Source organism: Seriola dumerili, unplaced genomic scaffold (genome assembly GCF_002260705.1).
Source record: "Seriola dumerili isolate Sdu_G_001 unplaced genomic scaffold, Sdu_1.0 BDQW01001124.1, whole genome shotgun sequence".
NCBI classification, from domain to species: Eukaryota; Metazoa; Chordata; class Actinopteri; order Carangiformes; family Carangidae; genus Seriola; species Seriola dumerili.
In genome coordinates this window covers 3,961,487-4,105,665 of record NW_019175379.1, presented here as the reverse complement: position 1 = coordinate 4,105,665, position 144,179 = coordinate 3,961,487, and the positions used below count along the sequence as shown (strand labels likewise).

Here is a 144,179-nt window from a genome sequence, read left to right as displayed (position 1 = left end):
AGACCAAAAAAGCAGCATCAGTAACAACAACAGCAACCAGGTCTATTAAACAGATTCAGTAATGCAAATGCTATTGCACTATAATAGCTCACAATAATGCCATAACATTGCAATACACATGTCCAAAAGCCCAATGCGCACAGCACACAAGAACAGATCCCAATATGCACATTTTTTCATTAAAAGGTAAATCAGTGTGATGTTAAAAGTAACTGACAACTGAATATTGGACTGCTCGGCGGCAGCTTAAACCAAATAACTTACCTTGAGCTGCAGGTCCGGTGCCCCAGGAGATATAATAATGACACGAGACTCTCTGGTGACGTCGCCTCGCATTTGGAGCTGGAGATCGGGATGGCCTGGGTCCAGCTCTTTGGGATGGTGAGAAGGCACCAAATAAGCCGGTTTCCCTCTGCTTGCCTTTTAACTCAAGCAAAACACACACCCTGACCAGACTCCGCCACGTAATGAAGCCACTTACATTTAGCTAACCAAGTTGGTGTAAACGCTCGGCTTAAAGTTTCTTTCCCAACACGTCTGGCCGGAAAACTGAAGTTCGGTGGCTGGAAAGGCTCCTCAAATGCCGCCGAGTCAGTCCTAGCTTGACACCTGTTAGCAGCAGACTCCTATCCGAGGAAAAATTACAATCAAACGAAAACGATGGAGTGCTGGTGGAGCTGCTCTCCCGGGAAGACTGGTTCCATCTGTGCTCTCTTTAGCTGGTGGTTTGCCCACAAAAAAAATCTGCAATAAGTGTTTCCCCCATTGTGACTTTATCCTCCCATTAGCTATACATGCTACAGCAGCAGGTTGTAAACTTACGAATCCTACCTAGAGTTCATATGACCCGCCCTTCACTGCCTCTGATTGGCTAATGATCGTTGCGTTCGCTGGTTGGATTGGTTAGGTTTAGGCATGAGGCGTAGTAGAAGGTAACACCCCTACTTCCCGTGGCCATGTCCAAAACATCTCCTGTAGAAATCATTTTAATTTAACACGCCCAAAGAAAGAAAAAGGTTTAATATTCACGAACAACAGGTAGACTGTTGTGTATTTTCACCTGGTTTCACTGGTTGGATGATGCATTTTCTCTCCTCTTAACATAAAAGATGTTATTTATATTACATACTGTGAGATTGTGTGTTAAATTCTTGAGCTTTGTTGAAATAGGCTTTACTTCCTCATTGTTTATTCACCAAAGTATTAAAGTGGTTACACTACACTTTGCTACAAACTGGACTTGCACATAAAATCCAAATAAATAAATAAAACACATTTATATATTACAAAAAATAAAGAAATACTCTTATCCTTTATTATATGGGCTGCTGCGTACGTGAACAAATATATATTTATTTTATAGCCAAAGAAATAACTTGTGTTTACTGTCCGCTGACAGAAATCCTAATAGACTAAGGATGCCGCACTATGCTCATAATAGTGGGGCCGCTTAAAAAAAGTCCTGTCAACACCAAATCCACTTCTTTGTGTACTGTTTTACAGCTGCTGTCTCTGAGACCACAAACAGCTAATGTGTTATTTACTGTAGTGGGCTTGAAACATGTCATCAGTTCAAAACTATGTTTGTAAGAAATTCTCATTATACAAATTGGGAAAGTAAGTAAAACAGTGTTGCGTAGGTTTTTTGAGCTGTTAATATAACATGTAATTAACATGTCAGGTGATTGATTCTCTTTACTAATAGTTAAAGCACCCCATTTATATCCTGTTCACAGTTTTCAGGTTATGGTTTAATTATCACTTCAGTTCGTGGTTTTTCTTTACTTCCACAGACATGTCAGCAGAAACCACTTGATGCATGCTCTTTTTTTTATCTTGACACCACTAAGTGCCTGTATTTGAGCATATGTTAAATTGTCTTCCACTTTTCTGCATCCAACAGCTAATTTTTCTTTCTTTGGTAGCCACAATATTTCTAACAGGAAGAAGTCAATATGAGCCACCCTGGTCACCCGTATTCAATAAAACAACTAACTTATTAATAAAAAGGACACTATCACCACCCTCTGTTCATTGAGTTTAACTGATTTCTTCTGCAAAACATTATTTGCTCAAGGGAATAAAAAAATAATCTTTTTAAGTACAATGTATTTTGATTTGTCACAGAATTGACATTTGTAAAGTAATAATAAAGATATGTTGCTGAAATATTGTCCCTAAACCTTATTTAAAAAGTAACTGCTCTGCTACAGTTGAAATTGTGGCGGATCTGCTTGAGATTAAGAAGATTTTCTCTGTTGGGATAGGAATCAGGAGAAAATGAGAAAACAAGAACAGACTCTGTTTGAGGAAACACTCCCACATGTACAAATATGAATCAGCAGAATTTCCTTGAAGCTCTCAGGGATATAAACATCTCTAGGCGAATGGGGATACTCATACATGATGTCACACCAAGGTAAAAGTTCAGCCCGAGGCCATTGTCTTTCCCTTTTCTATTCTTTTTTCTCTAGATGTAATTTTAATGAGCAATGACTGAGGCTTGATTTTAAAAGTCTTATGGATGTGTCTGATAAATTCTGCTGCTTCTGGGCATCAGCTATTATTGATACACATCTTTCCTACTTCTTTTATTTAAATGAAATAGGCTTAGAGTCATGAGAACAGGCACCTGGTGCACTCAAGTGATTCACTTATCAATTATTAACCCTGTTTGCACATTTTTAAAGGCTTTGGCTGTTGTCTTTGAAGATGTAGAGGTATTTGAAGTTTCTTTCAATTTTATCAAAATACACAACAATTCAAAGCCGGAACCCAGAGTCTTCACAGTACATGGATGTACGCAGTAATGCGTATTTGTAATGTTCAGATCGTCTTCAGAGTGAAGCTTCTGCCTATAGAGGCTTTGAATTTGCATTTACAAATCCCCTAGCAACACCTCTAGCTAGCACTATCTTTGAAATCCAGTGTAATATTGGTTTGGTGGTTATAAATTTCTCAACATATAAGAAACTGGCAAAAGAGGAAAGATGTGGTGAGGTTAGTGTGTACAATATTAATGTTACATGATGCAATCGCTAACATCGACCGCTTAGATGTGTTCAAACTTGGTTATAACTTACGCTATGTTTACATTTTGTGAACAGGTCACTGTTTGCATCCAGTTTCCTACCAAAGATCAACAATGTTTTCTTTAAAACATGACACAGTTGTTTATGTATCAATTATTTAGTCATTTGTATAGGTTTAGTGAGAGTTGCTGAGTTGTAGCTACAGCTTGTTCACCAGCAGCGCTACAGGGAAAATTAAATTTATGTCTCTGAGAAATACTTGCTGTTGTAACATAAATGAGAGTATGTGCACAACTGAAACCAACCTGCTGTGCAGATGTGTTTGTTTGTACAGTTTACATATCTGATTATTCATTAGAGTAAAGGCTCTCACTGAGGAAATATCACCCTATCACTCTCGTGATTATTTCTCCCCATTTCTCGAGGGCGTCACATCAAAACCTGACTGAAATTCAAACTATGCAGTGTCAGATCAGAAAATCATTATGAAATCATATTTTGTTCTGGAAGGTATTAGGAAACAGTGTCATCCTGACAATGTTTAAATGGGTCATTTTGGGAGGTGATGATGGACAAACAGCCTGTATATTGATCATTTCTGCATCAGAAATTGTAAGAGTATGTCAAGACAGTCTGCTTACTCACAGCCCCTTCTCCCTGTAGATTGATGTCTTTCACCACGGCTTTGAGAGTGTGTGTGATATGACTCATAAAAGTCCAAAAACTTTGATCTCTAATCACCTGCTGGTTGTTGATCATTCAAAATGAAAACAGGCTGCTTGGTAACGCCTCGTTTTAAGGGTCTTAGACTAAGGTTGTAGTTGTGTTTCTTCTACACAACACCTGACATTGTTATCCAGACTGCTATGGTGAGGTTATGGGCAGCGCTGTGAGTTAAATATCTATTAAAATAAAAGCATTTCCTCTGCAGCTTCCCCTTCGTTAATCAGGCGGAGAGTTTCGAGTCTTGATTGACTGCAGTGGATCCTCGCTGCATCACTCTGCTTGATAATGAGAGCTGTGTTTTAGCTCCATTCAGCAGTTTGCAAAATAATTAAAAGTGCATTTCATTTCTCAGCCTATCCTTTTCTTTTCCATTAAGTGAGAGTGAAGGAGTGGCTGTTAAGCCAAAAGACCCTGTGACATCCACTAATTTATATTAAAAAAAAATGTAAAGCTTGCTAGCTAAATTGCTTTTTGAAATGTATAATCACTTTATTGCATATACTCTAAATTGTACGTTGTTGCAGATTTTAATTACATCCTGATTATGTTTATTTAGCAGAAAGCACTTAGAGAGGAAGTGACTGTGCAGCTGTGTAAAAAAAAGATAACTCCCTTTGTAAACAAATAAAGCAATAAATATGAATTTTGAAAGTGTATTTCATTCCATAAAATAAATAAAAAACAAGCAGAGGCTTTGAAAACAGTTTAACTTCCTCCAGTGGTCGGTCTGCAACATTTGTCCCCTTCAGAAATTCACTTTTGAATCAGTTCAATCAGCAGCTCAGCCATCTATCACACCAGCAGCAAAGTGACGAAGCCACAACACCGGCTCATTCCAAGAGGTCTGGAGAAAATCAAGTTAGAGGCCGCTGAATAGGTGGGCTGCATGCGGAGCACAAGGTTGCAATTGGATTGGCTGCGAGTTTGAGGAAAAGTTTCTCACACCCACCCACAGAGGAGGCTCCTTTTGGTTTGTTTATTGAACTGGACAGGGCAAGTTCTCAGTTATTACAATGCAATCTATATCACTGTACACTGCCTGCCAATGTGACTCCAAAAAAAGAAAACTTTGAATCAAGTCTAGATTCAGTTTTGCCTGTAGTTTGCTTGTTCCAGCAGATACAGAGCACTTCATGTCACTTTCACATACAGATGTGATGATGTAAACATCTGGTTTGCAGAGCATGGTTGACCATTTGTGTCATAACACAAAGGAGATAAAGGAGACGATAATGCTGCATTAATTTATTGTGATAAATGCAAAAGGAATCAGAGAACAAAACTTGCACAGCAAAACACGTGTTTAAACAAATCTGAATAATTGGTTCAGAGACAAGATTATTATGAGCAAGAAAGGTCACAAGGAACGGTTTCAATTTCACAAGTTGTTATTCCTGAGAAAAAAAGGGAGGGATAGTAATGAGGGGGGAAAAAATACAACATAAGATGTCAGTCATGAGAAAAAAATCTATATTTAAAGAGAAACCCTGGATATATTAATGCAGAACAAATCCATATGAGCCAATGAGGAGGATCTATGAAATTATAATGATCAGCTCAAGGACTGAAAGTGTGAAAACACGAGTAATATACACTCAGCTTTCAAAAAACGAGTTCATCTCTGCACACAGGGCTATTCTGAGGAATCTGCTGCACCTCTAACCTGAAATAACACATATCATATACAGAAATATTGTATTATTCCACACACTTCTAATATTGATGGACATATCAAATATTGGCCTTTGAACAATTGAAAAATGAAAAATACAAAAAAAACATTTTAAAAATGGGACAAACAAGCTGATGAAGAAGCTGATCTGTTACATGGAGCACATATGGGTTGTGCAATGCACTTGGGTAATCTTGTTTAGACAAAGGCTAAAAACTGACAACCACAAGAGCAATGAGAATGATGTCGCTTTCATCAAAGCGATTTGCTGAATTATTCAATCAAATTAATGAAAGTTCATGAAAAATGTAAGTCTTTGACATAGTGCCGCCTGTCTGACAGACGTATCGCAGTGAAATTAACTGCGAAAGGCTCCTTTTGAAATAGTAAGAGGTCCTTCATTATTTAAGATCTCCAGGGTTTGCTCTTTGAAATAAAGAATAACCAAGTCTGTGTGAGGGACACATTTAAGCCATGTCCTGGTCTGGTCCAGCAAAAAAAACGAGTTTGTTGTAGGATATTTTGTCATGACATTTGAAAACAAGCTCCAACAAGACATCAGTAATGCCCAAACATTTTTCTGTCTACACAATGCATTTGAAATATCATTCAAATTTATCCTGAAATACCCTTTGACTGTTAAGCTAGTTTTGCTGCATCGAAGTCATGATCTAAACTTTTAATTACTTCGCCCACATGTGCTGTAAGATGACAAAATGCCAATTTTTTTTTTTCCTTCTATGAGACTGAGACACAGCCACTGACTCATATCACGACCATTAACATTTGTTTAAGGTTTAAAATAGACTATGATACTGTAAGAGCAGACACTCACTAACCATTATGACTCATGTTTATAATATATATATAGTATATAGATATATACTTTACATATATTTTTTTATGATATACTTTAATAGTTTCAATGACGAGTTGTACATGCTTCTATAACCATAGGTATTGTACACATTTGCATTATTTTGATTTTAAGTTTACCATATTAATATCTAATATTATTTGAGGCTATTATATAATTAATTCATCATCAGTTTCAGCACTTTAACACACACATATATATATATATATATATATAAATATATAGTATTGTAATTTGTACATATATATACACATAACATAATGTAGCATTACATAGCATAATGTAATGTAGCGTAGCGTAGTGTAACATGGTGTGATGTACTCTAATGTTATGTAATGGCATACACTACTACAGAGGGACAAAATAACTGACAGCTTTCTATCATTGCTATAGCTTTATATTTTGGTTGCAGAGATTTATATTTGATGTATATATCTTGATTTATGGAGCAGGAGAGAGAAATAGAGGGAGAAATGAAAAAAAATAGGCATTGGTATTGATTTTATTTTATTTCTTTATTTACAAACCCCTTCAGTGTGGAGTATCTTTGATTCCCACCTGCCATTGTTTATAAGGGAACATGTGTGAATGTTACAGTGTTTTTCTGATGCACATGTGTTGCTGAGAGGGAAGAATAAGGTGTGTGTACTGTCCTGCCATGTTGGGGGTGATTGAAGACGACAGTTAAAAGAAAACTGTTGCCTGCTTCTCGTCCACAGCCCAGAGAGCCTGGAGAACACTACCGACCAAGAAATCAGGGTTACACTAACATTTAATTAAAGCCTTATCAGGCCATATTTATTCATCAGTTAGAAGTTAGTATCTTAAATTAGAATAAAGCCCAAACACCTGACTGACACAGTTAATAAGCTAAACCTGCATAAAATATTCTATCCTTGTCAACTCTTATTTGGCCAAACATAGTTGGTCCTGATCAATTTTTACAAGCTCACAGAAATGTGCAAATTTTAAAGCATAGGACAAAAAAATCAATAAATTAGTGGGAAAACAAAAAAATACAGGAGTCTGCATAAACCCATTGCATGATACAATTAAGCAGTTAACCTCCCATCATGCTCTGTGACATGTAAAAATGCTGAGTTCACTCATTTGACCTCAGTTTTGTATCAAGAGAAAAAGATCTAAGAGATTTGAAAGAGGGTTCTTGAAGAGGGTTAATTTTAATATTAATTCTTTCTTTTTTTTAATCTGACTTTCTATGTGAATCACACTAAGTAATGAGCATTTCAACATGCATTCCCAGAGAGAGGGAGAAAAAAAAAAAAAAAAGATTTATGGAGTTAATTTGAATCTGCTGCTGGACTTCATGGATCCCTTCTGCAACGTCGGTGCAGCGCCAATTAAATCTTCTAATTGTGATGACCAACATATGGGTTCAGTAGAGTGCGCATTCGTATTTGTGTAATATTGTGTAGACACAAAATTCAGAGACTGGCAGAGAGTCTCTTTGAGCTGCAAAACCCTACGGCTATGCAGGTAAGATCTCATTAGTTGTGTGTACACCTCCCCAGGTATCAATTCCTATATGTGGATAGCCACTGTAACTGAACACACATCAACCAGTATTGCTTACTTATTGCCTTGTATTGCCAATTTGTATACAAACCATCCTTTTTTTGAAATAGTTTATCCTTTTTCATGATTTCTTTCCCATTCATTCTTTCTTAAACTGCAAATTTCCTCTCCTGATGTTAATGATGTTAACACTAAAATCACTACCTTCCTTCTACAGAATAAGCTTTGGAGCTGTCAGTTTTTGTGCACTCACATTTCACAAGTTCCTCTGAGATTTAGGCTGTTGGTTAGGCTCATGAAGCGACCATGTGTTGGCACCTTCTGCACACTACTCTGCCGGACCCATATGCTCCAGCAGAGGCTATTATGACTGAATGACAATTAAGCATATTGATGTGTAGATGAAGAGGTTGCTGGCATCCACACTCTGCTGTGACATGGTCAGTGCCTGTTTTTTTTTTGTTTGTTTGTTTTTTACTTCATGCCTTCTTTTACTTTTTCATCCATATATGAAAAAACAACAAACGATTGGATTTACAGTATGATTTAATGTTTACAGTTTGACAATTGGACCAGTTTCCAATGCTCACGTCAGGGGGAATTTGCTAATCCAGTCCAGATATGTTTTGTGGATCTTAAAAAACACTTACAATCATATTCCCTGAGGTATTGTGTGGGAGGAGAGCTGGACTCAGGATTGGCAGCCGTGTCCACCTACAGAGTACGGACGAAATAACAGGAACTGCATGCAACACAATGCAATCCAATACAAGCTATGGTCACAAAAATTACCATATGTTTCTGACACGGGCTCAACAAAACCTGGAAACTATAACTTCACAAAAGGTAGTGATTTGCAAAGATATTGAAGTGTATTATATTATGACCTGTACATGTTATTATGTCCACACCCTCTGTGTGTTATTTGATTGTGCTTAAATATATTAAAACCAAGCTTTAGAGTCAGTGCGCCAAAAGTTAAGCCTGTTTTCCAGCTTACAGTAAGATGTCCCTTTGCATATATCTCACAAATGTTCTTGGCACATTAACATAAACATAGCATATCGTAAACGTTCGACTATTTCATTTGAATCAACTTGAATTCAAGCCGCATGTGCAGTGGCTGGCATTGAGAGAAAAGCCTTCAGTGAATAATTATTGTCCTTAGTGAGGCGAATTTTAATTCTGTTCACTTTGCAAAACAGCTCTATGGAGAGTTTCACTGTTCAATTAGATATTTCACACATCAGAGAAAAGGGAGGGTTTTGGAAGCGAGGGACCGAAATTGTAAAAGAAAGTAACTTATACTGTATACCAGGATATAGGAGCAGGTTTCCTGTGGGTAAAGCGTTTAATAAAAGAAGGAAAGAAAGATTTTATAGAATTTTGAGCTTGTTAACAGTGATCAACTCCTTCTTTTTGTGGCCTAATTCTACAGCGATTGTTGTATCACCGCTAAAATTAAATAAAGATGACGGGTTTGACAGTTATTGTCACAGATATAATGCTTCCAGTCTGTTTTTATATCCAGTCATGTGATTCAGGTCTGTGAATTGCTCCTGAGCAGCTGAGGGAATTCACTATGACAGTGTAAAGAAAACAAATAAATAAAAACCTGTAAGTTTGAATGACATTTTTGTTTACCTTTTGTGACTAATTAGACATAAAAATCAAGGATCAAAGAGGAAATTGTTAAAAGGCAACAAATTGGCTTTTAATAATTTTCTAAAAAGTAGCTTCAAATGAAGTATGAAAAGCCATTTTATTTTTTCATTTTAAGTATATCCCAAAGACGTTCGCGTAAACAAGAAATTACAGGCAGAACAGACACACACAAAGTATTTCCATCTCTCACACACACGCACAACAAGAATCTGTGTGGCATCTTTATGATGTTCGATTTACATCTGACATCCCTTAGAGTATAAAAAGGACATGAATCACCACTTTGAGCATAAAATAAATCCAAAAACGCTGCTCTGTTATTGACACTCATACGCCAAAATAGTAATGTCTGTCTGTGCGGCGCACACAAAAACAAGTGACAGCGTTGCAACATGCAGCGATCAGTCAGTGGAGCGGAGATCATAAAGGTGCTACGTTTTTCCTTTGAAGAAATCAGAGCTCATCAAAGTACAGACCTCACGGCGAGGCAATTTCCCAGCTCCACCAAAACTGTTGAAGACACAGCAATTACAGCACCTGTGGGAGAAGTCGGCCCATTACCAAAATCTCATTAGTTACATCACTACACGTTGGCATTACAATGAAATGAAAAGTGGCTCGCAAAGTTTCATTTTAATTATTCATTGTTTGCAATAAAGTTCTCGAATATGTCCAGTGAGGTAGATGATGGAGCTTAAATGAGATTTTCTATTCTTGAATCTTCCCGGAACGAAGATTGAAAGGAAAGTATGCTGCTCTGCTATGTCTTTTTTTGTAAAAAGCTCAGCGCAGTAAATGAGCCAAGAGATGGGTATATATTGAGAGTTTCCAGTGGGATTTAACTCGTGTGTTTTCATTAGGGGATATAAGCTTTCAATTTATGACGGCACACAATATTTGATCATGTTCATTCCCTTTTCTGCAGAATATAATTTTAAAAAATGCACAAAAATAGTAAATTTAACATTTGATGTCTATTGAAGCATCAGATAGCCAGTCATTGTCATCCACTTTTGACATTTTTTATACATAGATCTGTTTCCCCCTCACATTTAGAATGCAAAGATGTGATTCTGGTGTTTCACAGGATGCAAATTTAACACCGATTTACATACTCTGCATGCTTTAGGTTACCGATACATAAATCTCTCTGCCAGTGATAGCTGCTGTCTTTTGTACTGGTATCTCTTTAATGCCTTGCAGCTAAAAGGAAATAATATAACACCTCTGAGTGTGAACATACCAGCAACATGGTGAATATGTGCTACTATTTTGTTGGTGCATGACCTTGTAATGCCCGGTAGAATACTGAAGAACCTCTTTAGCAGGGTTAAAAAGAAAAGGGAACTCGAAGACTTTTCTTTTTTCTAATAACAATTATGGAATTTAAAAGTGACAATTGTCTGGTGCAAGGTGTGGTGGTATCTCTTTGACACACAAGTTTATTTCACAAGTGAGCATTAGAATCTTCTTATGGCTTAAAACAAATGTGTACTACAAGGTGACATTTATTTATAACGTGGAGCAGTTTGTGAATGGTAGACTGTCAAATTTAGACTTTGCTTTTTGTCTTAAACACTCAACCTAAAATGTGTTGATTATTGAGCTTCAGAGAGGTGCTGGGAGATGGAATTTGTTTCCTTTCCCTTTCCATTGCTGGCTCCTGCTCCACATCGACCACACAGACACAAGAATGGTGTGAATCTGCTCTTATACAGTAAATCTCTGCAAGAAAAGAAATGTGTGTATTCCCAAAAATGACAAACTATACTTCAAAAACCAGCATAATCTATTTGCTTTAGCTATTAATTTATAAAAAATATAGTCACATCAAAAATGAGCATGCCATGTTATAGTAAAAGGCTCAGTTTCCCTGCATGACAGAATTTAACAAATAATTACAACAAGCAGGCTCTGACAGGGCAGGTTATGACCCTAATAAATCTACTATAGATGCTGCAGCTGCAATGCATGAACTTTGTTAGTGAAGACAAAGTAATTTTTTTTTTAAATCCTAGAAATGCCTCTGATCTGAAAGCCAACAATTATGAGGTTGACCATCAATTGATCTTTATGAAACATTTAATCCTTATTGACTTTTCATAAAGAAACATAATTAAGAATCACAATTATTTACTACAGCCTTTCTTCCTGTCTTGTTGGCACACCATTATAACATTAATTGCTTTCAGTGTGTGGCCTCACATGAAATGGCTGACATTTCAATTGCTCGCTAACACTCACAGGAAAAAAAAACAATGGAATACATGGTAAGCTAGAACTATAGTTCATCTACTTCTCAACATTTTATTAAAAAATAAAGGAGCTAAAAGAGGCTAAGAAAGCTAATAAAGCTTTTCAGCCAATTTCAACTCTTCATAATTTAGCCCATGTATGTTCCATTCTGTCTGCTCATCAACCCCATTTCCACCAGCGGAAGGAAAAATATAAGCTACGATAAACCTAACTAAAGTTAGCACCTAACTGGTGAAGAAAGTCTTACATTTAGCTGGTAAATCACCACCGTCTCTTTAGAGAGCTGATAAACATAAAATCAAAACTCAAGAGAGTGAAATTTGGAATTAAATTCATCAAGTGGAAAGCAACAAATCAGAGTGATTGCTAGTGTTGCTAGCTGTGTCAATAGGCGATTCTTTGCTATCACATTAGCCAAAATAAGCTAATAATAGGTAGCCTTTATGTCAAAGATTGGGAGCAGTTAAAGTTCTGCCTCAAAAGTTGCCAAAAAAATAAATAAAAAAAGTAGTGATGTTTTACATACATGGATCCATTTTAGTTTAAAGCAAAGACCAGACAGATGTCTGAGTTCACAATGTACTTCCTGTACTATACTTCAGAGACATTTAATACTACCAGCATCTAAGAATGAAAATACCAGTCCTAAGGAACTCTGGCCTTTACATCAAATCATGAAACAGTAACCATTACAGCGCATTGCATCCATTTCTTTAAGAGTACATGTGCTGCATAAGTGGGACCCGCTCAGGTCACAGCGCTTTGTACTCTGAACAGACTTTACAGAGAGAGACTGCTGCCCTTGGCTCACACCACCACCAGTAATTACTTGGCTTTAAAAGCTGCTTTTGGAAAAGAGAAGTGAGCGACTGTTGTTAATTTTCTCCTGCATGAGAAGAGTGTCAGCGGGTGGCCTGTGGCGAATTTCACTGCAATAAGGTGAATTTCAGACAAGACTAATGTGGGGTCAAGCAGGTGAAGGTGTAGGAGAGGACAGTGATGACACATCAGAAAATGGTTTTAGTGTAGGCCAAGTCAGCTTTGTTTGCTTTCAAATAGCTTCCGAAACTTTTTTTTTCTTTTTTGTGTATCCTTCACCATGTGTGAATGTTTTGTCTGACTGAATGGTACTGCAGTTTAAGGAGCCACCAATAGAGGAGGGTAAGAAGCTCACTTTCAAAGAGTGTTGGTTGAGTGAGGTGATCCCTTCTTGACGTCTAAATTTTACTGAGGCTCAGTGAATTGCACACTCACAACCCACAACAAAACAGTATGAAGGGTATCTCCACAGCCTCTTTTTTTTTTTTTTGAGAGGAACACTGCTCCCTTGCCTGTCTTGTCACTGAAATAGGGCAGCATCAGCCAGAGTTGCTTTGAACACTCTGACATGATTTCAAGAGGCATCTTAAGGGAACAGAAACATAAGAAATGATCTTTCCAAGGTGTCGGAACAAAGGCAAAAAAGTTGAGAACTGTTGAAAGTTTACTGCTCGGGAGCCAACTATTTTGAGCTGCGACAGCAGTTGCGTGTCATCAGTGTTTAACAGAGATTTACAGAACTGGCCACAAGCATGAGCACGACCTGATGGCCATTGCAGACAGAAAGTGGATCTCCTCTCAACAGTGATCACAAGAATACATCATTGGATTACTGTGGAAGATTTTTTAACACTTTCCCAGACTTCCATGATGGACTTAGTGTTTCCAAATGTTAAGTTTTGCAGCAACATGGTGATACTATTTTCTTTCTTCAGATTTTCACTACATGACTATCATGGCCAAACAATTCACAATATTGTCGCAATATATTTAACTATGTTTGTTGTGTGTTTTGTCTTTTATTTGGCAAATTAATTAGACACAAATACAAGTGTAGGGAGGTCTAACTATAACTGTACAAAAAGGACGAATACACTTCATGGATAAAGTGAAAAGCAGCCAGATAAACAGAAAAACAAAAGATGCCACCATTCCCAACATCTGCCATCACGATATTATCATATGTGTATTATTAACACAAAATCTGTATTTTATTTTCTTCGATAACAGGGTTATTGTCAATACAGTACATTGCGACAACACATTATTTATTTTTATATCTGTTTTCTAAGGTTGTGTCCAAAGTTTTTACCATATAGCGTGTTTGCTGGTTAATGAATAATATCGCTCTATAAGCGATCAGGTTGTAAAATGCCACCAAAAAGATTTTGCATGGCAATGTACCTTTTGAATTTGCCGTCAGGCATACTATATATAGTTGTCCTCTATAAAGAATCCCCTATGCGATGAGTAGTGAATATGTGAATACTCAAATTCATCATTTGACACTAGAGGAAACGCATGACAGCAAGAGGAGGACATTCAAACTCCAGATAGAACTGACAAGGACTGAGATTCAAATCCGGGAACCGTCTACACTGACTCAACACACGTCTTGTAATATCCATATATGACTGCAAAAATGTTTCACTGTAAAAGGCAGTTGTCAGTGGTATACATGCCGAGAATGTATCTGGCAATGACTTGAATGATGACAGTGAATTCTGCATGTTTCCTTGTGCCATATGTGCTACAGTAGGTTGACTTTTTCATTTAAATACGGCAAACATATTGGCAGCACAGTCTGGTGTCATGGACATTTATGATTTTTCCAGAATTTTCTGACTCAGAAAAAAATTCTTGCTGTGCTATGACTAATATAAACTTGTAATAATTCTGTGTGTAGACAGGTCTTAAATAAACTTGATTTCCCATGTGTTTCTTGGTAAAAAGCTACATCCTCAGTGGGATTTAAACAAACCCGAATATGTCTTTCTCTTCATTAGGCAAATAACCATCTGTGTATGAATAAAAAATGCCACTTAGCAATGGAGATAAAATTGTAAATGTGTGAATGCATTGTGGGAATGCAGTGCAGCCTATTGTGAATTCAGCAGTTAAGATTGGAATTGAAAAAAAAAGGGGGGGGGGGGGTAAAGTAGGAGACTGGCAGTCATGGATGACCACACTGATCTCCATATCTTCCAAACACAGCCTTGTTCTCTGGGGTCACCTTGTCTGACTGCTTTGCTGCAAGGGGGCTTCATGCATAATCTGCCATTTACTCCCATGCACTAAAAACACAGGGCTTTACAGACACACAGAGCTCGAGTTGTGCCAACAAAGCTTGTGTTCCTGTGCTGATCCACACCTAGAAACACCCAGGTGGCAGCCTGGATGTATGGGGGCAAGGGGGGTGCACACAGATAAAGCTAGAATTGCTTGTCTTACAAATGATTACAAATGGTTTGCATGAAGCTTTGGAGAAGAGAGACCAACAATATGAAATATAACAAAGTATTTTTTCTTTTTTTTGGTTCATGTGGTTCAGACACAAACCTACTAAAATGAGCTTCGCTTGTGTAACTGTTTTGCCAGGTAAACACTGCAGAAGCTTAAAACACTCCTAAGTACCCTTGAACATTGCTGGTAACATGTACATGTGAAGATTATTGCTTATAAAAAAAATCTATTTTGAGAGAATAATTTTAATGAGCATGAAGTGCTTTATTAACCCGCTGCAGAGGCATATAGCAAAATGAACTTTTGCTTTGTTGCCGTGATCAACAAACACTCAAAAACTTTTGAATCTATGATGAAAACAGGATATTTTTGGCTAAAAGACCCACTCCAGATGGCGTCAGTATTACCAAGAGAGGATCTGGGGATTAGTAATTATTCTCTCAGGACCCCCCCACCCCCGACTCCCCTGGGTTCTCTGGTACAAATTCGTCTGTATGTAAATACCTACAATATTTTTGAGCTACCTACTAACATCTGATGGGGTTTGACTTTGTTCCTGTCCTGACTGTCATCTGGGAAATTTAACAGCTTATCCACACTACTTATACCTGTAGCCATGTGATCTAAGAGGTGGCAGTGGCGGTCGGGCAGCCATTCCACAACTTTGGTACGAGTTGTAAAATCTCAACTTCTATCAAATGACCTGCTATGAAGTTTGGTACCGGCATTCATGTCCCCTACAAGATGAATTCTGATGACTGATATTCCCCTGAATTTTTCAGCACTGTCGTAATGGTCAGAACTTTCACTCGGGTCATGACCAAATACCTGCAGAAACTAATGGCGTTCCAACCAGCCTCAGCTATAATTTGTGATTAGTGCAAATAAGCTAATGTTAGCGTGCTAAGATGCTAAACTATGATGGTAAAGACTACATGCTAACCATTAGCATGTCAACAGTAATGTCACTGTAAAGTAAACTTTGAAACATAGAGGATGACATTACAAAGTAAACAGCTCATCAAGTCAGAGCTTGATCAGTTGGCATGGAGAATGACTAACAAAACATTTTCTAACCCAAGGCAAAAACTAGCTTTTTAGATTGAAGTCAACAAAAATCATTGTTTTGTAGCTTGGTTCATTATATTAAAATCAGTTGCACTCCGGGAGGACAAAATGTCCCAGGAAATTTTTAGCCGGTCTTGCCCTTCACAACAACCCACAGATACTCCACCCAGTGGCCCAGTTCTCACAGTGTATGTCCACATGCATGACAAAGTATTATAGAGGCTGTAACCTATTTTGGGAATTTATAGCAAACACTGTTGAAACTTAGGGATTACAGGAGGTCTAGACCATCCCCACACCTGTCTGGTTTTCTCCATCACGGTCTGCACAGGAAAACAATCAGTCTGTCAGTGTCATCTTGGTTTAAAAAGGGAGAATTCACCAAAGTAAAGCTGCCTGACGGAGAAATGGTGAACTCCTGAGATAAAGAATTTATAGCCCACACAGACAATACACACACCTCTGTGGAGCCAGCCAGCCAGTCTATTGCAGGATCAAATAGCATCGGACATTTTTTTGTTATATCTTTTCCTGTCAGTCGACTCAAAACTGGCCCACAGGTAAACCAGCAAAGAAATCAGGAAAACGCCCATGATGTCACATACATTTCTTATATGCTTCTTTATGAGTGATACAGCTTACTGACTGTGGCCGTCATCTCTCAGTGCATGATTTATTCCACAGATAGAATCTCAAAGACATCTTTGTGGTTACAGAATAAAAGAAGTCTAGCACCAATTAACTGAATGTGGAGGAAAAAAAGCAGCCACGACTAACAATTCTGCATTTAGTCATCACATGATCTGTCACAGGGCTCTCACTGAGGTACTGGACGAACGCCTAACAAAGCTAAATGAAGTTCATAATGAAGGGCAACACAAAGAGCATCATTGACATAAGATCCTGATTTGGGTTAGAATAAATACTTCTTCAACATTAGATGATATTGGTTGTCATGGTTACAATAAAAACAACGTGGTTAACTTTGTTGAACTGTCATGAATAATAGAAACATAAAGCTGGTTTCACATGGGACTCAAACTCGACTACGTCACTGCAATTTCCCCTTTGCTCCTGTTATAATTATTACAACAACTAGATGTTGCCTATTATGACTCACCCTATCCCGCCATATGGGTCATTTTAAAAGACAATGACCTATTTTATTGTTCCAGGTATGCGCACTACTTAAGAAACAATTTCCAGATGTTTCCGATGCCCATGCTTGTCAGACCTCCTTAGAGCATTGTGTCCGGCTTACTCTCTCTTCAGCACAGGGACCCTGCAACCAACTTCATTTCAGACTGTTTATTCAACCCCTTTTTTGTGGACCTCGGCATCGCAAAACTTTCAAGCACTTGTGATTAATTAATGTGTAAATATGTCATAATAATTAATGTCTATGCAAGCTTGTTGAGTTTACGCACTTTAAAACATATCCTCCACCACTAAAACAGCATCTCAAAGCTAGATGTAAGTTATATTCATTCAGCCCACTCAATTCAAGGACGGAGAACGTGTCTATACGATGTCTTTTCTGAGAATGGTGTGTCACAAGGAATCTTTTCACAAAACTGCTTCAAAACATCCTTGCAGAATATAATAGGTCATGTTGTAGCAAGTTAATGCCATTATACAATGTTTCATTAATTTTTAAATCAAACCTTCTCCATTTCAGCACAACTGCATGATAACTTAACCATGGTTTGATCAACTAATTTAATCACAGATTCTCACTCATTACCACTTTCCCCCACAGATTCAGCATCACCAATCCAGAGATTCACTTTATTTATATTGCCTAGAAACAAGGGTTGGCTGATCTTACTCACCAAACAAACTATCTCTGCTCTCCCTGATCTACCTTGGTCACATCAAAGGGAAGATCTTATTTTGAAATTGATGTTCAGGAGCAACCAGTGAACCATAACCTGCAACAAATTTATGCAGAGTTTATGGCCATTTTAGCTTTCAAAGGCTCCCCGTTGTTTCTTCCGCACATTAGTAAGGTGTTCAGTCCTTATTTATTCCAGAGTTGCTTCATTAACTGGACGGGGATAAGAGAAGCTGTCAATGCTGTAGAAGCAGAACCTGAATTCTCCAAATTTAAATTCAAACTTCAATAAATGTCTTGGGCTCGTTTCATGAAGGACTGTGTTTCTTTCTTCACAACCAAACTTCAATGACACCCCATGCACTCATTCAAATGACTGTTCTCAACAGAATCATATAATGACTAATGAGAAACTTCTAAAGAAGTTGAGCCACAGACTTAATTAACACAACTTAACACAAATTAAGTGTTTAGGCTTTTTTTGTTGTTGTTTATGGCTATAAATGTATGCAAGAAATGTGTTACTGCAGATATGTCTATTGTATTTTATTGTATTTTGTCTCTTATTTTAATACTTTTTTTTTGTTTGATTGTCTGCTAATGCTATAGCATTTTAGTTCATCAGTCATCTGTATGACAAGTGCTATACAAATTAAGTTTGATTGATTGATTTGATTGATATATATATATCAATGTTTGCTTAATGTAGCAAGTTGTATTTGCAGTTGCTTTTGAAGTTACTTTCAATTGTAGGCTAAATCAAGGCACAGACAATTTCAGGCCCATTTAGGAACGAAATTTTCATGAGCACAACAAGCAAGAGATGAAAAACAATATTTGATTTTTCAAAATATATTTTCTTTTTTGTAAAAAATAAATAGAAATTCAGAAACCAAAAATAATGCTACTTAAGTTATTTTTCCCAATATGTTAAATTGCAAAGGGGGGTTGGGGGGGGGGTGCAGTACAGGCTGTTGAAATCAGTCAATCAAGTCCGTCTTTTTCCCCACACACTGTGGAATTAAGTTCATGTGTCTTGTCCTACCACATTGTGGAACTGAGGTTCATTTCTATTATCCAGGGTAACTCGCCATCAAAGGTGGGGGATGATGATTCCTGCCATCACGATCCAGGTCATTGATTCTATAAAAAAAAAAAAAACTAAAAAAAACACATGGTATTGCATTCACTTAGAGCCACTCCTTAAATTGTCAGTTTCCCTATGGGAGTTCTGCATTGTTGGCGGCACTAAAGTCATTTCATCACAACGTGCTAATGCTAACGGTAAGGCTAGCGGGAGGGTATTTAACAGACATTCCACAAAGCTGTGGATATATATAACTCACCGCTGAGCGCGTTCAGCTCTGCTCCACAGCTGTTGAAGTCGTCACGCTAACAAGCCAGCATGGGTTAAAGGGAAGTCACCTGGCCTAACCCGGATATTTGTGAAGATGCAGCCGTTCGGGATTGGCTGAAAGAGTGCTGGTGGTTAACCATGGGTTACACTGATAAATGCACAATAAAAATGTGTAATCTACTTTACTGTTAAAAAAATGGCTCTTATGAAAACAAAAAAAAACTGAGGAAGAAATTTTAATTTCATGTAATTTAATGAATTATTTGTATTAATTTATTTAATTATTTAATGTCAGATGCATGTGCTTTACTTGAATATTTACATTTAATGTTAATACATAATTCTCCTCATCTACATGTCCACATTATGTATTTGTGTTTACAAATACATTTTTTTTGTTGATGTTTTCAGTTCAATATTATCAGTCCAAAATTTTTATATAATGTGCACTGACAGTTTTTAATATGTACATGTTTATTCAAGCACTGTAGGCACCAGTGATTGGAACCTACAGCACTTGAAATAACAAGTGTGGCCCTGACACCGCAACGTTCACTAAGGAAGCACAGGCGAGAATGCACATTACACTAATGTGCAACAAATCTCAGAGGTGGATAATGGTTGGCAGTTAACAGTAATGAAACAGGTGGTAGAAAAAAAGCTAAATCTGGAGTAAATTAATACGCTGACGACCCTTGAGAACGACCCACGGAGCAAAATATTGTTAATTTGAATGAGATGGGTTTTCCACTTTGTAATCAATTTTCCCACATTTAAAAATAGGAAAGTTTGCTTGTTAATAGGGTTGTAGAGTGACTGCATGGTTGTTTCACAAGATGCGTTTAGGCAAATAATTCGCCATAGTGTGGAAATTCTATATCCGGTCTGACAAAGTTGGTACAGATCAATATTAGGAACAAAACAATCACACAGCCTTTTTTTTTTTAGACAAACATGCAAACCAACCACAACTGCAGAGTCAATCACCAGCATAATGAGAAAAATTTAAATAAATCAAGTGTGACTTAAACAGCTCTTGAACAACACCACAATCCCAGCATAAACATTTGCTTTCTCACTCTTGTGTCATGAGCGAGGTACTTTGCAAGAGGACACATTGTTTGCTGGGTTTGATTACCATCTCGGTTAGGCGTCAGGAATTAGTTTCATCCTTTTTTTGCCGGGGTGATAATGAGAGTTTCATCATGCAGAACACAATTACACTGTTAACGTCTGCACTTACACCTGAATGAAGTGGCCAATTTTGGGGTGACTATATTCTTTCTTCCAGCCCCCACCCCACCCCCGGCAGTAGTTGAGTTAGAGTCGCATGCTTCTCATCAGTGAACAAAACTGACATGGGTAATGAGTTTCCTCATTTTCTCTCACTGAGTTTCTATTTCAGCCATGTAGGTGCTTGTGGCAAAGTCGAGAGAGTTGAACTTGTGCCACTGTCTGCTGGCAGTTTTTAGTAAATTCACCCAGAGTAATTTTCTATCACCCCAGCTTAAATATGAAATATATATAATACACATGATTGATGTGAACTAAAGTATTTATTTCTCCTACTCATAAGTTCAACTATCCAAGCATTTCTTGCAGCATGGTGTTTCATTCCTTGTAGCAACAGTCAATATGAATGCAACTCCCAGATGCAGTAGTACAGCTTCTTCTTACCGAGACATGTTCTACCTTTTATTTCAAACCCGTTTAACCTGTAATTAGGCCGAATTTCGGTGAACACAACACTTTTAAAACGCTCAAAGTTTCTGCAGGATACTAATTATACAAGTGTGAGCGGAGCAGTGCTGCCAGTGTCGCAGAAAGCCACGTTATCTCTCCTGGCAGAGGTGGTGAACTGCCTTTTCATTAACAGCTGGCAGCAAGGATTTCCACTAAGTCGCAAATCTCAGGTATTGCAAAAAGGTGTCAGAAGTGAGCTGACACCCAAGTATTCATGGTAGACACAGATAATAAATAAGAAAGATGGAGGAAAAAAGAAACAGATTAATGAGATATCAAACAAATAATAAAACAACAGAGTCATGATAACTAGACAAAAGACAAGGATTAAACTAAATGACATAACATGACATGGAAAACATGAAAAACAACAACAGATGCATGAAATTGCAAGAGAGATTAGATGAATGAATTCACTTGGCTGGAGTAGCCTGCCTCGCAGATATTCCCCTTAGAGAACTGTACGCTCGAATCTTGTTACAGACTGAAGCAACAGGACACTCCAAAGACTTCATGATGTCCATCTTTCACTACAAAAGGTCAAACAGATATTACAACCAGACGGTATTAAGATGGGATCACGCAGATCAAAATCTGTAGCACCCTCACCTCGAGACTGGCTCATCCCTGGAGTAACAGACAGATCTGAATCTGAATTAATGTTTAAGTTACCTTTCAGATCTATGCACAGACAGTCTAGCACCTCCACATGAATACTGCAGAACTCCCTCCAAACAGGGCGGGGGTGGGGGGGTTGGGGGGTTGGGGGGTTCAAGGTGATGAAATCTGTGTTATGTGATAGTTATGATTAAGTTACAGTTGCAACTGCCTCAAAAAGAACCAAAGGGTGAAAAATACTGAATGACTTAGAAGTTTTACCACAAAAGAAATGTGACAGCATTTGTCAACCAGTTTGCAAATTCAAACTTCAGCCTCAAATTCATACTTTTCGCTCTCATTTAATTAGTGAATCAAGTGATGATATTTACTTAAAGATAAAGCTTTCAATTTGTGGGGAGAAATTTGAGCTATTGCAAACACAATGCCAGATTGACTCGTGAAGACACACAGTGTATTCAGAACGCATTCAGCCCCCTTCACATTTTAATATTCTAACATTTTGTTGTTGTGATATACCTATTTATACTGCACTGTTTGCACTGTCACTGTTTACCTGCCTCTTCCAAGTGCCTTCATTAATTATATATAGATAGAGGACGCTACCTCATCATATTTATCTTGTTTATTTATCTTGCTTTCTCATGGTGCTGCTCTCTGAGCGTTTCCAAACATAATTTCATTGTATGTCCACAGTGACAAGTAAAGTGTCTTATGTTGCAGTCGTTTGCCCTCATCAGGCAATATCCCAAATTAACAAAAAAAACCAAAAAAAAACAAAAACCTGAAATATCACATGGAAATAAGTATTCAGACCCTTTCGTCAACACTTAGTTGAAGCACCTTTGGCAGCGACTACAGCCTCCAGTCTTCTTGGGTCTGACACGATGAGCTTTGCACACCTGGATTTGGGGATTTTCTGCCATTCTTCTCTGCAGATCCTCTCAGACTCTGTCAGGCATTTTCATGTCTCTCCAGAGATGCTCGATTGGGTTCATGTCAGGGTCAAATCAGGGCAACTCGACCTTGAGTCATTCCTGCGTTGTCTTGGTTGTGAAGGTGAACCTTCAGCCCAGTCTGATGTCCAGAGTGCTCTGGACCAGGTTTTCATTGAGGATATCTCTGTACTTTAAGCTTTCTCTCAACCCTGACCTGTCCCTGCCGCAGAAAAACACCCACACTTCCATGCTTCTCCGTTGGGATGGTATTGGAGTGGGTGATGAGTACTGCTTGTTTCCAGAGAATATTGTTTCTCACAGTCTGAGAGTCCTTTAGGTGCCATAAAACCCAGCTCAGTGGAGGGCTGCAGTCATGGTTGTCCTTCTGGAAGTTTTTCCCATGTCCAAACAGAATCTCTGAGTTCAGCCAGAGAGACCATCAGGTTCTTGGTTACTTCTCTTACCAAAGCCCTTCTCCCCTGGTTAGTCCGTTTGGTCGGGTGGCCAGCTCTAAGAAGAGTCCTGGTTGTTCCACTCTTCTTCCATTTAAGAATTATGGAGGCCTCTGTGCTCTTGGGAACCTTCAATGGAGCAGACTTTTTTTTTTTGTAGCCTTCCCCGGATCTGAGCCTCGACACAGTCCTGTCTCTGAGTTCTGCAGCCAGTTCCTTCAAACTCATGGCATGGTTTTTTTCTTGATCTGTATATTGTCAGCTGTGAGTCCTTATATAGACAGGTGTGTGCCTTTCAGATGAATTGAATTTACCACAGGTGGACTTATCTCAGATATGATCAAAAGGCACCAGAGCTAAATTGCAAGTGTGATATTTCAGTTTTTCCTTTTTAATAACTTTGCAAACAAAAAAAAAATCGAACATTCTGTTTTCAGTTTGTCATTACAGGGTGTTGAATGTACATTGATGAGGGGGGAAAATTCTGAATTTAAACTAATTTAGCACGAGGCTGCAACATAACAAAATGTGAAAAAAAAGTGAAGGGGTCTGAACACTTTCTGTTTGCACTGTAATTACTATTATCAAACTGTCTGAATAACATGGACGTCACATCTCCAGCGACAAGTAAAGCAGCCAGTGCATAAAAGCAAACCTGTCACATCTTTGTATGGATAGTGGCAAAGGCAGCCATTAGCAACATAATGTAAGAGGTGAAGTGGCATCACTTACTTTCTTTTCATTACCTTTTTTATTATATATTTAAATATTGCTTGTAAAAGAAATATATATCTATGGTCTGATGTAAACCAATATTATATACTACGGCATACAGAGTATTTAACAGTGGAGCATCAGAAACATACAAATGTTGACATTACAAGTGACTGCGAGGGTGAGTCATGTCTAATTATTGTCATGAACTCATTGGAAGAAATGAACAGGTCGGGCAAAGAACAGACAGAGGCCAACAAGTAAAAGTGAATCTGAAGTCGGCTCTTGAAAACTTCGGCTGAGAGGAAGAAATGTACAGCAGGGGGAAGATAATTCCACAGCTTTGAGGCAGATATTGAAGAAGCCGCTGTCCCCAGAACACTTAGTCCTGGATCAAGGGAGAGACAAAGAGCCTAATATGATCTCAGCTCTCTGACAGTGGAATATGGAAAGAGGAGCTCCGCGGTGTGAGGAGGGGCAGGGGCCATTTAACACTTAGTAGACAATGAGCAAAGAAGACGAGACAGTGGGAGGCAAGAATGAGAGAAATATTTTTTTTGTTTTCTTTTTTTGACATTGATGAGACCCTTGTTGCAGCATAATGAAACAGTCATAGACAGGATAAAGAAGACTGAGCAGAAGTATCAAGGCTGTGTTATGGCATTGTGTTACTGTCATGGTTACTGTCATTTATACATCATTCAATAAATACAGTATACTGTATGTTAAACATGTTTTACACAAGCTGTAAACTGGATGATACAGATTTATTTGTGTGTAAAATCTGAATCTGCAAAGTAACTAAGGTGCTCGAATAAAAGTAGTTGAGCTTGGTAAAATTATAATATTTACCTCTTAAATGTAGAGTACTAGCATAGGGTTGCATACTGAAGTTAAGTACAAGTACCTCACTATTGTGCAGTACACTAGTAGAATAAATGTACTGGTGACCAGCCAAACACATCAAACAACAATAGAACCAGGCCATTAATTATTTTATTTAGAATTTAAATGATATAAAAAGGTTTACTGTAGGACTTGATAAAATAACAACACAAATCAATAAAAGTGCAATATTTATTACCTCCTGTTGCTGTTATTTTTTTTATTTGATTTTTTCCCTGCTGTCCCCCTGGAGACCCCCCGAGGGCAGCCATCCCGGCTTGTTTATTTTCCCAGACTGGGCTGTAAAAACAACTTGGCTCGGAGCTTCAGACTGAACGCCTGTGTTTCAGCCCCGGAGTTGAATCGAGGTGGTCGAGGTGCCGTTTCACAGAGCACAGGGATAATCACAGGCATCATTACGCTGTATTATATGCTGGAGGTATAATTTTTTGGCTGTTTTTCAATGGAATGTGGTGCTTTTGAATTTTCGCTGAGCGGCCCTGGTGGACGTAGCATGAAATTAGCAAATTCATAGCATGTGATTTTCAGCAACATTTAGTCCAAGTGTGAAGTATTTCCAGGAAGTTATCACTATGAAAATGATGATCAGTGTTCTTTTATTCTGCCACAACAAATGTATCCAGCCTTTAAATTTTATAGTGTTTAGGACCCCTCAGTAATCACAATCAATCTGTCTCTGTCACATTTTACCCAGCAGATATACCTACACGTCAGCTGCATCTTAAATAAGGTTTAATATTACTTCTAACCTTTTCATTTTCAACCTCTCACAGACTCAGTTTGAATATTAACTTAACTCAACATTGGATTCCTGCCGGCTCATAGCAGGTGATGATACAAAAACCTGCCAGACAACATGAGAGCTGATCAACAAGAAGAAAATGTGTTTGTCTAATAAAGCAGGTCAACGGCAGCAACACTTTAACGCATAATTCTGATCATATTTTTACCTGCTAGAAAGAGTTGTTAATATTACAATACATTTACATGTATTTTCGAATTTTGTCCAAAGGGGACAAAAGCGTGTGCCAATTATACAAATGAGGAATAATCCAAGCCGAGCGGATCAAGGAGAATAACACTCAGCTCCATGCTGCACCTCGCATGAGTGCCACAAGGCTGCAATGTGCATGAGGTCACACATAGTGCATAGAAAACGACAGAGGATTGGGAGGTAGAGAAAAAGAGAGAGAAAGAACATATCAGGTGAGTAGGAATTCTTCATTTTTGAAGACAGAGAGGGATTCTGCACGGATGACCACTGAGGAAACACAGGAGAAGAGATTGGATTGACAGTCAGAAATTAGCTGATGTCATAATGGCTGCTTCTGAGATATGCAGGGGTGGACAGTATCCAAGTACATTTACATGAGTATTGAACTTAAATATTTTTTTCAAGTATCTGTACTTTCCTTGAGTATTTTTTTTTTTTTTTTGTGGAAACTTATGACTTTTACTCCACTACACTTAAAAGACAGATATTGTGCTTTAGACTCCACTGTGAAGTTCTCCATACTTTGAAGCAGAGCTTTTAGTCGGTGGAATAAATTCTCTTTTATTTTGAAAATGTGATAGACCATCTGTTGTGTTCCTCACAGGAGAGAAACCAATCACAGTCAACTCCTACTCTGTCAGTCATGTTGTGCTGCTGCATGTTTGAACGGCTCAGTTTGAACTTGGCAGTGTCCTAACGATGCTACGTTAGATAAAGACCAGGCAGAAGATTCTTCACTAGAGCACCATGACCTTATCTTAAGTCTGTGTTTGAAGTTTTAGAAATAAAGATTCCTTTCTTTTTAAATGCTTGCTGTGTTCACTACGACCAAACTTCATCACTGCCTAAAAAAAGAGAAATAGGAAAATGATGGATTGTTGTTGCTCAGGTTGTTTCAGAGTCATTAGGTTCTGTAATTGTGGAACAGCACAACAATGTGTTGACATAAAAAAATTACTTTTGAATAAGTGAAATACTTTTAAGATCATGTGCTCCAGTACTTCATAACTCCACTAAAAATTTGACTGAACAATTGTCACTTGTGTTGGAGTCCTATTTGACCAGGAGGATCTATACTTTGACTCAAGTAATGAAGTTGTGTACTTTGTTCACCTCTGGAGATTTGTTTCATAAATCCTTTGAGCTTATCTCTGTTTACATCTTTTTGCTAATCGTTGCTCCCACATATTATAAGACATCTTCACGTCTTTTCATATATTGACATCCTCTAAACATCACTGCTTGCCAAAATCTTACATTTGCAGCGTTTTTTTGCCATAAGCTGCAATTATCCATTACAACAAAATACACTGGTTGTAGCTGCCCTTCAGAACAATACATATGCTGTGAGTTTTTCTCTCCTCTGACACTCCTATCAGCAGTCGTTATTTTTTTCATCACAACTCACTGTTGCAAAATGGAAATAAATTCATGTCAAAGTCTGATGTTTGTTGAACAAGCCACAAATCCCAATATTCCCAGAGAGTTTTATTAAAATAACAGATTAAGAGGATTGTGCAGCCTTGGCAGAGGTATGCACCCTCTCTGGTGTTAATCAGTAATCTGCTCAATTTCACAGATCTGTGGTCAAATCTTTTCAAGGAATCGGGGGTTCCTCCACGTTCAATCGTTTACTGTACCAGCAGTGCATTGAAGAAAGCTTAAGCCAGGAATGCTAAATTCAATACTCTTGCAGCTCTCACTCTCAGCAGAGCCAGATCCAAATTGGGTGCCGCAGTAACAAGAGTTCACACGTAAACCTCCAACACAGATAACAAAACAAACGGGTGTTCACAGCAGTTGAAGCTGTGGTTTGCCCTCGGTTCATTCTCTACGCATGAGTAAGTGCTGCCTACTGGATACCAACATCCTCCTTTTTATAGCCGTGGAAAACCTTGCATTCTGGGTTTGCTTGCTGTAGTTTGTCCACATGATTTGCACTTGAATACCACAAGCACCACTGCAGCTGGAGGAGACCTGAGAGCTGTACTTTGAATCATCTCAGTGCTGTTTTCTGGTGCCCCATGTGCCGAACAGACTAGTCTAAAAAGTTGGAATAAACTGCTCCAAGCATGATAAATGTGTACATTCTCAGCCTAATCCTTCACTTTATCAAGGCTTTTCAGGGTTTTACAGAGAGGCAACCAGCTATAGTCCTTCCTTCTAGCTAAATACAAAAAAGAAAAGTACAAATGCATTTTCATAAATGTGTTGAAGCAGCCTTAGAAGGAGACGGCTGCAGAAACAGAATCCCCAATATTCTTTTAGATAACACCTTTGTAGTAGTTGGCTTACTAATAGCATGCACGTTCGTATCTCGCCAGGCAGCTCAACCTGTTTTTGTATTGGTTTTTAAAAATAGCACAGTCCCTTGGGAGATACTGCATAGGAAATGGTCTGTGTCTGTTGGTGTTAGTAAAGCACACAGGCAGCCGATTGGATGAGTAAGAGGAATGAGTTTGAGCCATGTGTGGTCTACATGTTAAGTCTGAACAGACAACAGAACATATGCTCCCGAGCTCACTGAGTGGTAAACAGAGAAGATGACTTGTCTTAGTTAATGACCTGGCAAAGGCAATGGTGACTAAATGGTTTCATTTCCTGATTCAGAGCATGAAAAGCGCATCAGTACTCTGCGTGCACAAAACATCTTTCCAACTTGAAGCCTTAGTCTGTTGAATCTTGTATTTTCTAGCATTGAGAAACATTCTTTTCACACAGCACCACAGGAACATCTTCATTTCAGTAGAAGTAGAATGACTAACATACAAAGTGGAATCAATTTCCGTCTGCTATTATGAGTAATCAGATGTAGTGGCACTATGTCAAACTCTCTTGGCCATGTCAATGATACTTTTGAAAAGACTTTGGTAAACTCCACAACTCTTTTATTCTTTTTTTGAGTTAACCATTCTCATGTGATATGTTTAATTCTTGTGGGTTGTGTGTACCACATTGACCTGCAGTAGTGCAGACATAGTCTTTTTTTTTTTTTGGTTTGCATTGTAGGTCGCTGCCTTTTTAAAGCATGGGGGTTGGGGGGGCAGGGGTGTGTATGGTACAAGCCGCATGCTGAGTTATTGTGGCATTTAATGTTTAATGCAACTGTTTCCACTCTGGCCGTTTATCGCCTGGAGCAGCAATATCCAGGACTTTTCTGAACTACAGAAGAGCCGGGGGACGACTGAGGTGAAGCTCAGTGCGACGTAGCAGAACACACTTGTGTTTGTTGACTGTTGAATTTGCAAAATATCACTAAAGCACTTTTCACTTTTTATTTGTCACATTTTGTTTTCAAATTGAAGGTGTGAGAGTACGATTTATTTCACTCATTTAATTCTGTTTGGTTTTATTTTCCTCTTTCCCATGTTTTGAATTGTGTTTCTTTTTTCCTGGTGAGAAACACTTCGCCTCTGTATGTGAAAGGTGCAACACAAATAAACCTGCCTTGCCTGCTTTATTGTCCCGAATGGCTCTTCTTTGTCTCAGTAAACATTCGTTTTGTCTTTTTGCAGTATTAAACTAACAGTTCTACAATGGGCTTTTCAGGATAAGTAAACAAGTGTGCTGTGAGAGGAAGTAGAGCCTACTACATTTTAGGAACTGTTAACAGCACAATCTATCTAGTGTTTTATTTGACATTACAAATGACAAATAGTATATACAAAATACAAAAGTCCTCTGACTTAAACAGCCATATAGGTTGTTTGTTAAGGTTGTGGAACAGATTGTGGTTTGAGTTAATATACGTAATTACTTAAGGTTAGAGGAGCTTCATCGTCATGGTTACATTAATAAAAAAAGCAGTTGAGGTTTGAGACTGCGAAGGATGAACCAAAATTGGATGGTCTGGTCTACAGAGGATTTGAATCTCCAGCTGTGCCCGCCTTTACCATTGCGTCGCATAGCGCCGCTCTTGTCACCTAGCAAAAAACTTTTAAGGCTTTTTGGCGCAGTTGTACCATTAGCTTTTCAACTAAGCTGAAGGTAAGTGCTTAGACTTAAAAGTATAATCCTCAGGCTCTCTGTCGGCATTGTTTGCTGGCATATTATTTTCATTACGCAATGAATCTTGGGATAAGTTGTGCCCGCAAAGCATCCACCCGTTGGAAACGAAGGCCACATTTGAAGCTGCCTTCGGAATGGGACAGTCTAATTGCGCAGCTGTGACGCAATCCATTTTCAAATGCAGCCCCCAAAGGATGCGGCCCCTGAATTGAGACACAGCTATTGACTAAAGGTTTTAAATGGGAAATTAACAGTGGTCTCATGTGTTTTATCGACCCAGCCGACCCCCCACCCTCCTGCTAATGTGGACTTTATTGATCTTTTTACTGCATCACCTGACTTCCTCCTTTGCTTGTCATAATTAGAGCTCACCTGACAATAAAACATAATTATGGGTTGTAATAAGCTGCTGACATAGACAACCTATGGGAGTCTCCAAGTCCCCATGATGAGGGGTGTTGAGTTACTCAGTTTTGGCCTGATGTCTGAAGGTTACTGTTGATTTGTTACCTTTCAATTCTGCCATCCCTTAATTGAATGTAATGTAATGTTGATTAGTGTAATGCAGTTTTTGACTTGCTAGGGACAACAACAGCAACTAGCTGGAAACTAAAGACACTGCATGAGAGGAGAATTCAGAATTTTTCACGTGGAATTTAAAAAGTTGCAGATTTCTAGAATTTACTTTGTAGTTTAATTTTGATGTAATACCTTCAAAGGAAAAATGCAATGCTTTTTATTCAGTGGCAGACTTTTTTCACCCTGTTCTTTTCAACCCTGTCTCCAGTGTAATTCCAGAGATAGGGTTGTGTTTGGTAGCTGTGACTTCTCAAGTGATTTCCAAGTAAATGAGCTGTACATGTACCTGGACTTTATTGGTGGTTTGGAATCATGATGGAGATAAGGGGGTAATTTTCACCCCTATATAGATTCCAAAGCAAAATTTAACACCAACCGTGGCCTTTAAATCGACCCCATCACTTGACACGTGTCAACAAAATGTGTGCATTTTAAGCGTCATTAAGACATAGTACTTTGCTGAACCTTTCTATTGAATCGCATTAGCTTTACACTACCTAGGTGTACCAATAAACTATCAACTGTGTGTTTATTAGGTACACCTAAGTGCTAACAATTATTGCTTAACACTCTGTTAACATGTTCTTAGAGAGAGATGACTACTGTGTTTACTTATATGCTACACTCAAGGGTAGTCACTGCTTCTTCTGCAAAATTAACAGGGTTAACAAAGGTTGTGGGCACAAATACATGCAGCTTTGCACACTAAGATCAGCTCATTCCTGTAAACCAAACCTGTCAGCTTATAGAGAGCACTCAGCAGCAGTGGAGACAGCTTTATTTCCATATGCATAACTACTCTCAGAATAATACAAAGTGACTGGTATTAATTAAAGCAACCCTTATGTATCAGCACTATAATCCCTAACTGCAGTGCAATACAGGGGTTCATTAGAAAATGAGGCATATTTCCATGGCAAACTGAAAAGTAATAAGAGAGAGTCGTCTTGGTGACGGTGCGTATTCATTTATTTCAGTCTAAACAAATTGCTCAGTGCCTTTAACAATAGAGTTTGTTCAAAAGGCGCCGTGACAACTCGTCTTTGTTGAATCATGACAGCTATGCTTGCACAGACTTGTATGACTTCGAAACACATTGGTTCACAACCAAACAATGCTGCCGTAATTTGTAAGCTCGGTAAATTGTGATGTTTCCCTACAATGCAAAGTCAAATGTAGGGACATGTTTGCTGCACCTTCCCTGTGGCTTCTCGTTGTGATGAAACTAGTGATGAATGTAGTGCAAGGAAGGGGACATTTTGATGTTATTGAGTCTCTCTACTCATAGTGGAGTACTGGCAGTGAAACAGCAAGAGAGGAGACTGAACAATGAGATTGGACAGTGCTGTTCACTGGGGGACAGAGGGTTGAACCTGCTCCAACATAAACAGTATCAATGCCATCACTTCTTTTTGCTTTGGCCGATGGTAATGGTTGCTCTCCTCTGAGCTATTGGGTATATTGTGCCAGTTCTCTCATGTTTATGCATAGAACGGCAGCCACCTCACTCCCACACCCACGTTCCTCCGTTAGTGCTGATGTCTCTGTTTGGTCTGTCTCTGCAGCCACCAGACATGGTGAGTCATAAGTAGTGTGGAAATGGTGTGTTTTGGGAAAGGCCACAGAACAGCGGGGGGGTTTAGTCATCAAAATGATACTCACATGGGTCTGCAACTAATAGAGACTAAACTAAGTGCAGCTGAGGCTGATGGGAATATCATTAGTTCAGCAGCTATTTAGTCATAAATTAAAATATTGACATTTTGACCTGATGAAAAGCATAGGAAAAACTGGAGCCAATGATTTTCTGTTGAGCCATCAAAGTGGCAATCTGGAAGATTTGAGTCCTGGTTGATTTGGCAGTACCTGTAGTTAATGGTGGTAACTGCAGATGTGGTTTAATACTACAGGGGGCAAGCAAAACTAACTATTGTTGTTTTAATAAAGAAGTTAGACAAGCATGAGCATTTTTTCCATCATTCTGTTAGAAACCATGACCCGATTTTATGCTGCACACAGCAGGAGTCTGCGAACAGCAGGGCACAGTGAAAAGCGTTGGTTAGCTGACTGAGAAGTTGGAGGTGTACCGCCTGTCGCCTGCAGCTCTTCCTCTAACACCTCACCGCGGCCGCTCCTTCTTGTTTCATTACACCCTGCAGTGTTTCAGACTGAGCCGCTGTCGGAAAAATGCCGAAAATGGCCGTTGTCTTGTTCTGTAGACGAAATTTCGATGGACGTTAACAGTATAAAACACATTGCATTTCCTGTGCCTGCTAAGTTTTTAGCAGGAAGCTGCGGCAGTAGGAAATGTTCGGTTCGAATTAGCAGTAACTTAATACAGGATTTTTTTCTGGGAATGTCGCTACAGAAACACCCAGTTCATAATACTGCAATACAACATGACCGTTTTAAAAATGAATCATGTGATAGTGCTCTCAACTAGGGGAGATCATGGTCATGGTTAAAGTAAATGATCCATCCCCAAAAACCTCCCTCAAACAGATGTCGTGCCATAACATCATATGGTTCCATCTTTGCTATTAAGAGCAGAGAGTTTCTATTATTAGTCTAGTTTGTGCCATGGTATACATCTCCTCTTTAGTACCTATTTCTGTTGGATCTCTGCCAGTTACAGACCATCATAACTCAAAATGACGGTATGGGTGTAGAAGTTAACTTTAGTCACTGTTGTTGCTGCTGCTTACAAGGGTCATAGATTGCTTAATGTCCAGCCTTGAGGTATACCTGTTGAATGTGATAGCGAGAGACAGAAAAGGGGAATCACTTCACATCCATTGGTAGACACTCTCTGTATTGTATGTCACTGCTTTGGCTTTCATCCAGACCTTCCATTATGTCGTCAGCAGACCGTGGCAAGAAAGGTCTGAGGCACTCTATTCAATGACTGGGGAAATAGGGCCATTTTGCTTCCTTACTGAAGCCTCAGTGTGACTTAGTAATTCTTGCACTTTGATTGCCTTTCTTCAGCGTGCCGATATTTAGCAGAACCAGGAAACACTCCCTTTGAAAGCATTTATTTGTTGATTTGTCTGAAGAAAACCAATCAAATGTGAAGTAAGTTCTCTCTTCAGGGAAGGTTGAGCTGTGTTGTTGGTGGGATTAGCGGGGAAAAAAAGGTGCAAGTTAAATACTGTCATTGACTTCATTTGATGGTACATATGAAGGATATGAAAGTTGGTAATTGAAAATAATGTGTTAGAGGTTATTGGTGGTTGTTTTTTGCATATTCACTAAGCCGTTTTAAACTTTTTACTGAGATTTTTTCACCATTGACTAAAAAGATTCTGGTAATTATACTTTGTGTACCTGTACCATTTGTTAGATCTAGCGTGGTATAGCCCATTCACACTGACTATCCCAGACAGTGCCAATGCATATGGTACATTTTTAATCAAATGAGAAAAGTGCGTTACTTTCAATATTAATACATCAGACAGAGTGTGAGCCAAACAAGAAAACACAGGAAGGGATTTTGTCCAAGTGTGGTTTATTTAAGAAAACAGTGTTTATTACATGACTGAACTGCAGTATTTAGCCCTAATTTATCTTTTTACAACTCTAGTACAAGTCTATTCACAGGACCCACATAACAGAAACATACATTTTCATGTGGGCCTTGATTAATTACAAAATTACTTGAGTGTCTCCAAAAATAAAAAATACAGATCGATGACTGAGAGATAAATAGATAAATACACAAAAAATCTAATCAAACTCAATCAGCCAATAAATAAATAGAACAATAAATAACATTCAAAACATCTTTGGCCGAACTCAGGCCACTTCATAATCCCCAACAGAGTTGACATTGGTCTTGGTAGATGCCTGGGCCAGTCAGAGCACAGTACTGTGTGCTGACTCAATCAGCTTAACCTATGGGGTTCTAAGGAGCAACACTGGATATGTGGCATGAAATAGCGAGTGAGAGAGAACAATTATATTGAGGCACTTTTAAGGATGTTGTAGGAAATGACAACATTTCCGTTTGTATGTGTATTCCCCAAGAGGAAACAAATTGTAAGACGAAACAACATTCAATTTACTGACAATTGAACGGCTGCTTTGCTCATCATGTCAATCATGTTACCGTATGTTCCCTCGATTTTTACAATTTTGGGACCGAGCATGGTAAAGTACCACATAAAAAAAGAAAAAACAATGAGCTTGAAAGAAGATGAGAACAGATAACATGGGAGGAAAACAATGCTGAAACGCTGTGTGTCGCCAACCAAAAGAACATTGTTACATACTTGCTTTTCGAGTCTGTGAATAACATCAATGTGTGTTCTCTGTGGTTGTTGAGTCCGACTGAGTTTCTGACTGTTCCCCAAATATCCCTGCCAATGTCTTAAAGCGGGGCCCCCAGTCATTGAGGTAATCATAGTCCTCCTCGAGGTCTACTGCAAGGGACTCGATGGAGCTGAGCGACTCGGCCACAGAGCCGTCGCCCTCGTAAGCATACGTGGCCAGGGAGTCATAGGGAGGGGCTGAGTTGTCCACGTCGTGCTCTTTCAAACGCTGGTTGATGAAATCTCGGATGTCGGCGCTGTCCTGCGACGCAGCCGGCCTGGGATCTCTCTTCATCTCGGGTTTGACGTCCCTGCGGAACAGGTTCTCTTTGACAACCTTGGGATTGCGGAGTGTCCCCATGTCAAACGCGTGCGTGTCCTCCTCGCCCCCTCCTTCGTCATCATAGTGGATTACATTATCCCGGATGTCCTCTTTGGATGACATAAGGGTTTCCTTTTTCTTCTGCCGTCTCAAGCCCACGTAGAGGACCACAATAACTGGGGGATCAAATTGAGAGAATTACATATCAGATGACAGATTAAGATTACTGTGTGCACTACCTGTGAGGAAAGAGGAGACTCTAGTAATCATGGTGTTGGTGGTCTGAAGCTCAAAAGATGTCAATGTATTGAGGTATTTGGTCGACATTTTTGAGAGGTTAGACATTAGTTCTTAGCCAATCCTGGCAGGGATGGCAAGATGTTTGGACAGATATTCATAAAGAGGATCAAGCCTACGACTTTGGCAGTCCCCTGACATTTGTTGTAGTGACACCATCATGTTGCCATTTGTGGTTTTGTGTGAAATGCTTTTACAATTAATTAGTAAATCATTTGATTGATTGGCCTGAAATTTGGCACAGATGTTCATGTCCTCCTCAGGATGATCAACAAACACTTGGGTCATCCCTCAACATTTCATCTAGGGCCGTTATCAGGTCAAAAACAGACGTATTCATCCCATGCTGTGGTTTATGGCAAAACCTTCAATACTAATCACATTCTCATAAGCCTCAGGTGTTTAGTGCTAATTAGCAGATGTTAGCATGTTAACACGCTAAACTAAGATGCTGAAAATGTCAGTGTCAATGTCATTTTAAGTATGTTAGCAAGTTGGCATTAGCAATTAGCTCAAAGCACCACTACATTTATAGGTACATCCTTACATAGCCAGGTTGAAGACTCTTCGTCCTGTCTACTGTAGGTTAAATGTTAGAGTAAAGTCAGAGTAAATGGAATCCTGTTGAAGCAATATAGAGCATGCAACCTTGATATGTGCAAAAACAAATTTAGCCCAGTTTTCACCTACATGTCTAGACATATTCTGACCTGCAAATCAATACCTACTGGGATTTGAATTGCTATTGTAGCACACAACAAATAATTGCACTGTTGGCATTACATACTCAGTTAGCACAAGAGCTGTAAACATTGTTGGAGGTAAAAGTGTACCGCTGAGAATACACCAAAGCGACAGTTTACTGTTTTAGCACGCATCCCTTCAAAGCTTTGCGTGAGGTTCTGCATATTTTGGGCACTGTAGTACCACTGTGTGATTTCTAACACGCAATGTTACAATAAATTTCCTTCTCTCCCTTTCTCCTGTCAGTGCAATCTGTCTCCCCCTGTCTATCTTGCTCCGTGTCCCTCTCTCTGTCTGCTTAGTGAAAAATGCAGTAAAATATGTGGTTTTCCTCTGGGTTTTTAATATACAGTTGCATCTAGGAGAAAGAGCAATGACCAGGATAAAACTGAAATCATTCAAATGAAAGAATCCAATGAATATATTCAGACTGAAAAAAAAAAACCTTGAGTAGGTCTCTTACTTTCATCCTTTTTGCATCTCACTTCCTTTCTGCCTTCCTTCATTCCCAAGTGATTTTATCTACCTGTGTATAGTGTGATAGTGTGCCAGCTCCCCCCAGTGGCACCTACACAGACTTCAACAACAGGCAGTTACTATAGGACACACTGGTTGGACACAACTTGTCACTGGGTGCACCCAATCCGTATCAGTATGGAAGAAACAGCAATGCAGATGAAAGTCTCTGTGCCGGTCTGTTTAATTTACCTCATCATTTCTTCGCACAGGAGAGCTACTACAACTGGGTCATCCTGACAAATCCTACACAGGAACTAAGTGGCTCCATGGAAATGTTCTCACTGTGAGTTCTGATTTTCTCTGCCACTTTCCTGCTCAGGGACAGCATGACAGTTTGGCACCTGCCTCAGCCCTGGGTGTGAGTCAACTCGGAGCTTTGAAGACATTTGAACACACCGATACAGCCTCAGAGTACACCGCTACAATCACCTGTGTGCTTTTATGTCCCCTCACATATAAAACAATGGAACTGGAGCTGATATTTCACATATGAATGAAAAAGGATTAATGTTGAAGCATAGTTGCAATTTCATGGATGTTCCTCTGTTAGGCCATATAATAGAGAGGGAGTGAGAGTGAGAGAGAGAGAGAGAGAGAGAGAGAGAGAGAGAGAGAGAGAGAAAAGTAAATACAACTCAATTCAAAAGGTCATGGCTAGCCTTGACTTCCACAGTAAAATGGGACCTTCTTTAACAACCGACCGTCCCACATTCACAATTCAGAAAATGATGCCATAAACCCACATTTACTTCCTCCCTGCTATGCAGATGAGTTTGGACGTTAATAGCAGGGAATTAAGGAGGGGTTTTACAACTATGACCTTGTGGGAAATGTAAAAGCTGCAGCCTGGGAAGCGACCACGGGGCAGCCAAATTGGATTTAGTTTATAGAGCCAAGCGTCCCTCCTTCCAATCTCAAATGTCTCATTGAATGACCAAAATCATATGGGTTATGTGATTATCTGCAGACTTTCCCGGAGAGACGCCCAGCCAAACTGATGGTCAGCTCAGTCTGTTTGGAATCAGTTTTTGTCAGAAATGGCCGAATGGAAATAGATCTGGTCATTTAGATGTACATTTAGATGCATATTTGTATTTCATGAACTGAGCTCAGGGTCTTGCAATAAATTTTAACTATGACATTTCGAGCTAATCAAAATCTAAAAACTGCACCAGGGAAAACTTAAAATAGATAAACTTTGGACAAAGTGAGGTTGGATTTCAAGGATGGACCTTTGCACAACATTTCAACATTTGATACGGATACATTTTCAACTAAATTTGAACGAAAGGTCAAGCAATAGTCATATCTCAACAAGAAAGAATACACTGAGGTGACAAAGCTCACTGAGATACATAACTTAAATTATAGATTAAAAGATATATTTATAGTCTTAAAAATCATACCCAGGTGGAGCAGTGGAAGGTTATTTTGTGCTTTAAGATCATGGCGGTAGCACTAAGGCAATACATGTAACAATTAGGGTTAGAGTTTCCTGTCTCCTTAATGATTATCAGTGACACTGTGCTAAAATGAAGAACGTTTACAAGCCAGGAGACAACAGGTCTCACCTAACAAGATGATGATACATAGAAGGATGGCGATCAGAGCTCCTGTGCTGAGACCCACGGGGAGAAAGATGGCCTCTGCGCTGCAAGTTAACAGGGATCCATCGGATTCGCAGCCACACACACGGATGGTAAGTGTGCCAGTGCTGCTCTTAGGTGGGTAGCCATTATCTTCAATCATCACGGGAAGGAAGTAGATCTCTTGTAAACGGCGTCTAAAGCCACTCCGCTTTGTCACAATCCCAGCTGTGTTATCTAGAAGAAGGGAAACAGAGATTTATTTTTTTAAACATATGTAGCCCTAAATTAAAAAAAAAAGATTTGTGTGGAAAGCCTTAAAGTACTGCAGCAAGTGCGTATTCCTTGATCTATACAGGTGTTCTGACCAAAGCCACAGAAAATACTCCACCCAGTCCAACCTCATATCAGTTAGACAATCCTCTGAGCTACATTACAAGTCTGTAGGTACAAGAATGAGAAAGATAAACCTTTTCAGTATCTGATAACTCTTTATGTTTGATATGAGATCCTCCGCAAATGTGCCTCTCTGAATGTGATGAAAAACTGCAACATATCAAAGACATGGCTTATCACAGCTCTCGCCATTTTACACCGCTTACTTTAAGAGGCGATGGAGCCTAACCACACCCACTACATTTACTGCCCGAAACACTGTAAGGCGTTTTCCCTCTACCTGCACTGCGAGAACTATTTGGATCTGTTGTTATTTTTTTGTTATCTCTTTGTGCAGGCAGCATCACTCCTAAGAAACAGCAGATTAGCTATGATAGATAATAGATTAAAAAAAAAAAAAAAAACAACACACAAAGGGAACAACTTGGGAAGACAGCCGGAGGTGTGAGGATGGCGAGTGGAATAGAGGTCGACAATGTATACGAGAGAGAGGGAACATGTCAGGTTGGACCTGCCTGGTTCTGTCTGCTACAGCTAGACTGTCTGACCCCTGTCAAGCTAGGTTTGTTCTACTGACAAAGCCTGGCACATTTTCTTGACAGGAGGTCAGGCATTTTAGCACACCTTGCATGTTGTGCACAACAGCGATTGTGTTTCTGCTCCCTCTCTTTCTCTCTCTCTCTCTCTCTCTCTTGCTGAACCTGTTCGCGGTGCCCATGGTGTTTTTATTTCCTGTCCCTGCCTATCAGATCTCACTCTGTATCTGGAGAGTGTGCTCGCAGGGCCCCTGGCAGTCAGGAAACTGCAAGACAGTGTGTCCAAAAGGTAAAACTGGATCAGAGGTTCGGACCGGGGCTTGTCAAGGATGGTGAATGCATTCGTTTTCCCTGGCCTCATCCTGCCATGTCCCACTTTTCATTACCGTCTTTCTGGTTAGACTTCAAAGGGCTTGGCCAGTGCTCTCTGCAGAGTGTCATATATGCCCTTATGATAAGACAACGTCTGACTGCATGTGTTGAAGTTATTTTTAGAGCTGAAACATGCCACTCTTATTGCTTAGAGCAGAAAACTTTTCACCTAGTTAATAATAATTACTCCTGAGCTTGTTGTGGCTTAAGTAGTTTAGCGGAGGAAGCTGCGTAAACTGTCACAAGGTGATATCTTCAGGCTCTACACTGTATCACACTGCACTGATTCACCATGGCACCAAACACAGCTGTTGTCCCACCATAAGGACACTTACTTCCAAAGTCCCGGATGGTGAAATTCTTGTTGTTTTTCATATCTTCCTTTGGTGATTTAAAGGAGAACTGTTGTCCAGAAGTCGAGAGATCCTGGTCTTTTGCACTGAAGGTTTGAATCACCTGTTAAAAATAAAGTTATTATTAGCATTTACTTGTCGCTTTATGTTGTAGTTCTGTCTCTCTCCTCTTTGCATGGGGTATACCGTAACCCTTTCCTCTGCATCCACTGATTTGCACAGTTGGAAGGTTTTGTTTTGAGTAGTCTTTTCAATGTCAAATAAAATTCCTGCAGGTCAATTTGTTCTGTCAGAAAATGTGAAATTATTCAACTAGTCCTGAACTGACTGCATGTCAGACCTGTCAGTGCTGGAACAAGGCAATGGATTGTTCCCTCTGTAGTTTTGGATACAGTCACTGAACACTTGATTGATAACTTGTTGAAATTTCTAGATTACCTCAACACATAGTGTGATGGATTAAGTTCATTCAAAACTGCTGGAGCTTGTTCAAGGGTCATCGACAGTTGTTTTATATTGAACTTATTTTACAGTACATCTGCTGTAACCACAGAGAAACCCACAATAGCAGAAGAAAAAAGACAGTTTGATCAATCCAACACCTACTTCAAACAAACTCCATCATTTATGTCTGAAAATGTGCAACAGGGTTTACTGAAACAAATCCTCGCCAAACGAGCATTAACCTCCACCCTGCTGGACACAGACTGCTGATTCAGCCACATCTGTGTCAGACTGCTGACTTCTTTTCCCCAAAATGTCTCGGAGCATTTTTTTTTTGTTTTTTTAGCTGGTTGTCCTGCCAGCCCAGCTGTGCCACCAGTCTGCTCTCCCCTGCTCACTGTGCTTGACCTGCTGGACACCTGATGCCCTCGGCCCAGGATCCCCCACACGCAGGAGCAACTAATCAGCCCTCCTGCCCTGTTACATCCACCTCACTGTGTTGCTCTCCCTCTCTTTCACCTCTCATTATTTGAATAAAATTCCCTGACACCAGGTGTTTTGTTGTGTTCCCCACAGCAGATGTACACTTCACACTCTTGATTTTCTGTGACCAAATTATCTCTGTGATGAATAAATCTGAAGCTGCAACCAACAATTACACTTGCACTTCATCCATCGACCTTCTTTTTTTTTTTAAAGCGAATCAGTCATGTTAGAAGTAATGGCTAATGCCCATCAAACATTACCGCAACCCAACGTGACAAAAAAACTGCTGTGTTACAGGTTCCAGGTCCAAATGTCCAACATCTTACTCAACAAATGACAAATAATTTTTTTTATTGATTTTGCAAATATTTTTGAAAAGCCGTTTCAAAGGCAAGAATAAATACGGAACTGAATGAATATCAAATTTTGGTATATGTCACTGGCTTATTAACTTCAGTACTAAAATAACACCATTTGTTGAATTTTCTAATTGCAATATTAGTTGCAATCCATCAACTACAAATGCTCTTTTTCTCTTTTCAAAGTGCCTCCCACCTCCTCTCAATCACAAGGAGAGCAGCGCCTGCTGCTACTGCTTATTATGTAGTGCTTTTGTATATGTGAAATGGCTTTAAGTGTACTCTGATTTTGCACTCGGCTGCATTTAAGTTCAGCGAGATAAGAGTGGCAGCTAAATGGTGCAAATGTAAATGTAATTATTCCGGCATAACAAAGTGATTGAGGTGGTTAGCAATCCACTGTGTTATTATGTTTTTTTAAAAAGCAAAGGAAATAAATTAAAGAGCGGGGAACATATTATAGCACTGGTTGTCCTCAGTATATCTAATTCGTAGAGCTCCACAGTAGTAAATGCTTGTTGTACGTTTCCTTTGTGGCTGCGTTTTCTCATTTCACACTTGACCAGTTGACCGGTCGGGCCTCTGAGTACAGTAAATAATAAAAAAAAAGGAAATATTCCACTGTATTTCTTTGCCACAGCACTGACCTTTTTTTCATTTGCAAATCTCACTTATGCCTTATGTCCTCTTCCTGCTCTTCCCACACATTCAAATGAAAATAGTCGGTTCCCTCTCTTGCTTGGCAATGTCCTGGATAGAGATTATTTGCCACGGGAGGTTGTGCCACAGCATGAGACACTCCAAAACAAGTGGGTTGTATGCTTTTTGAGCAGTTTGGAGTACAGATAATCATCAAGGGAGAAATGTGATGGATTTTTACAAGTGAGGATCTGCAATTCTTTATCATCCACCAGCTGTGCGCAACACCTGGTGGAGTCACGCTGTGGGAACACTGGAGGAAGGAGTGTATTCTGCACTGGAGGGCAAGGAGAGGAGAGAGGAGCGGGAGAAGAAGCGGAGGGGAAAGAGGAGATAAAAAGCAGGAGATTAGAGCAAGTGAGTAAGAAATAGGATAGAAGATTAGAAGACGAGAGGAGAGGAGAGACGGTGAGACTTTTAAATACAAGGCGCGTGTTGTATGATGATTGCAGCTGACCTGAATATCTGGCTGCAGTTGTCTAGTCTTGCAATGTTTCTGCTGTTTGCCGTTTTTGACTTTTTGTACTTTTCTTAAAGTAAGTATTTTTCTATAACTCAATCAGCTGAGTGGATTAAATGTTACAGACCTCATTTGTCTGATGAATTGAATAGCTCAATGGTGAAGTGTTGAGCAGAGGTCATGCAATTGAATATAAAGAACTGTTGATCCTGAAGGCCCCTGAAAACCTGGTTTCTAATTCAAGTGTTTCTCTATAACTTCATGATTAAAGATCTCAAAACCTAGTTTTAAAATATATAAAAATACTTTGCTTTGAATAATAATTTGTGTCTGATATGGTTCAATTAATTAGTTTTCTTAAAATTGCATCTACTCCTCCTGACTGGAAAATCCAGAGTCTGCGGATGTAAAAATTGTTAATTTCAAAAGTTTAACTAGTGGACAACAAACGTCTCCTACTTCAGTGAGAAGTCTCTGTGAATGTGCGCTTGAGGCTTGAAGAGTTCACCCCACACTTGTGTGTAAGCTGCACACTGCTACACGATTGTTTTCCAAACTCAGTGTAATGTGACAAAACTACATCACGTTTTAAACTCAGACTTAAAGTGAGCACACAGAAACCGACTTCTTCAGCAGATGAATGTAAAAACAGCCTTCTGGTGTAAAACTCCGCACAAACTTCACTCGGCTCAGTGAAGGGCAAACATCCAAGTGAAGTGACAATAAGTAAAGCACGTTTTTTGAGACGACAGGGACTTGAAATAGGCTAAAATGAAAGTCAAAGTTTGGAAGAAAATTGTGCCAAAAAAGAACTGTCAGCAGATTTTGGTTCAAATGTTGCTATATCCTGATTGGAAAATTTAAGTATATGTTGACAGGTTTTTCCACCGCAGCTCTGCACCCATCAAAACAGTGAGAAGAGCAAGGACAGATTCAACTAACCCAAACTTTGGCAAAAATGTTGTGCTTATGTAGGACACCATTGTTGCAAGCAGCTGAATGAAAGAAAAATGTTATGAGGGCCTTTAAAAAAAATGCTTTTTCTAAGTGTCTCGACTTGACTTTGAAGGCTGAAAACATGGCAAGGAAGACAGCGGTGCCTTCAAACGGAGAACACCGCCGTTGTTTTGATTGTAACGGGTCTGAGGACTGGCAAAACATCCTCAATGTGATGAGGAGTCTACAGCAATTTGATAGACTGCCACAAAGAAGCTGTTCCCTCACAACGCTAACTGCATATAGATGCTAGTTAATGGGCTAATTTACAGGCACAGGTGGTTTAAAATGCAGCCAGGCAAATTCTCCACAGCATCTCAAATATATCATCTGAAACAGTGGCATGTCGTCAGGACCAGCAAGGCAAGCAGCACTTGATCAGTTAAAGCTAAAAATAGACATTAACTAGAATGTGGAAGTGATATGTCTCCTTACACCTTAGAACAGCGGTCTGACCCATAAAGGATCTAATATGTCCTGTTTGCATTCATCATGTAATTTACTGCCCTCTAGCGGCAGCAGTAGGCTATTGTCTCTGGAAGCTAACTTCACTACCAGCTGTTGCATTTATCATTTTTCCGTCATTTTCATGGGTGTGTCCCGTTGACAAAGTCTGGGGCTTGACAAGAAGAGGGGGGAGCAGCATGTATTTAGATGTTTGTGCATGTGTATTGAGGATAATCCTGGTGACTAGCTATAGCTAGCCACAGACAAGTGTGGTAGCTGCCCTTGACTCAGCTGCCACTGTTCTGAGATCAGTAATGATATTGCACACATTATTATGTATGAAAACTGTACTGGTGCATTAGAAAAACAGTCTTTTCCTAAGTGTTAAGAGGCAGCAGCAGCAAATAAATTAGCACATTACACTGTGATTAATCATCTCAAATCGTTATAAGTGGTCGTAATACTTTTTGGTTATCACACTAATATCTTTTCATTTCTGTTAATCAAGGTGTAGGCTTCTCTGTGCGAGATCTGCAGTAAGTTTGAGAAGTTTGCGACAGCACATCAAGGCAGGAAAATACAGGATTTTGCATTGTCACTGGAGCGTGTCATTATCAATTAATGGGAAATATTTCGAAGATTACCATAAAGGTGAAATTTTTCTTCTATACTGGATATCTGATATGTTTACTGTCAGTTCAACTGAATAATCCCAATACTTCGTCAACCAGGAAGGAGTGCAGAAAGGTGGAGATGTCCAGGCGGAGTGCAGCAAAATCCAGGAGAGAGACAGTCAGTGCAGGAAACACAGGCAGCACAAAATCATGAGATAGGACAGGCCTCGAATTTAAGAGAGATTTTCTACTGCTACTGTCATGAAAAGGTGTGTTTTTCACTCTGGTCCATTTGCTGGTGTAGTAAACTGTTGAGTCGTATGTCCAGATGGTGATTTGTGGGCGGAACAATATGACACAACCAGTTCAAGATTTAGATTCATACTCTGTGCTGAGGCTTATTCTGCTAAATCCCTTGAAATGAAAGGTTTTATTCAAGTGACCTTGAAAACCCACCCTCTGTTAGGTATCGATGCAAAAGCTAAATGTATATGCGGTATTTACTACAGCAATACGGTGCTCCAAAAAGCAGAAAAAAACATCACTACATTTTTATCTCCACACACAAGCAAAATCAGCGTTTATTTCTGCCTGAGTGTAAACAGTGACTCTATGTCAGTGCTTGTATAAATCAACACCTTTCAGATTCAATTTAGCACCTTTAGAGAGATTTCAACAACCACCTTGAAGCCATATCAGCTCTATGGGAAGAAAAAACAACACTCCAATCATCCGTTGGCAACTCACTGAAAAATCAACACGGTTTAACACTCGAAGATTCGCTGTGTGTAATGCCATGAGCGTGTGAGAGGCAGGGCAAAGAGTACATGCTAACATACCTGTCCCATTTTAGCGTTTTCACACACAAAGGTCTCATAAGGACTGGCTAGCTCAGGTGGGAACTCGTTGATGTCCAACACGTGAACGGTGACGGCGACCCGACTGGTCAAGACTGGACTATCTGGAAGAAAAAAAAAAGTTTAAATAAAGCACAAATGTGCAATCAGGACTGGACAGTGCAGAGAAAAACACAGGAGTATTTTTTTTTTCACAGCACTGACATCATGTGGATTTCTAAAGCAACACCACCTTGATGATGAGCCAAAGCACAAAGGTTTATCCCTGTTGAAGCAGGGTGGCCGAGTGGTTAAAGAGGCAGGGTCATGCACGAGTGTCCGGTCAGTGTCCTTGAACAGATGCTACACCACCCAGCTGCACGCCCATTATGAGACGCTCCGCTTAAATGCTAACAAAACCTCAAATGTGTGAACATGTTGATGCATAAATTGCCTCGGGACTCTGCTCTGCTGCTTTATGACGCTTTTGATTGATGATGAAAAGGAGAATTAAATAAAAAAACACACAATAAATGCATTACATCCACTGCCTACAAATAAAGCATGCCTCACATTATGGTATATGGCTCTACAGAGAGGATATTTTTTTTTTTTTTTACTCTGTTCTGTTATGGGTTTTAGCCATAAGATGTGCAACCCATATTAATTATAGTGTGAAAGCCCCCTTGAGAAAGACTAACTGGAATCCAGGGTTGTTTGTTACAATGGTCCCTTCACTGCAGGTGCACGGCGCGGAAATGTTCTTTTTGTGTGGAAGCCCAAGTAAGGTAAACTTTATGGATTTGATGTGGGAATAGGCTTTGCTTTTCAGTGGGGGGCTTAGCGCGTACTTGTTTGTGTGAGTGCAAGCGCATGGGTGCGTAGGTGTGCAGGTTTGTGTGTAGGTGGGTGGTTGAGAAGAATGCAGGGGGGATCTGTAGAGTCGTCTCACGGGGATTGGAGACGCAGCCACGGCTCAGTTAGTAACCTGTCTCTGACCTTGATGGAAAAAGCAATCTTCCCACTGAGGTAAAAATGACACTGAGCATGGGATTTGCTGCTTTGCACTGACAGAACTACTAACATTAATGCTCGGCCAGCAAAAATACTGATCTTTTCTGTCATCGAGGTCCTGAATACTTTGGCCTTCAAAAAGTTGCAGCAACTTCAAATCTTGCCTATCAATGAAATCTGTGAAATTTGTTTTTTTTCTTTAAAGTCTTCTGGATACAAGAGTTTATCGTTTCCTCCTCCTCTCATTTCAAAAACTCATCTTCTAAACTGTTGACCGACTCTCAGTACATCATCAGTGATATATCTTTCAGCCCACTAGATGGAGCAATGGTATAGTGATTATATTCAAATCTGACTAGCATCAGCATTTCAGCCCAATAACACATGCTCTGCGTATTTTATTAAATAGATTCCTGTGTTGCCTGCTTGAGTGGTCAGCCATAAAGTTCCTTGCCTTATATTGCCTTTCTGCTGGATATTACTTTTTTAATGAAGCTCATTTTAATAAAAAACTCCCAATCTTTGCAAGTCATCAACCACAAATCTATAAAGTGTGCTGGAAAACGGAGATAGAAAGATTTCTTGTGGATAACAATCTGTTAAAAGTGAACCGGGGCCAGAATACATAAGCAAACTCACAACACAATTGTTGTGTGAAACGAAACTCAGTTGCTGTAAACAGATAGAAAGTGTGCTTCCTCAATGCCTCCTGCCAAGGTTATTATTGCGCTTAATAGATCTTTCTCTCCCTATGACTCCTAAAAATTTGCCACTGGGCTTAAATGCCAAAAAGCAAACCGTTAATCTAACCCTGGCTCTTATTTAGCCCGCCTTCTGCTGTGTACTGTGTCTCATGAGAGCAGCACACACTGCTCTCATTTTGCTGCATGACTGCAGTGTCTAGCAATGACCGAACAAGTCTCTGTGGCTTTGTGAAGTGAAAAGTCTCCAACTCAGGTGCTGTGCTAATAATTGCAGAGTAAAAGAAGCTTTAGTCAAGGAAAATGTCATCCGACAACTCATATTGTTAGATATTTTATTCCGAGTCATAATTGTGAATAAAAGGTGTGGGTGGATACATTTTGAAAAGCAAAAGCAGCAAGGACACAGTAGATGCCGAGACAGGTCAAATACGGAGGTGAGCAATAATTTAGTGTTTATTGAAAACTGCTGTGAACTGCCAACTGAGGCTGCTTGAGACTGTAGAAAACACTTCCTTTGTGTGCCTGACCTCTCTTCATAGAAATAATGAATTATTTTTATGGGCATTAAAAGCCTCTTTGCTCATGGTTTAAAATCCAAATAATGGACAGACAAAATCCCAACGATGATAATAGAGTGCATGGCAGAGGAGCCACAAAAGCAATGCAATACTCTGAACACAAAGTTCTGCCAAATCTCACTCAAGGTCAAAAGCAGATTTGAACTTACAAGTTGGGACGCACACCCTGGGGGTGCTTTGTTTATCTCTATGCTTCCTGCCATTACTTTTTAAACAGTTTTTTTTCCTTTTCTGCCATGGGGGAAATTGTCTCTAGACAAACATTGGCCCTTCGAGAGGGGAACCAGAGAGGTCACAGAGGGCTGTTTCAGAGGCTGATGTTGGGGAAAGGTGATAAGAAAGGAGTAAAATGTAGGTGGGCGAGGGCAATATGTGAAGAAATACTGCTCTATTCCTGCGTCAAGTATGATCAGCCTTGTAAAACCATCTCCATCTCCCCCCTCCATCCACACTGCATCCTTTCAGCTTACCTCATCCTTGACACTTATACACAAAAGCCACACAAAGAAGCACACACACACACACATAGAAAACAGAATTAGCATGTCACTGCCATGACCTTGAGGGGAAGTGAGTAATATCAGTTTCCAAGGCGACAATGACTCAAGTTTTAACAGCCCATATTTCACAGTCTATCCTAATGAATATACAGCGTGGGTAATTTTGATTGAGCACCAGCCTGCCTCTGGGATAATGACTTTGACGGTTCTTAGCAGATTTGATGACTTGATGACGATGGATTTGCTTATTTATCCGGAAATTTGCTCCACTTCCTTCATAAAAACATAATTAGCTTGATGACATGTCTTAAAGGCACGGCTCCACATTAGCTCGCTCTTCTTCAGTTTGGCTCACAACATGCTGTGACGCGGCTGCATCTGCTTGCTGTAAAACTCTGGAAGGTTCACATTTTACTGCAGTGTAAGTAAAAGTTGACTCTGGCAAGAAAAGCTCCCTTCCAATGCCAATGTCATCAAACGTGTAAAAAAAAAAAAAAAAAAAAACGGCAGTTAAAAAGGAAAACAGAGTTGAGGTGAGTGTGCTAGAGGAGACAATGTCCTGAAGATACATTCTTCCGGGAGAGCCATCATGGTTTATAGTCACCTATAAACCTTTCCAGCAAAATGGGATTGAGTATTGACTTGAGTAAAAGTGTGTTAAATCCTTCACACAGATTATGGCGGGGGAAGGACAACGACACCTGCATGAATCACATTGTGTTTTGTTGTCATACTTACTAAGTTTGGTGGCCACGACGGAGATATTGTGCTGCGCGATGCTCTCTCTGTCAAGGAGTTCGTTTGTGGAAATCGTCCCCTCCACGGGATCAATGTCAAAGTAGCTGTCCAAGTCGCTCTTCCAGTCAATGGAATACCTGAAAGAAAATGTTTGTTTAATGGCATTCATTTCCCACATAAACCAGAGAATTAAACCACAGTGATTTTCCCTCTGGGCTCATGTATTTGAATTAGGCGTAATATAATGTTGGCATAGCCTTCATTACTCATTCTGAATGGTCATTTCCAGAAAATGTGCTGAGGATTGCATATATATTCCAATCTAGTAATGGGGCACATGCACTATGGCCATGCTGAGCAAACGCTTTTCTTGAGAACACAAATGAATTTGAAGCACTGTTGAAATCATATCAATCTTTCGTGGCCGATGGAGAATCAAAAGTTTAAAATGTTTTTTTTGTTTTTTGTCTGTGAACAGAGGGGAAGACGTCCTCTCTGTGAAATGCATCATCTTTGGTCTTGCCCAGTCGCTCTGAGTGCAATACAAAAGAGATCTGAAAATCAAACGGCATGCCATTGTCAGCGCCATTCATCACAACATGGTGTTTGATCTGAAAAGGCGATTTTTCATTAATAATTTGGTCATCGTCGGTTGAGTTCCCACAGGAGAAAATATGTTGTTGTTTTCGTCTTTTATTCCCCTTCACAAGGAGGTCAGAGGTTGGGGGTTTAGTGCCTTGCTCTTGGGCATTTCCACATGACTGATGCTTAATTTCTCATGGGCTTGAGCCTGGGCCTTTCAAATGAAGAACAGCCTCTCTATGCCATCATTCTGCCATTTTTTTTTTCTCTCTTTCACATGGCGAGCTATTTGATCTTAAAAGGCTATTTCTCATTAATATTTATCATGCTTGTTTTTTACACTATAGAGCCTCAAACTGGACTTGACTCAGTCATTAAGTGAAAGAGGTCTAGTGTACACTCAAACACCCAAGTTTTTTTTCTGTAATGAGAATGATAATAAAACCACTTCAGTAGAAATATTTTACAAGCTTTCGTTCCATCAGATTTTCTGTTTCAACTCTGATTTGTCCACGTCTTTAACTCGGAGTTGCGTGCAGCCTTGAAGTGAACATGATCGTGTCCAAATAGCTTAGTGTGACTTTCTTTGATAAATATTACAGTCAAACTCCCATCAAGAGTTCAAAAGATCAATGGTTTGCAATTTTACCTCAGGGCAAAACGTTTTTTTTTTTTTTTTGGAGGGGTGTTATTGGAATCAAGCTGCGACTGATGTATATGTTCAGAGTCGGTATGGCCTAGCGGTAAGAGAGACTGCCCCATTACCAGAATATTACAGATTAAATCATAAACAGTGTATGTGAATGTTTTGAAAGTTCCTTGAACGAGACAAAAAAAACCCCACCCCCAACACCAGCTCACTCACAACCTCAAGCTAAATGGCAAAACTGTTTCAGGAACTACATTTCTTTATAAATAAATTCCTGTGAGATATGGAACATCAAAAATGTTTTACTTGTAATTGGTTCAATCTCTACATTATCTTTAAAGAGAATAGAGCTAATCAACAGCTGTGAGAAAGAAATTACAGATCTAAAGAGTCTACTTAAGCTCAGCTCAGTACTAAGAGCTGCAGATATGAAAATTAATTACAGTTTTATCTCCCGCCTTGAACTGCAGTGATGTTAATTCAGTCCAGTGAACATTGCACACAATACACAAGGTAATTTAAGAACAGGGGAAGGCATGTATGAGTTTATTTTCCAAAGTCATTGATTTTTAGAGTTTAAGCTTTTGCTGCTGTAGTTCCTTTAAAGACCAAGACCATTGTGGCTCTGCTGTGTCTTGTGATTTGTGATATTACCGTTTTAGACTGAGGCCAAAAGTGCAGTCTTTAAAACTCATTCAAACTGTAGGAAGCTCTTTAGAATTGTCCAACAATGCAGTATTCATGATGCCCTTTTGTTTCCCCAGAGATAACTCGGCACTATACTGCTAAATAGCAAAATCATTTGAGTCTAAAAGCATAATTCCCTATGCATGATGGGTCACTGGGTCTATTGTTTTGAGGTGAAGAATGCAAGGCTTCCCTCTGAAGGCACACAAATGAACAATGTCAGCTGTGATATTGATGAATATTTAAAGTGCTGTAGACAAAGTGGAGATCCACAAGAGTGGAGGGCATAAGATTTTTGTTGTACAAATCTCTGCTTTTTCCATTCTTTTGTTTTCCCTGGAATAAAATATTAATAATAAAACAACTCCATGCAACAGGTATTGTTGCCATTTATGTAACGCTTGAGTGATACATCTTCGAAGAACCATTACTACAAAGAAATCTGCCTGAGCAAAAGCAGCTAATAGATCTTAAAAACAAAAGGGTTCTCATACATTTTTAATAATGCACTTCTTTTGTCTTTGTCTATTGTTATCTACCACTCAAGTTTTATATTAGGGTAGCGTGTGCGTATGTATTTGTGTGGTTGCAGGTGCATGGTAAGGCAGAGAGACTGAGAAAGAAAAGGAATGACTTGCCCTGAGTATAATTCAGACAGATCTATAAAACCGAGCAGTGATGTTCAAGCGTCTCACCTAATAATTACCAAGGAGCGACCAGCGATCGACAGTATAGTGCACTGTAAAAGTATTTTGTTAAACGCTTTATTGAAATATGAATTTTGTCTCATCAGGATTCATTAATGAGGTCTATGAAAACAATCACATATAAATCAAAACCTAAGGAATTCACTTTAATCTATAAATTAAATCAGCAGAGATTGCATTAAATATTCAGTTCCTTTGCTTCTGTGGGGCTACACTGATATACCACACTACCGCTTATATTTTTTATCATCTGTCACGTTCCATTTAGATCGAATCTATTTTAATGAACAGTGTTTTCAATGTGCAAACATATTTTGTACCGTCCAAACACCAGCTCTTTTTTCCAATCCAAGCCAACATTATTACTCTTAGCATTAACTAGTTGCTTCCTGACAGCTACGTCAGGACATGGGCAATAATAAAAACACTGGGAAAGCTTCCTCTATGTAAGTTAGTTCATTTTGATTCCCACCAAGAAAGTTGAAGAGCAGAACTCTGAGTAACACATCCACTTCACTGTCCTTTCAATTACGTCACACCACTTTGCCAAGACAGACAACACTACCAGCAAGGTGCACAGTGTTTTGCACTTGTTCTTAAAGAATATATAATTAGCATTATTTGTGTCAATCATAGATAATAATAGACAGCAATATAATGTAATCTACGAAATAAGTCTTGAAATAACTTTAAAGAACAAACCCAAGTGCATGGAAACAACTGATGACTCGTTTAAGAAGAGAAATGATCTTTTTCTGAAATCTTTTCAGGCCTTAGTGGATGTTAGCCACAGAGGTTAACATGTTGTATAGACTAATGGTTCCTAAGCAAAAGGTGAATGAGTTCCTACAGCACTAAACTCCTAAATCATAAGCTACAGGGCAAAATAGCATACAGTATATAAAACATGTACTATCATAGAAACTGAGTGTGACTTACATCCAGTGTCCAGCTGCAAATACAGTGGTTGAATGAATTTAGAATCTAAGTTTAATATAGTTTTATCAGTCATTATCAAATAAAATCCGATAATATCTTCGCTCTCATGCAGATATTACTCTCATTTTGAGAGAGCAGATATCAGGTGCAGATATGCAAATACGGGGGCCACTAATAATGTTATAATATTCTCTGTTGCGCAACATCACCAACAACTCCTGACCTGCCAAGAGATGACGCTAGCAGGATTTTACACGACAATGTCAAATGTTCTACATAGATTGATTAGTCCTCGAGCTGATGAGTAAAACTGACAATACTCTCAAGATTAAAGCCGTGATGACATTGATGAATGGAGACTGGAGACATTGACGAATGGATTAGAGTTCTAAAACCTTCAATCACTGGTTGCAGTATCACAGTACTTCTCCCGTTAGCTCCTTTGTCCTCGCAGGAGCAACGAGGGAGATTTGGTTCAATCGTAAAACCCCTCAGGATGAAGATGTGCGCTAAGATCAAGCCCTACTTCATTCACTAAAAATTTTTATTCCAAAGTAAGGATGATATGAAAAGGATTTACATAACGCTTCTTTTACCATCACACAGACATGTGGTTTCTTTCTTTATTTTGATTTTGACCTCTATATACTGCACACTATGTCTCCAAAACACCAACACTGCGATCGGAGGCCGGCCTCTTTATCGGAATACTTCAGTACAGAAGTGTGGTCGGTTTATGCATTATTTTAAGTACATTTCTTAAAATTTTACGGAAAATATACAGTAAATGATTAAATGATGTTTTTCTGGGATTTTCATGTTTGGCTTATTTGTGAAAGTCCAGAGTCAAAATTGACTTGGAAAAAAAATCCTCTGAAACTGCAGATGAATCTTTAAAAAAATTGAAAATGGATGAAATATGTATTTTTTTACCTCCACCAAGGAGGTTATGTTTTCACCTCTGTGTTTATTTGTCAGCAGAATTATGCAAAAAGTACTGAACAGATTTCCACCAAACTTGGTGGAGGGATGGGGCACGGGCCAGGGAAGTAGCCATTACTTCAGATCTGGATAATTTACTATGAATTTTTTTTCTCTGAAGTCTGGTGTATGTTGTTTGACATTGCCCCTGGCTCTTTCAGAGTGCTCTTCTAGTTCAACCAATATCATTACAAATGAACCATTTTTTAAAGCATTCTGATGTCCCATTAAGTCCCTTCAAGTTCTATTAAGGTTGAGAATTTGAACTGTTTACTTAAGACATTGAAACTCGAATTTTAAAAGGAGATATTGTTTTACACTGAATATCATCTTGAAGTTGTATATCACAAGTCAAACTGCATGTCAGACTCTTGCTTATGTGCTTTAACAAGTTTAGCAATTTTTGTATTTCATATCACAAATTAGATCACTTTTCCGACTGTAACAAACCTGATTAAATGCATTTTGATATAACACCATCATGTAACACCATACACAGACAGTTGTGTGTAAAGCGTGTATTGTTTTAGACAGAAGAGTTGAACTTCACCTGACTGGACTGCTGCTGGCATCTAAATCCTGTGCCGTCACCGCCCCAATGATGGTACCCGCGGGTGTGTCCTCGTACACATCCATCACATACGCGGGCTTATTGAACACTGGGGGCTCATCCACATCCAAAACGTTAATCTTCACTGTTGCTGTGTCTTTAAAGGCCCCAAAGTTCTGAAATCGTGGATCCAGGTGAGCATTGGAGGCATCTACCTTAAAGGTGTACGCCTTCTTGGATTCATAGTCCAGTGGCTACAAAGAAAGAAGAAAGAGAAAATAGTAGAGTTACAGTTACTTTTACACCTATAGTTTATTTTCAGGTCATAATCATGTCTGGGTGTAGAATGTGTCAGCACTCCTGCTGTAATTTACTTTCTGTGTAGTGTTCATCCTGTACAAGATAAGAGCTCTTGAGGAAATGCTGTAACTGAATATGAGCATCAGTGTTTTGACAGCAGCTCACTTTCAGTTTGTTTTTGTTGTTCTTGTATTTTCAAGGATGAGGATAAGAGCTATCAGATCTCAACATCACCCTTCTCATATCCAACAAATTCCAGCGTTCGGCTGATTTTCCAATGTTTATGTTGTCACACAAAACACATTCAAATACCATTGTTCTCACCTGCATGAACAGCAGATACAAAATAGTAAACACACTTGTGAAAATGCCCTCAGATATGATATCGCAGGTGCTTGTTGTTTGCATTTTCGTTGTTTAAGTGACAGTTCAAAACGAAGTCGATAGCAGAGTTGTGCCTGTTGCAGGAGAGACTCCCTGTAGGTCCTGACCAGGTTAATGTTTTGCCCTGCCAGAGTGAGAAAGTAAAGCCGCACTTACTTGGTTCAGCAGAACTTCACCTCTTTACAAGAGTTCTTCAGACACCAGCTTAGGGGTTCATATGTTCTACCCCCTCAAGCCTCTGACATATCAGCTCAGGGTCAATTAGTCAAAAGTGAGCGGAGGACTTGGCATCCTCAGCATGTCTGCGGCTGAGGTGTAAACATCCGACAGAAGTGACTCCCGTGTTCGTGCTTCTGCCTGTCTCCTGCCCTCTCATGTGTGACCGACCATACTTGGCGAGCTTGCAGTCGGTCATGCTCCACTGGCCTGGAGTCACATGAGAGACATTCCTTTCTGTGTATTTCAAATTGACTAACATGTAACCACTATGGCAGCAATGCTATCTTTCAGCCCCAGGACTTGGGCTTCTCTGGCATGTTGCTCCAAAAGACACCAAATGAAAACAGCTGGTAATAGCACTGTGAAATATGCTTATGCAAAGAGACAGTGAGAAGGGGAGGTGTAGTGGAGGATGTAGAGACAAAAAAAAAGCTTTTGAGCTTGTGATGCAAGATAAATATGACCAATCATCTGTCCAAGTTAAACGCACATGAATTAGCGATATAATTAGAGTCCAACCACTAGAAATGATCAGAGGCTGTTCAGTCATGATTTCACAGGGATAGCAGATGCTTCTCAAGCCCTCTGTCTCGCCTCCATCTCTGTGGTTTCACAGTCTTTCTGCTACAGCAGGTGTCCATAAAAGAAAAAAAAGAGAGCAATGTGAAGGCAAGCCAATCTGAAAGCAATCATTGACCATCAACCACCATGATTGGTTTGATTACAGTGCGCCAGATGCAACTGGGTAGTCACAGCTATAAGATCCTTCAACAGGAAATACACTCCGTCCCTTTCAATCTCTTTCAAGAAGTGACAACACTGAAAGAAGACCAAGCTCTCTGAAGCAACAGTCCTGTACAAACACTGAATTCATTGTAGGTGTCATTCAAATGCTGATCCCTACAATCAAACTCAAAGACTTCCCGCTAAGCTACACCTACAAAGTGGTAGAAAATGTACGGCAGTCATTATTTCAGTTTTCTGAGCTCCCTGCTGCTCCCTGTGATTTGCCGGAAATGAGAATCAAAAGGAACTCAATGTACCTTGCTGCACAAAGAGACGCCAATAAATGCATCAATATTATAATCATCACATTCTCACTATTTTCAGTTTATGTGATGACAACTATCAGGTAAATGACAAAAAAATAAATAAATACCTTATATTAGGAGGCTCTCTTGTGCTGTATATTACACTGTGCTGGTGCGTATAGACCGCCATGCATAGCTCAGCTGAAATACATGCACAGGTGGAGTAGGAGGAGGGAAGGCGATGCTGGGGAGGTGGACAGCAGGAGGTGTACACCAGGCCTCATTAGCCATGAGTCTCACTGGGGATGAGGAGAAGCGTTGCTTTCCATCTCAACATGCTGCATCACCACAATTAGGATAGAGGCTCAAACTCTCACCCTTTATAACTGTCTAATTTTCATGTAATCTTCAGCTATCCGAAGACAGAGACTTGTGGAGTGTGATGGGGAAATGCTCTTTACACAAACACAATTTGCAGTTTTGACACAAATCTCCCAGCATGCACAGCTGGCTTCCTGGAGTTACAGTTGACAAATAATGCCTTAATTTAAAACAGTTGAGCAGGAGAAATGTTACTTAGGTGCAGGTGTATCCAGTAATGTTAAAAGTGACTGGTTTGAAAAGATATTTACATTTTTATCTTTTCATAGAGCCAACTTGTATTTAGCTTTGTTTACTTTGCACTTTGTACTTGAAAAGTATCACCTCAGTCTCAAATACTTACATTGCTATAGCTCTATAACTAAGCCAATACACAACTACATGTTTGGTAAAAACTGAGAGTTAAAAAAAAGAGTTAAGACTTGTTTGGTATACTCTTGGGTCTAGAGGCATTCCATCGCACTTAGAGCACTCCCTGTCACACTTTTTCTTTTCTTTTCTATCCATTATCCATAATTGGAAAATATGCATTTTGAAAAACTAAAATCCTGGTGATTCAGTTTGTTATTCAACATAGCGTTACAAAAAGAAAGAAAATGCTGCTAACTAGCTTACGCAGCAACTAAAAGAGCTGGTTAGTAAAACTTTTGATTCCTCTTAACTATGGATTGTAAATAATCAAAATAATGTTGATTTTTTAAACAAACTAGTTAAGAAAGGACAAGAAAGCTAAAGTAGTCCATTTATCGGTGGATGTATAGTACATTTACCACATTTCTTAGAAATTATGGAGGTGATTTTTATATACAATAATCAGCCTTAAAAGGCATGCAATGGAGTCCTTATAGCCTTTCTATCTGTTACACAGTTTGCCTGCCTGCCTGTAAACTTTAAACGCTTCTTTCCCACCTTCACTATAGTTGCTGCTCTCTTCCTTTGTGACGCAGAATTTACCAGTATTGGTGTTAATAATGTTAAAATGTAACTGATAACTTCTACATGATATGTAGTCCAGATGCCCTCAGTCTAACAAAAGTGTTGTTTATGAGAGTAATTCTTAGTTGGCCAGATGCTCGATTAGCTAGCTATTAAGCTAACATTATCAGCAAACCCAAACAGAGTATTTTTTTTCTTTAGTACCTCTAATATAGTTACCAGAGGGCATGCTACATGACCTGACAAGTGTCTCTGCTGAATGATCTTCCATATTTGAGTCAAGTGATTTTGTATAATAGTTTGTCATTGAATGTCCACTTATTAAAAAAAATTATTTAATCCATTGGACATATTTATTCAGTCTAGTATACACTATAGTAATTCATCAGGATTGAAAGGTTTTGCTGGCAAAGGTACTCATTAAATTGCAGCAAAGAAGAGAGATGACATCGCAGGAACAAATTGCGGCTCATTTCCTCAGCAGATGTAGGAGTGAGAGGCCTTTCTGACACCAGTGGAACACTGCATGGGCTACCATATGATTAACTGTCATGCAAATCCCACAGATTCATTTACATATTCCGGTTTTGGGTGCAAAAACTGTAATGTTGAGCGCTTCACTGCCTTTTTAATGGGTCTAAGACGCAGGATGGTCCAAGTATGTCTCGGATATCTGTTGTTAAATAGGAATAAAATGAGGCCAGGAGGGGCTAATGAGAAACTCTGAGTTAATGAGAAGACGTGCTAATGTGTCAACACTTGACTTGGGGAGAATCAAATCAGATCTGGAGGCCATAGGGGAAATTTCCCAGGAAGGAAAGAAAATGGCCATTCATTCTCAGACTGCATGCATCATTTTTAGTTTTTCCCCCTTCCTCGAAGATGACCTACTTATGCACTCAGAACCGGTGCTGTATGAGTAAGTATTACCCATATCCACATATACATCATCCTTAAACAAGTTGCACACGTGTATGCATGTTCAATTACACGTTTGAAGTGTCTCATTATGGTTTCACTTGCTATGCACCTTTTATGGGTTACTGTGGACACAACAAGGAAGTGAATCAACGGTAGAATTTGTAAGGAGGACAGACCGAGTTCCTCTCATGTCAGTGCTGCTGCTCTTCAACATCACAACAGAACACACTTGAAATTCTAGACATGGTGCTGCGCCCTTTGATATGTAAATGTGCACCTTCATTGCACTGGCAGTGATACTGAATGAAGGAACTTTTTTTTTTCTTGCCAATTGAACCTGTTAAGTTCCAAGGGAATTTGTTAATTTAGAACAGGGGACTAATCAAGGCATCACAGTCTCACAGGTACAGTATAATGTTTCACACACATTAAAAAGTCCTTGCATCATCACATTCACGTGTGAATACAGAACAATGGATGTGCTTGTTGACGATTTGTGGTGAGGTATCATAAGAGTAAATCCATAAAGTGAAATGTGTTTCTTACTTGACTCTTAGGTGTGTTTCTGTCCTCCCTCACAGCTCTCTGCATGGTAGAAAGTGTTAGTTGCAGCTGTTTTGTCAGCTTGGAGGTTATTTTGGGGATGGGAGAAGCAGGATGATATGCATATTTAATAGACTCTCAGTTTGTTTGTGTGTTCAGTTCAGTAGTACAATAGCAGAGTTCAATATTCTTTTCAAACCTCTTCAACGCTCACCCACTAATACGGGGAAGAATCTTCTGCCAACACCCATGGGTGAATCTAGTCTTTCCCCTTGAAGAATCATTATCACAGCACAGCAAGTCATTAGCAGGCTGATTTCATTTGTTTGTGCTGAACACAGGTATAACCTGAAGAGGGTGATGATTAAATAGTGTGAAAAATACTGCAAATGTTGTTTAATCTGTGATATGCAGAGGGGCCTTAAATCCATTTAACCACAGTATTATATATTTACAATACAATTTATGAATCATTAACACCCCCTCACATGATTTAGCCTCGGAGAGCAAATCAAAGCTAAGCCAAACATGCCTAGAATATCACACATTTCTAGATGCAGCTGTGTAAGGCAACACATTTGTCCAAACAGACACATCAGGCCACGTCAGGGTGCTTAATTCTAGTTGGGCCAAAACCTCTTGATCCCACATGACAGCACATATCATCGTAAACCTAAAGACTTGCCTCTTGGGTTGCAGTAAGCTTTAATAGTCTTAACAATGCCCAATAAGCTAAATTCATTATTTAAGCTGCTACAGTGTGAAAATTTCTCTGAGATAGGCAATTATGACTCAGTGGTTTGGGCCTGGTCTTTCTCTGTTGTGAATGAATGACTTCATTTATAAGGTCATTGCAGTCAGTGACTGACAGTTCAACAAGATTCTGCCATGCAGAAGAATGCTAAAGACCTCTAGCCACCATTGTGCCATCAGCAGTCAACTGACCACAGAGCACAATAAGCTTATCATCAGTGAGGAAAAGCTTACATGCCTCAGAGAGCCATTTGATGTCCCTCTGAATACCAGGGGGTCCTAAAAGAGATGCTCACTTTATTGTGCTGCCATCAGTCACATCAGTTTGTGTCCTTGGCTGTCTCGAAGCATCTCCATCCCCACAGTGCTCACAACAGTGGAGTGCCATCTGAGAGCCTTGCCAGCAGCACTGTCCACACCGCAGTGAAGTGGAGTGACTGAAAGACTCGCACTGCCACTCTTAATAGGACAGGGTTAGCCATGGGATGAGCCCCGGGACACTAGTTTAATCTATTACACCCACACCTCCCCTGGCCACTAGAGAAAAAGCACTTCATCGGCTCCAAGCGCCACCTCTGCCTCCTCTTTGTCACTCTCTCTCCTCTTTTTCTCGCTTTGTATTCATTCTCTCACACACAACACGTGCATACGCAGACGTACACAAAGACATTACTCCCTGCTTGGTTGCCTGGTGAGGTGTTATTCATCTGTGCCGGGCACCTGGATCTCCTGCTGTTCTGAGGTATTGTTTCCGTCTTTCCCTCTTCTTTCGACTCCTTTCACACCAGGGCCAAAAATAACTCATTTCACCTCCCACTGGAACATTCAGCACTATAATCAATAGATTAGTTTCAACTCCTGTCTGTGAGCAAGACTCTGTTGGTATCATACTGCTGGATGAGCTCTTATATACAAAGGCTATCAGTTTTGAGCTACGATATCCTGCAATCACCCAATGACAATGTAGGGATTACATGAGTGTTTCCGAGATTTTTCTGAAGGTAAGGACATTTTGTTATTTTAAATTGTATGAATGTGTCCTTATGTAAACTACAAAATATATTAGACAACAACCTGTTGTGTTCCCTAATATTCAACCAAAAATTCTCACATTTTTCTGGCCTTAAGTCAGGTTAGCAGGTTGTTCATTACTTTTGACATTTGGCCATTACTGTTTTTTACTGCCTGGTTGTATCTCATCAAGACTGAGAAGGCAGTAACAGCTTCCATCCTCTGAAATGATTTACTGTTCAAACAGCCCAGTAATGACATTTCTGATAGAGAAATTAGACTGCAGTCACTGTCTGGCTTTAGTGAAATTAAGTCCTTAATTGATGGCAGGAAGGATGAAAAAGGCTTCTTGCCTCAACACTGCCAGTGGCTCTGACTTTGGGGAAGTCTAAATGGGGCCATTTTTGAGCTGAGGCAATCCAGGCGATTAGTGGCATTTGTTTTGTATGCAAATGTTTTTCAGTTTTGCACTCTGTTGGTGACAGTCTGTCTTTTCTTAAATGTCATGCAATACTACAACATTAATTATGCGAATGTGCTGTTCTTAGGAAGTGGGAAAAAATGTCACCTTATGCAAGCTGGATGTATGACTGGATATTTCTTAGACTATTACCTTATTATAAATCCGTTTGCAGTGGTAAATCAATTACAGACCTGTAAAATACCTCAAAACATCAACCTGCTCTGGAATCAGCATACCAAAATAAAGTTTTTCATTACATCTGCAGTCATCTGTTTTCAAAACTCTTATTTAAGTGTATTATGAATTACCTTAACAACCAACATGAACACCCTAGCAGTCACTTAGAAAAACCCAAATGATAAAACTGAGAACCAGAGCAACATCAACCCCTAGTAAATCACCTGCATTTAATACTTGTGCTTTACATTGTGCCATTCATTCCCTCAGGCCTAGCTACTAAGAGCAATTGGGGTTCAATGTCATGCTCAAGGACATGTGGACAGGAGAAGTCAGGGATCAAAACACCATCCTGAATCACAGCTGTCCAATCAACATTGAGTATGCAGCACTATAGCAACCACTGTGATCAGCAAAGTAAGTACTGTAACACCATAGCAACAAATACTACATAGAGATAACCGCATAACACCTTATCTGCACCCCAAAGAACCACAAGCAAGCACCGAATTACTTTTAGTATTCATATATTGTAACCATTACTATTTGTATTAAATACTTTAGAACTAAATATGAGTAGTTTAAGTGAAGTCTACTAGTGTGCTCAGTCTTCTCTACATTGTTTTTTGAACCCCTGTAACACAGGGCAATGGATAGGGAGGCAGTGCCAAAGGTCTGCAGCAAATGCTCTTTATTCAATGCACTGTGGGCGCTGGGGGCACTGAGTTTGTAGTGTGAGGAGATAGTCCTGTATTAAAATGGATTCCCTGAATGTGAGCCAGCGACTATTATGCCACCCATGCTGTCATTAAACAATGCGGTTCCTTTAGGCTTAGCGCAGCAAATTTCAATTATCTGCCATCTCTTTTTTTTTCCTCCCAGGAGAAGGTAAATAAACACACAAATGGACAAACGACATTTAATCTGACTAACAATTCTTTTATGAACACAACCCAAGGTTATCATTCTGAAACTCTCAATCAGTGCGCCTGCCCTCCACATACTCCATGTTTGAATAAGCCTGTGTCCTTCCACATGCTTATTCATGTACAGTATGTCGCTCTGTGCGCACACATTTGTCTGCACGTTTCCCTGGGAAATTCATTGGTGGATTTACCTATTGTCTCCCATAATCTTATGTTTTGCAGATGGGATGTGAAAACCCCATCCATGCCTCTGTGCCTCTTTTTTTCTCTCCCCCTGTATCGGCAGACTGGGAAACAGATGATCATCCTTTTGAACCCATTACTCAGCCTGATCCTCTTATCATAACCAACCTTCCCGAGTCTGTAATTTGGGGTCTGCCAAACTCTGCTCTTTGTACAATGTGGCTTTCGTCTCTGTCGTGCTGTGTTTGTTCGACGTGTGCGTGAGGGAGGCAAGTCAAAAGAGAAAGCGGAAAGAAGGGGGGGGGGGTATAGAGAGGGATTGTCTGCACACATTTGCACACCTGTCTCTGGGGATATCCTACCAATCTGAAATAAGACAAGTCTGTGGGCGGGTCAGTATTCTGGGAACACAGTGAGCAACTCATAAAGGCTTCATCTCCAAGCTACCTACTCCCCACACCTTTCCGAGGCACGGCTCGTTCTGTCTCTCCTCTCCTTCTCACTCTGTCCATGTCCTTCCAATATCACAATCACACATGTGTAAGATCACATGTTGTTTAGTAAATTACACTGTGGGAGGCTTGGTCAGTTAAAGGGGCTCAGAATGTCCCCCATCAACAATGGCTTTGTGCAGCAGTCTCCCACTGTAGGGACTATATCACGCTGCTTCATTCTTGTTATGGCAGCATATCAAACACTGAAAGTAAAACAATTAGAGGAAAGATGCATCCTTGCCATCCATCGAGGGTATACATGATATAAACAAATAACTGTCTTCATTTACATCATAATTGCTTTCTGTCACATTCTGTTATTCCATTACTGCCAAATGAGAAGGTCACTATACAGTGATATATGGCCACGACTATAAACACCATTCATACGTTCAGTGCGTGCACATATTCATGATTTACTCACAGAGGTGCTCACACACACATGCATGTAGAGAACTGAGGGGGCTCTTACACTGAGCAGGGAATCAATTACTCACTCGGCTGCATATTTTTGGGGATCAAAGGATCACACACCTTTGTGCGCTTGTGTGCTGGGGCATGTACTAAAAATGTACCAGTTAACGAATACCTCAGCCTGATACATCATAAAAACAAATGCAGATTTGCATTCCCCCAAAGAACATTTTAGACACTTACATCAGAAATACCCTGAAAGGCACAAAACCAGATAGAATTGGCTGCACATTTTTCTTTTATTACTTTTGCAATCAGATGAAATATATGCTCTCTGCCTGAAATGAAACAAGTGACAAAAACAGATATATTGCCACTTCTTGAAAGTATTTTGTGAATTTGCATGGAAAAGGCAAGATTTAATGAGAAAACCACTTTTTTTTTTAATTTTCCAGAAGTAAATTTGCATCTAAAGCCACAAAGTTTTTGGAGGAAGTCATCCAAAAGTTTGAGGTTTGGTGGTAAATAAAACTCATAACTGTTGTCTTAGTCTTTCAAAATGCAAGTATTTGTGACCATATATGTCCCTATATATAACAGAAAGCACCGGTAGTGCTGTGTGATCAAATTAAAATGTGATACCCATTATTGGTAAATAATAATGTTTGCTCTCACAAAATTATTACTGATGTGTTGGTACAACAGAATGAGTTGTTAGTAAAGTTGTGACATATCAGTATTTTGGGAAAATAAGCAGAGAGCTCATTCCAAAAAAGGAATCCATCTCATTGGTGCATCATAGCATTGCTTACAAAAATCTTCACTTTCTGACACATACATTTTTCTCCTTTGTCGTATCGCAGAGACATTGTGTGACTGTAGCATTATGTCATCTCAGCATTGCTCTGCACTTCTTTTATTTTTCTATTGAACCTCAATAGCACTGACAGCAAACGGCATTTAAACTCACCACAGGGGTCGACTGCATCCTGCCAGAGGGAAATGCAGCAGCAAGAATGAAGGAATCAATGTGCAAGGGCTTGTGTGAGCGAGTCAGCCCGAGTACGCAACACAAAAGCAGGTTGAAAGCTTCTATTTCTGCATGTTTGCCTGCATGTGTCTACACAAGAAATTGCATCTGTGCACACCTGTGTAGTTTTGTGTGTGGGCAACACACTATATGCTTCTTAACTGTTTGATGGCACATTCAAGACACTGAGCAGTGAGAGGTAACAGCTTGTAAACTGTTTCTAAACTGCACATTGCATGGACTTCTACTAACCAGGCTGGCCTATGACGCTCGATGCTGTCAGATACCAGACAGATTAGCGAAGCATCAGTGAGCCTCTACACAGTACACTTACATCCTGATTAATATGACCAAATGTAGGCAAGGAGTCAGTCTAATGATGATTTCATGTATATTTTCAATTAATGCTCTTTTTGTCATACAGTTTTAAAAGTAGGTGTACCTTTTAATGTATGTATGAAATATGAGACCATACTGAGACCGTTTCATTCCCTGCCCATGCAGCACTCGTAAATGCATATTACCCCCCCCACTGACATTGAGCTGAATGCTTTCAGTGTCTAAAGAGATATAATACCATGCTCTTGCTTTCTACAGTCGAGCTTGTGGGTAGAAGAATGACATTATTTCGATTAGTGTGTTTGGGTATGATGGATCTTCAAGTCTTTAACTAGGCATACCCTAAGGAGAGTGTCACAACAGAGCCGAGAAAGTACACAAATGAGGGAATACTTTTAATGGGGAGATTTTCACTAAATAAACCCGAACATCATGAAAACATTATGAAAGCTGACGTTATCAGGCTCATCCACGGCGCAGTTGTGAAGCTCATACTCTATTACTCGATGTCTTCTTATCCAAGTTCAAACTTGGTATGGTTATTATTAATAGCATTGTTTAGAAGGAAAACTGCACTGTGGTAGGCTATATTTGAAATGAAATGAAAGATCTATCAATTGTTAATTCATTCCGAAGGTCCTAAGGACATGAGGTCATGATATTATTTAAGTATGAATGAACTGAATTTTGGAAGAGGGCTTTATAATTTTTTAATATATAGGCTAAAGTTAATAATTGATTGCATAATAAGTCTTATTATAGCCTGGCTATTTAGTACATTAGTACTTATTGCACTGACTAGACCACTCTATTTCTCCCTCTAATTTTAGTCAGTGGCTGTAATGTCCTTTTTCTTCACCTCCAGCAGTTGTGGGTCTCCCCTTGAAAATGAGATGATAGATCTCCAGGGGTTTATCCTCGGAGTAATAAATTTCTCTCATATCACTGGCGCTTTTGTGCCACTTGCCATTTTGTGGAGTGATATCACGGCTTTACAAATGCTCTGTATGTGGTAAAAAGTTGGCATTAAATGAGATACTTTTGCTCTGTGGTTCAAAGAAAGTACAACCAAAGACCAAGACCTCTTGCTGTGGGTCACGATGCACTGGATGTATTAATCCATGTGGCAAAAAAGAACATATGGCATAGTAAATGAGCCCTGACACGCTGAGTGAATGCTTCATATAACACAGGCACTCTGAGAGAGTAATGCTTTTGCTCTGAACTGCGCTTTAAGGCATGGACAGCAATGAGACAAACAGTTAGAGAGCAACATTACACAACTGAAAGATCATAGGTTCAGCCCTCATATCTGCCAAGTGACCTGCTGGTACAGCATAATGAGAAACTATCATCATAATTTATTTTATTATATAACTTATTCTATCTATATTTAAAAGTTATCTCCTCCATTGTTTTGTCCTGTGGTGTTTCTGTTAGTGAAGTAAATGCATGTAAATGTAAAATCTACTGCAAAATATACAGCAGTCACACCAGTGGAATATTACCGCTGGGGAGTTTCTAGGTGTAAATATAACACACAGAAAATCACATACCTGTGGGAAGTAGGGGTGCTAGGAGTGCAGCAACGCCCCCGCATCCCAGGTGCAACACATCTGCCTCCTCGTTGCTGAGTAAGGCTATATATATATATATATATATATACATATATATATATATATACATATATACATACAGTATATGTATGTATAGTTTCAAGATTTTTTCTTTCTTTTGTGTTACATCCCATTGGTCCTAACCCCTGTAACTAGCAAAATCTTTTCTCATCGTAAGCAGAGAGAAATTTCCATTAGATTCAATGTGCAGTGTTCAACCAATAAAATACCAGCACTATAAAGGTGTGGCATTGTCATGACGACTCTGTGCTAGGTCTCACAATAGAATTTGTTTTAAGTATATGTTTTTTCATATTGTCAGATTGTTTGATATCATGATAGGGTGCTGTCAAGAGGTTATGATGTGTTTTATGTTATAAAAAACATATTAAAATATTATATAAAAAAATATACCATATTATATACACCAGCTTTTATTACTAATTCACCTGCTTCACAATAATGCAAACTCTATGTTTACCTGTTATTCTGATAAATTCATTATTATGTTGGCCCAGATTTCCACATCACTAAATTCCATCAGTACAAAAAGACAGTCATATGATACTGTACTTACAGCTGCTGCTCTCAGTTATTCTTCTGTGAGAGAGAAAGCCATTTTCATAAACCATGTGAAAAGTCAAAAGTCAAAGTCAAAGGAGGTCTTGAGCTTTTTTGACAGCAGCTTAACATCAGTTGGAGAAAACAGAAAAGTGGGGGTGATGAGCATAACCCGATTCTGTTGTTGTTGCGGAAATGTGCATGATCGTGAATTTACCATAAGAGCCATATAGGTAATTTTACACCCTTCATTTTTCTTTTTTCCCGGCCTTGATGAGCCTTTTACTTGCTGGCCGCTTATTATCTGCTGCTCTTACTTTTTTCAGCTTTTATATCAGAATTTGCAGATTTCTTTAACATTTTGTATTAGTTTCTGAAATCCCGTACCCTTTTGAGAATGATGATCCCCTCTTGGTTGTGTTCATTGGTGGTGATGTCAAACATGGCACCTCCATCACCTGGCACAATGGTGTACTCTACTTCGGCATTTCTCCCGATGTCCAGGTCATGCGCTTTGATTCTCCCCACAGCCGACCCCACTGCAGAAGACTCAGGAACTCTGAGGTGAAAGAAACCTGTGAACAAACAAACATCAGACTGAACTCAGAGTCATTCATTATCATGCTTGACATCGGATGGAAACATTGAGCTCTTCACATCCTGTCTTTTATGTAGGCTCTCACCCACCCGAGGATGTCTTATTCACCCACAGGCAAGTTGCTGATATGCTCTCTGTCTGAAGTCAGGCCTGTGGCTATAGCCATGACATTATTCAATTTTGATGTGTCTGGACATCAAGGCTGCTCTGCTCTTTATAATTGGCTGGCTAAACCTGTAAGATCAACAAACACAAGAGCCCAGGGGCCTTAATACTCCCAACAGCAGAAATCACCGCAGACGACGTGGGAAGAAATCTACAAACCACCAAATAGCGGATTGCTTGCAATGTGGCTTACACTGGACAAGAGATAGAAATTGATCTTTTCTGTGTTCCCCTTCACTCTCTGTTCAAACAATGGCATCCTCCTGTGCCACAGACATTAAAACTTAACTGTTGCATTACAAATCTACACCTGGTGTCAACATAGAGGTGCCGTGGGCACATTGCTCAGAATTACACCTCCTTTTTCACACTCTTGACGGTTGAAAAAATGTCAGCAAATCATTGTGACATTAATTTTCAACATTACTTTACAAGCCAGTGCTGTGTCAAAGGTTACAACATTCATTTGGGGACTATCCATTATGACTAAATGAGTGAATTTCCATTAGTCCTTATAATTATAGTGTGGCTCTGGTAGGCTTTGTGTTTACATTTATTTATTTAACCAAATTCTTAACACATTCACACATTTGATTCAACATATTCCTAAGATATTTCTCTGCTGCAACAAAGAAACAGAAATTATGATGATTTATTTTTGGGAATTTGATTCATTCGGCCCTTGTATGGGGAATAAATCCTCACTTGAACTAGAGCTAAGGAATGAATACATCTAAGAGAAGACAATGTGCCACAGAGAACGGAATGAATGACTTTATATAAACCCCGTCTCTTCTTGACACAATGGCAAGTTGGAGATGGATGAACTTGAACATAAATGTCTACGATAAGCCCGAGTGTCACACACTTGGCAACAGAAGGTTGAAAAAGGATGCTGCTCGGCAGAGAGGTTATTTCTTATTTCTCAGTGGAGGACCAGAATAAATGTGCTGAAACAAACCCAAATTCCCCTCTTAGTTTATTGGAAAATGTTGCATTAAATGCTCAGTAGAGTCAGTACTATACATGAGGTCATGATACACCACAAGGATCTTAGGTTTTTCCTCTGTGTTGATCCTAGGATTGAGAGATGGGGAGCTGAGGCATATGGACGCTTTTTGGTGCTATAATTTCAATAAATAACAAGTACTGTCAAGGGCATGCATTAATTGTAGAATGTCCTTTAAGGTTCACATCCTTGCAACTTTTCTTTTTGTTAGCTCCAGTGCCAAAAAGGAGTGAGGTGCAGGTTAAGAGTAGCTCACAAACAGCTGCTACATGGCATTGTCAGTAAGTAAAAAAAGCTTATGGGATAATTCAGCAAAGCCAGATAAAGGTACTGTACACCACTATTACTCATGACCTCTGCAGGGTTTGCAGTTGCAACCACCTCTGGTGCCATCATAGAGGTTTAGGGGATTGACTTCACAAATGCATAATCTATAATAACTAGGGAGGAAGAGAGAGATTTCTGGAAACGACAGATGTGGGGTGGATTCAAGCAGCAATATAATATGTACATTAAAACATCTAATGAGGTCTAGCAGTAAAGCAAGAACAAATTTTTTTTTTTTACCTGTAAGCCTTCTACAGACAGAAAAGAGAAGAAGACAAAGAGAGGATTTGGGACAGGGCAGAGGAGGCGCCATACTTGGCCCACACCTCTGTGCTGTGACAGCATTATGGAAATATCATCTTTTCCACACAGCCAAAGGAGCTTGACCGTCTGACTGCCTGAATTTACATTCAGAGGAGACCACTCAGTGTCACCTCAAAATACCTGAAGAGACTGCATCAGTACAGCACAGTGGTTTTGCTTTCCTGTCATACACATGCTGTTTTGGAGGAGGATACATTTTGCAGACAGTTTAGTATTTATGCCTATATGTAGAAAAGCTTTTACAGATCAATGAGTATACAGTTATATATTCCAGCTTGGCTTTTTACATGACCTGGTGAATAGTACAATCAAATTAATCTGGTTTAGCAGCTTATATAAAATACCGGATAAAAGACAGTGTTTAAATACACTGACTCAATCCCTGGTGCAGCACCATCACGCTCAAGCCTGATCTAAATATAGAAAGATGCCCCTAGAGTGAAATAACACAAATCCTGGTTCATTTGCCAGGAGTAGTAGCTGTAGATGCAATCATGCTAAATAAACAGACCTTTGCTTACGACAAAGCATAATGACAAATAATGAAAACCAATTACAAAGAGTAGATGTGATGAATGCCCCCTGCCCTGTTGTAATTGCACAGTGTTTATTTTGTTATCATAAAATATATCAACCTGTGTAAGGTCATCTGCATTATTACTGTTTTCCAAAGAAGAAAGTCGGTTTTGTGTATCAATCTACAAAAGGCACTCACTTTTAGAGAACCTGGGTGGGTTATCGTTGACATCGCTGAGGGTGATGTTGACGGTGGTGGTCCCAGCCAGGCCCCCTAGCTGGCCCCCCATGTCCTTGGCCTGGATTAATACCTGGTACTGTTCCTTCACCTCTCTGTCCATATTGGGCAAGGCTGTCTTTATAACCCCTGGTGTATGGCAAGATTGATGAGAAATACAGATAATAAAAAACTGAGAAATAGAGGAAGAAGAAGAGATAGTGAGAGACAGAGATAGTGAGATAAAAAGACAAAAGGGAAAAAGTGGTACACATAAAATCCCCTGAAATATGTTTGATGCCAAATGCACAATTTACTTCAAAATGCACAATATATTTCCACCCAAGGAGTTTGCTCCCCAGGAAGAAGCTGCACATGTGCCCCTGACCAAGACTGAAATAGAGGTCGTTTCACAAACTGGAGACACTTGACATTCAATGGGGAACTCTTGTGAAGCCATATGATGATTCACTTGAGGATCAGAGACCCTGAGATCAGAGAGCGTTTGTACTGCAGATTAATTGCTAGGTCAGTGGGAGGTTGGCAGGCTAAAAGGAAGCAGGCAGTATAGGTGGGTCTGCACTTTATCCCTCGTGTTATTCCATTTATTATGGTGAGGATGTGAGGATGTCTCAGACTCCTAACATACATGATTCCAAAATCAAACACGAAATTTCTGTCTTTTTTTTTTTTTTTTGGAGAGGGAGGGGTGTCTGTCTCTGACAGGGATAATTCCCGTGACATGCATGGTGAATTACCTATGTTGTTATCGTCCCCCTCCCCTGCTCACCTTTTCCCTCCCAGTGTTTGTTCAACTTGTTGATGTGCGTTTGGAGATAGATGCAGGCCCAGCAGGGCAAACATTTACTTTAACAGTTAGATTTTTTCCAGCATCAGTTTGAAATACAGTCACAGGATGTGCTCTGTTAGCAGCATAATCAGCAGCAGATTCCACAGAATCTGCCCGTGTGATATGTATGAACCTATTTTCATATGCTTTGAACTGTACCACATAGTAAGCCAACAGCGGCCCACTGCCAGCAAACGCTGGTGGTATGAAGGTTTTTTAGATTTAGAGGAGTCATGTGCCACAACCCCCTTGCTGCCACTCTGCAACCTTTTTACTGCCTCTGACACTGTCCGCCCGATCCAGCAAAGTGCAGGTATAAATAAAATGAAAAATAACTAAGACTGTTGATGTTTCAGCATCAGTTGTTGTTGTGTTATTTGTTTTTTTTTGCAATTCAGTTAAGCCACCTGCTATAGCAGTTTGCTGACTAACTGTACACAACACTGACTACCCAGTATCCTTGCAGCACAGGTTCAGAAAGTCACTGGTGGTTTAGAGATAGCAGTGTATTTCCTGTTGCTGAGACTGTCAGCTTATGGGTTTACCTAACATTTTGATATGTTGCAAAAAGTGATGACATTCTGCAATTCCACCGAGTGAGCACCTGCCCCATTTAGAGCTACTGTAACAGAAATAAATCATGTTTGATTTTCTTATCTTGCTCTCTCTGAAACAGATATTGTGACTCTTTCTCTCTCTATCATCCATTTTACCCACCAATAATGGTGAATGCTTGAATTGACCCTTTATTTAATACCTGTCAAATAAATATTTCTTTTTTGGGGAGCATGTGTCCTTTTATGTCCCAAAGGTCAATTCCTGGGCCTGTTTTATTGCCCTGATGTATGGTACCACTGGACCAGTGTTTAGAAGACACTCAATCATTCATATCATTCAAGACTAATGGTCTAGATAACCTTATTTCACTGCAAGATTGCCTCGCTGCAATTGCCAGGTGCACATAAAACAGAGGCACTTATTTCCTGACATGTCTGACTCACACATTTAAAGTAAAATATAAATTTGTTTATGAACTTTGCATTGGCAAAAATCACTATTTTGTCATATAGATACTCAACAGAAAGAAGGATAAGTATTTTACCTGTTTTAGGGTCAACAGAGAAGTATGGCTGGCCATGGAGGATGCTGTAGACCACTCTAGCACTGTTTCCATAGGTAGGGTCATCCGCGTCTGTGGCTGTCACTTGCGTCACATATGTCCCTGTGGAAAATAGTGGGAAGACTTATTAACATTGACTTAATTTGTTTCCCTGTGGGACTGAAATCCAAACTGTTTGAGGTTCATCAGATTCCTGAATGAACCCACCTGACACTATTGAATGATGAATCACAGTCAAAGTCCCTGATAGAGTGCAATGGAGAGGAGTCTAGAGGAGACTGAGTGTTTTGGGAAGTTGTTCAATTTTGCTGTTGTATGTTTTGATTTGCACATTTGTAGCAGCACTAAGTGGCTATTATTAAAAAAAAAAAGAAGCAAACACAAGGGTAAAAATGCTCTTGTGCAAACATTCATTAAACTATGTTACCATTAAGAAAACAAAGGTCCATGGGAAGAATAGTATTAAGATGGCAGTCTTCCAAACTCCTGCAGTAACAGTGACAAAATAATTACTTGCTGGAGGTTAAGCTCATCTCCCTTAACTAGCTGGCATTGAAAACACCATTCAAATAACACAGTCCTTATTTACCATCCATTTATGTCCAACAGATTTAATCAAAAGTTTCCAGTTTGAGTATCCGACCAAAAAACGTCTTGTCAGCTTGACTATTTTACAACTGTAAGACACAAGCAAGCCTGGTGTGTGGGCAGATGGGCAGATTCTTTAGAAAGAATCCTTGCAGGCAGGTTGACATGGATGCCTTCACAGGCAGACAGCTCAGTGTGCATATGTCCATGGATCAATCACATGCCCACATCTGACTGGCTTAAACACATGCTGTGTAAAATGTAGGATTTGTGGAATTCTCACTATGAACAGGAGACACTGACCACAGGGATGGCATTTACATGGTCATTTTGGATTCTGGTAAGCTCCCAGTCGCCTGTAAAGAACTTGCGGTATATCAAATAGGCTTTGCAGTCTGAGCAGATGGTAACAATGGAATTAAAACATTAGGTGAGAGAGATTAGTGTCTCAATCCTCCCTAACAAAGCCACACATTCCTGATTAGACATACCAGAGAAGGACTGCATTGTGTTCAACACGAATATACAATAGATGAGATAATACATTAACACGTATTTTCAGTTCAGCCAAGGGGAGAAAATCCAAAGCAGTAAGAGCTCAGATGTAGTGCAAGTTTAAAAACCTTCATGCCCGGGTGACACCTACACATTCCCTGGCAACAGAGGTGACAGCCTCTACTTCGGCATGAGATTATGAACAAGTTGAAAAATATATTAATATAAATTCTGTTCGTTTAATTATGGTAATTCAGGTGTGTGAGTAAGGGCTAGCTGGAAGGAATGTCTTCAGAGGTCACTGCTGGTAAACACAGGAGGAATATGCAGACAGTAGTTTTTCAAAGTGTAGACTATATGTGTGGCTTCATTGAATATTCTTTACATTACAACATTTGACAGTTTATTAATGTTACAATACAATCCAGAGGAAGCCAATCAACCTAACACAATGTACACTTATTTTTCTGACTACAGTTGAAATACAAAACACATTTTATATTTAAATATGAAGATAAAGATAGAATAATTGCAATGTTGCAATAATAGGACTCATCTGATTGGGAAAGGACTTCTGCAGAGGTACATGTAACAGAGGGAAAATATGGTATTAATAAATGAAAATGTAAGTTTGTAGACAAGGAGTGAAATGAACAAATTCCTCTCAGGCAACTCTCTTCAGTATTTTTTGTCACTTTTTCTATATTAATCAGGGATAAGCTCGTTGCTAACAACTCCAGGGGAGTCTCTTGATTATGCCACCAGTAATTTTTTAATGTTTGGCCATAGATTAGTCTTCATTACCAACCATTATTGCATATTTATGTTCAGCAACTCTCTCTTTTCATTTTTGTTTTACCCCCGCTAACACAGAAACATCCACAGGGACGTTGTAGTCAAAGACAACAAGAGGGGTGTAATAGTTAATGAACCCATTGATCACACAAGTCTCGCTGGTATAAATATTGATAAAGACTTTAGTTGGTTTGATGTTTATACAATGGCTGCCTCTCCCGTGGCATGTTCTTTTTTGCACTGGAAGTAAAGATAACTTCTTACACAAACTGTGTGGGGATGATGAAAACTCACAAATGAATTGTCAACAAAGATATTTCCATTAGCGGTGTCATTCTGCATAATTTGGAGACAATTATCAGAGTTCCTTATAATTTTTATGGTATCTGCTGTAATGTGCATCAGTGAAGGTTAAGTCTAAACCCACAACTCATTTAGTTTTGTTTACTAATCAGAATTGTTCATTTTCCTGTTAGTGCACATTTTGTGATTCTGCTTGATTTCTCAGACCTTGATCACTGTGTTTTAAATGTAGAAGTTAGGTTAGATACTCTTTCATGTTTTTTTCTACACTAATAGTTGTTTAACAAATATCATAAACAAAACACTGTACATTCATATTTAGCATCCTCCTAAAAAGCAATCATATTTTGGCTAGAATTATTTTCATGAATAACTTCCATAAGTAATTGTGTGTGATTAATTTAATCCCCTGTTATTAAAAGAAGCAGGCACATGAAGTTAACTTTGCTTATCACAAGGAGTACTACTCAGCCTGTGAAAACAGTTGTCTAATGTATCCTAGTGGGCTTAAGGCTTTGAATTCATCACAGAAAACTGGTGTTACAGAGTTGGAGCCTGGAGTTGTAAAGATGTGGGCGTTTATGCAGCCTGTTGTCTATCATATCCAGTTGCATCATGGTAAATGTAAAGTTTTTGGGGCGTGACTCATACTAGGCACCAAAAGTCATGACATCTCATGCCTCCAGTGTTTTGATTTTTACTGTTCTTTAATAATTTGTGTCTCATAAGTCCAACAACTTTATGGAAGTGACACACATAATAATTGTAACTAAACATGAAAAGGATGGTCTAAAATTACTTTTGTAGACTGCTCAGCATCAAATTGAATAATAATAAAAGCAAAAGTATGCATCTTAAATCACAGGAATATAACATTTTGAAATAGGTAAATTCACGTGAAAAATTACAAGAATGTTCAAGTGATCTTAAACAAAACTAATTATTTATCTGCCAAGCAACCTGACTGATCATCTGTGGGTGGTGTTTAAATCTAATCTTTGTTCTGCGTCTCTGATTCCACAGAAACAGTTTGTGTTGTAGTTTATGATGTCAAGTGCTCACATGGGGGCTGGGCTGTGTTGTTCCTCCTTTCTACTTGTACTCTAGAGACTGCTGATTTTTTAAAAAGTTTTTAGAGCTTCATTGCCATTCACAACAAGAGAAACCATTCTCTCACGAATTACCTTGATCTGTTCTCCCTGGGGAGGGTGGGGGGTTGAGGAGGGAGGGGTATAAAGACAGAGCTGTGAAATATACTCGGGGTACACCAAGAATAACTGGATCTCTGACATGTCAAAATGGGTTGGAAGGAGCAGCTTTGCCCCCTGGTTGTACCTGTGATGCTCCTGAAACTCTGCTTTTGTCTTCTTTGGTTAAGGAGGCGAAAACAGAGCTTTTACTGCAAATAATTCCAATTCATTAGTGAAAGCACTGGCTTCTCAATCTTTACTGGGCAAAACAAATCACTTCAGATGGCCACTTGCCTACTGGTGACATCTCAGGCACGCTGGCCGTATATGGTCCCTCCAGGAACTTTGGTTCATTGTCGTTGATGTCTTGAACCTTGATTACAAATTCAGATTCAGGCTCCAGGGGCCTATTGGTGTTGATGTCAACAGCCTGGGCGCGCAGGGTGTAGTAAGGCTTCTCCTCCCTGTCAAGACTCCTTAAGGCATGGATGTCCCCCGTTGTTTGGTCAATTGTGAAAATGGAGCCAGCCCCTTCCCCCGAGAGAGTGTACTTCACCGCACTGTCCCCCTTATCGAGGTCAGTGTGCAGCTGCAAGACAAAATAGGAAAAAGACAGGTTGAGTGCAAACTTTGGCACAGATAATGATTCATTGAAAGCACTGGGGAAGAGCTGTCAAAGAACACTATTTCACAAAGACAGTCAAGGAAACTGACTGCATCATCAAAGAGCAAATTCATGTCTCCGCAAAGATGTGCAAAACACTAAGTCATGAGAAAAATAAAATGATCGTACTTTCAGAACGTTTCACAGATTAATGAGGCTAAATCTCTCATAAATAATGTATTCTCTCAGTGCAATTATGCTGCAGTGATAACTCTTCAACATCTTGGAATCACTTCTATTCAAGCATGACTCAAAAACTTTCAGCTATGTGTAAGAGGAGATAGGAGTTTTTCTCATAGTGGCAAAGATCAGAATGTGACAACTAGAGGTAAATACTCAGTTTCCACAGGAACACTTTTTAATACTTTCACCTGACAGCGGAGGCCTGTGACCAGATGACTCTCAGCACAGTTAAACACACACAAAATACTACTACTCCAGTCAGAGAACATCTTTGTTAATATAGATCCAAGGCCACTGCAGCTGTCTTTGTACAAGACAAACACATTTGAGGCTTTTGGCAGAAAGCCTATTGACATAGTTATGTTTACCTCCCTGCAGAGATCAGTTATACTGTTCAAAGCATTTTAAATATTTAAGGACTCTAATGCAATGTGATCATCACCATATACAGTACAGACATCGATTTTTGCCTTTTTATCAATAGCATGGACTTTCCACCAATACAGCAGTCAACCTGCTAGTTTGGGGCAATATGGATTAATTGCATTGACATACCTCTAATTCTACACTTTACAATTGAGCATGGGGCCCATTTCAAACATTGCTATAACTAAATGGACTTTGGTTATTTATTTGGCTGCTTTCAGATGGGTGAACTAGCCTTTTCCAACTGGTGTCATCGGACTGAATACTGATTACGATCCTGTAATCACTTTCTTATTTGTGCAGCAGTGAATGACTGAATGGATTAACACACTAACACTGACTTTTTATGAGTAATTAAGTCTCTCTTTACCCAACTTGCAAACATCAAGAAGCCATTTGCACGTAGCCAATTTTCCAGTGAACCTCCAGCCAAGGAGAGGAGAGTAAATTTGAGATGCAGCTATAAATTCTCTGTAGGTTGCGGTTCAAAACAACGCAAGACGAGCAGATGCAAGCACAAACACACTAGGCGTGATTGGTGATTCAGTGCAAATTGCCCTGTTCACACAAACATAGCATGGCATTATAATGCTCTCACCCATGGTGCATTATTCATTGCTATTCAAATGAATGAATTATTTTTAGGACGTGACCCTTGCTATGACAACTAGATCACATCACATTTTCTGCAATGTGCAGAAAATCTGAAATGTAGATTATATATTGTCTGAATGAATAATGTCAACAACATGCGCCTCCTCCATAAGCTAGACAATCTGACAATGAAACAAAGTAGATTACAAACTGAACTCTCTATTTATCCTTACCCAGAAATAGAAACGTGCTGGGTACATTCAGTGGTGGTGTTGGTAAGTAATTATTAAGTGCAGACAGGTAAAGCAATATGCTTACTTTTTGAGTGATGTCAAAAAATTTGGTGAATCAGTTGATGAATTTATATTTTCACAGTTGAAGGTCATTATAATTAGTGCCAACCATGCTTATTATTAGTTGGAGGAGCCTTTCACACGGGACAGGCCCTGTTGGTCCATTATGATATATAGAAATGCAGACTAGAAATCTAAAATGCTGTGGATCAAACTTTTAAATTGATTCACAGAAAACTTTCCCCCTTTAGATTTCTTTTAGTTCATGATGTAATGAAAGAGGCTCTTCTAGTCTTGAGCAAGGGAATAACGGGTCAACTAAAGTTGAAATTGATCATCCCTCACAGTCAATCACAGAAAACTTTGGGAATGGAAACCTAAATAAGTAAACATGCTTCAAGTGCTTCAAGAGACACACAGTGAATCAACAATATCAGTCAGGCATCAGAAACCTTCATCTCCATCTTGCTTGACTTTTTTCATTTTCTCCAGCAGGACACCTCTTTTTTAAAAATTTTTTTTAATGATAATTCATTTGCGATACTGTTTTTTTTTTTCATGTGTCTCTAATTAAAACAACGAAAAATGCTTGCTTTGGGCAAATTTCTTTTTTTTTTTTTTTTAATTTTTTTTATTACAGCCTGTCTTTAGTATAGCTTTCTGAAAAAACAAACAGAAAGTCAAAGCTGATTTTAAATTGCACTTTAAATTTACATATCAGCTAAAATTTGTAGGACCATATAGCGCCTTTTTATCCTCCCATCTGTGCAATGACATAGGGTTACAGGTGAGCTGTGGAACACTTTGTCTCCTACAAGAAGAAAACGAGGGCACGAGGGCATGAGGGCACGAGGACGGATATTATCGCCCTTGCGTCAGGTAAATTGGAACTAAACTAAGCAGCCATCCTGTTTCGCACACGGTAGTTCCGGGAGAAAAACTGAAATGAGTGGACCCACTCAGAGTCTCACCTTCGCCAAAACAAACTTAAACAAACAGTACTCAGGAACGGCTCCGTGTATTTTAGGCTGCAAAGTTTCTTGGTTGAATAGACTACATTTTTAAAAAGAAATTATTTTAATTACGCAAGTGGACGTTGGCAGCTAGCCAAAAGCCACACCGAGATCAGCCGCAGGTGTTAGCAAGAGAAGATAATCAGTTAATTAATGCTAGCTGGATAAAAATACACAGCCTTGGACGACGTTTTGAAGAGCTTTGGAGGTACAGTTACTCAAATGCAAACCTTTATGACTTTCTTTGAAGTATTTAAAAAAAGAAAGAAGAGGAAGTCCCCCCTCGAAGACTTGTCGGAAAAAGCCAAGCAGCTGGAAGCGGAGTTTCGACCGCATTGGAAATGGGAGCTATCAAAGTATTACATGTAGTGCTGTACGCTGCGACAGGTCAAATTAACCACGACAAATAACTTAAACGTGAACTGTTGTGTGTCGAAAACCCGGATACCTTGAACAAAATGGCTTCTTCTCCAGCTGAACGTCGAAAGGACTTGACAGGGGAGCTGAACTTCGGTGGACAATGTCAGACGTTTTCCCGATGCAAATAGAAGGGGTATGGACAGCAATGGTGTCATGGACGGGTTGTCAACGCACCTGGGTTACCTGTGACTACGAAAAGTAGGACAATAATATTTTTATCCTATTAAGTGTCGCTGGCAAACCGCTTTGCCCTTTTCTGCTTTTATTTTGTCTTGCTTGTTGAAAGGCCGCCGTGCCATTGATCATTTTGCCTGTTGCAATTTTTGCGTGTGAGTGAGAGTGCAATAGGGCTGGGCAATAATCATTACAGTTTATTTAATTCCAATGAATTTCTATGTCCATATCATGTTCCAAATCAAATAATTACATTAAATTAACGTTTAAAAGAAACTCACAAAATTATATAATATTTTTGCCTCTAGCTTTAATGCAGAGCAGTGGAATTATTTTATTGCATTCAACATAAATTTTGGTACATTATATATACCAATACCACCATATGTACCATGTGTGTATATATGTGTATGTACCATATTCTTTGTTTACACTTGACATATTATGATCTAAATTGGGGGGAAAAAAATTCTAATTGATATTTGGAAATTCATTAAAAAGATATTGCCCAGTCTCATGTGTGGGGGTACACATATACACAGGCTTGTATTTGGTATTGAAGTGACATTCTATTGTGTTTTCTGCTGCTGTGCTGCTCATTTGCTGCTGTGCATGTGTGTGCACAGACATTTGTTTGGTATTGAATTGAAAAAGATGTGAACTTGTGAATATCAGCGCTTGAATCTGGTTTTCTGTTCTCAAATCTTGTATTGCAATGTATGATTTTTCCTTACAGAACCAAACATTTTTCATAACATGTTGTAACACACGTATTTTGACACAAAAAAACAAAAAAACAAACAAAAATACATATGCATGTACATACTAGTGTGCATGTAAGAAGGATATCTTGAGGGTTTTACAGACAGATGGAATGATCGACCAGATGGCAGATGATTTGACACACTTCGGAGGCGTTCTGACTTCAAAAGGTAGGACATTATTTTATTCTTTTCTGTTTTGTGCTGTGCTGCTTGGCCGCCGTGCCATAAAACTACATACTGGTGTTGGTCGCTGTACCACACACTTGCCTGTGAGCATGCCTGTCTTGGTTTTGTCCCACCTAGAGTGGGGGTGTTGGTGATGGTTGATTTTTAGGGAATTATGGACATTTATGTGTTACACTATGCCATGAGACAAATTGGGGGAGTATTTTTAGCTATAATGGTTGTAATAATTTAACATTGTGAGACATGTCATGTAAACCCTAAATATAAAATGGCTCATTTGTTATTAATTAGCACCAAGGGTTTTGTTTTCAACCTTATGGGTTTAAACAGCTAACTAGCTGTAAAAGCTATTTAGTGATTTTTGTTTGGATTATACTTGTTGATGTGTGAAATGTAGTTGCTGTAGTGCAGGGATTGTAACTTGAAGTTGGAAATGGGTGATGGTTTTGCTGAGGGCTGGATTTATCAGCAACACAGATGCAACATGCTTCTAACATGTCTTCTGTCTACCTACAAGTACAATTCTATTATCTCTATTCTTTTCTGTTCCTTTCTATGCTGCTTGGGTTTGTGCCATTATCATGGTCACTGTACTTGCCTGTGTATATGTGTCCATGTCCATATGCATGGATGCCTGTCATGCTTTTGTTGACCTGTGACTGTTGTTGGCAATGATTAGTTACATTTTGTGGTTTTTGTATGTGATTGTGTTGGGAAATGGTTACAGTTTTGTGGAAAATGAACGGAGCAGAGAGCCTCCTCTCTAATTGAAGTGCTGCCATCAGAAAAATTGGGAAGCACTTATTTGAGCAGTGATGATTATAGTTATATATTATTGTGTGATTGTGTGAAATGGTATTTAACTGGCATATCCGTAGGTTAGGCTGCAGAACAATGATGATTAGCACAAAATCACCAGCCTTATGAGTTTAAACTTAAACTTACTCTATTGGTATGGGTCTTTGTTTCTTTTATAGCTATAAGCCTATATAATCTAAACAAAATAGAATCATCCAACAATTTACATTTTAAGTTGAGCCAAATGAAAGGGAGCTGTTTCTCGTGGCTCTTTTTAGCTCTCAGCAGTATGGTTTAAGAGTCTTGTTGCCCTCGGGTGCTCCCCAGAAACTTGTGTTTCCAGGTTTGCCAGTCTTTAATAAAACACTGTGTATTCCGGTACCCTGTGTTTTAGTCAGACTGCAGGGAATCCTGCCAGAGTAACTGTTTTGCGTAATTGTTTATTTATTATCCATCTTGTTTTCTATAGTTTAGTAATCCTGTAATCTTTTGCAATCCATTCACATTATATGCGACCTCATTGTGCTAGATTATCTCAAGATCTTAGTGTTGCAGACTTGTTCAAACTGTTTTGTCCCATTAGACAGATGAATTGTCAATACCAATAAACAGCAATGTCATTATTAGGCATGGTGAAAGTTGTTACTCCTTTTGCTTGTGGCGTACTGCAGAGATCAGAGTGGCAGATGGACTGTTGCAACAGTGTAGTCATAACAGGGTCCTCAATCTCTTACTAGTTAGACCCAACCAACAAAAACACATTGCTGATGGAAAACATAGTGGGGTCCACACAACAACATAAACACCTGAGTCCAGTCTTATGCAATCCAACACGGATTGTCAGTAATAAACACTGTTGTGAAAATATAGTGTCCCATTTTTGTTGAGAATTTTTCATGATCTGCAGTTTGTGATTGTAAGTACATTATATTACAAGCTGTTCCTCTTAATTTGTCAGTCACTCCTGGTGGGCAAAATAACAAGCACCTTTCAGTGAGGTCTATACCTTTTTAGTGCTGAATCAACATCTTCCAGACAGAAATTTGGCGTTATTCTAGTTGTTTTGGATTGCATAAGACTGTTTAGGCTTGATAGCTTCCATCTTATACTACACTGCACAAATGCATTTGTTATTATTATATAGATAATAATTACTATATTGATAATTCGGCAGGCTGTCGAGGCAACACAGTACTTTTCTTGACTGAAGCTGGATGGACCTTTAGTATCTCTGCACTGTGGGCAGAATCATATTTTGTGTACTGAATGATTATCACTTTGTATTCAGAATTAATGGGGAGTTTACATTTGGTTGTCCTCTGACTGACAAGAATAAGAAAAGAATGGCATATTTTTCCACAGTTGCAGTATATTCAATGCAAGCACCCAGGAGGGGCACCTGCAAATCGATTCAGAAGTGCACAATTAAAGATGAAATGCAAATGTAAAAAGAATAGGCACATAGCATCATTAATTATAAATGGAAGTTGACTGATATTAATTAAAAATTCCATTACTCTAACAATGGTAATCAATTATATAAAAAAGATTTGTTAATAGGGAGGCAGAGGCTTCTTTTAAACTACAAAACACCCATTGGGCTCAGTAGACAAGAGGCACAATCACAGCCACAACCGTCTTAACAGTATGCCAAAAGAAAATAAATTATTTTACTAAAGAGAGGGGAAAAAAGGCCTTTCTTGTAACAGTTATTTCCAATTCATAACACATAAATCAACAAAACAGTCTATGCATGCAGAATTCAAATGATGGCATTGGTGATAACCTTATGTAAATTCAAAAATGTAAACATACATCTGGTTAGCATAAAGTATATGCAGAGTGACTGAGAGCTGGCTCGTAGAGACAGCATGATGATATGCACCCATATTATGGTGAAGATGTCTTACCACTCCATTTTTCATGATAAGCATAATTAGCAAGATGCTCTGCTCAGGGTACCAGTAGACATGACAGCTATAAAAAGAAACAGGTAGTGTGAGGAACTGAAATAAGATTCTTGTTACCATCCAAACTTATACCATCTGTTGGAGTAAATATGTTTTGCATTCACGATTTTCTCAGATGATTGCTCAGTGTTATTTTTTTCTTTTTTTTTTTTAAGATGCCAAGAAGGATTGTCAAACATTTTTGTCAGTTAGTTGATGCTTTTGTCAAATGGATGTCAGGTTTCATGAAGTGGTTCAGAGTCTTTCTGAACCTCATTTTGCCAGGATGTATGGCTTTTTATGTACACAAATTAGATATTGTATGGTTTCAAAGCTGTGACTTATAATTTCCACAATGTTCTTTCTAACCATTAGGCCATCTTGCCCTGTCTGCAACAGTTGAGGCAATGTAGATGGCCAGCTAGTGTGTCAGCGGTGTCATGGTGCAGTGCATCAGCAGTGCTGTCAAAACAAATATCGGCAAGCCCATTATTCATCTCCTATTAATCATCAGTGCAAAATACTTCTATTGACTAAAGCTGCTCAACTACTGGTACAAATGGGGAAAACGGGAGCTCATCTCAGTGGCTATGGAATAACCACATACTTAGGATAGTGGTTGTGCTTTACAGGGAATTCTCGACTCGGAGAGGGGGGTTGTCCCTTTTTACTTACAGGATTTGCAGCACATGGTCCCTCTTTGGCAATGCAGTAAACTCGCATATTGATTAATTTGAGTGATTTCAGAGGAGAATGTAACCAACCTCTGTAGAAAATGCTGTAATTGGATTTCTGCAACCAGGATTATGTGCAGCTCCTCTCAGGAATGCATATGGAAGCCACAACTCTTTGCTGATAGCAAGCCGACATTGTTCCTTGAATGGCCCAGCAACCCTGCACCAGCAAGTACATTTACAAATCAGTAAACATTCTGAAAAGGGTTAGAGTAATTTAATGTGTTTGGTATTGATATTTACTGCTTTACAATATAAACATGCCCCTAACTTGTCTTATTGTAGCTTTATTATATTTTGTGTAGATATAGGTTCTGCTCCATATTAAATATAATATATGTTGTATCTTTTCTAAGAATTCATAATGTGGTTGTTAATTAGTTTAAATCCATTCAGTATCCATCTGTGTTTTGTATGCATTCCGGGCCTACTGCTGTCTTGAATATATTTTTATGCTGCTATTAATTATTAGGTCTGAAACTACCTTTCAATCCAACAACTATTCAGCCACTGTCCTACCAACCCAGTAGTGTGATGACAGACTGGCAGCATGTTGGTATATTGTAGGTGGCTCCAAGTTTGTGCATTGTCAGGCCAGTGCCATGTCATTCCACATCATGACTGCTGGTTGTGAAGGTTTTGGGAGGTAGTCAGTGTACTGGTGAGTTGCTGATGGAAAGAAAACACTGTCAAATGCTGCAAGCTTATTATAGCTGATCGATATTGGCTTGCGAGCCATTTCTTTGCTGCTGACAGCTTGGAGCTTGCTATCTGCGTTGTGTCACGCTTCAGTCAGGTAATAGGGATGGAGGTAAAAATGCACACATACACTCAGGAGACTACTGAAACGATGTATGTGTGTGTGTCTTAGGGCTGAATGATATGCAAAAAAATCATATTGTAATTATTTTGCGATAGAGTCACAATTGTAGTGGAAAAGGTAAATTTTGCATTTCATTTTCACAAAAAAAAAAAAAAAGTGAAAATGATGATGTGACTTTGGATGGGGTCTGTATCAAACAACCATGTTCCCTTACATCTGGAGAATATGATTTGTAGGCCGGGGCGTCTTGGTAGCACCACAATGCTGGAGTTACAATGGTAAGTTGTGACACATTTTACCTTTTTATCAAAACGTTGCAGCTCCTGTGATTTGGATATTGTGCTTGGCCATATTGCGATTTTCATAATATTTTGATTAATTGTTCAGTCCTAGTGTGTATGTGTGTGTGTGTGTGTCCAAATAAGAGAAGGAGAGAAATGAACCATGAGAAGACGGAGAAAGGACAAAATGGAATAGATTGACAGATATAGCCTAGGGTGTGTGACAACAAATAGAAGCCATTGAGTTATATTCACCTCCAGAGCTGTAATAGTGCAGTGCTCCGTACCTCTCACTTGCAGTCGTAAACAGGCATTCATGAGAACCAAACAGCTACATTCACTCTGGTTGATACAACTGTTACTTAGGTCAATGATTGTGTGAACTACTAAGATTCACTATGTAGCAGCTTTGTTAATAAAAGTTATGTAAAATACGTGTTTTCATGTTATGTTTTGCATGGCAAATAACATAGTGTAAGAATGATTTTTGACATATCACATTAATGTACATGATTGTTATTGATCTTAGAGACTGGGGTTAAGGCTTGATTCCCTTTTCTCATATCACACTTGATTAAACAATACAGTGATATTGATACAACATACAGAATGCAATTTTCTACCCAGAATCACAACAATATTCCCCATCAATGTCAAGATTCAAATGGAAAATGTTGACCATGGTTGTAAGTGATACCGATTGGGACATTAGCACGCCATTTGGAAATATGATCCAGGCAATTCAGGAGAAAAGTCCATTACCCATGAGGACAAAATATATGAAATATATTACTTTGGCAGGTCAGATGAATGACATCATTAGCTTTTATTTCAGATGTTCTTTTCAGAATTTCTTGCAACATTCATCATCAAAATACATTACAACTGTAAATGCCTTCAACCTCTTAATATGTTCTAACAAGCAACTGAATCACTGGCACACCTCATGCATAATCTTCAGGAGTGCAATCCCTTCAAATTACTTCGCACTTGACAGTGAATTAGTTAGGCAACACATTTCTAGATGAATTTCAGGATAAGATCATGTATGAGCGTCTAAAAGGAGAGTGTTTTATACACGTTTTACAAAAGCTGCTCATGTACTACAGTTAATTTATTTACATTCAAACATATATGCATATCTCTGTGTATAATTCCATTCATAAAACATCTGTATTAACACTAGAATGTAGGGTCATCTATTTGCTGATATACTGTATGCACTGGTGTGCCCTGTCTCAATGAATGCAGTATTGTTGTGTCAGGCAATCAGGTACTGCATTGGACATGCTTTATGGATGTCATGGAACACGATTATTGTTAGGCACTTTGCTCAGGCTCTGCATATAGTAGCCTTGCTTAGCTATAGGTCACTGAATAGACCTCTGCATACAGTGCAAAGCAATGAAGTTATGAAGCATGTGATTTTTAGAGACGATGTTAATTAGCTCCTGGCTTGCACTTAGTCCCACTGAAGTATTTTACAACAATGGCTATCATCATCATGGCGTGTAAACAGGTTTGCTGCTTTTATATGGGCCTCTTCAGGTTTTCAAGCATTTTATAGCTAAATTCCAGAGCATTTAAATTGAACCATATTTAACAATGTGGAACACGCTATCACCAGTGAGGCTGGTAAATTTCATATGGTCAGATAATGGAATCTCTTTGTTGGGCCTGGTGCATAAGTCTTGTTGAAAAGGTTTTTATGTCCTTCTGATAGGTCCTCATTGAAAGATTAAATTGAGGGCTCCACATCAGTAATAAATCTCAGCCAGGTGTGGGGTGGGACTGAGAGCAAGAGCCATCAATGAAAAGAGGGATGGTCATTCCTTGTCAGGCAGGAAGCAAGGGAATAAACAAGTTGTGGGAGAAACAGGGCTGCCCTTTCTAGGAAAAGTGGTTTATTGACTTTTATTTAAATGAGCGACCTTTAGTCGGCAAGTCTAAGGAACGAGGCATTGGAGCATGTCGCTGCATGCCATCACATGCTCTGTAAGGGTACTGAGAAACTTTTCTTTCCTTGTGTAGGTCCTAAGTGTGACTCTAAATAAGCTGATTGGGTTTCTTTTTAACCATCAGTGAATGTTGTGCTGTTATGGTTATGATGTTTGCTTTCTGAACACTTTATGCTAGAGGTATGGTTTTTTTTTTTTTTTTTTTTTTTTTATTGGAACAGATTCCCTTACTGCATTTTCTTGCAAAGTGTGTAATTTATTTATTCCCCTTTTGAGAGGGACTCACACATTTCCTTGTTATCATGTTCCCATGTATGAAAAGAAAACATGGTTGTGTCTGATGCTTTCTATGGGAAGGAACACAATAAAGTCCCACTGACGTGCAAAGATGTTTTTTCAGTACACTGAGAAACTAGAGTTGACGTTACCCATATGTGGGTCCAATCCCTCATCAATTAGATTGCAAAGGATAGGACTTTAAACAAATGCTCTGTGTAGTCTCTCTCAGCTCCCTTGGTTTCTATCCAGTCCCTCTGTACCTTCTCTATCTGTCTCTATCCTTTTAATACACACAACACGCTCCTCTTTTACTCATAAATCAAAGCCTTTATGTGCATTGTGCTATCACAGGATAAAGTCAGTATAAATTATTAGACGGTTCATATGGAAAATACAAGTGTACAAATGTTCTTTTCTTTTTTCCTGTTTGTTTCAAATTTTATCCACTTACATCCCAGTGATGCACTGTATGCTTTGTTTTGTAGCATCTTGTCAGAACGTCCCTGCATTGTTAGTCATGGCAAGCCTGAGAGATGTGTTGCTTTTGATTACACATCCCTGGTAGTAAGTGGTCATTAGAATATTAATCATGCATCAAAATAACAAGAACAGTATCTTTTTATGTAGATTCTGAATTGCCACATTACTATAATTCTAGAGAAAATATGTCAAACAGAAATTTCTGAACATTATTTTCAGATGGAGGGTGCCGTGAAGTTAGACAGAAATGCTGGGGAATAGCTGCTGAACTCAGCGGAGAGTTTAACAGAGAGTGAGGGAAGCAGCTTGGCTTGATATATAGCCTCACCACTAATGGCAGATTTTTCTTGCAGATAAACACTGCTCAGCATAGGAAAGGCCTCAGCATTATCTAATTGTGAGTGCACGGGGTCGTTACATTAACCCTCCTAAGCCCTCCGGGCTTTAATTGCTAATCTGCAATGATGCGACTGTTGTCAACCGGAGATTGTCAGAAGTTTTTCTACATGAAGGCATATAATGAATGTGAAATGTTGGTGCTCATGTTCTTATGGTTCTGTTGTCTCAAGTGAGACATTTTTTAAAACTGCAGAGGAGGACAGTCAAAAAAATCTAAAGCTAATCGTTTTTATCTGTTTGTTTACTCTTAATGGCTCTGGGTATTGGTAGTGACATCTCACTATTTTTCACTGAGAACACCAGCCTCGCAATAAATTTGAACTGTTAATAAGTGGCATAAAACCTTTTTCAAATATTCTTGCCAAACTGCTTTGTCTTTGTTTATAGTTGAGGTCCATTGTGGTATTAATACCCCCATTGTACTATTTTAAAAGTAATTGATTCACTTTAACCAGCAGTGTCATCTTCCACAGAGGAATCTTAGTAGAGACTCTCAAGAGATTGCGACTGTGTGAAAAATGAAATAATCACTCTTCTAAACCACTGCAGTTCAATTGCCCTTGAGCAAGGCCCTAGAGCAGTTGTTCCCATACTAATGCCAGCAGTAGGGACCAGTAGCAGCGCTAAAGACCATGCAGAATCTTGTCATGACCTTATTCGCACCTCAGGGTGCAAAGAGGATAATTAACTAAGTAGTATAAGTAACAGCCTCCAGTTGTGACTGTAGGTTTCCTAACATTCCCTTCACGTTGTGTCTGCCACCTCAACTTGCTTCATCAAGAATCTGTTAAGGCAAGAATATATAAACTGTTGCATGAATATTTTTATAAAGTGTGTGTGTGTGAGTGAGATATCATTATGAATAATATTGCTGTACAACTTGTTTTTTAGTTACAGTTTCTTTTCTCAAATTAGGATGCATACATTGGATATGTGAGTCTAAATTAATTAAGTCTAAATTAATTCATTCTTTATTTTCTAGTCATACTATGCCACCAAAACAAGTGGAAATGCAGACGATGCAAATTTTCCACTCATGCCACAGAAGAAAAAAAATGTTGCTTTCTCATAAATCCAAAATAGACCAGAGAGCATATAAAGATACATTTTTAGTGTTTCCTTTCCTCTATAATTAAGTGCACAATACAAAGATTTACCTATCCTTCATATGATGACATGCAATATCAGAAGAGAAGGGTTAGATATATGTTTGGGTAATCTATAATTTGAAATAATCTATGATTTGATGACTACTTTTAAAAGAAGTTTACAAATCAATATGACAGGAAAATTTTTAGAGTACATAATGTGTTGCACAAATGTCATCCAAAGCTTCATTTGTGTTTCAGTATGGCACTGAAAATGTTCACAAAAATAACTCTAGAAAGAGTAACACAGATAAAACCTTAATACAAACCACTAAAACAGGTGTGCAGTAAATGTAATCTCTGTTAAGGTTGTCGTATTCATTTTTTCATAGTAACTGTGTCAGAGAGGTTTTTTTGGAACATGTATTAGTAGGATGAGGCAATATTTTATTGGATTGCACTGTGCTGAAATCTATATTTTCAATTTTGTCCACCATTGATATATACAGTCTACCATATTATTGGACATGGGCTAGCACAGAGACAGTGAAACTTATATGTTGTGTGCAAGCACAAAGATGTATTGTATTCTTGTAAGGTTGTATTGGTTATACCGGTTTAACGGTGAAATAGATTAGTATCAAATAGCATACATAATTATTTGTGGAGTTGGTTGATGGAGTTGATATAGGTTTAGTGACTCATATGACCATTTTAAAATTCTAATGAAAAAGCAAACTGTAAGACATTCACAAGGACAGCTAAATGTTATCATCTTGTTTCCAAACACCTGCAGTCACTACAAGCAACCACTGGTGCATTCAGGTGAACGTCACCAGTTAATAGACAAATTAGTTGATCCGTAACTCGGGTACTCTGACTACACAGTGCATCATCAGTGGTTGTACCTCCTCCTTTCCTCCTCCAGTGGTTGTCTTGCATTTTGTATGCTGTCAGAACTGACAAAAATTACCGCATCTTGTTAGTAATGTGAATTATGTTTTTAATGGCCAGTGCTAATTAGTAGTGATTTGGCTGTTGCAATTACAGTTGGCAGTGATGCATTTAATTTAACACTCTTGAAATAGATTTTATCTTTGCTGACACAGTCAAGTTTTGATAAAACTGACACAGAATTTCAGCAAGACTTCAGTGTTGGAAGCATCACACCTTTCTAAATGATGTCGTCTTTTTTTTGTTTAATTGCACTGTAAGGTAAAGCAAAAACCAACCCAAAAACTAAATGAAACACTTTGTATAGATCCAGAGGCCTCAAAGATAAATAGCAGCTAAGAAAGCTATAAATAGATAAGGATTGACTTTATTACCTGCTCTCTCACCAGGTTTTCAGTCTTATATTTACACCTGTTGAACAACTAAAACATTTTAGCTATTTTCTTGTGCTTTTAATATGAAATGTACTACTGATTTGCAAAAAAATAAAGCTAACCACAATAATTCTCACTAAATGACTCATAATTCAAATCATCAGTGTTTTTATAGGGCAGCTCTAAAGATGAATAACTTATACATTAATACAAATACATCAAATGAAATCAGTTTGATTGTAAGCAAAAATTTACAGATCTCAGGTGCTCTTGAGCCTTGGATAACAGACTTGTTCATAAGACATCAAGAGAATCCAAGTAGTTACATAGCTACCATGCCAGTCTTGGGTAGGGATGTTATGCATGACCTTAAAATAAGAAAGTGAGCTTTCAGTATAAGCAGAGCAACTTTTTTCCAAAAACGAAAGGTAATCGATATTTTCCCAATGTGTATGAGCAGGAGAGGACGAGAGAAAACAAAAATCAATCAAAAAAAGAATATTGAACTGGAACAGCACTGTAAACAGACATTATGAATGCAAAACATTCACATGCTTATATCTCTCTCACATATGCATACATTTTTTCATCCACAAGTGTTTTTGGGATAGACAAGTGTTCAGAAGTTCTATGTAAAATCTTTTGGAAGCAACTTTGGGGGGAAATAAAAACTGAACACTCGACTTTTCCTCTTTGCTTCTGTTGCCTCTCATCAGAGTACACTGCCAGCATCGCCATAAACAAAATGCAATTTGAAGGTTGTTTTTGTAAAGCTACATTACCTTAGATGTGCACAGTGGATAATTATCCTATTTTGGTAAAGAAATTAGCAATAAACAGTTTCTATGGGAAAATATAAAGAATTTGTGTTATGCCAAAAAGTTACTCAAATATTAGTACACATAAAAAGTAGGACCAAAGCATGAAACTGTTACATAACCCAATTTTTAAGCACTGGCATTAACCTGCAAACCAGCCATAAATACTAAGGAAATCTACTACTACACTCTGCAGGTCACTGAATGGAAATCTTGTTTACGCTCTGGAGTGAATATGTTACCACAATTAGGCATTGATATATTACACGACAATCATTAATTGCCAAGACTTGTGGTCCATTTGAGTCAGTTTATCTGTCTTGAAAAGAAAAATGTTACCTTTTTATAGGCCTCTGTGATGGTACTTGATAAGTCCTTAAAAGATCTGTCAGTAACATCCTGCCCTTCTGGTCTCTAGCAAACTTTTATCCTGTTACAGCTACAATCATTTTAAAAGCAAAAGACTTTCCTTTAAGATTGTCCTGACAAAGGTCCCAGGATCTCATCTCCAAATGCTTTTCATATGGCATAGAATCAGTCAATTATTTTGAAGCAGTGCAGCAGCTCAGGATTAAGTGACTTAGGAGTGCAGGAGACAGCAGCCTCCCTCCCCCTACTTATAGCCTCTGAGACTTCCACAAACAGCATGGCTTGTCAGGGCTGATTGCAGTGGCACTGGGGCAGATAAGTCAGTCTTACTATTATCCTGTGTAAGCTAGGAGTGCCAAATTACAACTTTAGCCTTAAAACCCCCACAGAGTTTACTTACGGATGTCTTAAGCCACAGCAGAGAATAAAAAAAATCCTATACTTAAAACAGAGATGGCCGAGATTTTTTGGGGGGGGGGGGGGGGGCAAAAAGAAGTGTCTGATGGGATGTGTGTATATATCTCAGACTATTGGGTGTCGCTGCTGTCTTTTTATTGCTGTCAGCATCTTCCCTGGCTCATAACCATGATGTTCTGACAGTTTTACAAGGACTGTAGTTTAAATTTATTTCTACCATGCCATCGATTCTCCCATTGCTTCTCTGCCATGAGTATCTGGCTACTTTAACATAGAAGTGTAGGCACATCTCCATTATCATATCTAGATTTTTTTTTTCCCATGCCCAAAACTATTTATATCTTAAATCACTAACACACAGGGACAGTTTTACAAAAATGTTATTAGATTAAGATAATTAGGCTCAACTCTGTGGGCAAAGGACAATAGATCTCTTGTAGCAATTGCTATCAGGGTGGGTAGATGTAAGTGAACTGTTTGGAGTTACCTCCATTTATGTATGAATATGTCCTAAAATATGGTCAGATCGTCATCCAAGTTACATTGTGTTTGTTCATAATTCTATTTTAACCAATAACGCACAAATCCTTGTATTGTTCTTGACCATATTGAAAACATCATTCAAACATTCACAGTGTAGGCTGGAAAAAGAATGTGAAGCCCTCGGCTAATGACTTTAACAAAAGCTAATTGGAGTCAGGAGTTATCAAACCTGGAGTGCAATCAATGGAACCAGATTGGAGGTGTGGGTTAGAGCTTCTTTGATTTATAAAAAACACTTAAACAGTTTGAGTTTGCTGTTCACAAGATACATTTGCTGATGTGAAGAATGTTTCACAAAAAAAGGTCTCACAAGACTTAGGATCAAGAATTGATGATTTGCATAAAGCTGGAGAGTGTTACAGGGTCATCTCAGAGAGGGTGGATATTCATCAGTCCACAGTCTGACAAACTGTCTATAAATGGGCATGATTTAGTCCTATGGCTACTCTCCCTAGAAGTGGTTGCCCAGCTAAGATGACTCCTAAAGCAAAGGAATCATCAGGCTGCATACCAACATTGAAATATCATCCCAAAGGTGTGAAGTATGGTGGAAGGAGCATACTTTTCATTTTTTTGCCACTGTACTTTTATGTATATTTGTTTAACTGGAAAGCCTAACCTAAAAGATTGTCCCAGAGTTTATATGTACATATACTTGTGAATTATAAATAAATATATTGTGATGGTTTCTTATATATGTTAATGTTGCCCTGCTGAAACCAGAATAGCTTTAAACTTACTCAACATGACTGTTCTTTTCTGTTCTTTCTCTCCTATGTTATCTCCCTCACGTTCTATCGCTCCCTCCATTTACCACCAATTCAATTTCTTTCAAGCTCCTTACTATGTGATTTATGACTTCTTGCGCACCATAAATAACTGGGAAAAATAAGGCTCTTTACCTTGCCCACGTACTGTGGGTCTGACCCCATGTATTCCTCCAGTACAAAGAACTGGTTCCACACCCAGCCCCTTTTGACCCGCTGAAATCCAGCTGCCCCATTCCTCATAGGGCCCACCAAGCTCCTGGCGTGCTCCCTTCCTGTCCGGCTCCGTCCCAGTGGCGGTGAAGGTGGATGTAAAGAAGAGACTGAGCCTGCGTCGACAACAATCCACAGGAACAGCAGCAGGCAGTTCCTTGTTAGCATTGGCAATCTGTGAGGTTCAGGTCCCCAAGTTAAAGTCCAGTGATGAGAGCTGAGCCACACTGAAACAACTTGTGAAGGTCGTTATGGGGAATGGGTGAGGTGGGGGGCTGTACCGGGTGTGGCAAACCCGCAAAGCAGTTTTCCTGGGTCTGGCAGGATCCCACTTAGAGATTTATGGAGCTCATCACCTGAAGGAAACACAACAAATACTCAGTTTAAAGGGTTTGCTTTAGGTTTGCATTACCTAATCCTGCATTAGTTCATTACCTATATTCATGATGCAGTGTTATTATTCTGATTAGAGACAGTCTCACAGCACACATGCTCATCATGTACAGTAGGTATCTGTTGTTAATACTGAGCTGTTCAAAAATGCCAATGATTTTGTGCCAATTTATGGCCCCTATTTTTGTCCCCACCTCCCACCTGCTTTAGTTTTTAACTGCTCAGCGTTAGAATTATTTGCCTGCGTAAGGCTTACGTCTGCACTACACAGTTCTCTTGGATGTATCATCTCATTAGCTAGATTACTTGTCTCTTAAGTGAAAACTGTGACTTTGTTATGCTGTCAGATACATGCCACCACACACTGTGCTGCATACCTGTCAGTGTTACTGCAGTTCCTTGATTACCCATAAAGGGTGAAAGTCATGTATTATTTAATGACACTTTAATGAGAGGGTGCTGATGAGCTTTTATGATTTGCTTCAGAAACCATGCCTCAGTATTTTAGTTAAACCTTCCAGAAAGCTGCTAAAATTGGAGGAAAACCCTCTTCAAAAAAATTTTGACCAAAATGTGCTGTTGTTAGAGCAGTTGCAGCAACCATTTGAAGATATAGCATGATGCATTGGCAGTTCATTTATCAAAATGACATGTGTGCTGTATGAGATGTCAGTGCAAAGAACCATGCACACAATGATTTCTTTAAGATGCTTTGCTTTCTCTCAGACATCACTCTGGTGAGGAGCACAACAGATTTGACAAGCATGGCCACAGGAGATTGTTCCGCTTGCTGCGGAATGTCATTTGACAGACTGCTTTCTGTGAAAGAGGGAGCTCGTACAGAAGATTACCAATATGTAATCCAGCTCACAGATGTGCAATTGAATAATTAATTAGTTCTTTCTTCCAATATGTTTTTTTTTTTTATTTTTTTTTTATTTTTTTTTTTTTATGGCTTCACATATTTCAGTGGAACTACCAATGAGTTGGAAGCATGGGTGGGATGCAGCATTTTACAGCATTGTCCTGTCATACCATTGAAGCTGATTTAGCATGCATGAGTAAAGCACAAATGTAGTCAGGAAAAAAAAATGTGAATGCATATTTTTTACCACATACTTCAGACAATTTTTGAATAACTAAAATCTCTTCATACAACATTGTTCCTTTTTATAACAATACACCATGATTCCAGAAGTCCATGTAGCTCTGTTAAGTTACTCAAGGTGCAACTTGTGAGCTACTAAAATTCTGAATGCTGATAGACATAAAATGTCTGGTTTAAAGTTTATTTACCTGTATTGGTTGATGTCAGGTGAGTTATGTTTGGATAGGTAGCAGATTTTTATCATTAAGAGGAGTAAAATGTGATTTTTGGAATTTGACAATTGCTCATTATACAGTTGATGCATAGGAGAAAAGAAAATATTACAGAACCAACATAATTTGTTAAACATCATTCATTATTGAGCAAACAGCTATTGTCCTGTTGCTGTTCACACCTTGTTTGCAATCCTGGCTATCATCTCAACACTCAAGCATTCAGCTCTGGCTTTGTTATGAGATACTTAATTGCGCTGAAAACAAGAGAAGCGTACCACAAATGGTTGGAATGAAGAATGAAGCTAATGGTTTCCACACCTGTCTTATTGTTACTCTCTCCCTCCTAATGCACTTATAAGCTGTACAGTAATGGAAGACAGCGTGCCTCTAATTTCATAACTGGAGCCCTCATTGACATCATTGTCTTTGATTAATTATACAGACTTGGAACATCAGCTTCAGATGGAGACGACTTCAACAAGGTTATGCCGTGCAGCCAGATCCATTTATTCTCTGTCACCACAGTATCTTAAAAGTCAAAACTGATCTGCAAAGTTCTCAGTGCAAAATTGGCAGGAACTATCTGGACACGGGTCAGACATGCTTCTCCCGCAGGTCACTCCTCATTTAGCATTGACATAATGGAAAATGACTGTTCCCATAATTCCTGCAAAATCACGCCTCTGCCACTGTACAGCCCTGGGAGGGCTTGATGCATATTTTATGAGATAAGTTCATTAGCATGTGTCGGGCTTCGGTTGTGAGCCTTGACCCGTGTGTCTACTTCAGATAACACGACACAGTGGGCTGACAGCGTTCTCACACACCACCTTCAAAAATCAAAGAACATATGGCTAGCCGATCTGCTGGTGCAGATTACCACCCACAAGAGACTCCCACAGAAAGTTATTAGTCGTCAAGGCTGCCATAAACATGACAAACAAATAAGTAGACATTGACTTCGAGAATGGAGGGGAGTAATGAGTCATCTGGATCAAGTTTTTGTTTTGCATACACTTTCATGTCTTGATAGATATGTGGGCAGAGAGATTTTTTTTTTCCCCCTTCTTTAACAACTGCAGTGTTTTGCATTGTAGACTGACTCATTCAGAGACATAATGAAGCTATAGTTGTGAACCATAACCCTGAGTTATCACTCTTTTGTGTCAGTTTATAGATCTGTTTTTCATGCAATAGAAAGATGCAAAAAACATCTTATGATCATGCAACCAAAGCATGTACAGTCCACAGTACACAAAGGCAGCAGTATTGAACCCAATGGAGAGCAATACTGTAATATAGTATAGATAATTCAACATCTTATACGATCATTTTGCATAAACTGGCTTAAACATTTCACATTTAACTGAGAGAAGATGAAGTTGAGTGTCTGGATATGAGATAATGGATGTGAAGACAGGCTGTGTTGAGGTGTCCTGGACACTAATAGTTGTGGTAAGAGGAGTATCAGGATGAGCACATGTTGCCAGTCAAGATCTGCTTTTTAGGAACTGACCATGTTATCTGCAGTGGTGAGATTAATACTTTACAAACTGAATTATATGACAATAGTGTTTTTTTTTTTTAATTTAAAAAAAAAAAAAAAAAGCATTTCTATCAAATTTTGTTTCTTTTATTGAGTTTTTCTTTCCGCACAAACCCAGCTATAGTTTGTACTTTCTACAAAAGTAGTCATCTATTAATTCCACAGTTCAGTGGAGTAATTTGAGAATAGTAACCTGCCAGAAAATGATTAGCAAATAGAAAAGGTGATTAGTATTTAAAGCAAACATTAGTGTTGAATCGGTACTGATAAATACATTGCAGGGCTGTTTTTAAACTCTTCCTCAGGCATTACAATCATGTCATGAACCAGATTTTATTTGAAGACAACACAGTAAAATTTTAGTTGTTTTGTTTATGAAATTAGAGGCTCATGTAAGATGTCTTTTATGTATCTTTTAAAAATGTAGGGGTTTCTTCTGAAATGTAATGATTCCAGAAGAAATAAAAGTAATCTAGATGCAGCTGTTGTATTGTAAATCTTGAATATGTCTGCATTCACTTGCCTGAATATGACTGTCATGAGCATTAAATGTGCAAGTTCAAAAATCAACAATTCTCTGCAATTAAAAGAAAGGAAAACAACAGACTGGCAAAAACAGTTATGGCCTCTCTATTATTGTCAACATCTGTTTGTTATAGCAGTGAAGGCTCTTCTCATATTAACAGATGTGTTGATGTTCAGCACTGTCACCTCAGTGATCGAAATGGTGACCTCAACTGAACTGCAGCACTGGCTGATGAGAAAATATGTGCACCAAGGCTGAGGGGATGAAGGAAAAAAACTTTGAGTCAGTAAGGGAAATAGCTCTGAAGACATTGTTTTTGTATGGCTATATTATCATTGAAACCCTTCATGGGAAGAGTGGGATGAGAGAAGTGTAGGGGGAAGCAATGTAATGAAAATGGGAGTAACAACACAGCTGGCCAGTCGAGCTAAATTATCAAAGAACACCTCAAGCGTAGGTTATAGCACAACCAAAGTAATGAATAGTGAATGAAATGGCTTTGTTAGTTACTGAGACACATTTACTCATTTACAATGCAGTTTGGCTTTAGCCATTGTATTGGCTTGGCATAAAAACAGGGTCCCTTATCCATGTCTAGGTGTGAAACAATGACTATGCACCACAGTGGATATGTTGCTGTGTTTGGAAAAAAAGGATCCCACACTGACGACAGATTTTCTTTTCTTTATGATATTCATTGGACGGCTGCTTGCATGCAATGCCTGTGCACAAAACTTGGTTCCCTGAACAATGGAAACATTAATATGATGTGATGAGTCATCTTCCCCACTTTTTCTTACATCCCACGCACATTATGTTTGGGGAGAGCCAAAGGATGCCTTCAACTCACATCATGTCTCGCCAGTTGTTAAACTTGGTGGTGGATGTGAAATGCTGTGGGCACTCATACCAGGAATATGATGAGTTTTTACTTGGCCAAAGTCACCTCTCACTGTGTCACTGATACTGTTCCATCTATAATATAATAATAATAATAATAATAATAAAGTTCCCACCCATTGTGGTTCCCACTCAGACCTTGAAGACACAGGTATTGTAAATATTTGGGTTAAAGTCAGAATGCATTAATGAAAAGTTATCTAGGCACTTGTAGGACAGCACTGTGGGAAGACTGACATTTCCTTTTATTTGGCTCACCCCCTCTGTGTGCATCTTAGTTTACACATTAGAGGGGTTTTGACCACCAGCACAGCAATTTAAATGACCTACCTTTGCTGAAAATTTGGTTCAGCCATAAATAACCTTGTTGTTTTAAAGAGTGAATACCACTATTGAATGCCAGTAAGTATTTCTGAACCATAGATTTGTCGTGAAGAACACCTCTATCTTTCATTGAGTTCATTAGAACACAAAGACAGTAAGCCAAAACACATTCTTTTTAATAGTGACAAATGGCAACTTCTCTCATTGCCAAGGCTATTTCTGTGATAAATGTGGCTTGATGCTTCCTCTAGTAAAGTGCTATGTCGGCAGAACCCAGAAGTCATCACTGGAAAGAGGCTTTGCAGAGGGTTTTGGACTACAAAAATGTAAGCCTCAAGAAATCAATTTTTGTTGAAAAAAGTTACTTAAAGTAGTAGTTCAGTCACAAGTAGTATGTAATGTATTTATTTAAAATATATTACACAAACATTTAATTGCAAATTAAAAAAAACCTGTATTTCCTGAAATAATGTTTCATCCTAAGGATTGGTATCATTGTGGATCTGGGCATATTTTAAAGGACTAGTATCGGCTTAATAAAGCCGATCAAAATCATATTATTTCTTTACTATACTCTACTGTGTCTTGTCCATTTCAACCTGCTGGTGTTGCAGGGTTAGTGGCCTTTACCATAGACAGGCTCTACATGCAGCATTTCACTTGTATGCCAGTGAAAGAGCGTTTGAATGTGACTGTTTTTACACCTGGGTTGGTAAAATAATATCGCATGGATTCACTAAGCTCTAACTCTAATGCTCTCTTTCTCATAAGCAAAGAACTTTGTACAAAACATTCAGGTGCCCAGTGTTGACCATTGCTTTTGCAAGTTAAAATGACAAATGCTGCTGTCACATCAGCAGTTCCTGATTAATCCAAATTCTGTCAGTAAATTGATGGAAGGCCAAAATTAAAACTTTTTGTTGACCAGTGATTGGCCAAAGATCTTGTGAGAGGGAAGAAGTTCCACACTGCGACACCACTCAGTGTGACCACGAGTGTTATTGTAGGGTCAATGACTTCAAGAGTAATATTTCTTCTCTCTAACTGAACGTTTCACATTGATTTCAGGAATTACATTCTCCTAGTTCAATAATAAAGCTAATGGGCTTAATAACTTTGAACCAGTATCAAGTAGCTTGTGAAACTTAAGGTGTGTAAAATTTAGTAGTGTACTTATGTTAGTACACTACTCATATTGACCTGACAGTAAATATCAGGTCAATATGAGTATTGGCTCAGATTAGAAATCAGCAGATACCCAATGTTAAAAGACTTGGATCGGGAAATCAAGAAATTTGATCGAGACGTCCCTATTTTCAAAAATATACACAGTGGTTATGATGGAAAGGCTTTGACAAGTTACTGCCAGAAAGTACATACGGCAATAAAAGCAAGCGAGACAAGGTAAGTTTTGCTACAGCAAGAAATACAAAAGATGTAAATCTTTTCTTTCATATATATATATATATATATATCATATGAAATGTCTGTCATCCATCACTACTACTTTTCACTTTGACACCTTCTGTCTGTCTCTGTCTGAGACTATATTTTCAGCCTAAACCGAAGCCAATTCAGTGCTTGTTATCCATAAACAGGAATGAGGGAGGGAAAGAGGGATATTAACTTTCCTTTCATATTAAAATAAAATCTTATGTTGTCTTAGAGTAATGAGTATAATTCAAACTTCTAAGTACAGAAAAGTAAACTGGATAGGCAACACATCAAATATTAATAAAATGATAAATTTAAAGTACTAGTTTCCTCAGGCCTAATCATGTTTACACTGTCACTCCAGAGCTTAAGGTAATGTTTCTTATACAACCATAAACTGTAAATAATGAAAGCAACAAATCTTTTTCCCCTCAGGTTTCCTATAACTGATAATCCAGTGCTCAGCTATCTTTTATCATGTCTTATCATATCATATCATCTGAAGTTTTGACAGATACAAATATTCAGAGTCAGGAGACATGCCTGATCTTATTCTAGAGCAGTGAAAGACAGGCAGCTACTGAGATGAAAGATGAAAAGAAGCAGCGCTGTTGCCCCAAGGTAGCTATCGAGCACCATTGGTGCACAGGCAACTACTGTCATCTAGGCAGACAGTTGTATCCCTATGTGCTTGAGAAATAACTTTTGACCCTGTGACTTATGCTGCTTGAACAGTTCTTTATTAAAGAGAATATATTATGAGTAAGCATATATTCACTGTCTCTAACACCTTGTTTTAAAGACCTTTTTAAAAGGTGCTGCTTATCGAAAGCACATCAGTGTACCTGCAGTAGTGTCAGTCCTCTTTGTCAACATTGGATGCATTCAGTCAAAGTATTGGTCATCTGTGTTTTAGCAGTGCTTATACTGTACATGTTATACATAAATGTTGTAGTTATATATGTAAGTCACAAGCAAATAGATACAATAAAAATATGAGTGAAGCAAAATAATTCGTTTGACCAGTATAGACAGCTGCATTGATGAAAATTAAGCTTATGAGTTCTTGCACGCTTGTGTGTTATGGACGACTGAGTAACAAGGCTGATGTGAGTCTGGTGTAGACTACTTGTTATAGAGACTTTGCCAAAGCAGTTGATTGACATGTGTTTTTTAAGAAAGTAACTTGTGACCTTAAAATTCTGGTTCAGTCATGAACCGGTTTACTACTCGAGAGTTCTTCTTTTTTTTCCTTCTTTTAAAAAGTGTGTTCCTGCAGGGTACAAAAACGCTTTTTGAGTTGTTGTTGCAACCATAGATTACCTTTCCCCACTAGATAATATACTGATAGGATATGGCTTCATCAGTTCAATTTTGTCCAATTAGAAGCTCTTATATCATTGCGTTCGTACACTGCCTGAGATGGTATATCACCTTGAGTATTATCCAGTGATGATGAAAAATAAATTAGCTGAGTGTCCCACTGAACGAAGGTTGCCTCTCTGTTAGAAAATGAACTTTTCCCCCCAAAGATATGGAAGGCTTAGCTGTAGAGACAAAACTGGCCTGAGGCAATAAAGAAGCACCACACTGACTCAGCTCTCCCCAGTGTGAACACGTCTCTATCCCCTGCCAACAAAGTCTATGATGCAACAGATATGGCTCCATTGAAAGGTTATGATTAAAAAGAAAATACATATAAAACTTCAGATAGGTGCTGTGGATCTGAATTATGGATTTTTCTCCCTAACTCTTAGATGCTAAGGATAATCTGTGACATATTGCACACATACAAAAAGTATCCTGAAAGATTGAACAGCTCAAAACTGATGCATGGGTCCTGTTGTTTGAGTCAGAGCTGCCGCTGTTCTCTGATCTGAACTGAATGACTGTACATTGAAATAAAAGGTGTCAACGTGGAGACCTGTCAACACACAGCTTGACTATGAACCCACAAGCCAAATTGACAGTGGGGGGAATCTTGTTTTACTTGCTACTACAGGATGTGCAGTGCAAACTCAGATAGTGCCTCGACCCCTGCTGCTTAGTTCAAACTGAACTAAGGAAAGCCAGACTACAGGGCTGAATTTTGAACCCTGTTGTTTTGTTACAGATTGTGTCATTAAATTTTGCTGATGGCGATGCCAACTATTTACAGAGGTTATTGACGGGAAGTCAGATTATAACAAGACAGACATTGTGCTGAAGCACCCTGTCTTTTCTAGTTAGAAAAGAAAAATAAAATTTAGTCAAAACAAAAAATAAGAAACTAATAATTTCTACAGAAACTGATTGTTACATTACTAGTGATGGGTATAATCAATTTGTGAATGACAGTGACCAGTACAACTACTTTTCATTATGAACATGATGCTGCAGAAAGACTAACATCATCATGGGGATAACAGTTCTCTAATGTGCCCTTTGACAAACGAAGGGCTATTTCAGTAAAACCCCCAAACCTCCTTGTACAAACATATAATATTTTTGTTTATGTCACCCAAGGGATGGATTTACAGAAATGTTATTGTAGCTCAGCTTCTCTTCCGTGGACTAAAAAACACCATGTTGTTGTTTAACAGTCAGTGAATGACATTATTTGTTGGTGACTGCTCTACTCTGACAAGCTGTCAAATAATATAATAATTTATTCTTCTACTACAAGTGTTGCAGACATGCGTTCATGTCCCACAGTCCCACTAAATACAGGATTCTCAATTAAAAAATTTTACAATACAGTCAGTTGAACCTCAAATCTCCTGCTACCATCATAAATGTTATTTAATGGTGAGGTGATACTACAGCTGGCTGGGGACCAACACTCTTTTTACAAAAGCCAGTTTAAAATGTCTTTTTTTTTACCGTAATGCAATTTAAATCAAGAGTCCCTTAAATTACTGAATTTAATGCTTCCGTTATCCCCATACTATGTGAGGTACAGGCAAGGCCCCTTAAGTATAGGTACATTAAATTCAGTCATGGGGTAAACCCTTTAAGGAAGGGATAAATTGAGCAGCAAAAGTAACTGAGTTGAGCTGAGTTGAACTGAGCTGAGCTTAGTTGACTGATTTAACAACATATAAATAATGTCTAATCTGGTAAAATAGTTTTCAGTTCTTCCCAACTGCATTATGTTGACAAAACACGTTAAGTGTCAAAGGTTTCACTTGCCTGTGGATTGTGGAGCTATAATTTCATGTCTGCTCAATTTTAGTTTTATACTTTAGTAACATTAAGGCAGGACATCAATCTGTAAACTTATGGAATGCTATGGAAAGTGGTCATATAATGAATACACAACTTTATAGTGTATGGATAAACAAAGCCACCAGATAATGCTGTGCAGCAGAGAATTTGGCTTTATTTGCAACACAAACTTCTGACTGGCCAACTCAGTGGTGATTCAGTATTGTGGAGCTGGTCCTGCGCAGTTAATTTGTGTTGTTTCTATCAGATTATCCAAAACAGCATTTTCAGTATTAGTAGGTTTCCATCAAGCCTTCAATGGGTATAGTGAATGGAGGATTTTTAAGTAATTTGCCTTTGTGACCTTCATCAGTCATGTGCACAGCTGAAACTTTATGAGAAAACAATTGATGTACTGCAAGTTGGCCTCTTTAATCACAGATGAACAGCTTCTGTCTATTACAGCTGTTGTCTTCTTCTAATTACCCTGATGTAATAAGTGCATTTGTTTGCTGTGACAGACGTATATCCCAAACTATTATGACTGTCATTACCCGGCTGCAGCAGTTTTCAGCCGACGCGTTTCCCATTTTTGCTTAATTAGACATTGCTAAATGTTAACAGATAAAGCTTGGGCGAGCAAGTCAGTCCGTGTTCAGATTTACACCCAGGCTGAGCAGATGGCAATAAATTAGATATGAGAAAGAGAGAGGAGAGAGAGAGAATGGGCAGTGGCCTAAACAATTCTTGAATACATGTTTAATGGTAGAAAAAAAGAGAACCTGCCATGTTCACTTCTGTGCCATTTTCAAGGTGCCACTCCCCATTCTAATCAACAAGTGCAGAGCTGGTATTATAAGCAGTTTCCACTCTTCCCATCTGAGGTGGATATATTTTATTTTATTTTGTTTTTCGTTTGCTTCTCCAGTTATACATTGAAAAGCAAAGCTATTACGTGTGACAGCTTTAATATTGCATTGTATGTTCAACATTTAGGAAGTTTTCACCCAGTAACAGCCTTCACATCAACGACAGCCTCTGTACCTATCATGTTGATGCTCCACTGCTCATTTTGAGTACTCACAAATATATGAATCGTAAGCTTCTCAGGATTGTTATTCACTGAAGCCTTAAATGGGGCTAACATCTTCACGTCTGCAGTCAGCTGAATACTAATAGCATCCGACAGTTCAGTGTTGCCAGTCAGAGTTCTGTTTTGCAACAAGTGTATCTTTGTCAGTCTGTACAGAAATTAAAAACTTGTGAAACTTCTATTTGTGTCACCGCCAGTCGATCATGCAAGCGGTATGGAGTAACAGCAGTCTTATTGTCATGCTGTGCTGCAATATAAAGTTCTCTCTTAGCTTGAAAAGTAAGTACAGAATAAGTTAATGTTGAATAAATTATCTTCAGCTTGTGTTCAATTGTGTTTCATTCCTTTTGTTTACATTCTCTCTTCCACAGAAATGAATAGAGTCGATGGGGGAATTCTCCCTCGATGAATGCCTTATTATTTGATTATTTGAGACAGCTCTAAAAAGTGTGTATGTCTGGAGGCTTGGTGATGCTTAATTAAGTGGCTCTGATGCTGTGGAGCCGTCACTTTTGCGATTGGAGGATGGGGGAGAACTGAAAACAAATTAAGCCCTTTTGGTATGCACTATTGACAACAATGTGGTTCTCATGAATATGAAAATCAGCACTTGATGTGGTGTGTGGCAAATGCCTCTCATGACTGGAATACAGTATATTAACATCTCCCATGTCTCAAAGTTGTATGGGACGAATATGGTGCTCTTTTTTTCTTGTATGGCATTTATATGAGTGAAGGTAGCAGAAATAATGATTTTAAATTTTACAAAATCACAACCTGCCATTATAGTTTGTAGAATCACACATGAAAAAGTAAGCCTAACTTTGTGAGAGCACAATTCAAACAAGGCCATCATCAAGCAATGGTGGTGGCAAGCTGTTTGGTTGATGACACAATATACCCTCTAATAGTCACTGTACAGTATGTACAGTGGACAGTTACATTCATTATCATAACATTTGTTTCTTTCTGCATAAGATTTTCCACATGTTCGTAATGTGGCTTAGCTGTTATTGTTTAATGATGATATATTGATTATGACTATTTCATTACACATCTTTTCATACAGATTCGCCCTGAGCGTTTAACTTAACCATTTTATTCCAAATACAACCACATTAGTCTCTTTTTCAGAACAAGATTCATCACCATGGTTTTTCTATTACCACAGTAATCTAAATGCAAATTTTAACTGTCCCGTTTTCCACCAGGATGATGCTTCTGGCACAGCATGTGCACTAGAATTGAGATGTGTTTTTTTCCCCTCCTATTCTACCTCTGTTACATGGAAATTTAATCTCGAATGAAGACTGCTTATCATGTTGACATATTGCAAAAGAAAAGATGTCACTAATTGAACAAAAATAAAGCCTTGCAGTTAAAGCTTAACACTGTTTGTCTGCATCTACAGAACTAGACAGTCAGCTGTGTAAAACTGGGATGACTAAAGAGTCTAATATTATACTAAAATAAATCATCGCCTTGCAGGGAGGAATCAGCAAGTTTAGTTATGGATTCTGGTACCCTTGGATTATCAAGATCTTAATTTTGAATCTAATCAAATTGCAGTTTCAGCATCAAGTCCTTTTTTAAATGAAATGTGTAAATGTACTGCTGGGGATATGCTGCATTTACCATGTGGACTTAAATGGAAGCTTTGCACAGTTTTTGTCACTGAAGGTGTCAGCCTAGTTGCTTTCATTGCTCAGGGAGGAGAGTAATACACACCATACACACTGTCTACACACAGTGTGATGCCACAGCTATCTTGGATGCACTGATATGGACTGGTGGCAGTGAAAGGCTTCATCATTCCTGCCTTCCTTCTTGCCCCTGCCATAAATTTTCCCTGCATGGATATAGTCCTGAGTGACACCTGGTGAGTTGCTTTCTCCTATCTCCGCTCTTCTTCAGGACTGTAAATACATCTGTAGCGCAGAAGCTGAACGTGTCCGTCCTCGTGTAACTTTAAACCCATGTGTTGGTGGTCTGATACCAATAATCTTACTCTGCACGTCGCTGCTTTGGCATTGCCACTCAATTGTACTCTTATCAATGTGGTCAAGGACGCTTGCTGTGGCCTTTTTTTTTTTTTTATATCATCTCTTGTTCATTAAAGGAGTGAAAGCCGTGGAATATCTATATCCACATAATGTTTTTTTTTCACTGTCTCTTAAAGTAGGTATTTATCCAAAATGAAACACATCTATTTGTCTGCAACATAAAAATAGTCTCCAATGCTTACTAATTATTGTGTTATAGTTGCCTCTGTTTGTACATACAAATTTTAGGTGTCGAGAGTTGCACCTTGATGTACAGGAAGTTAATTCAGAATCTGAAAAACTTTTGATGCCTGCAGAGAAACAGCTTTTTTACAAGTTCACAAGGAAAGAGAAATCTTTCCTTGAGTCAGAGCCTGACAAAAGAAAGCTGGACTCTTATATGAAGGCTGAACCTGCAACAAAGAAATGATCAGATAAATACAAGGTTGACACTTTTTCAGTAAAGAAATCCCAAAGACATTTCAGTTTTCAGGCTTAGGATGTTTAAATGAGACAGCAAATTTTATCATCTTTACCATCTTTCTTGTTAACAAGGGGGCTTGCGGACAGGATTTTTAAAACGAGCCTGTGGGAGCCTATTTTACTCAATGTTACATGCTCAATTCTGTTTACTTCCCTAAGAAACTAATAGAACTATTTTCAGCTTTCTGTTTACCAGTTTTTTGTGAAGCTGACAGAAATTTAATCTGTCCTGTGAAAGAATAACACGCAAAGTTATGTGAGGGGAAAAAAAAAAATCTTTAGTTGGGGATGTGGTGAATTTTGTTATGCTGTGAAAATCACTCTTTTTAATCTCTGCAATGTTGTTTGAATAGGATGGTCCTCAAAACATCTTGACATTTTCTTTTAAAACAAAGGAGAGTCAAAGACCTGAGTAGTCTCAACTCTACGGTTGCTATTCAGGCTGCTAGATAACTGATAAATGCTTAAGTGCAAGAAGGCTCTCTCAACTGAGGCTAATTATACATTTTACAGTCTCTGCTGACAAACTGCTGTCTGTGTGTTGCTGGAATATAAAAAGTGGATTTAATGTTTCATTTACCATTTTGACATTTACCTGCCATTCAGCAGCTTCGGAATAAGAGATAAAGTAGAGGGAACACTAATCAGGGTCTCCCTGTACAGTAACAAGAGCTTACTTACTACTAGATAGTGCATGTGAGATGGCTACTACTACTTAACAAAAGTACAAATGACATTTTAATTGTAAAAGTTATTTGTCTGGCAGTTTCCTGGTGCAACATGTTTTTATTTATTTATTTAATCTTAAATAAGAGGGATTACAGGAAACTTCAAGCCCAGCCTTTTTCCTTCTCTGCCGCTGTCTGTGGTGCTGATTTCTTTCCAGCAGAACTGGCATCATGGATTTTAGCCTCACATCTTTTTTGTTTTCACAGTTCTTGAATGTCTATATAGACGTTAGAAAGAACGGGAAAGTCTCTTCTTTGCTCTCAAATATACACAGTATGATTGTTAAATACAGTGCAAAGACATTGACAAGGTTAATGATTTGAGCATCCGATAACTGCCGTCAAATGTCGGCACTCGCTTATTCTTTGGTAATCAAGTACCAGTGGAAATAACACTATACGCTATGAACATTATTACATTATGGTAAGATTCAAAGCAACATGTAGAAACACTGAATTAAAAGGAATAACTCATAGAATTTCATCTTGTCAAAGATAAACCTCTGAAGTTTGCACACAGTTAATGTATTAAATTAGTTTTTTTCAGCATGTGACAATATTTCAATAATCTATATTGCTATACTCGTGTTGAGCTTTCCTTTAGAAAGAGAAATGGGTTTATACAAACATTTTAATCATTTCTGCTGATAATTACGTGTGAAAGCATATCTGCTGTAGTCCAATAAGCATTTAGAATAAATGATGAGGAATTTTTAAATCGGTATGGTCTGCTTAATTATTTAATGTCTCGAATGGATTCAGTAGTCTACATCAAATGGATGAACATCAAACAGAGGATAAGGAGATGACAATTATTCTGCTGCAGAACTTCCCATCCACTCTAAATGGAATATACAAATCTTTGAATTTCGCAGGTAGAAAACCCCTTTGCTAACTTACACCATCTCACTCTGTCTATTCAATTTTATTAATTATTTGAATATCAATATGTGAACAAAAGTATGTTCATGAAAGTACAAAAAATAGTTTAAAAATAGTTGCATGTTAAACAATGTAATACAGGACTTTATAGAATGTTTTCCAATATCAATACATTATATTTGCAGCTGCAAAGAGTGATAGAATTGATGTGTTGACTAATAGTATACAGTTTGTAGTATAATAGTTAATAGTATGGAGTATGGAGTCTGTCCATATTTTGACAGTCAAGATATCTAACTCCACAGGTTTTGCCATTGTTCGACTACATCTTTTGCAACAAATGATAACAAAGATGCAGAATAACTGCAGGGATTCCACACAATCCTGGCACAAGGAGAAACACAGTAACATGTAAAATTATTATACAGAGTTGTTAATCAGTGTGTACCTAGGTTCAGTGTTTTCACAATTACTCTGTCTGACAGAAGACTTATACTGAGTGTTGCATGGATCAGATGTGTGACATTTTATTGCAGGAACACCGACACACCCTGGGACCTGCAACATATTGAAAAGAGGCATGACCCTGACCTATAACCCCATGCATTACTGTCAATAAAGATGAGCATAAATCAGATGGGTATACAAGCTCACATGTCACTCAGGAGGATAAGGATATTCTGTTGCTGCAAACTTCTACTGCAGATTCATCATTTAGGACCTTTTAACAATAGTAGTAAAAATTATTGCCAAACCTATTGTAATTGACCAATAGATCTTTCAGAATGACTTCCTTACTCCACTTTACCACTTTACTTAAAGTAATTATGCATCATACACCTATATAATACAGTGAGCAGTTGTAACAGACTATGAATATGTTTACTTTCAGTGTCTCTTCCAAGTAAAGGTTTTTAGATAATTGTGTTAGACCTATCTGATTGCGAGTGCTCCTGTCGCTTGCCCGGCGTGACCGTAATTAATACGAGAGTAAGAATATAGACCCAAACCACATTAAAAAAAAAAAAAATCCTTTAAAACACCTCTTTAGTGTCAGTGTGAGCTCTGGATACATTACAGGCATTAAAGATAAGTTAATAAAAATATACATCACAGGCCAGTTTAATTAAATATATAGTGTGCAGTTTTTTTTATATAGCTGCAGCCAGGGTGAAATATCCATTGGGTCTTTGGTGGATGACTTGCCTGGCTGATGAACTGATAAACGTCCATTATAACTCAGATTTGTACTCTTGCAGCCTTGCTGGTCTTGCTCTAATTATGTGATTGAGAATTAGATACATGTTCTACACTGTACCTTTTTGATAGATTTTAGATTATGTATGGAGGTTGCACTGCGGATACTTAAACAAATAGCTCTTCTGCAAATCGATTCCTCTCAGCTTAAAGTGTCAGAATGTCTGCACGCCAAATTTGTGTCTTCGAGGAATCAAATGAAATCATGAAGACCTGTGTGTTATGTTGAAGTCCTTTTGTAACGATTTTCACATATCGTTTATGTACCCTTCGAAAAGTGTGTGCCCTCTCCTTTGACATCTGAGTCAAAGGAACAAATATGTAGGGAACAGTGTGTGATCACAAGAGCAAAAAGTAAGGACTGCATGAGTCTTTTCAGCAGACTGTAACAGTGAAAGTGCCAAGAGTGTTCATGTGAACTTATTTAACAGGCTAGCATACTGGACTGAGGTCATTGCACAGTTAAATGTTTGAATTATACACTGTTTTTTTTACATAGATGTCGAAAGCAAGGACTATTCAACAGTTTCTCCTTGTGTATTTTAATTTCTAAAAAAATACTGATCGACACTGTAATCTTCAGTCTGATTCAGTACTTAATTTAAAACTTGACAACAGGGAGAGGTATTTTGAACTTTTAGCTTGTGATACAGGAAATTCAAAGTCTATGGACTGTTTAACCCCAGTTTCATCATGTCAAGCACTTTCTGTATCCTACAGCGTTCTGAATATACAATAAGATGTGCCAAAGTCAAATGAATAGATGCTATATTGCAGTCATGTCTAATTGGAGTGGTAATTCTCCTGTGTAATCAAAGCCTGTGGTTCAGCATTGTGAAACTCATATCAAGAATGGTTAAAGGTTTTACATCGCACTATTGTCTCTTCATACCTCTGTCTTTGTCACAGAAATAAAAATAGGACTCTCAACAGCATGTATCACAGAAAATAAACAGAACACATGTTTGCTTGCTAAATAAAGACTGCATATATGCAAGGTAGCTAATCTATTTAAGGGCAGTTTACCTCAGGACAAATAAGTCCTGAGATTTTTGCATTGTCAGTAGTATTAGAACAGGGCTGAGATCTTGGCTGAGACTTGAAAGAGTCCACGTTGCCAGGAGCCTGATGTTGTTTTCACTTTAAGTGCAGTGTCCATTTTGCATCTGCTGTAATGCCCTTTCTTTGCCACATTGTTTTAGCTGTCTCCTCCTGTTTATCAGCCCTACAAAAAACCCATGTTTTGATGATCTTTTTTACTTCTTTTTGTTGTCTTTTTTTGGCTGTCACATTATCAGAAAATCTACTGGAAATTTCCACTAAGTGTACTGCATAATTTCTTTTAAATAACAGGAAAATTGGCTGTTACCAGCCATCACCCATACCTCACATAATTGTTGACAATTGATTTGGGTCTACTTGGGTCAGCTGTGCTTTTTAAAGTATTCTTCTTAAAGCCATGATACTTTAATGTGTAGATGCATTAAGTTGATTTGTCCATCATCCTGTTCAGTGATGTGTGTTATGTCTAATCTGGATGCAGAATGCCCTTGAACAGACAGAACATCTTTTATTTTTTAATGGAAAATAAATGCAAAAATAAAATTTAGGTGGAACCCTGAACAGAAATATCATATCTGTAACATAACTGGGCTAATTTCTCCTTTATTGGAGTTATGTCCTTGAAATGAAACCTCCCGACGAAGCACTCTGGACCTAATTTCATTAAACAGTAGATTTTGCCAAGTCAGTGAACCTAAAATGATGCAGTTGAACTCTCTGGTCTCCAGTCTCTGTCAAGGGGAGAGGGGGTGGGAGTGAATCAACCTTAGACAGGTTACCAAGCTGTGGCCTCCAGTCAACCTCAACTCCTCCTCAACTTGCTCTGTTTTAACCTTGCTTTAAATGCGTCCTTCATTTTCTCCTACATGTTGTCCATTTTCTGCTCAGCTGTGCTGCAAAATAAAACTAGAAAGAGAGAGACAAAAACAAATATTTTTTTTCACGGAGTTATGGGTTATTAGGCACACAGTCGCATTAAGCTGAGCCTCATTATCACGGCAAAGAGAAACTCAAAAAGCATTAGGGTTGGAACTCACTGATGTATAGCTATGATCGTCACATTGGTTATGCTAATGGCTGTCTGTGTTTTCCATGTGTGTATGTGCTAGCCTAATAGCCATGTGCATCTGAGTATGTATGTGTGCATCTCCATGTCCCTTAGAGTTTGAAAATGAATGTGGCGTTTCAGTGTGCCGGGTGTAAGAGTAGTGACAAGCAAAATGGTAAACATTTCCTTAAAGCTTTTCATAGACTTCGAGTGTTAGAAACTCAGCGGTCCAATCTCATCACCTCAAACTAATGGGCCATTATGCACATTGTGCACACTAGAAATTCAGTGTAATAATTATCTAATTAATTAATGCAGATCAAAAGAGTGCAAGCAGAAGAGAATTGTGTTTAGGATTTTGCCTTAGGCAGCCCTCAGTGACCACAGTATGTGATATAAATGATACGCCTCATGGAATCTCATCTTCCTCCCTTTAGCAATCGGCACTGCGAGCTATTGATGTTTGCAGCTACGCACTCTGTACTGCTGGGCAATATTACTCTCTTGCCAGCAAAAATGGTCCACTTTAACCTGTGAAACCTTTTGTGCAAATAGGAGAGGAGTCACTTTGAGACTCAGTGACTTTGAGGTGGATGTTCTATGGGATTATAGTTTTGAAACGGTTGTGATCTCATTTATTTGCCACCTCCACTGCCTGCTGTCATCTGGCTGTGATTACTGAAAACAATATGAGGCACAAAGCTGACAGAGAACATTAGGAATGGCAAGGGTGATGTGCTTTCAATTAGAAGGAAGTATTTTTTTTATTTTATATCCAGCACACTAGTCTTCTCGCTCAGTGTAACTGCATGGCCCATAAGTCTGACGCTTGTCTGACATTGAAAAGAGATTTTAGAAGTAAATAACAAGCTACAGCATTCATCTTTATTTATTGTCTGATAACCTGCCCCTTTGAGAGTTTTTCGTCTCCAAACAGTTTGACGGCTCTCCCCCTTCCTGAGATTCCTTTTTAGGCTGTCAAGCCCCCCCATCTCAAATCACAGATAATCTAATGGACCCTCAACTGAGCCTCACTATTAAAGTGGAGTGGTCTGACCTCAAAGGCATTCAGAAAACTACTTAAGCACCAGTGTTTTTCAGCTCTTAATTAATGTGACACGAGCACTATTCCCAGAGAGTTTAATCAAAGCATTCTTGAAGGTATGACAGTCTCTTCATTTCACTGAAGTGGACTGCTACTTTTTTGTGCTCCACATTCTAGTTTTCACTGCAGACAAATGATGCAACATAGAACTTACAGTTTTGAAAAGCAGCTGCTATAACATCTCATGCCTACAATGCAACCTATATAGCCTACACTGGATTCAAACGAATAAGGTAAGGAGTATCGGTGGGTGCTTACCACTAAAAATTAATTGGCGATGATATCCAGTTTGTGGTGTTTGGGATAATTAATTTGCGTTATTTATTGATTTAATATTTGGGAATTCTTGGGGCTACTTTGTCACAGAGGACCCAGCAGCATTTGTAATCAAGCATCACAGTCCAACATTATTAGCCTCAAGCACTGCTGGTATAATCAGTCAGCCAGGTAATATTAAAAGGTGGGCTCTTTCAGGCTCTCAAGTGACATAACTGCCTCAATCAAACAGTTATCACGCAAGAGGCCAGAGGGAGAGAGAATAATGAGAAAGCAATATCCTAGATTAAGAATTAGTCTTTTCTGTAATGGCTCTGTCTCACTGGGTCAATGGTGCATAATGGTATAGCATACAAAATTGGGGTAAAGAAGATTTGTGGATGGTGCACTGGGGTTTCATGGCTCACACTGATGGGAACAAAATGGAATCTATTTGTCCCCTGCACCAAGTGGAAAAGTAAAGAGTACAGAAGTTAATGCTTTGCCTGCTCATAAACACAAGGGCTTCCTTTGCTCTGATGGTCTGTCTGTGCCACTTTGTTTCCTCAGTTTTAAAAGCTCTATTTGCCATTGTGTGTGTGTGTGTGTGTGTGTGTGTGTGTGTGTGTGCGCGTGTGTGTGTGTTTGTTGTGTTGTTAAGTTAAGAAGAAGTGAGAGCCACTCTTTAAAAAAAAAAACTAAACAAAAAAAAAACATTGCTGACATGTCTAACAATAGAAACTCATGTATTTAACAGTCAAAATATTCACTGCTGAATTTGAGATAGCAAAATATTTGTAAAAAAGCCTTTATTGCATTTAGAAATAGAAATGGAAGCACCTCTCTCATGGTACTGGTTGAGTTTTAGAAAGGATTATTCTGTATTTCAGATAGTATGCAATATCTTTGGTCTGTTGCAACAATACTGGCCCAAAAAGTCCCATAGGGTGGAACTTTCTCACTCGCTTCTTTCCATTTGTACTTTATTCTTCGCAAGCTGTATTGAAATATTGAATAGATGGAGTCTAATGCTGACAATGGCTATAAAAGGCTTATGAATAACTTCACATACTGCGTTTTTTTTCTTCTACATTATTCAGTTCCAGTTAGCAAGTAAACTTTCAAAAGCTATTGCTATGTATTTAAAGTGGAGCAGGTTAATGTGTATTTCTTAAAGAGGAAAATCTTCCACAGAAAATCAAAGTTGTTTATCCATAATTCTGTGAGCTGAAGTGAATATAAAAAATAAAAAAAATTCTATAAGGTTTTCTTTCAAAGCTCTTCTTATTGTAGGCTATAAAATATGCTCAGGTAATCTGATACTGAAATGAAATATGGGGAAAATCCTTTTCACCTTTTGTTTCAAGTAACATTGTCTTTATTATTCTGACTTCAGCCCCTATCTCCACATATGTAATGTTTAATAATAGATAAATAATCTTAAATGCTAATAATTTTCTAGTAAATTAATCACATTCATTTGGGATCCTGTTGAATAGAGCATAGATGAAATGCTGCAACATGCACAAGGTTAGTATATTGGTATATTATACATTACTAGAACAGGCTATCTTGTCCCAGTAAGAGACCCTGCTGTATAAGTGGGGAAAAAAAAAAATTAAACTGAGGAAAAAAAAATTGATTAAGGGCTGATGAGCAGCTACTGCGAGACATCATCTGTCGAATGTGACGACACCACACGCTTCATTTTTTCCAGCAGCTTCAAGCCTCAAATCATGATTTCCCCAGAGCAAATGTTAATTACGTAATTCATGCTCATATAAGATAATGGATCATCCATGTGTTTCTTGAATGAGTCACATGTCTCAGTTATTTGTATTTTTCATTCTCTTCTGCACAGTTATCACAAATAGTTTGTATATCTAAATGTTATGCCATCAGATGCATGTGGAGACTTAATCATCACTCGACCAAAGACATCTCCAGTGTGTTTTAATTATATTTCTTCAAGGTGAAAGGTAAATGGTTTTCTGCAGGAGTGAAGCAAACAAAGTAAATCACTATACTGAATGTAAAAGTTCTGTTGGAACAGCGGTTTATATATACAACGACTTGTAGTTGTGCTACCTTTTCTTTAATTTATCCTTTTCTAGTAACGTGTACAGCATACAATTTTATGTATTTTATTTTATTCACTAACCTTGACTTGTTAGCTCGATGTCACAATATCAGTACACCACAGATCTCTGAAGAGCTTTGTGTATTGAATGCATTAAAGAGTAAATGCGCCACGTGGCAGAATGCATTAGCCATCAGAGTTCTGCATAGTACAACAGGAAGCATTGTTTTCTTCAGACAGTTTTGGTTTAGAGTGAACTAAAAATAACTTTTTAAAAATATAATGTTGACAGTTTTGAATCACTAACAGATGCACACTCATACTTTCCTAGATGCATCTAATTTGTTCATTATCACTGTTCTTTGGAATCAAACAAAGACAATACATCCATAATTGTTACTGTAGCAGATTGCTTCTCAACTCCTTAATTTAAACTGAATTAAAAAACCTAACCATTTAAAGTTAAGATTTTTCCCAAAACATAACCAGAGTGATTTATGGCTCTATATAAGAAAGATGATAGATCTTTAAGTCCAGGAGATTTTATAGACAATCAGTGATGGGGCTGGCGAAGGCCTTGCTTGCACAAGGGTGACTGGGCACATTGTTGTTTATGCTCTACACCATGAAGTCAAAGGACTCTTGCTCATCAGCAAAACTCAGCGGGGTAGGTCACAGCTGTCAAATACAAAGCCCCAAGCCTTTGGGGTTTTGTCTTGAATTTTGCTTTCCTCTGACTCATTGTTCTGCTCTGATGAAGAAAAGTAAAACACAGCCTGTGGAGGTTTAGTAAGAACAATGGGCACTCCTGTGATTGTGCATCCATTTTAATAGTACTTTAAACTAGGAAAACCAACCATTCTGTTAGGTTACTACAATATTCATACAGCAGTCTTCACATCATGCGCATTAATGATTAAAGGCACAGATGTTTACTTCAGTGGATCAATCCAGGTATAACTGCAGTATCATGTACTTATTATGCCAAACATAATAGCACACTATGAATAAAGTCAAAACATATCACCAGCCACCTGTCATATAGAAAACTTTATAAAGGTGGTTAGTTTTCATTTTGTCATGTAGTGCTGGATTCAAGGTTCCATATGTCCTACTTTTGATGAATTTAACTTTTGCCCCAGGCATTAGCATAAAATACAGGCTGATTCTGTGGGAGCCTATGAAGGTTACATTGTCAGACTTAATATGTTTTTAAAATTGCTTGGTGCATCCAGCACCTGATAATTTTAGATACAGGATATAGAATGCAGTGCAGCACCTGTGTAAACATCACCATCTGCATGGGCTAACCCATGCATACTGGCGTTCCAAGTATGCAGATACAAAAGCAAATAAACCAACACATTCATCTGACAAGTCAATATGAAAAGTCCTACCCCACTGACTAAATCAAGACTTGTCGTTTTTTTTTTTGTTTTTTTTCCCCGTTCTGTTCAGTTGCACGTTGGGGCCATAGCACCAGTTATACCAACTAGTTTTTTCAAGGCAAGTGGGACTGTTTGACGCTGTTGCCACATTTTATCTGTCTGTTGCACTGACCAAAGCATTTGATTGTCAAAGTCCAGACTCGGTTTGTTCCAGTCCTCTCCTTTTAAAATGCCATTCTCGCCTTTTTCTTTTCTTTGAAGCACACTAGAAACATATTTCTGGCTTTGTGTGATGCATAATATTTTGGCTATACTTGTGTGAATAGTCCAGTGTTGCTACTCAACATACTTTGAGGTGTGGAAAAATACTGTCAAGCTAACCTGGGAAATTTTACTAAAAAACAACCACTTGAGACAACAGCAATCCAAAAACATAAATTATCTATGACATTCCTCTGCCTATTTCACTGTGCTGAATAGACTATCTTTGGATAGCTTTCAGACTCTCTTATCACCAAATCAAACTCATTAGACTTTCTGTTGGCACAATATGTTGAATTTTGAATAGTACTCTGTGGATTGTGTTACAGATATTAAATATTGCAGTCTGCACTTTTGAAGAACGCCTCCTCAATGCAACGCTTATCTTAAAGCTGTACTGTAACTTTTATTTTGAGAGTTTTTCATTTTAAAAATCAGTGAAATCCCAACCTCAGTCTATGTAACCTTAAATAAAGTTGATAAACATTTTGATGAATAAATAAAACATAGTAATTAATTCATAAACTTTTATTTTTGTCAAGTGTTGGGAGTTACAGATCTAAAATTATTTGTTTTGTTGATGTAGAGGCAATTTTGCTCTAAGGTGAGGAAAGCAGACAACAATGAGTCTGTCGAGATTCAAAGATTTATTACTGAACAATATGTCAAATTAGAATGAACAAACAGCAATCAACACAATGATCATAAGCAGAGGCAAAGATCAACACATTACTATTTGGCCAAATAGGGTGCAGTCTCTCTCCACCACAACGGTATCAAGAGTCTGGACAACCCTCCAATCTCTAACTTAGCTGTTTTATACAGTGACTATTAAATACACATGTTTAAGAAGACAGTTCAACTTTCATCCAGGGTACAAAGTATGTTTATCTTGCTTAATCATTAAGTGTACATTTATTTGCGGAGATCAGTTCATACGGTTTGTTCATACATTAAAGAGAACATCCAGTCCGATTTAAAAGAAAACGTTACATGAAATGGAGGAAAACAGTTTTTTCCATTACAGTTGAGTCCTCAAATAATAAAGTAATTAAAATTTATTTAAAGTTACCACAAACAAGGATGTTTTTTAGACTTTATTTTTTCATTAAGTCCTGTGACTTGTTTGATTTTGTGGTGTGGATTATCCAAAGTTTTATGTCTTCCTCGGAAACTTGTGACATTAATTAAAAAGGCACTGGGCTCCTGTTGTCTCTTTAATCTTAGTCACAACTGAGTAACACCCAACTCTCGGCAGTCTCTCTTTACAGGTAAACACAATACATTAACCCCCACTGAATCTTAGGCCCCCCTTCCTCAGGCCTCACTTCCTCTCCCCCTTACACCTCGTCCTATTCATCACAGGCACTGCACACACTGAGGAAAGTACGATCATGCTGACCTTGAGGAAGTCTTGCTCATAAGAAGGCTCACCCAGGCCAAGATCCTGGGGTCTGTCAAGATGATTTCTTATTCTATTTAATCGAAGAAGTGCAATGCTTTATCACTCCCCGAGTTCATGGTTTATATAAGGCATAAGGACCAGCCCTGTTTGAAATGGTAAGCTGTTAAGTCAAAAACCCTGTACACAAAAAAGATGTCCTTAAGAGTCACAGTGATTTAGGTGTGAGGGGGAGTGAATGGGTAATTTTATGTTAAATGGGCACTCTTCTGAATAGTAAACTAAGAAACAGATGACAATGTCCCCCTATCTCCTCAATGACATTTTCCACTGAGGCATTTGTTTGAAGATAAGCATGAATGAATGCAGTGTTTCGTTGTCCTTATGCTCTCATCTAAGACCACAGAGGAGAGTTTGATTCTTCTGCTGCAACAAAAGTTTTTGACTAGATTGATTGATAGATTTCTTCTTGTCAGGGTTTGAAGTTTGCAAAAATGTCATTATGAAAATGCATATTTGATCATGTAAAAATACATAAAACATACAGGTCTAGCTAACTATCGCTAACACCATCAGCAGCTCTCTCTGCTGCCTATATCTGAAGAGGGTTTGTGCTACATCTTGGTTTTTAAATGAAGAGTAAGATAAAGTTTATTGCAAAAGCCACAGTCCACTATTATTAAAGGAATCAGTAAAAAGAGCAAAGTCAATAAAGTACCATGGCATATTTAACAGACTTTTCTGTGGTCACAGAGTGGAACCTTCATCATATCAGCAGCAGGTGACATGACTGGCAGTCTAAACCTTGTATAGACTCAGAGCATGATAATAATATAAATGAGACTGATATTTCATGGGTAAGTGCGACAGGGTTTTGTGGTTAGCTCCCATTCTCTCATATCAAACGACTGCCTGCTGCTGTGCTAGCTCAGCCTCTGTTCTACTCCAGTAAGTTATGATGTAATTTTCCTCTCTGCCATGATAACGATAAAAGCAGGAGATACCAGAAGGAGCAACTTCCACGGGTAAATATTTCAAATTAAACTTCAGCACCTACACAAGCCATTCCATGCACACAGACTTGGAATTACACCTCAGATATTGTAAATTGTATGGAGGAGAGTTTTCCTTCCTCTTAAAATGCCTTTTTAGAATAGGTTACCTTCTACAGTATGCACCATGGTATCCAAGACTGAAATGTTACAAGATGTGGTGTAAGATACGGTGATGGTATTACTGAACAGATGGGATATAGACTAAAACATTTATGCTGCACTGGTTGCATTTAAACTAGTCTATATGCTAGGGAGGATGGCTTGCTCAAGCGTGTTAAGCAAAATGTGAAATGTTATACTTTGTGAGAGGTACTTCACAGGAAGGTGGTGTCTGCTGCACTGGGAAATGATGTGATTTAAGGAGCACATTTTCTTTTAATGAAATGAAGATGAGTTTTGACGTGGATGAATAAAAGTGAAAATTTTATGTGGCATACAGTAGAGGAAAGAATTAATTGCAGAGGCTCTTGAAAAGAGGAAAAGGGAAACACTGTCGCTACTAGACAGGTGAGCAACACAACCGCTGCTTTATACTTCAGATATTTTATATCCAGGAGAGTATATTTTTAGCAGTAATAAGATGTTGTGACTGTGGTGGCGTTGATAACTGGGGTGTTATATTAAACCTTACCTTACTAAATTTTCACACCTTTCATTTTACTTGCTCAACTTAATACATTGTTAAAGGGAAAGTTCATGATTACTATTTCTGTTTGGACAGGTACATTTGTCGGAAAATCTAAAGAAATATTTTAAAAGATGAAGGTACCCATGATATGATGGATTTGCCAAATGACATAAAAATAATTTTTGATAATCTGCTGTTTAAGTCATTTATTAAGCAAGGCTCTAAAATCTCTCATTCAATTGGTGAAAGTTTCTAGAAGACTAAATGATTAATAATGTCATTAAAAAACTAATCAACTGATTCATTGACAATCAAAATTATCATTAGTTGCAGCCACCATGCCAACCTCCATAAATGGAACTGTATCTTGGTGGTCATCTTAGACTGAAGCCCAACTCAAGTGAAAATAAACACATGAATTTTATTGATTCCTCAAATCAATTGTCTTTAAAAAATAAAAGTCATGTTAATGGTCTTGGAGTACTCTTCAAGATTTAATCAATTCACCAAAATGGAGTATTCTATATCTATTTCTAACTCGCACTTTCCTGCAGGAGTGCTCCAGTGCTGCTCAGCCCCTATAATGAAAGGCCCCCAAGCACCATCTCTAGAAATCATTACAATCTCCCTCTACCTCTAGGGTCAGTAAACTAATAGTCATTCACCTGTGTGACAGGAAATCTTTCCCAAGTTGCCATTGGGGGCTGGTGAGGTTGTGTTTAAGGTTATAGAGTCAAGTCCAGCCTGAGATGACTGCTTATTGTTTGGATGGATCCTGATGATTAAATGTGTGTCACATCGAAAGCATTTCATTACAAATGCAAAGGATGGGGATTACGTATATAACCTGCTAATTGCCTGTTTTTCTGAAACGGGTAAGCAATTGAAACCCTTTATTCAATGTTTGCGGAATATATAGACACGACAAAGAACAGCTTTGTAAATAGTAGCGTAAGCACATTGGCAATGAAACACCCTCCATCATCCTCTTGTACTTGTACTTGTGCCTGTGCATGGCCTCCAGTGATTTTTATGACCACAACTGTTCCTGACCATTGTTGGCTGAGAATGTGTTTTGGATTTTTCAAAGGGTTGGCACAAATGTATTCAAAGGCACCAAGGCCCCAAGGTCTCTTTGGGCTATTTTAAGACTTTCCTCTACAGTATTCTAAACATGAATGAATGAATGGAAGTTAATAAAGTACTCTAATAAAAGGAGAAACAATCTACTGACCTCACTTTGGAGTTTCCTGAAAATATCTTTAAGTGAAATGGATGTGAATGGAAATTCATGTAAGGGGATTTGTAAAAAGCTAAGCCAAGCAGCTTGGCAATGTCAATGAAGCTTCAAAAAAAATAAAATAAATAAAAGAATAAAATCAATGTTCAAACTTTTCGCAGTCAAGTCTCAGAGGACTCACCTCACCTTTTATCTCACACAGAGCACCTCACTGTTTTGTATGTTTATAGGGCAGAGCAGTTGTCCTCGATATAAAATTGTATCTTCAGGTAACTGCATCCTTCCTACTTCTATTTTCACTGCTACTTCAAACAACACACATTTACCACAAGGAAGGTTATATTTGTTTGCTTTCCAGAAAAGCCTTGGCACCAGCAGGCTGCAGAAACTCTGAGGTTTAACCTCTGCGGGGTATTTCTACCACAGAGAGGAAGAAATGCCATGTCCAAAAAACTGACAAACGAACGGAGACAAATCTATATAAATAATTGCTAAGTAGAGTAAGGAGGAGTTGCCCATCATTCACAGCAGAAGCGTGCACAATATCTCCTGAAGACTGAGCGTCATCCATCACTGCAAGACTTTAATTTGAGATGTTTAGGACCCTTGCTGATGATTGTCTGAGAGCCGGGGAGAACCTTCTCTTAGAGGTCTGCAGGGGTCTTGTCTGAGTGTTGCTCGCTGTGAGAGAAATTGCTGCCTGACACAAAGCACGTTCATACAAGTACAATAGTTTCATCTGAGATTGGCCTTGAAACTGCGGACAGAACAACCAAATTTACTGTCTGATTAGCAAGCAAGCAAGCTTCTGCCATTTAGCCTATTACATCTTATACTGCTACAGAAATGAATACAGACGGACACACTTTCACTTTTCACGCACACACGCACACAGTCAGACACAGACAGACACATAGATTCACATATGCACACTTGGACACACCTCATTTAGAGCGGAATGATGTCAAAATGAGTCCATTGAGTGGGGGTGGAGATTGAAGAGCCCAAGGTAAGGAGAGTCTGGAGACTCCAAATAATCTCAAGTATTGATTCTATTTAAGCCCAAGGCTCTTGATGGACACTTACTTCAAAACGCGATGATAGGTGGCATATCCGGATGACTGATCACTGTAATTCTGCTTACGGTAAAGGCTACGGACTATCCATAAATAAAAACTCACCCTAATCAAACAGTGCAGCAGATGCGATGGTATGATGACAGCCAAGTGGACATGTGCTTAAATTTACCGCAGAGCACTCAGTCTTACCATTAAATTTACATGGACACTGTTGAGAATAGAGAAAGGCATAAGGAGCGGGTCGACTTAATGTTCACCCTGGCAAGTGGTTTTGGTATCCTGCTGTGGTCAATGTGTATCTGTCAGACCATGAAGGTGATTGATAACATCATGTTTTGCTTTGGTCATATCAGGTTTCCTCTGGTCGTGCATGTGCATTTAAAGATAGAAATTTAAGAAACAGATATGAACTGATTCACATCGGTCACAGAGTGAATCAAACACAATCACTTAATACAGGGTAATATATGAGCTTATAGCGAAAATCCATCTTATTTTTTTGGCACAAGGTATTGAATTAATCATTAATCCTAAAAACCAATTAAACTTGATGGCAGAGTTATACAATCAAATGTGCTAGTTAAAAGCTGCACACGCTCAAATAATTTCATTGGCCAAGAAGAACTGAGACTTGATTAAATCTGTGTAAACACAAGGCAATGTGGTACAGTGTGAAACTGGGCAGTCTGGTATAATGGTGTTCAATATAACACAATATGATAGGCTGCTGTTTTCCTGCCCTCGCACTGAACCCTGTCACTAGATAAGTGGAATTATTATGAAATTGTCAAGAAATGCACCTAAAACAGGTAGTATCAGTGTCATCACTTAATATACCGCAAGTATATTGCATGTCTCTTCATTTATCCCCTCTAATGCAGTTATAATACCTGAGTGGTTGGTGGCTGCATTCCCTGAATGCTCATTTTCTGCACAGTAGCCTCTGTGTACTCAGTGTCCAGCTCCTCTTTTCCTGACTCCTTGGATCGTAATTTGATTATTCCAAAGCAGGTGTTTTCAGCTGCATGCTGATAAGAGGACTCGGTTCCTCTGACACTGAAGTGAGTAACATTAGATGTGCTTAAAGTAGTAGAAGGCAAGAGCTTATTTTTTTTTTAATCTAATCTGTAAGTGAAGATGGGATTGACTTTGAAAAGCGGTGCTAGATTTCACAAGGAATCTCTTCAGTCAGACTGAAATAATGTTACACAAATACTGAGGATGGGAAATGAGTAATCTGCAGTTTGCCTCGTCTAATAATAGTGAGCTCATTGGTTCTTAAGTCCATAAAGTGGCAATAGTCATTGTCTGTCTCAGTCCATGTGGCTGCCTGTTACTCAGATGCTAGATGCGTTCGATGCAACAGAGTACTTGTGATCACTGTGACTTGGAATGTTTGAGGAGATGCAAATTTGATGTTATAACAACTTGCAGTGGGGCTGCTGATGCAACAATCAAATGTTCAAATCAAAGTTCATAGCTGATGTAGCACAGCATCGCTCAGGGGTACATTTCTATATTTTGTGTCCTTATATTTTCTTTCTGGCTCATCCGAATAAGCATCTGCTCCTGCGGAATGGGGGGCAAGGTTGCATCTGTGATCCCATGTTTCTCAGCAAATCAGATTCTGTGAAGCCTCTTTGATATCCTCTCAGATTGTTCTCTCTAATCCCTCTCCACACCACAAGAATGGTCTTACCCACTAATAATATTGCTGATATACACTGTGTGCAAACAAAAGGAATAATCCCAAGCCTGTGATTGAGCCATCAGACCCTGCGCGCCCTAACTCTCCACTGAAAACATTGTTTTATTAGCACTGCACCGTGTAAACAGATACTACACTCTCTGTTGCATTTAAACTGGACACATTTTCTTGTCCTTGAAGCTGTCATCTCCATCTAGAGTAGACTATCAATTAATATTATTCCCCTTTTCATTTAAATTTGTATAAGAAGAAAATGAAACATGGTAAAGAAAATGTAGGTGGTTTGCTACCTTATTTAAACACAGCTTAGATCAACTTGCCACAACCACTTAACGTGCCATGGTGTGATAATCAGTGTTGAACACTCTCCAACACAGAGTTGAAAAGCTACATAGCCTTTCATATGCAGATGAACTGAAATAACTCAAATGGGGTCAGCAACATCCAGAGTGAAGTGTTGCTTGACATGTGAACCAATCTGCTGTAATAGACACTTACTGAATTCTCATTTGATTCTACAAGCTATGATAGAAAGCCCAAGAGAGAGTGCACAACTGCCTAAGTGTCCGCGCTCGTCTGACTTAAACAGCAGTGTTGTTTCCTACAACTCCTTTGGTTTAAAGATTGTCAAGGACATGGCTGAGCCACATGTCATCACACTTAACCAGCTGTTGGAAATAATTGGCTCAACTGTGTTTGCAGAGGGAACTATACCGATAATCGAATAAAGCTCCTCCTGTTCTGTGAAGCTGTGTCAACAAGCTATAAAATGTAACAGCGCACAGCAATTGACAGGTCAAATGCTGGAAATCAGTTTAATTTCTATGAAGGTGAATGCCAGGGTACATGTGACAGGCAGAGCAAGAAAAGCTGAAAGAAAGATAGACTTACCTTTAGTGGGACACTTTGGAGCAGAGACGTAGCCAGTTTAATCCAAATCTTCACTGAATCAAACTGTCCTCCCACCTTTACGCAAGAGGAGACTCTCTCCTTTGCTGCTTTTACTCCTCTTTTAATTCCCTCTCTCAGCCTGCTTTCCTCTTTGGTGCTCTTCTTTCATTATCCCGCTCTCTGTGTACAGTTTGAGCCCACGCTGAAACAGAACAGATGCCTGTGAGTGTGTGCGCTGCACGAGGTACAGAGACAACAGCTTCAGAATAGCTGGAGAATACACACCAAAGTGGAGTGTGTCCGTGCGGTTACAGAATGACGACTGAGAGAGAGAGAGAGAGAGAGAGAGAGAGAGAAAACGGGCGAGTGAGTGAGCGGTGAAGTGAGAGAAGAGAAGCTTGTGTGTGCATGCATCAGAGAGTGGGTGAGAGAGGAAGTGTGTGTGTGTGTGTGAAGGAGAGAGAGGGGGAGAGCAAGAGAGGGAGTGAGGAAGAGAGAATGTGAGAGGGTTTGTGAGCGCTGCAGGCTCAGTGGCGAGCGACAGTCGTGATTGCATTGGCGTAAGGCAGTAGCGCAAATCCCCCCCTCCCCTCGCGTCAGGTCCCCTGAGCACTGGGGGATCTTCATCAAGCAGATTAGAGCCAACTACCAAGCACCCCACCCCCCCTCATGACACACACACACACACACGCAGAGCCAGTGGTCTGTGTTGTGGTCACCAGGGATATTTAAATCGGAGAGACACTTGGAGAGGCTTCTTTTGTCTAGAGCTCATGTGCTTGTGGATCCTTTTAGGTCCAACTGAAATCAGAGAACTTCTACTTTGCAGAAGTGAGTTAATTAATCTTTTCTTGGAAAGGATGAAGAAAAAAAATTATTTTCTTTGCTATTTCCAGTAATGTTCTGTGGAAGGTTGGGCGTTGGAGTGAAGGGTGTGGTTGTGGCGGGGTTCATTATTCTCGTTTGACTGACAGCTGAGCCAGGAAGAGAAAGGGGATGTAATGTAAACACACTTGTCCTGTTAACTGACTTGCAAGCCAAGAAATGTAGCTACATGATGTAACGTTGTTACCTTCTCAGCATCGAAAGTGTTCTGAATCTGGACATTTGCCAGAAAGTTTTAAAGCTGTTTAAGCTGCTTCAGCTGACTACCTACTGGGTGTGAAGCCTACCTAATGACATTAACCAGCCCTTTTTCACTGGGGGGGTCATTTGTTTGCTATTAGCTTCTGCGAGCCATGTTGTGAGGCAATTTGTTTTCATGCTTGTAGACAAAATAGACACATTGCAGTGCAAAAGTTAATGTTTTCACACCTTTACTTTCCATGTCATTGGCTACTGAATGGCTGGCTGCTACTGTTAGAGTCCCGCCGCAATAGACAGCTGACAATTACTGCTTTATGCTAATACCATTACAATTAAAGTTTAGATTAACAAATTATGTGAATTGGTTCTCCATCTAAGTTGGTAGATACCCAATGGCAACCTTACCGGCAGATACACACCAGATGCCATCCTTAGAACAAAAAGTTAAATTTGGTGCTTTTGAGTATCAGTGAATCGAGGCCACAAGGCCAGGTCATTTACACAGCATATTGTATATATTGAAGCTGAAAAAAAAAAAAAATGTAATTTCAGCTCAACTTTGATCTAAGCGCAATAGTGGAAAGATGGTTTTTGGGTGTTGTCTGAGAAACAGATTGAAGAATAACCATGGTGAGGTGATGGATTTTTAGAGTAAATTTTGGATTAGTGTTAATAACAGAGTTTGTATCAGGTTCATGATGGATTTTTAAGATTATTGTTTAGGAATATAGCAGTCAAAAAAAAAGACCAGAGATGAAGTGGAATTATACAGGTAACTAAAGTTCATTGAGTTTTATATATAAATATCCCTGTGTTGATATTTATGGGGCTCTAACAGTATAGTCTTCAAATTAGGAGAGGTTTATTTATGGCCAGGTTTTGGTTTTTGTAAGTATTGGGTTTATAATGAATTTAGGAATTTTGGCTAAGGTTAGCTGGTTAAAATTAGGCAAAGGTTAGTGTAGGATTCTGGGGTGGAGTAATGCAGATGTGTACATGCACAGGGATATATTGTTGAAGTTGTGAAATGTGTCTTAATGTGTGCTGGCAGTAAAAGAGGTGATAAAGCATGTGTGTAAGGGGAATGGCCTGGGGTGGGCTGGGGGGTGGGAGAATCCAGTTGTAAGAGCAGGCATCAGCTGGCTCCTGCTAATACCATAGCCTCTCAAAGAGAAAGAGCTAATAAAGGAACCCATCACCTCCCCCTCTATTCCCAACAGATATCACCACAGAGAAAGAATTACATCATCTAAACATCAAAACTTTAGGGGTTTCTCTGAAGTCTGGCAGTTGTTGCTGACGGTGACCTAAATTCTCTTATTTTCATGTCTTGCATGATTTAATGCACTGCTACTTTCCTTACTTGGTCATGCAGAACACAGATGTCATCTTGTCTCTCCCTGGCATATTGAGGAGCAAACACCAGCTTTAACCTTTAAAATTAGACCTTGATATGGTGGGGGAATCAAAGGTGGCACACATCACTCTATGGAAAAGGTTATTGCGGCATTAGCATTTAGTCCTCTCTACATTTCATTTCAACTGTCTTGAAGATGGACAGGACTCACAGAGAAACAAAATTCCCTTTCTTTTCCTTTCTTAAAATGACACTTTTTGTTAAAATGGAAACCTCTACTTTAATTTCATTCAAGTAAAGGATGTTGAATATTCACACATTTTCTAGAATTGCTTGTAAGAATACATGACTCTCCTTTCTCTTTATGTAGTTAAACTTTCAGGACAGGTACCAATTGCCATCAAAATGCAAAATAACAGTAGAGTGCTTGACAGCAAGCGGCTCTTTATCTAAAGATAGGAAGCAACAAATTTGAAGTCATGGTGGAATTTTACACTGAAGACTCCCCCAATTGCACCCGTTTCCCATTTCTCTCATAATATGAAGCAGACTGTGAAAATCAAATAGTCAACAGAAATTAAAAAAAAAAATCAAATGAATACAAATAATCTGCTTCCACTCCTCAGAGGAAGCAATATAAAAAGAAAACGATGTGTGAAAAAGGAACACTGAATCACATGAAAATGATGCTTTTTTTTTTAAATAAAATATGATTCTCAAAAGCTGAAAGCCATATTTGAATGTAGTTATGCAGCATTTTATACACTCAGCAGTCCTGGCTGACAACCCTGCTCCCAGATCAACCCTGTCCAGATGGCATGGCGTGGCCCTAGAGGACTCCATTTTTAATCCTCTTGGCACAGGCTCCGCTAAGCAAGAGGTGGAACGGATGCTGGGAGTCAGGCGTCAATCAGGGCATTTCTGACTGGCCCACTGCTGAATGGGAAACAGAAGTGACCCTCACAAGTATGCATATAGGAGAGTGAGAGAGAAATGAACTGGCATCTATCCATACAAGAAGTGGCTGACATTTAATTGAAGGTCATGATACATTGTAACTGGCCACTCTGACCTGCTGATTTGATGCATTTTCCCTATACAGCATCAGCCCTCAACAACTCATTCTTTCAAATGAACACCACACCTCACACGTATGCTGCACAGGTTATGTTGTCATAGTTCAGCCTTATTTGAATAGTAGCATGCCATGCTAATGCAGTTCAAAGTACCTATCATGGTAACTGAACTTTGAAACAAAGAAGTAAAACAAGTAATGATGAGCACCAAAAATTGTTCCCAAATGTCAGAATTTCCTTCCACCTGACCTTTTGTTTTTAAACTCATCATATTCACATTTAAGGGGGAAAAAATATGAATTTGGATCCTTTTGGGGCAGGAGAATCAGAGAAATACTTGTTTCAATAAAGTTGCACAAAAAAAAAAAACAATTAAAACAGGTGGAAAAAAAAAGCAGAGTCGGTGAAAATGTTGTATGCCAAAAACGTCAAAGACTTACTTGTTAAAAGATGGATATTGCTGGAGATAATATAAATAAATCTTGTGTGGTGGTCAGAAATGAGTAATTGTGATTCAGTGCACTAGACTAGCTTGATTTCCTCAATGGTTCCACAGGATAGAACCATACTCATTTATTTGATTAAAATATCGCAATATTAGTTACGAATAACATATCAAAAGACAGTGTGGAGTGAATTATGCCTGTGAATTGTTAATAAGCTAAGGGAGTATTTACACTGTCAAACTAATGCACAGTAATAATTCTGAATTAATTGCGTCTGGTTTTTCTTTTAACTTTAATTGGCCACCAGAGGAGTGCAATGGCTCATATTTCTTTTTCTTAAAATTTCAAATAAGAATGGAAAAAGAAAGAAAGGTGTGTATCCTAAATACATGTGGATCAGCAGTGTAATATATCAGGGTTGGTCCTAATATATGGGGTAATGTAGATGCATTGTTTCAGTAAACTTCCAGTGAACCTAATTTGAGGGGTGACTTTTTGAGGGTTGTACAGAAGAGGAAAATCCAGAGATTGTACTCAAATTATTTATTTATAATTCTTTTCTACTCATTATTTTCCTGGAGCATGACTGGGATGAAGGGGGGGGTGGATGGATGTGGATGTGTCGCAGGACAACAAGGACCCAGGTGTAGCTCTGATTAGCAGCTAAGCTAATGGAATCACTCGTCTGCCTCTCTCTGGATCACGCAGCTCAAGACAAGACCAGCCTGTCCTGAGGGAGGTCTGGCCCAGAAGAGAGCATCTGGAGCTCTGGCCTGCCTCCTCCTGTCTTACTTCACTGCAATTACCAGCGGGAGAGAGACAGGCATTATCCTGTAACAAATACACCAAATCTGTGGCTCATGATTTCTGGCTGCGGCTCCATTTAGGTCAAGCATACCTTGTTTTTGACAAGCTTCACAGATGTATCCTTGTAATACACTGAGAATTAACCTAAACTGGATTTTTATCTTTAATATAGTTAATTCAGTGTTGCATATAGTCAACACCACCTACCTGGTATGCATCAAATGACCATATTTAATAACAAAAATAAGACGCAATGTTCTTTTTCGTACCTCTTCATCACTTTTACTCTATTCTATCAAGATATTACATGGTTGATATTACAAGTACATCTTCACATACGATCTCTCTCAGCAATTCATGGCATTAATGCATAATGTGTTTTTCAGGAGGAATACTTCATACATAATGTTTCTACATCAGTCACCATTGGTGCATGCAAAACTTGTCTTTATATTGGGAAGCAAGTTGGAAACTAGTAACAACATTTACATTTAACATTCACCTAACTCTGTTAGAGGAGTGCCTTACCTTGTGGTTATAGTTGTATTTGTTTGTGAAAACTCATCCACATCCCCAGTGTTAAATCAGAGCAGAAGAAGGCGCCTGCCCACATAAACAGGCTCTTCACAATCAAGACCTGAGGCACAACGAGAAGAGAGTTTTTTAAGCAACTCAAATGCTGAATTCTGATCACAGTACCAATGCCGCATTGATCTGAATTGAGCAGTAATTAAAACAGCCATGTGTTTCAGAGAGTTGCTTGAACGGAGCAAGGCAAGCACTCCGTCTGACAATACCACTGCAATACAGGTTGCCATTAACAACAATCAGTGCGGGCACAAGGAATGAGACATCTAATCAGTTTCTTGAAGCTGTAATGCCAGCCTAATGAAAGAGATTAAAAACGCTTATTTGAGAGAGGCCGGAGCGTGTTTCCCTGATGATATTTTTCTTCCTGCAGCCGAAGATAAAAGCACGGTAATATTCTCGACCAGGATTTACGATATTGAACATGGAATTCATTTTCATGGATGAAAAATATTGGTCGTACGCCACAAAAAAACCCACATGCAGTTTGAGTTAGAGTCGCATCAGATTCTAAAAAATGAAATTGCCCCACAACTAAAACGGGGGGTCACATGTTTGCAGGTAGGAATGAAAACTCTCTCAAAGTTTGGATGATTTGACAATTTGATCAGCAATCTTTGCAAGTAATCAGTTCTGGCAGACACAAGCCCACTCCTGTCAGTGCCACTGGCTGCTGCAAAATGAGCCCATATTACTTGTCTGCTGCAAAGGCTGAGGGATGTGTTGTCAGGCAAGCATTTGGCAAAGGTTTGGAGTGGGAGTGGGAAGGAAGAAACGCATTAAATACTGTGGAGAGATGAAGCGGCCAGTATATGGGCTCCAGCCTGCAGAGGTGGAGGTATATTGAACGAGGAAGGGCTGAACAGCCAGGAGGGCTGTGGTGCAGAAACTGCCTCAACTCACCGCAGGCTCTGAATTGTGTTCTGCAGCTACAGTATATTACCTTTTTATGCTGTCTACCTGAATGCAGCCCACAGCCTCACACTTGAGCCTTTAGAGAGTATTTTAGTATTTCACTCCTGCATAATTTTACCTCGAGCCTTGTGTTGTGAAAAGGATTTTGTGTTGTTTCCTTGTTTGAAAGAAGTAATATACTTGGATTTCTCATGGTATGTTTGTACTGAGATGATATATGTGCATTTGTAAAGACCTGTATTTAGATGACACAGTTGCCCCGCTGTGGTCTGTTTTTCTGGCCACTGCGATGTGATGGGATAAGTACTGAGGTCTGTCCTATTAATGGTAGCAAGCCAACTTGGATGTTATGATGAAAACGAGAGACATGTAATCTCTGAAGGAAGAGCGATGCCAGGGAAACGGCTTTCCTGTTTGTCCACAGTACGGATTTAGATCCCCTCATCCCAGCTCTCTCTCCCACTGCCTTCACAGGGTTATTATTGTCTGAATTCCCATGGTGTGGACAATCAACAGATGTGTTTAAAGAGAATTTATTTCCCCTCCCAACAAGCCTACCCCTTCAACCAGTGATATTCTATCGTATAACACAACATGGCAAATTTGTCATGATTGCCAAGGTATTGTTTTGCAGATGGGGTTTGCATATGACTGACATTCAGCAAATGCTTTGTCCTTCAGCTAAAATATCAAACCAGCATTTACCTCTTTGGAGGTCAAAGCTGGCGTTGTAATAACTGGCATAAAGTGCAAAGAGTGTAAGAGTGCCATTTTTAATTGTAAATGTCAGTGTTACAATCATATTAATATATTTGAATATTAAAACATGGCATATTAAAACATATTCCACCTTGCAGTGATTGGTCATCATGGTAGTGGCTGATCTTTGGCACAGTTTAACCAGTGAGTAATTGTTTGACGTTTCAGAGATGTCAGCACCAAGGTCCCAGATGGTCTCCTTTGAAAGGGTAAATTATTTATCATTGTGCCTTTTTTTTCTGATTCATGAAAATTACAGCAAGTGTGTGTTTGCACAGAATGTGGTTGAAGGAAACATAATTAAGGGACATCTTGTCAATTCTAAAATTAAAGACTATTAACTTATGATTGCTTGTAGTCTACAATTTCAAACATTTAATAGTAACGTTGACTTACAAACAGCCCAGTATGCAATTGGACAGACAATTAAAAATCAGTTAAACAGTCAATTAGAAGTGTGATTATTTTAACTCCCATCTATTATAAAAATGAAATTGCCTGCCTGACTATTATGTCTGTCTGACATGGAGCTACTCTCATGATTTTCAAAATGAAGTGGTGGAGTTGTTTCAGGAATAAAAAGCAAAAACACAATCGCTGGGCAGTATATTACAAAATACCAGGATTCTCATTGTGGCCATCTTCAACACATTGGAAATAATACCAAGATGCCATATGACCAACAGTTAATTCACGTTGTTACTTATTCTTACTAAAATGTATCTGAATATTTTGAAAGGTGGATATTCATTTAAACAGGATTTCACCTGGGTTTGATGTTCCAAAAGTTTGTGTATTTTCATGTTAAAAAACACTTTTGTGTACTCTTTGATGTCAGGCAAATTCTCTGCTTGAAAACACAACAGGTCCTTTGAAGAGTACAACAAATAAAACACAAATGAGCTGTGTTTTATGTGCCACAATTCCGTAGGAGATTTTTTTTTTTTTTTTTACTTTATTGGATCACAGACAGGAAGCAGAAAACATGGGGAGAGAGTGAAGAAGATAACATGCAACAAAGGTTCCCATATGGTTTAGAAACAAAGATACTGTCAGAGTACTCCTAGAATACTAGATCCCCCAAAAAAGCAACAGGAAATAATGAGGTCTGTACATGTGTCATGAGTAACCTGGATATCACAAACATACAAGGTAGCTCTGCAGCAGTTACCATCCAGAGCCTAATTTGTTACTGAACATGATTCCAGCAATTCTGTTTCAAAATTGGGTCAATAAATTGCTGTCAGTCTAATTAATTTGGCACTGTGTCATTAAAGCCAGAATGATGCTGTTGTAGCACTGCTGCATCCACCATTCTTGGCAAGCAGGGCTCATATTAATATTCAGCTGGATTGGTTGTCATGCATATACACACACGTGTGTCTGTGGACACGCATATAGGCACAGGGAGAGACAGATAAACGTAGTGGGGGATGCCGGTTATTTAGAAATTATGTTACCAATACAAGCAAATGATTGCCTTCAGCTTCTCCCTCAGGAACTGTTTTCACCGTGAATAATAAGGGATCCTAAAGTTTTGGGAATACATACTGAGCTTCATAAACTTGAATCACCTACTGTATTTCATTAGTACAACTCATAAACACATCAGAGTGAGTGCAGCTAGTTCTTCCAGTGACTGACTCTGCCAGCTGTTTTTGTGTTTTTATATTGAGCGACACCTTGAGACCATAAAAGCTTGTACTTGTTACATGCCAAAACACATTTTTCCACAAATTCCTCAAAGAGCATGACATCATGTGCTGCCCTTTTTGCTGTGTGTCATTTAGCAGTTTTGTTAAATGAATTGTCCAAACCATTTGGCATACATGGTTTATCAGTGGTCAACATGTGTGGTCAATTAAATAAAGGGATACTCCTCCATATAATTTCTGCAGGGAAATCTGGGAAAAAATTGCTTTGAACAGGATGGGTGCTTGCTAAAAATGCCACTACATTTCTTAGTGTAATCTCCACCAGGGGCTCCTGGGACTTGCTGTCGCCTCTGAATGTGTTAGCTAATAGTGGAATATCATTCGATATGGTCCTTGGCTGTGGACATAATTCATAGTACTTTTTTTTTTATGATGCATATTTGTGCATCATAGTAAGAAGGGAACAGGCTTTGGATATTGAGAAGAATCAGGCTCTTTGAGGCAATACAGTGTGTGATCTTCTTACACGCAAGGGCCTTTTCAATTTTCTCTTTTTACCAAAGGAAGTCAAGTTTTTAGATGTCCTATATTTTATGTGCTGTTGGCAAGGGAAATCACAGGCATTCTTCACCAACATCAACAGGCTTGTATGTGACAAATAATGCAGTTCCTGCTTGAATGCTTTTGTAACTCGAAGATTTTAAATCTGCCCTTGTTTTCCCGTTTAGACAATCCAAAAAAACAACCTACACTACTTTGGAAGTACACAAAATAAATTGACTCTGCTGTATATCCTCACAGCCTCTGCTGGGGGCTTATTTTGTGGTGCACTGCACAACACCTTATAGTGGGTTTGAAGAATGATTGTCATTTTACAGCATTTCAGTGCACACTTTTCTGTGACCTGTCACGAAAAGGTCCAGCCTGCTTGGCAAGGGGTTTGGTCATTATTGGATTTAGCTTATGGTGATGTTGAGTGTGGGATCATTATCAAATGGTTTCTTCCAACAGGCACTAAAGAGTAGTGTTGGCAGCCTTAGGCCTCAAGCTGTTCAACCTTACGCTCACTAATTGCTCTCTGTCAGGAAGGCCAGAATGTGTCAGCTCAACAGTGTTCAAGGTTCAGGGAGGAACTCAAGTCAGGGAACAAATTTAAGAAGAGGAAATAAGTGGTGTCACGAGTGAAGAAATGCAATATGGAGTGTTAATGACCTTTTGTATTTGGCAACAACAAAACATTTTTGTTTGATATATTTGAACTTCCAAATATTGACATGAATAAGGATTACCACTGCAATTAATGATATTATCATCCATTCATCTTCTGATTATTTCTTTGCTTAATCAAATAATAATTTTCTCTATAAAATGTCGAAAAGAACTTGGATTTTTCTCACTTGACTTAAAAAGAAAAAAGGGGTAAATGATGAAGTGATAATCAATCGGTTGATTTTCATTGTGATTAATTGAACAGTTGTTTCAGACAATTTTTTTTGTTAATGTATTTCCACAGTAACGCCACAAAATGTGCTACAGCATACCTTGAATGCCACTAAGTATGTATGTATTCAGTTTTCCCTACCTAAAAGCAGTGAGCAGGCGTATTATGACAAAATCAAGAGCCGGACTTGAAAGTCGGGGGAGAGAGAACTAAAAAAGTGAGTTTTGATGGTTTTAGTTTGTCATAATAACATTAAAGTGTAATTACACCCAGCACTGTTTAAAAAAACAACAACAACATGAAACAAATGCAAATTTACGGCAGCAATTGATTGGTTTCATGATAATGATGTCTGAAAATAGGCAATTTCAAACTCCAGGCATGTGTTCAAGCACAACCCACACACACACTTTTTTTTCTGTTCTGCTCTAATGGAGGAAAAATGTTCCCAGACCCTTTGTCTGAACTTCAGAGCACTTCTTTTTTAACTCGTTTCGCTCCACTAGGAGTGGAAACTGTACTTCAGAATTAGGTTGTATGGTGACTTGTGGTGACTTTTTCTTGGCTGATTGCATTGTCCGGATCAGAGAGACAGAGAGAAAAATACACCAGGTTAATTTTTGTGCCTTTGAGTGGAAAGTGCAAACCTGGCAATCGACACTTTCCTCAGGCAAAAAGAGGGACCAAATAATCTGATAAAATACAAAATTCAATGGGATAAGAGTTAAGAAAATTAAGAAGTTGCCTTTGGACATCATTCACACATCAGAATTTAAAAATCCTCCAGACTAATAGCATTTTCTTTGGCTGTAGGCCAAACAGAACCACACAGCCTCAACAAACATGTTAGGCACAATCTGTAATGTAAACTCAACCAAAATGGTAGCCCCTTTTTACAATAGATTGAATACATAAGGCCTGTAAATATTCAAAAGGCTGTATTGCTTCATCACAGATTTCCGTTGTATGTATGTATGTATGTATGTATGTATGTATGGTCTTTTTCAAGTTTTGTATCATGTTAGACTAATTTCCTACTCGGGTGGTCCAGTACTTATATAATACAGTGTTATACCGTTGGCCACTCATCAGTTAAAAGTTACCTGTAGGGAATAGCTTGTTTTCTCAGTGGAATACAGCATGTTGTGTGTGGTTGTTTTTCTGAAGAGGCACATGACAAAGATGGACACAGAGTTGTAATAATGACATAAAAACAAATTGTTGATCAAAGTTGCTGGGGGCTTTTTACTATAGATAATATAATGGTTAACATAAGTGAACTGTGGGTCATCTTTTTACATATGTGCAGAGAAAGCCATTACTACCCTTTGATCACTTCCCTCTTTCATAGCAGTGGGGAACAAATGCATTATGTCTCTCTTAGCATATAGCAAAGGAGGGCTTTTAAAAAGAAAAAAAAATTAAGGCGGCCAGATTGTGCTGTTTTGACAGTTTCCCCTTTATTACACTCCATGTTGCCTTCTTGGTGTTCGGCCTGCTTGCACATAAAGGTGATGAAATGGAAGCAGTCCTTGAAGAAAAGACATCCTTTCATTTTTAAATAATAAAATCACACAATCTATTATTTATGCACCAAATGTCCAGCTAGGGATATCAAATGCACTTTTGAAGTCTGGAAGGGTTTATCTTTTCACCTTTTTTGAAGCTAGTCCCAACAATATAAAAGGAGGTGGGTGTATACAGACGGAGAATATAAAGCTGAGTGTGTGTTTACTTATTTATCTGTTTCATGCATTTACTCTTTCAGGGCTCAGTTCACAGGAAGGGCAGGATTGACATCTTAGCCTTTTGGGTAAGGATATTTCATAAGCTGTAATAAGTGTTGTGTGCCAGCGGTAACTTCTTTCTCTTTGAAGACAATTCAGAAGTCCTGTGAGAGTTACGTATTACTTTTTCCATCCTATTGAAATTGGACTGGCAGCTGGTTTCAAGTTTGTATTACTGGAGAACTAATGACGGCAGCGACAAACCTTTTGAAACATTTCCCACAATGCACGGATCTTGCTAGGATAGAAAAGTTTGTAACTTGATGACAGTAAATTATTGCATTGCATCTTCTAGTCTGTGTTTAGATTGACGGTTCCATTCAAAGGCCTCTAGACATCATTGTTGTTTATTGTTTTATTGGCTTTACCCTGACCTTTGTTTTGATTGACAAGTTGACCCCTAAGATTTCATCCACCACAAACAAGGGAAAAAAAGTATTGGCTGACTTTTTCCTGCATGGTATTGGGCACTAAATTCTATTCCCACAGAATAGATATTAAATCCTTATGTGTAGAGTGTTTATGTGATAATAACTAGGGATGTCAGGATACCAGACATTTGGTTGTTGCTACAAATACTAAAGAAATTCTACAATTCACAATACCAAGTTCTATACCACAGCAAAAAAACTGAGGCTCTGCTGCACACATAATGTGCTAACACAACTGCACGCACCTCCATATAATCAGTGTGTAAACAGCAGTTTAAATAGACTAACAAGGTGACAGACACATGGTGTGAATATTCATTTTACTAGTTTTAACTACAAATGTTAAGCGCGTTCGTCTCACGTTATGAGCTGTCGCTGTGTTAAGTTAAGCAAGCTAACGTTACCTTTGTGAATTTTGTGTATGGAGCGTTGCTACAACAGCTGCCAGCTGTCACAATTCACTAACAATAACGGAAACATTTCAGGACATGAACATTTTGGCAATGTTAATATAAAGTCAACAACTGAAACTGATCCAGATGCCTGTCTCTCAGCTGTTTAGATAAGTCTGAGGTGTTTTCTTCTTTCATTTGAAATGCTCTGAGGCACTATTTGTATACTTGCTTTAAGTCTTCTATAACTTTACCCTGATGATCTGTGTTAAATACAAAATATCTCTATACACCAGTCTTGACAGAAGTTTTTCTCAAGTCATGGCGGAGCTGTTGCTTCTTCTCTTCGATGTCAGATGAGAATATTTGTAGGATGACTACACTGCCTTTGTCAGTCATGAAATCCCCATTAATAACATATTTTTTATTATTCCGATGCCATATGTTTTTCATGTTCTTTGCTTTCTGCAACATTCGTGAAAATAATTTTTCTACTAACAACCAAGGGTCTTGACAATTATGTAACAATAATTGTGGAGATTCTCCTTTTTCAAATCTGTTTTGAACCTTACATGTCTTTAGGTAAAAAAGTAATTTTATGGATAATGATAAGTGCATGCTAACTAAGTTATTGCTATGTAAAACATTTTGTTTTCACTGGACAGTCTATTTTGTGCTGGTTCTGTTTTTCCTGATATAAAAAATTGTAGTGAAAGAAAGGAAAGTTTTGAATATATTTGCAGAGCAAATGCGACATTTTGTCATGTTAAACCATGAAGTGAGAAATGTATAATTGTTGTATCCAGGGCACTGGTGGTTTTAGTGAATTTTTATTATGTGATTTTGTAATTCACAAACCACAGAGGTTGTTGATAGTTCATTAATTACCTGGGGTCTCCACATAATGATGGTCTCGTGAGAGCAGGGCTTAAGGCTTACTTCTGTTGATATATTTGTCTGGCATACTTGTGCATGCAAACATAGATACATACACACATTGAGAATACAAAACATGTTATATGGGGGGATTTTCATTCATTTTTCATTCATGCCAAGCATTAAAAGAAGCAAACATGAGGAAAAAAAGACAAAAGTGATGAATTTATTGAAATTGAAATCGAACAGTTGGTTTACAGTATGCTCTTGCTGCAACCTGGGTGTTGAAGAGAGCCTCTGCTTCTGCCTCACTTAAGCCTTGTTAGCCAAACCTCAATTGGTTTTCTCTTCCACATATTTTCCTGATCTGATGAGCGGAGACATAAATCCTGTTTTGCTTGAGTGTCATCAAAGGGAAAACAGACCCATTTGCTGCCCATCTGTCGTGGAGTAAAAACATGCAAGCAGTGTAATCGCTGGTTTACCCTAAATAAGTCTCTGAGTTTGTAGGCGTGGCTGAAAAAGCATGACAGTAATGTTTCATAATACTCCTATTTGGGTAAGCTATGACAGTTTTGTAAATCTAAGTTTGAGGCTCCCTCCCAAAACCACAGATTTTAAATTTGTATATGAGACCCAGCTGTGACTCAGTTGTTTTCCCCATATTTAGCTCAATGCAGGCACAAACAAACCATGCACATAGAAACACACACAAAAAAATGAGACTTATAATCACAGTGCTGATATTTCATTGACATATAAAAAGAGGTCCGACATAAAAGGAATTAAATTCCTAGGGTTGTAGGAAAGTTCTTCGGAAAGTTAAGGAAAAGTCGCACTTACGCATGTAAGCCACTACATGGACTAGCACTAATATAATGAGGTGTATCGACCTTCACTAACAATAAAGTGCTCTGATTTGAATTCCGAATTCCCCTAAATGGTTGCCTAAGCATTTCAGAAGTAGGCATTTTCTTACACACTTACACTCTGTCTCTGGTGATAAATCCCAATACCAATGCCTATTACTCCTGCTGGAATAGGGCTGTGTTCTCCACTGTAGAAGGATTGAATCGACTCTGCTTTCAGGGTGAACCAGTAATGCGGAAATGAAAGAAAAGCGAAAAGTTGCAAATTAAAGTCCACGCTTCCACTGTCAGGTTCTTTTCAACAGGAGCTGTCAGGGCTTTGACCGGAGGTCTGATCGCACTCGAGGAAATGATAATTAAATAATGGAGGCCCACGTCTCGCAAATTCCATTGTATAGATTTAGGATCTCAGCAGTTTCACCTTCCCTACTGTGCCGCACAATCAATATTTGATCAAGGTCCCAGTCATCAGAGCCTTTGCATCTCCCGTTTTAACTTTTAATTCCTCCCCCAGATGTGTAATTCCCTTAAACTGGGATGGCAGCCTTTGCCAATATTTGACTTTCTAAGTGTGTAGCCACAATCAGTGCCCCTTGAACTGTATAATTTCAGGCATGAGTAGCTTCCATGTACCTCGAATTGACCAGAGTGTGGTCCATAAATGCATTCACGGCATCTGCCCACACATCTGCCATATAAAGAAAAAAAAAAGTTGAGCACAGACATTGCTTGAAACCACATTGTGGCTGTGCTCGAAACATGTCAGATCAATTAATACAAAACTGCAACAAAATGCACAATTTCCATGTAAAGATGGCCAGTATTAAGCCAAACTCATACTTGTTTACTCTGAATATTAAGATTCATTACATTATATACAAATATACTGAAAATAGTAATGATTTACTTTTATGTTTTGTGAAATTCTAATTCATTTTTAAACACTTGCCAGATGGGAATTCTTTTTTTATAAAAGTGTTTTCACACAAGCATTGACTGAGTGCTAATGAACAAATTAAAATGGTGTTGTCTTCACAGTTTAGTGAGCCACTGGGTGTTAAAGTGATTTAGAGTTATTTTCAGAAGACACAACCGTAATATGTGGGGAAAAAAAAGTTTCTGCAATAGTGACAAACTGGAAGTAATTTCGTTTCTTTTTTTTTTTTTTTTTTTTTTCTTCCAGTTTTTCCTATTTTATGGGAGGAAATTCAGCAGGGGGAAAACACAGAGGGTTGTTGAAGACATTCTGTTCTTTTTTAGACAAGCACTTTGATGACACTTGGAATAGGCAATAATTAAAATCTTATTTACATAATTTTCTTCAAAAACTTTATGGACAGCAAATTTAATTACACAACGGAACTTACTCACCATGACCTTGCATTAACTAAAAAACAAGATGCAATTTTTCCCTTTCAGAGTTAGGCTAATTATATCATTTGAAATCATTTTCCACCCCTTCCTCAGTTTCTAACATACCGAACATACCGATTTTCATGTTACCACTAGAGAGATTTTCTATATCTCTCTAGGGGTCACATGAAAAAAAAAAAAAAAAAAATCCGTACGGTGCTTTTAAGTTTGAACTAGTAAGCAGGACAATTAGAAACCTCTCAGCGGTAAATATTAAGTGGATACTGTGCATTTGCCTAAAAATGAGGGATTAACTACTTAAAATGTTCTGCTTGATCCCTTGACTGGACTTCAAAGTGAAGTTATATGGGAAGGGGAGTGTTTAAGAAGGCTGGGCATTATCTGTGGCCGTTGTGTTACTGACACTCAGAAGTCACAGAGTGCTTCCAATAAAGTTTGAACCCAATGGAAAGCACACTATGATTACAATTGACAAATGACTGGTGAGACATGTGGCTGTTTAGCTGTGAGACTAAAGTAAAAATCTGTGGCATTTTTGTAAAAAGAATGCCTACTTAGAGATTTTTTTTAATCCCAATATGTAACAAATTGTATATTTTTCTATTTTTCTGCTATGTCTTGCATAGGAAAAAAATCCACTTGTAATCAAGGACTGGAGCACTTAGCATGGTAAGTGAACAACTGCATATAATTAAAGTGAAAACTAAGTAAGAAAAAACACATCACACTGTCCACATTTACTGACAAGTATTACAATTGTGTAGTAGTGAACATCATTTAGGCTTGCTGCAGGGTCACAGATTCAATAAACTTAAAAGCAAAGGTTGTCTGCTTACTGAATTTTACATCCTGCAACTTGCTGGATGGATGCCCTCTGGGTTTTTTTTTTTTTTTTTTTTTTTTTTTTTTTTGAGTAATGACACAACAAAGAGTGCTGAGGACTAAAAATATCAAATGAGTCCGCATCACTCAGTCAGGTTGTTTTAGTCATACAGTGTTTTGATAAAGGTGTTTGTATGTTTGCATGCAGGGAGGGTATAAATAGCGACACTAAGCTTGGTTTTCCTCAAACTGTCATTTTGCCTGCTGTGTTTTCCTTTATGGTTTACTTGCAGTTGGTAGATGAGACAGCGATGCTTGTTACATAGCATACTCGTATGCTCATATGCATGCATTTTGATCTCTGTTAGTTCTTAATGACGGATTGCACTAAAATCAAACATTGTTGACTGGTTTGTTGATTTCTAATAAAAATGAAAAGAGTCAGCTTGTGCCAGATGCCTTTGGAAGCTGCAGACAAAATCTGAACCTGACAAGACAGGAGTGCAACACAGTGGATTTTCTTCCTCTAATTAATTCTGAGAGCACAAAACTTATAATTGCTGGTTAGAAGCTTGAACAACAACCATTGTAAGATGTAGTTCCATTATTTAAATTTATTTTTTTATGTCATTTATTTTTTTAATTATTTCAAAAGAAATGCTTCAATTCATACAGACATTCCATTCAGCAGTTTGCAATTACGTCCAGGTCTCACTGTGTATGTATGAAAGTAAAGTCAAGGCAAAAATGTACACACGGTTTGAAAACATACTTTTGTACTCTGATGATGAATGAATATTGATGACAAACAAGCAGCTGCTAATCTAACATAGGATAATACATAAAATGTGTTATATTTGGAGAGCCACTAGTCTGTCCAGAAAAGTGTTTGCTTTTCGTGACTTTTAGGCGCTTAAGCGTTGGGGATGGACTTTATGACAGTCAGATGTGTAAAATGACTCTTGGAGAAAAGCAACACAGTTTGCTCGGTAGTGAAAGTCATACCTGCTTCAACTTTTCCATCTCTGACTTTCCGTTCTTGTTCTGTAATTCTGTTGAAAGGTTTCTTTATTGTTGTGTTATTGCTGCATCCACTCTCCGTGCATCTTTCCCCCTGAATTTTGCTGTATGTCTCTCAGCGCTCATTTCAGGCAAATTGCAATCAGTGACTTTGTCTCTTGCTGTTGGTGTGAGCGCATAATCAAAAGACTTACATTTTGGTTTATCCTCCATAAATGTCTGCCTGGAGGTTTGGAACCTTATCTTTTCATTCCAACAAATTGCATGGGCAGTTTTGGTAATATTTTTGATATATAATATTAAAACATATTGTATTGAATTAAATGAAAAATTAGGACATACGAGGAATGTTTCCTGATAATTACAGTGGGGATTGTATATATTATGATTGTTGTTTCATCTGTCTTTGAGAGGCTGTCGACCACTAACGGCATTAATCCTTTGAACATGTCAACGGAAAACCCAAACAACTTAAATTAATCTGTGCTCAGCTTCCGCCAAAAGCTCTGGGATACGGTGGTGTCATGGAGATCACAGGTGTTAAGTCATGCTGGCGAAGAGAGCTGAAGGAAGACACAGCACTGAGGCATAGCTTGGCTCCATTTGGAGGAAGAGACATGTTCTTCCCCCTGATACCTCTTCAGCAGGGACACTTTCATTTCATACCTACAGTGTTTGCTCAGGAGAAAATAGCGTTGACTCAATCTGAGAGTAAATAAAAAAAAAAAAAAAAAAAAAAAAAAAAAAAAAAAAAAGTCGTCTTGTATTGATACCATCAATTTTCAGAATTGTTCTACTGTGGAAAACATTATTGGTATCCAGGAGAGTAAGTCAGCTGTGGTAAACATGCATCAATGACACATTTTTATTTCAAATATGTTATGGCATACCTGTAAATAGATAAATAAATAAATCAATTGTAAATATAAATAAATACATTTTATTTGGTTTTCTCTCCTAACAAAGCATAAAAAAGAAAACAATCCACTGTCCCCAGAAGACCGGAGTTGAAAATCCGCATGATTGATTTAGATAATGTCGGTGTACATATGTATATTTGCTCTTTCCTCACTAGGCTCCTCAGACCAGATTCTGTGATAATATTTCCATTTCACTATGTATACAACTCTAAGAAAAAACTTAAATGTTGGTTTACTTAATTCTATAACTGATATTGCCTGTCATTACATCATGGGGTCATTAAGGCAACCTGCTGTCTTTGCTCACAAAACCATGCATTATCCATTTCGGTTTGAAAAGGAACACGATTCACAGTTTCTGTATATACTTTCACCTCTGTTTCACCTCCATTGTTTACCTGCCAAAAGTAATCAAACTAAAGAAGTAAACCATCTAGAGTTAGAGTAAACTTCTCAGAACATACCTTCTCCAAGCATGCCTTTTAAATTGTAGAATTAAAGCTATGTGGAGTGTATTTTACCGACTCCCATCCAAGCATCACTACAGCTGAATCAAGTGTGTCTGTGAATAATGACTCTGTATAGCAGCTTGGAGAAATCTGTGGACTGTTGAAAGCAGCATTTAATCAATTATCAAATAATGAAATTGTTTTTCAGCCTGATTTTGGAAAAAAGGTAAATCTTTTTAAAGATGGATCACCATTTAAGGTGAGCTCTAAATGCTCAGGATGCATTTGAGAATAAGACCTCCAAAATTTAACTGGATGTATTTTGCAGGCAGGCCACTATTTGCTATTCTCAGTGTGCTGCTTCGTTATCCATGTGCCATTTTGCAGTGCAGGAGTCATTGTAATTAGGGCCCGTCCTCAAAGACAACAAAAATCTCCCTGCTGGCTTTGCCAAATGTGTTTGACAAATTATAGTGTTGGCTGATGGCAAAGCTGGTAGCTGTTTTCTCAAATGCCTGTGGTAAATTTCATTTGAATTTCTAATAAAGACTTACCTCTTGGTTCGGCTTGAGAAAAATGAGCTGGGTAAAGAACTTTTTCACACTGCTGGTTGGTTCCTAAGATTCATTCTAGACTTGCTCCAACACTAATATTTGACTACAACCACAAGTGAAACTATAGACATGAGTATACATTTTCAGTATATACTTGTTGAACTCTAATATGTTCTCCAGGGCTGAAAATGATGTACCTTTTAAACAGAAAGAAAATAAATACTGTATGTTACTGTATGTTTTCTCATCTCATGTCACCAAAGAGTGTGACTTTTTAATTGGTAAACCTCAGAGTATTGTCACAACTCAAATTAGTGGCTGATAAACAGCTGAAATGTAAAAGCAAACACCTTTTCTTTTTTTTTTCTTTTTTTTTTTTTTAAATGAAATGTAGAAAGGAAAAATTCTGTCACTCTTCAAAGTAAGTCAGCAGG

General features: G+C 38.6%; 1 protein-coding gene across 1 annotated transcript; it reads right to left on the bottom strand.

Moving 5' to 3' along the window:
- Positions 1-33,788: 33,788 nt before the first annotated feature.
- Positions 33,789-124,145, bottom strand: LOC111237822 (cadherin-12-like). Its single transcript, XM_022767081.1, has 12 exons — positions 124,122-124,145; positions 92,725-93,158; positions 75,136-75,430; positions 71,453-71,572; positions 69,483-69,650; positions 66,732-66,919; positions 53,663-53,916; positions 48,568-48,704; positions 45,037-45,158; positions 39,675-39,795; positions 38,021-38,272; positions 33,789-35,065 (listed from the first exon to the last, which is right to left on the bottom strand). Exons 2-12 carry the CDS (start codon positions 92,968-92,970, stop codon positions 34,554-34,556), a joined length of 2,415 nt encoding a protein of 804 aa, XP_022622802.1. The 5' UTR covers positions 92,971-93,158; positions 124,122-124,145; the 3' UTR covers positions 33,789-34,553.
- Positions 124,146-144,179: the final 20,034 nt, after the last annotated feature.

Excerpts from the sequence above, each read along its gene's own strand:
- LOC111237822 (XM_022767081.1), bottom strand. The coding sequence starts at position 92,970 with ATGCTAACAAGGAACTGCCTGCTGCTGTTCCTGTGGATTGTTGTCGAC. Across the intron at positions 75,431-92,724 it reads ACCCACAGTACGTGGGCAAG|CTGCACACTGACCTCGATAA; the intron begins GTAAAGAGCCTT and ends TTTGTCTTGCAG. Across the intron at positions 38,273-39,674 it reads CACCATCCGGGACTTTGGAA|ATAACACAGCTGGGATTGTG; the intron begins GTAAGTGTCCTT and ends CCCTTCTTCTAG.